Source organism: Coregonus lavaretus (assembly GCF_964263955.1).
Source record: "Coregonus lavaretus genome assembly, chromosome: 4".
NCBI classification, from domain to species: domain Eukaryota; kingdom Metazoa; phylum Chordata; class Actinopteri; order Salmoniformes; family Salmonidae; genus Coregonus; species Coregonus lavaretus.
In genome coordinates, this window is record NC_139991.1 from 68,747,832 (window position 1) to 68,892,010 (window position 144,179).

At 43.2% G+C, this 144,179-nt stretch overlaps 6 protein-coding genes across 9 annotated transcripts; 3 read left to right on the forward strand and 3 right to left on the reverse strand.

The window, feature by feature from the left end:
* Positions 1-38,647: 38,647 nt before the first annotated feature.
* Positions 38,648-46,156, forward strand: pole3 (polymerase (DNA directed), epsilon 3 (p17 subunit)). The gene is made up of 4 exons (XM_084159139.1): positions 38,648-39,131; positions 40,743-40,828; positions 44,187-44,305; positions 44,964-46,156. The coding sequence occupies exons 1-4, from the start codon at positions 39,066-39,068 to the stop codon at positions 45,131-45,133; spliced, it is 441 nt and encodes a 146-aa protein (XP_084015265.1). The 5' UTR covers positions 38,648-39,065; the 3' UTR covers positions 45,134-46,156.
* Positions 46,157-48,209: 2,053 nt separating this feature from the next.
* Positions 48,210-51,249, reverse strand: rpl12 (ribosomal protein L12). The gene is made up of 6 exons (XM_084159412.1): positions 51,096-51,249; positions 49,636-49,709; positions 49,223-49,321; positions 49,034-49,115; positions 48,613-48,699; positions 48,210-48,371 (listed from the first exon to the last, which is right to left on the reverse strand). Exons 1-6 carry the CDS (start codon positions 51,130-51,132, stop codon positions 48,253-48,255), a joined length of 498 nt encoding a protein of 165 aa, XP_084015538.1. The 5' UTR covers positions 51,133-51,249; the 3' UTR covers positions 48,210-48,252.
* Positions 51,250-52,964: 1,715 nt separating this feature from the next.
* On the forward strand, positions 52,965-72,073 carry lrsam1 (leucine rich repeat and sterile alpha motif containing 1). Its single transcript, XM_084160432.1, has 24 exons — positions 52,965-53,127; positions 53,600-53,865; positions 54,594-54,650; positions 55,153-55,197; positions 55,391-55,468; positions 55,975-56,043; positions 58,241-58,325; positions 58,535-58,656; positions 58,763-58,853; positions 59,166-59,275; positions 59,604-59,633; positions 59,776-59,898; positions 64,166-64,305; positions 65,044-65,088; positions 65,714-65,784; positions 65,977-66,076; positions 66,487-66,574; positions 66,937-67,011; positions 67,743-67,823; positions 68,427-68,621; positions 68,945-69,076; positions 69,880-69,955; positions 70,075-70,250; positions 70,327-72,073. Exons 2-24 carry the CDS (start codon positions 53,794-53,796, stop codon positions 70,447-70,449), a joined length of 2,184 nt encoding a protein of 727 aa, XP_084016558.1. The 5' UTR covers positions 52,965-53,127; positions 53,600-53,793; the 3' UTR covers positions 70,450-72,073.
* A 3,017-nt stretch (positions 72,074-75,090) lies between these two features.
* Positions 75,091-97,416, reverse strand: fkbp15a (FKBP prolyl isomerase family member 15a). 3 transcript variants are annotated; one of them, XM_084159115.1, is made up of 26 exons: positions 97,297-97,416; positions 91,380-91,486; positions 91,033-91,102; positions 90,754-90,823; positions 89,943-90,017; positions 89,744-89,842; positions 88,413-88,562; positions 84,688-84,756; positions 84,256-84,399; positions 83,973-84,112; positions 83,818-83,866; positions 83,502-83,618; positions 83,191-83,263; positions 82,970-83,082; positions 82,552-82,624; positions 82,320-82,429; positions 82,042-82,143; positions 81,733-81,827; positions 80,804-80,906; positions 80,489-80,654; positions 80,156-80,292; positions 79,577-79,696; positions 76,722-76,844; positions 76,520-76,633; positions 76,026-76,133; positions 75,091-75,784 (listed from the first exon to the last, which is right to left on the reverse strand). In XM_084159115.1, the coding sequence occupies exons 1-26, from the start codon at positions 97,341-97,343 to the stop codon at positions 75,374-75,376; spliced, it is 2,985 nt and encodes a 994-aa protein (XP_084015241.1). In that variant the 5' UTR covers positions 97,344-97,416; the 3' UTR covers positions 75,091-75,373. The 3 variants fall into 3 exon arrangements, with proteins under 3 accessions (XP_084015241.1, XP_084015242.1, XP_084015240.1); XM_084159116.1 differs by having other exon boundaries at positions 82,970-83,070; positions 83,502-83,621; XM_084159114.1 differs by having other exon boundaries at positions 83,502-83,621.
* Positions 97,417-97,538: 122 nt separating this feature from the next.
* On the forward strand, positions 97,539-109,781 carry ndor1 (NADPH dependent diflavin oxidoreductase 1). 2 transcript variants are annotated; one of them, XM_084160502.1, is made up of 15 exons: positions 97,539-97,678; positions 98,789-98,928; positions 99,925-100,002; positions 100,718-100,815; positions 101,143-101,241; positions 101,441-101,542; positions 101,668-101,871; positions 102,049-102,176; positions 102,329-102,546; positions 102,787-102,894; positions 103,148-103,262; positions 103,482-103,628; positions 108,605-108,723; positions 108,800-108,894; positions 109,094-109,781. In XM_084160502.1, the coding sequence occupies exons 2-15, from the start codon at positions 98,794-98,796 to the stop codon at positions 109,236-109,238; spliced, it is 1,791 nt and encodes a 596-aa protein (XP_084016628.1). In that variant the 5' UTR covers positions 97,539-97,678; positions 98,789-98,793; the 3' UTR covers positions 109,239-109,781. The 2 variants fall into 2 exon arrangements, with proteins under 2 accessions (XP_084016628.1, XP_084016629.1); XM_084160503.1 differs by having other exon boundaries at positions 97,546-97,678; positions 98,789-99,058.
* An 84-nt stretch (positions 109,782-109,865) lies between these two features.
* ntmt1 (N-terminal Xaa-Pro-Lys N-methyltransferase 1) lies at positions 109,866-115,087 on the reverse strand. The gene is made up of 4 exons (XM_084160504.1): positions 114,944-115,087; positions 111,845-112,008; positions 111,339-111,591; positions 109,866-110,941 (listed from the first exon to the last, which is right to left on the reverse strand). The coding sequence occupies exons 2-4, from the start codon at positions 112,001-112,003 to the stop codon at positions 110,685-110,687; spliced, it is 669 nt and encodes a 222-aa protein (XP_084016630.1). The 5' UTR covers positions 112,004-112,008; positions 114,944-115,087; the 3' UTR covers positions 109,866-110,684.
* Positions 115,088-144,179: the final 29,092 nt, after the last annotated feature.

A 144,179-nucleotide genomic window follows, 5' to 3' on the forward strand; every position in this document is an offset into this window, starting at 1 on the left:
GGAGGCGGAGGTGAAATTCTGTGTTTGTGAGTGAGTGTGTGCATGTGTGTGTGTTAGATGTGTGGGTCAGATGCACATGCTGAACATTCCATCACCCATAATCAATCCAAGCAGGAAAAGGGGGTTGCTATAGAAATGCATTTATTAATGTCTACATTCGTTTTTTGACAAGTATATTATATTATAACACCTTAATGCATACTTTAAATTATTTAAACAATTATATATATATAAAAACATATTCTTTAAAGATTTTTTTGGGAGAGTACTAATGTTACTGTCCCCACTACAACAAATAAATACCTAACTGTTGTACTTGAAACATTTAATTGAAATACTGTAGAACTCAGTGGAGGCTGCTGAGGGGAGGACAGCTCATAATAATGACTGGAACGGAGCAAATGGAATGGAAACCATGTGTTTGATACCATTCCACTGATTCCGCTCCAGTCATTACCACAAGCCCGTCCTCCTGTGGTAGAACTCCATTCATTCCTATGGAGGACTGCACCTCCTGGGGAGTGCCAATATGGCCGACTGGTGGCTTCAAAGCCTCTCATTGGATATTACATAGCGTCCGCAATCCAGGGTTTATATACATCATTGGTTTCAACACAATCATACATTGTCAGTCGTCCAGACAGACACATCCAGGGTGACAGTCAGTCCAGGTAAGGAGGGTCGAGTCCATACATCACCAAGAGTTTCACAAGCCTCACAGCTGAGAGATGACCAGGTGGACCCAGGGTTTAGATAGCACACACCTGTGTGTGTGTGTGTGTGTGTATAGACCTCTTTTAGTGCTTGCAAACTGGTGTGTTCACCGGGTGCAGCACACTAAAAATCTACTGACTTTATTTCCTGGGCCACAATTTAACACCCTTGCAACATGGTATCCCAACCACTTGTTTTCTATGTAAATGTTCCACCCCCACAAAAAGCTAATTCCTCCTCCTCTGTTTTACATCACAATACAAGGACAACAACAAAACAGATGGGTGGGAAATTACCACGGAAACCACTGATTGACAAGTCTGGTCGGTGGTGTTACCAGACAGAGGACGTATTTGTGACAGGCACAATAACCCCCCTCCCCAAAAGAAACAAAAAAACGCCCTCAATCAAATTATCACCCCCAGTGATTTCAACATGGTTTGCGAGATGGAGCAAGGACCAACAAACGGACATAGACCAGTTAGGAAACAGGCTGTTATGTTTGGGATGTGGAAAAGAGGGCCTTTCAGTCTCCCTGATGCTGACCTTGGTTTGAGTGGCGCTATTTATGTGTAGATAAGGTACTGGGGCCTGAAAAAGAGCTACGTATTTTGCAAATAGTCTGGGTAGCCATGTTTAGCTGTTCAGGAGTCTTATGGATTGGGGGGTAGAAGCTGTTAAGAAGCCTTTTGGACCTGGACTTGGCACTCCGGTACCGCTTGCCGTGCGGTAGCAGAGAGAACAGTCTATGACTAGGGTGGCTGGAGTCTTTTACAATTTTTAGGGCCTTCCTCTGACACCACCTGGTATAGAGGTCCTGGATGGCAGGAAGCTTGGCCCCAGTGATGTACTGGGCCATACGCACTACCCTCTGTAGTGCCTTGCGGTCGGAGGAGTTAGAGTTATGGTCAGATTTGCCAAATGGAGGGCGAGGGAGAGCTTTGTACACGTCTCTGTGTGTGGAGTAAAGGTGGTCTAGAGTTTAACATGCTGGTAGAAGTTAGGTAGAACGGATTTAAGTTTCCCTGCATTAAAGTCCTCGGCCACTAGGAGCGCTGCCTCTGGATGAGAGTTGTCCTGTTTACTTATGGCCTTATACAGCTCATTGAGTGCAATCTTACTATCAGCATCGGTTTGTGGTGATAAATAGACAGCCACGAAAAATATAGATGAAAACTCTCTTGGTAAATAGTGTGGTCTACAGCTTTCATGAGATACTCTACCTCAGGCAAGCAAAACCTCGAGACTTCCTAAGTATTAGATTTTATGCACCAGCTGCTGTTTACAAATATACACAGACAGCCACCCCTTGTCTTACCAGAGTCAGCCGTTCTATCCTGGCGATGTAGCGTACAGTGAGGGAAAAAGGTATTTGATCCCCTGCTGTTTTTGTACGTTTGCCCACTGACAAATACATGATCAGTCTATAATTTTAATGGTACGTTTATTTGAACAGTGAGAGACAGAATAACAACAACAAAATCCAGAAAAAGGCATGTCAAATATTTTAGAAACTGATTTGCATTTTAATGAGGGAAATAAGTATTTGACCCCTCTGCAAAACATGACTTAGTACTTGGTGGCAAAACCCTTGTTGGCAATCACAGAGGTCAGACGTTTCTTGTAGTTGGCCACCAGGTTTGCACACATCTCAGGAGGGATTTTGTCCCACTCCTCTTTGCAGATCTTCTCCAAGTCATTAAGGTTTCGAGGCTGACATTTGGCAACTCGAATCTTCAGCTCCCTCCACAGATTATCTATGGGGTTAAGGTCTGGAGACTGGCTAGGCCACTCCAGGACCTTAATGTGCTTCTTCTTGAGCCACTCCTTTGTTGCCTTGGCCGTGTGTTTTGTGTCATTGTCATGCTGGAATACCCATCCACGACCCATTTTCAATTCCCTGGCTGAGGGAAGGAGGTTCTCACCCAAGATTTGACGGTACATGGCCCCGTCCATCGTCCCTTTGATGCGGTGAAGTTGTCCTGTCCCCTTAGCAGAAAAACACCCCCAAAGCATAATGTTTCCACCTCCATGTTTGACGGTGGGGATGGTGTTCTTGGGGTCATAGGCAGCATTCCTCCTCCTCCAAACACGGCGAGTTGAGTTGATGCCAAAGAGCTCGATTTTGGTCTCATCTGACCACAACACTTTCACTCAGTTCTCCTCTGAATCATTCAGATGTTCATTGGCAAACTTCAGAAGGGCCTGTATATGTGCTTTCTTGAGCAGGGGGACCTTGCGGGTGCTGCAGGATTTCAGTCCTTCACGGCGTAGTGTGTTACCAATTGTTTTCTTGGTGACTATGGTCCCAGCTACCTTGAGATCATTGACAAGATCCTCCCGTGTAGTTCTGGGCTGATTCCTCACCGTTCTCATAATCATTGCAACTCCACGAGGTGAGATCTTGCATGGAGCCCCAGGCTGAGGGAGATTGACAGTTATTTTGTGTTTCTTCCATTAGCGAACAATCGCACCAACTGTTGTCACCTTCTCACCAAGCTGCTTGGCGATGGTCTTGTAGCCCATTCCAGCCTTGTGTAGGTCTACAATCTTGTCCCTGACATCCTTGGAGAGCTCTTTGGTCTTGGCCATGGTGGAGAGTTTGGAATCTGATTGATTGATTACTTCTGTTGACAGGTGTCTTTTATACAGGTAACAAGCTGAGATTAGGAGCACTCCCTTTAAGAGTGTGCTCCTAATCTCAGCTCGTTACCTGTATAAAAGACACCTGGGAGCCAGAAATCTTTCTGATGGAGAGGGGGTCAAATACTTATTTCCGTCATTAAAATGCAAATCAATTTATAACATTTTTGACATGTGTTTTTTCTGGATTTTTGTTGTTGTTATTCTGTCTCTCACTGTTCAAATAAACCTACCATTAAAATTATAGACTGATCATTTCTTTGTCAGTGGGCAAACGTACAAAATCAGCAGGGGATCAAATACTTTTTTTCCTCACTGTATATCCCGCCAGCTGTATGTTATCCATGTCGTCATTCAGCCACGACTCGGTGAAACATAAGATATTACAGTTTTTAATGTCCTGTTGATAGGGGGACTATATCTAATAACCAGTAGTGCAATAATAACAACAGGACTATATCTAATAACCAGTAGTACAGTAATAACAACAGGACTATATCTAATAACCAGTAGTACAATAATAACAACAGGACTATATCTAATAACCAGTAGTACAGTAATAACAACAGGACTATATCTAATAACCAGTAGTGCAATAATAACAACAGGACTATATCTAATAACCAGTAGTCCAATAATAACAACACGACTATATCTAATAACCAGTAGTAGAATAATAACAGCAGGACTATATCTAATAACCAGTAGTGCAATAATAACAACAGGACTATATCTAATAACCAGTAGTGCAATAATAACAACAGGACTATATCTAATAACCAGTAGTACAGTAATAACAACAGGACTATATCTAATAACCAGTAGTACAATAATAACAACAGGACTATATCTAATAACCAGTAGTGCAATAATAACAACAGGACTATATCTAATAACCAGTAGTACAATAATAACAACAGGACTATATCTAATAACCAGTAGTGCAATAATAACAACAGGACTATATCTAATAACCAGTAGTACAGTAATAACAACAGGACTATATCTAATAACCAGTAGTACAATAATAACAACAGGACTATATCTAATAACCAGTAGTACAGTAATAACAACAGGACTATATCTAATAACCAGTAGTACAATAATAACAACAGGACTATATCTAATAACCAGTAGTGCAATAATAACAACAGGACTATATCTAATAACCAGTAGTGCAATAATAACAACAGGACTATATCTAATAACCAGTAGTGCAATAAAAACAACTATACTGTATCTAATAACCAGTAGTGCAATAATAACAACAGGACTATATCTAATAACCAGTAGTACAGTAATAACAACAGGATTATATCTAATAACCAGTAGTGCAATAATAACAACAGGACTATATATAATAACCAGTAGTACAATAATAACAACAGGACTATATCTAATAACCAGTAGTACAATAATAACAACAGGACTATATCTAATAACCAGTAGTACAATAATAACAGCAGGACTATATCTAATAACCAGTAGTGCAATAATAACAACAGGACTATATCTAATAACCAGTAGTACAATAATAACAACAGGACTATATCTAATAACCAGTAGTACAATAATAACAACAGGACTATATCTAATAACCAGTAGTGCAATAATAACAACAGGACTATATCTAATAACCAGTAGTGCAATAATAACAGCAGGACTATATATAATAACCAGTAGTGCAATAATAACAGCAGGACTATATCTAATAACCAGTAGTGCAATAATAACAACAGGACTATATCTAATAACCAGTAGTGCAATAATAACAACAGGGCTATATCTAATAACCAGTAGTACAATAATAACAACATGACTATATCTAATAACCAGTAGTACAATAATAACAACAATACTGTATCTAATAACCAGTAGTACAATAATAACAACAGGACTATATCTAATAACCAGTAGTGCAATAATAACAACAGGACTATATCTAATAACCAGTAGTACAATAATAACAACAGGACTATATCTAATAACCAGTAGTACAGTAATAACAACAGGACTATATCTAATAACCAGTAGTACAATAATAACAACAGGACTATATCTAATAACCAGTAGTACAGTAATAACAACAGGATTATATCTAATAACCAGTAGTGCAATAATAACAACAGGACTATATCTAATAACCAGTAGTACAGTAATAACAACAGCAGAGTTTGTGTAAACATATTACCTAATACCATACAATGAGGCTATACAAATGGGCAACATAAATAGCAAGTATTACACATAGAAATGACACTAAAGATAATAATAGCCAATACTAATAACAACTTCCGCATATAACATTGTAATAGCTACGTAGTGATATACAAAGCCAAGCTAAACAACAACAACAACAACAACAACAACATACTTTGTGTTCATGCATCCCATGCACATAACTCCACCCACGATAACACATCAAGCTCAGGGGAATATTTTACACTTGAAAGAGCATGCAACGGCCCCGACTGGCCAGTGCTGGGCTAGCTATGAGCATCTGACCAATCACAGTATGAATGATGAAAGCATGGGAAAGGTGTGGGTTGCATGGGGATAGTCTGATTGGCTGAAGCCACGAGTTGGAGGTGATCGATATCGTTCACGTGAGGGGGAGAACTAGACTAGGTGGCGCCAGCCAGACATAAACAACAACACACACGGTGGAAATTAGTACCACAGCGCCCTCGGCAGGGAGATTCTGTAACAGGGCCTCTCTGTGTAGATAAGGTACTGGGGCCTCTCTGTGTAAATAAGGTACTGGGGCCTCTCTGTGTAGAAAAGGTACTGGGGCCTCTCTGTGTAGAAAAGGTACTGGGGCCTCTCTGTGTAGAAAAGGTACTGGGGCCTCTCTGTGTAGATAAGGTACTGTAGCCTCTTTGTGTAGATAAGGTACTGTAGTCTCTCTGTGTAGATAAGGCATTGGGTCCTCTTCATGTGTAGATACGGTACTGGAGTCTCTCTGTGTAGATAAGGTACTGAGAGAGAGAGAGAGAGAGAGAGAGAGAGAGAGAGAGAGAGAGAGAGAGAGAGAGAGAGAGAGAGAGAGAGAGAGAGAGAGAGAGAGAGAGAGAGAGAGAGAGAGAGAGAGAGAGAGAGAGAGAGAGAGAGAGAGAGAGAGAGAGAGAGGCTATTTGTGGCGGGGGAAAGTCAAAGGACAGTCCGGCCTCTGGGAGGTTGGTGTTAAAGCTGTGTTTAGGGAGAGGGACTCTGCGATTGATTGGGATGGAGGGATAGAGATGGAAGGAGGAAGAGAGCAGACGTGTTCCTCCCGTGAAGCTGTTATGCCCGACAGTGAAGGACTGAAGGCCCCAAAATTCCCAACTTTTTTGTGTGTCTTCATGAGTCCCTCATTTAGCCTCACTTCAGGGCAGAAAACATATTCTGTGAGTAGGAAAATCACTGCAAGCTCCAAAATTAACTCCTTAAATATGTATCTTCATTGCATCACCTTCGATTTCTAAACACCGCGACCAATCTTGCATCAGTAACGGTGCTTCTATGATATTGTTCAGAGGCGCACTGATGTGGAAAATATGTGACGCTCCCGCCAAGACTACCGAGCAACTGTTTCTTCACCGGAATTTCAGGGGTCACTTAAAATACCATCGGCAGATACCAGAGATAACTCAGGATTATTAAGAAAGCTCTGACGTACTCTAAGCAACCTTTGCTCCTTCTTAATTTATCTGATGTGCTCCTGACCATAAAAGTATTGTTGTAGAGAAATGAGTGGTCTCTCGAGTGTTGATCCCTTTTTTCCAGTGTTGACGCTGGGATAGGTCTCTGGGCTTATTGAAGATTCAACAGGAACTCAAGTAAACTGTGTGAGTACGTGTATGTATCAGTGGAGGCTGCTGAAGGTAGGACGGCTCATATTAATGGCTGGAACGGCGCAAATGAAATGGCATCAAACACATAGAAACCATGTGTTTGATACCATTCCAGTCATTCCGCTCCAGCCATTACCACGAGCCCGTCCTCCCCAATTAAGGTGCCACCAACCTCCTGTGGTATGTATGTTACACAAACCTGCAAGTGTACATGCATGACCTTCTGTATTCCTATCTGAGTATTATCTGAAAGTAATCATCTTAGAAATAGTTTTCACATATAAACGTTATATGCCTGAACTTCAGAAAAATTATATGGTCAATGTGATATAACATTTATTTAGATTGGCGATTTGAAGTCCCATCTAAAACAGCTGTAGCAGACTCACTCCCTCTCCCACCTCAATTTTAACCACACCCCTTTCAAGTCCCACTTTTGTTGCACAGCGTTACCAGGCTCTTTGCACCAGCAATTCGAGCCTGGGGACGAGGTTAGATCACTCCATAGACGCCATCTTGAGATGCTTCCATTTGGCACCTCAATGCAAAGAGGGAAAATATTGAGTGTGTCACTGACAACTGATATTTAGTTTGGACTATGAAAAGAGTGAGCTATAAGAGGTCAGTAGTGGTAACTGTTTTTACCTCAGGCTTCTTGACTGAGTCCCTACAGTAACAAATGTACAGGTAACTGCCAAAAATAAAGGAAACACTTGAGTAAATGAGGGATACAAATTATAATGAAAGCAGGTGCTTTCACACAGGTGTGGTTCCTGAGTTAATTAAGCAATTAACATTCCATCATGCTTAGGGTCATGCATAGAAATGCCCAGTTGGCCATTATTTTGGCTACAGTGTGTGTGGTTGTCTCAGTCACCAGATCTCAACCCAATTGAACACTTATGAAATTCTGGAGCGGCGCCTGAGACAGAGTTTTCCACCACCATCAACAAAACACCAAATTATGGAATTTCTCGTAGAAGAATGGTATTGCTTCCCTCCAATAGAGTTCCAGACACTTGTAGAATCTATGCCAAGGCACATTGAAGCTGTTCTGGCGGCGTGTGGCAGCCCAATGCCCAATTAAGACACTCTATGTCAGTGTTTCCTTTATTTTGGCAGTAGGTACAGAAGGAGATTTTGCAGGTTTTAACACACACATAAAAATGGGAATTTACTCAAGTTTATATCAGTTGAATTCGAAGCCCAAATTGCTTGCAGCCAATATGCTAGCTGCTGTACCATTTCCCCAGGTTAACAGATGATCCGCAGATGGCAACAATGAGGGCAACAATGTTGAATCCATGCACATCCGTATTTATAGCGAGAGAGCTAAATTCGCATCATGCAGTGACGTCACCTTCCTGAAACCTGAAGTACTGCCATGGTTCTGATGGGCCGCTAGCAGTGAATTATTATTATTCAGTAATGTCCATAGCTTTGTGGAGCTCAATGTGTTTTTTGAGAACTCTGGTTCAAATCTTAGGTTCGCAGTGGGGAATCACGTTCTCCAGCGGATGACACCTGCCTTGTCCAACATTACCTAGAGGTCCTCCTACTCATATCCTCACACAAGGGCTCAGGAGCCTTCCAGGTGGGACTAGGGCACGAGCAGCTGAGGGTACAATGGAAGCCTTCATTTAGCTTCTGTCCTTCAATCCCTTCCCAATGAGAGGGGTTTTTGAAGTGATATGACACTGCATGTTACACTGTGGGCTATACATACCTTCACCCTTCTTAATGTGAGCGATGAAAGCTGAGGGGTGGTGAAAAAGTTTATTTAAGTCCCTAACTTTCCCACCCCCTGCATGGCCATAGACTCCCTATTGTGGGGTGAACGTGCCCAGGTGTGCTCCTGCAGCTGGTTCATTAGTTAAATGGACATTCCATCCAGCGTTTAAGTGCCATGGCACAAGATGAATGGCCACATTGGAAAAAGAATAATGAGTTTGAAGAGCAAGATGGAGGAGGACAGAACAGTGATAAGGTAATAGAAACGATTGTGAAGTGGGCTACCCATGGGCGCCAGTGTCCTGTAAAGGGTTAATTCTGCAATGGTCAAGTTCAAGGACCCAGATGTACAGTGGCAAGAAAAAGTATGTGAACCCTTTGGAATTACCTGAATTTCTGCATAAATTGGTCATAGAATTGTATCTGATCTTCATCTAAGTCACAACAATAGACTAACACTGTCACGATCGATAGACGGAGTAGACCAAGGCGCAGCGTGATGAACGAACATCTTACTTTATTTAATGAAATACACGATAAACAAAACCACAAACGATGACGTGACGTCCTAGGTTAACAACCAACACGGAACAAACCAAACGGAACAAGATCCCACAACTATTGTGGGAAAACAGCCTGTATAAATATGGCTCCCAATCAGAGACAACCAGCAACAGCTGACACTCGTTGCCTCTGATTGGGAACCACTCTGGCCAACACAGAAATACAAAACTAGAATCCCGACATAGAAACACAACACATAGAATATACACACCCTGGCTCAACATATAGAGTCCCAGAGCCAGGGTGTGACAGTACCCCCCCCTAAAGGCGCGGACTGCGACCGCGCCTCAACATAGACCAAACAGGGGAGGGCTGGGTGGGCATTCCTCCTCGGAGGCGGTTCCGGCTCCGGGCTCGCCCACCACCCTCCAATAATCCCCCCCGTAGCGCCCCTGGTCCGGTCTGGCCCCGCTGGCTGGAGCTGGACTGGACATCGTAGGAGCGGATTGCTTAAGCTCCGGTGTGGAGCAGCTGACCGGTACCTGACCAGGCACCGGTGACCCAGGCACGGGTTGTGCCGGACTGACGACGCGCACCCCTGGCTTGGTGCGTGGAGCAGGAACGGGCCGGACCGGGCTGACGATGCGCACCCCTGGCTTGGTGCGTGGAGCAGCAACGGGCCGGACCGGGCTGACGATGCGCACCCCTGGCTTGGTGCGTGGAGCAGGAACGGGCCGGACCGGGCTGACGATGCGCACCCCTGGCTTGGTGCGTGGAGCAGGAACGGGCCGGACCGGGCTGACGATGTGCACCCCTGGCTTGGTGCGTGGAGCAGGAACGGGCCGGACCGGGCTGACGACTCGCACCCCTGGCTTGGTGCGTGGAGCAGGAACGGGCCGGACCGGGCTGGCGACGCACACCGTAGGCTTGGTGCGAGTGGCAGGAACAGGCCGGGCCGGGCTGGCGACGCACACTGTAGGCTTGGTGCGAGTGGCAGGAACAGGCCGGGCCGGGCTGGCGACGCACACCGTAGGCTTGGTGCGAGTGGCAGGAACAGGCCGGGCCGGGCTGGCGACGCACACCGTAGGCTTGGTGCGAAGGGCAGGAACAGGCCGGGCCGGGCTGGCGACGCGCACCGTAGGCTTGGTGCGAGGGGCAGGAACAGGCCGGGCCGGGCTGGCGACGCACACCGTAGGCTTGGTGCGAAGGGCAGGAACAGGCCGGGCCGGGCTGGCGACGCGCACCGTAGGCTTGGTGCGAGGGGCAGGAACAGGCCGGGCCGGGCTGGCGACGCGCACCGTAGGCTTGGTGCGAGTGGCAGGAACGGGCCTTACCGGGCTGACGACTCGCACCGTAGGCTTGGTGCGAGGAGCAGGAACAGGCCGGGCCGGGCTGGCGACGCGCACCGTAGGCTTGGTGCGAGGAGCAGGAACAGGCCGGGCCGGGCTGGCGACCCACACCGTAGGCTTGGTGCGAGTGGCAGGAATAGGCCGGGCCGGGCTGGCGACGCGCACCGTAGGCTTGGTGCGAGGGGCAGGAACAGGCCGGGCCGGGCTGGCGACGCGCACCGTAGGCTTGGTGCGAGTGGCAGGAACGGGCCTTACCGGGCTGACGACTCGCACCGTAGGCTTGGTGCGAGGAGCAGGAACAGGCCGGGCCAGGCTGGCGACGCGCACCGTAGGCTTGGTGCGAGGAGCAGGCACAGGCCGGGCCGGGCTGGCGACGCGAACCGTAGGCTTGGTGCGAGGAACAGGAACAGGCCGGACCGTACTGGGAACACACACCACTGGCCTTAAACGGGGATCAGGAACGGGCCGGACCGGACTGGCAATACACCTCAGTACCTCTCGCCGTGCCTCTACAACTTCCTTCCCTCCTCTCACCAATGGCTCCCGTAACCCGGTGGCCTTCTCTCCTCGTCTCCCATTTCGCCCTGTGGCAGCCTCCTGCTGCCCAGTCGCCCATGCCGTGTGCCCCCCCCTAAAAAATTTCTGGGGTTGCCTCTCGTCCGTCCGACGACGACACTGTTGACGCCGTTGCTCCTCTCTCGCCAGGGCCTTAATCTTAGCCCATGGCCCTTTGCCCCCGAGCATGTCCTCCCAGGACCACGATTTGCCCACCTGGGCCATCGCCAACCTCTCCAGCTCCTTTCCCGGCGCTTCCTCCCATGTCCAGGCCGCCTGCTCCTGGACACGCTGCTTGGTCCTGGTATGGTGGGATCTTCTGTCACGATCGTTAGACGGAGTAGACCAAGGCGCAGCGTGATGAACGAACATCTTACTTTATTTAATGAAATACACGATAAACAAAACCACAAACGATGACGTGACGTCCTAGGTTAACAACCAACACGGAACAAACCAAACGGAACAAGATCCCACAACTATTGTGGGAAAACAGCCTGTATAAATATGGCTCCCAATCAGAGACAACCAGCAACAGCTGACACTCGTTGCCTCTGATTGGGAACCACTCTGGCCAACACAGAAATACAAAACTAGAATCCCGACATAGAAACACAACACATAGAATATACACACCCTGGCTCAACATATAGAGTCCCAGAGCCAGGGTGTGACAAACACAGTCTGCTTAAACTAATAACACACAAACAATTATACGTTTTCATGTCTTTATTGAACACACAGTGTAAACATTCACAGTGCAGGGTGGAAAAAGTATGTGAACCCTTGGATTTAATAACTGTTTGACCCTCCTTTGGCAGCAATAACCTCAACCAAACGTTTTCTGCAGTTGCAGATCAGACCTGCACAACAGTCAGGAGGAATTTTGGACCATTCCTCTTTACAAAACTGTTTCAGTTCAGCAATATTCTTGGGATGTCTGGTGTGAACAACTCTCTTGAGGTCATGCCACAGCATCTCAATCGGGTTGAGGTCAGGACTCTGACTGGGCCACTCCAGAAGGCGTTTTTTCTTCTGTTGTTGTTGATTTACTTCTGTGTTTTGGGTCGTTTGTCAAGGAGTGATGTGTACGCGGCGAGTGAAGTCAAACGCAGGACACAGAGATACTGGCAGACTACTTTACTCAATGTAAAGTACAAAACAAAAACCTCCGCAACTGGAGAGAAAAACACCATATACGTAATATGGAATAATAACAGCAAGGCCGAACATCGACTAGACACAAAACAATAACACACAAATGCCAAACGTGAGACAAGGGAAATTATAGGCTAAACAATCAAACATAATAGACAACAGGTGTAACTACTCAAGACAAAACAAGACAAACACCGAAACATCGATCGGCAGTAGCTAGTACTCCGGGGACGACGAACGCCGAAGCCTGCCCTAGCAAGGAGGAGGAGGAGCCTCGGCAGAATCCGTGACAGCACACCCCCCCACCTTGACGTGCAGCTCCAGCTGTGCGCCGACCCCGGCCTCGGGGAAGGCCAGGAGGACGCGGAGCAGGGCGAGTCGGATGACTCCGGTGGAACTCCGTCAAGAGGGAGGGATCTAAGATGTCCCTCCTAGGCACCCAGCACCGTTCCTCCGGGCCGTACCCCTCCCACTCCACGAGATACTGCAGACCCCCCATCCGACGTCTCGAATCCACGATGGACCGGACTGAGTACGCCGGAGCCCCCTCGATGTCCAGTGGGGGCGGAGGAGCCTCTCGTATCTCATTCTCCTGGAGTGGATCAGCTACCACCGGCCTGAGGAGAGACACATGGAACGAGGGGTTAATGCGGTAATCTATGGGCAGTTGTAACCTGTAACATACCTTGTTCAATCTCCTCAGGACTTTAAATGGCCCCACAAACCGCCGACCCAGCTTCCGGCAGGGCAGGCGAAGGGGCAGGTTTCGAGTCGAGAGCCAGACTCGATCTCCAGGTGCATACACTGGACCCTCACTGCGGTGGCGATCGGCGCTCGCCTTATGCCTACGGATAGCCCGCTGCAGATGGACATGCGCAGCGTTCCATGTCTCCTCCGAGCACCGAAACCATTCATCCACCGCAGGAGCCTCGACCGGCTGATACCCCAACACACACTGAAAAGGAGTAAGATTAGTGGAGGAGTGGCGAAGTGAGTTCTGGGCAATCTCTGCCCAGGGGATATACCCCGACCACTCCTCCTCCCGGTCCTGGCAATAGGACCTCAGAAACCTACCCACATCCTGGTTTACCCTCTCCACCTGCCCATTACTCTCAGGGTGAAAACCCGAGGTAAGGCTAATCGAGACCCCCAAGCGTTCCATAAACGCCCTCCAGACTCTAGAGGTGAACTGGGGACCCCGATCAGACACTATATCGTCAGGCACCCCGTAGTGCCAGAAGACGTGTGTAAACAGGGCCTCAGCAGTTTGTAGGGCAGTAGGGAGACCTGGCATTGGAATGAGACGGCAGGCCTTAGAAAACCGATCCATAACGACCAAAGTCGTGGTATTCCCCTGGGACGGGGGAAGGTCCGTGACAAAGTCCACCGATAGGTGAGACCACGGCCGTTGTGGAACGGGTAGGGGTTGTAACTTCGCCCTGGGCAGGTGTCTAGGTGCCTTACACTGGGCGCACACCGAGCAGGAGGAGACATAAACCCTCACGTCCTTGGTTAAGGTTGGCCACCAGTACTTCTCACTAAGGCAGTGCACTGTCCAGCCAAGACCAGGATGACCAGAGGAGGGTGACGTGTGAGCCCAATAAATCAGTCGATCACGGATCTCGAGCGGCACGTACCTCCGCCCCTCTGGACACTCTGGAGGAGTAGGGTCGGTACGTAACGCCCGCTCGATCTCCGCATCGACCTCCCACACCACCGGTGCCACCAGACAAGACTCCGGAAGTATGGGAGTGGGCTCAACGGACCTCTCCTCTGTGTCATATCGCCGGGACAGGGCGTCTGCCTTAACGTTCTGTGACCCTGGTATATACGTGAGCTTAAAGACAAACCGGGCCAGAAACATGGCCCACCTAGCCTGACGAGGGTTCAGTCTCCTAGCTGCCCGGATGTACTCCAGGTTACGATGGTCAGTCAGAATGAGAAAAGGGTGTTTAGCCCCCTCAAGCCAATGCCTCCACACCTTTAGGGCTTGAACCACCGCTAGCAGCTCCCTGTCCCCCACGTCATAATTACGTTCCGCCGGACTGAGCTTCTTAGAATAAAAGGCACAGGGCCGGAGTTTAGGAGGCGTGCCCGAGCGTTGAGACAGTACAGCACCAATCCCCGCCTCTGACGCGTCCACCTCCACTTGGAATGCCAAAGAGGGGTCCGGATGTGCCAGCACCGGAACCGAGGTGAACAGGTCCTTCAGATGTCTAAACGCCCTGTCCGCCTCAGCCGACCAATGCAAACGCACCGGGCCTCCCTTTAGCAGGGAGGTGATGGGAGCTGCTACCTGTCCAAAACCCCGGATAAACCTCCGGTAGTAATTGGCAAAACCCAAAAACCGCTGCACCTCCTTAACCATGGTAGGAGTCTGCCAATTACGCATGGCTGAAACGCGGTCAATCTCCATCTCCACCCCTGACGCGGATGTCCCAGGAAGGAGCTGGACTCCTGGAAAAACAGGCATTTCTCCGCCTTCACATACAAGTCATGCTCCAACAGCCTACCCAACACCCGACGCACCAGGGCCACATGCTCGGCTCGTGTAGCGGAGTATATTAGAACGTCATCAATATACACCACTACACCCTGTCCATGCAAATCCCGGAAAATCTCGTCCACAAATGATTGGAAGACTGAAGGAGCATTCATTAACCCGTAGGGCATGACAAGATACTCATAGTGACCCGAGGTGGTACTAAATGCTGTTTTCCATTCATCTCCTTCCCTAATGCGCACCAGGTTGTAAGCGCTCCTGAGATCCAATTTTGTGAAGAATCGCGCCCCGTGTAATGACTCCGTCATACTCGCAATCAGAGGGAGAGGATAACTGTATTTAATGGTAATCTGATTGAGACCACGGTAATCAATACACGGGCGCAAACCTCCATCTTTCTTCTTCACAAAAAAGAAACTCGAGGACGCAGGAGAAGTGGAGGGCCGTATGTATCCCTGTCCCAGAGATTCGGCGACGTATGTCTCCATAGCCGCCGTCTCCTCTTGAGACAGAGGATACACATGACTACGCGGAAGTGCAGCGCCTGCCTGGAGGTCTATCGCACAATCCCCCTGTCTATGAGGTGGTAATTGAGTCGCCCTCTTCTTACTGAAGACGAGTGCCAAATCTGTATACTCAGGAGGAATGTGCAGTGCAGGCATTTGGTTCGGACTTTCCACCGTTGTCGCCCCTACGGAAACACCTATACACCGCCCGACACACTGATCAGACCATTCCCTGAGAGCCCTCTGTTGCCACGAAATGTTGGGGTCATGAGATATTAACCAACGAAGCCCCAACACCACGGGAAACGCAGGAGAGTCGATCAAATACAACTGTATAATTTCCTCATGACCCCCCTGCGTCTTCATCTTAAGTGGCGCTGTGACCTCCCTAATCAATCCCGACCCCAAAGGGCGGCTGTCTAGGGCATGGATAGGGAAGGGCACATCAACTGGTATGAGGGGAATCCCTAACTTATAACAGAAACTGCGATCAATAAAATTCCCAGCTGCGCCTGAATCATTCTAGCGCCTTATGCTGGGAGTGAGAAGAAACCTGGGGAAACACAACTTGGATACACAAGTGGACAACAGAGAGCTCTGGGTGAGTTGGGCGCTTACTCACCTGGAATGACTCATCAGTGCGTGACCTGCTGCCTCGATCCCTAGGAGACCCTCCCCAGCACCGAACCGCAGTGTGTCCTCTGCGGTCACAGTTGGTGCAGGGGACGGCCTCTCTCCGGGTCTCTCTCCTCCTCTCTCTAGCACCAGCACCCCCGAGCTCCATAGGGCTCGGCTCGGAGGTGCTTGGGGATGGAATGGACGACCCCAGCTCCGGACGTCCGCGGGTAGCCAACAGGGTATCCAGACGGATCGACATGTCCACCAACTGATCGAAGCTTAGGTTGGTGTCCCTGCAGGCCAACTCTCGGCGAACGTCCTCCCGTAGGCTGCACCTATAGTGGTCGATGAGGGCCCTCTCATTCCATCCCGCATTGGTCGCCAGAGTCCGGAAATCCAGTGCGAATTCCTGCGCGCTCCTCTTCCCCTGTCTGAGGTGGAACAGACGCTCCCCTGCCGCTTTCCCCTCTGGGGTATGATCGAAAACCGCCCTGAAGCGGCGGGAGAACTCCGCATAACTGACGGTGGCGGCGTCTATTCCCCTCCATTCGGCATTGGCCCACTCCAATGCCTTGCCGGACAGACAGGAGATGAGGGCGGAAACGCTCTCGTATCCCGAGGGCGCCGGGTGAATGGTTGCCAGGTAGAGTTCTACTTGGAGCAGGAAACCCTGACACCCGGCCGCGGTGCCATCATAAGCCCTCGGGAGCGAGAGCCGAATCCCACTGGACTCCGGAGATGGAACGATGGGTCTGGCCGATGGTGGTGGTATTGTTGGAGGAGGTGTAGGTAAACCTACTCTCTCCCATCGGCTCAAAGTGTCCATAACATCCTGCATGGCGGTGCCCAGTCTCTGGATCATGGCGTCTTGGCTGCTTACGCCCTCCTCCAATGATCCCGTCGGTACCGCTGATCCTGCTGACTCCATGGTGGGTGTGTTATTCTGTCAAGGAGTGATGTGTACGCGGCGAGTGAAGTCAAACGCAGGACACAGAGATACTGGCAGACTACTTTACTCAATGTAAAGTACAAAACAAAAACCTCCGCAACTGGAGGGAAAAACACCATATACGTAATATGGAATAATAACAGCAAGGCCGAACATCGACTAGACACAAAACAATAACACACAAATGCCAAACGTGAGACAAGGGAAATTATAGGCTAAACAATCAAACATAATAGACAACAGGTGTAACTACTCAAGACAAAACAAGACAAACACCGAAACATCGATCGGCAGTAGCTAGTACTCCGGGGACGACGAACGCCGAAGCCTGCCCGAGCAAGGAGGAGGAGCAGCCTCGGCAGAATCCGTGACATCGTTGTCCTGTTGCATCACCCAACTTCTGTTGAGCTTCAATTGGCGGACAGATAGCCTTACATTCTCCTGCAAAATGTCTTGATAAACTTGGGAATTCCTTTTCCCGTCGATGATAGCAAGCTGTCCAGGCCCTGAGGCAGCAAAGCAGCCCCAAACCATGATGCTCCCTCCACCATACTTTACAGTTGGGAGGTTTTGATGTTGGTGTGCTGTGCCTTTTTTTCTCCACACATAATGTTGTGTGTTCCTTCCAAACAACTCAACTTTAGTTTAATCTGTCCACAGAATATTTTGCCAGTAGCGCTGTGGAACATCCAGGTGCTCTTTTGCGAACTTCAGACATGCAGCAATGTTTTTTTTGGACAGCAGTGGCTTCTTCCGTGGTGTCCTCCCATGAACACCATTCTTGTTTAGTGTTTTACGTATCGTAGACTCGTTAACAGAGAGGTTAGCATGTTCCAGAGATTTCTGTAAGTCTTTAGCTGGCACTCTAGGATTCATCTTAACCTCATTGAGCATTCTGCGCTGTGCTCTTGCAGTCATCTTTGCAGGATGGCCACTCCTAGGGAGAGTAGCAACAGTGCTGAACTTTCTCCATTTATAGACAATTTGTCTTTCCATGGACTGAAGAACATCAAGGCTTTTAGAGATACTTTTGTAACCCTTTCCAGCTTTATGCAAGTCAACAATTCTTAATCTTAGGTCTTCTGAGATCTATTTTGTTCGAGGCATGGTTCACATCAGGCAATGCTTCTTGTGAATAGCAAACTCAAATTTTGTGAGTGTTTTTTATAGGGCAGGGCAGCTCTCCCTCTTCTCTTTATTGATTGGACTCCAGGTTAGCTGACTCCTGAATCTAATTAGCTTTTGGAGAAGTCATTAGCCTAGGGGTTCACATACTTTTTCCAACCTACACTGTGAATGTTTAAATTATGTATTCAATATAGACAATAAAAATACAATAATTTGTGTGTTATTAGTTTAAGCAGACTGTGTGTGTCTATTGTTGTAACAGATGAAGATCAGATCACATTCTATGACCAATTGATGCAGAAATCCAGGTAATTCCAAAGTGTTCACATACTTTTTCTTGCCACTGTATAACCTGCAAAGTGGCCATATTATTTTCTCAGTAAACATGTTAACTTGACTAATGTCTCCCTTGCTCATCTCCCTTGCTCACCTAGTGGCGCAGTGGTCTAAGGCACTGCATCGCAGTGCTAACTGTGCCACTAGAGATCCTGGTTCGAATCCAGGCTCTGTCGCAGCCGGCCGCGACCGGGAGACTCATGGGCGGCGCACAATTGGCCCAGCGTCGTCCAGGGTAGGGGAGGGAATGGCCGGCAGGGATGTAGCTCAGTTGATAGAGCATGGCGTTTGCAACGCCAGGGTTGTGGGTTTGATTCCCATGGGGGGCCAGTATTAAAAAAATATGCATTCACTAACTGTAAGTCGCTCTGGATAAGAGCGTCTGCTAAATGACGTAAATATAGCTTATAAGGTAACATGATGTTAGAAGTGGGATCCGGGCCGGGAGTTGTTTTCGGTTCATGCATTAGCCTTCATTGGCTGTTGCACAAAATGGCTTCCCATTAGACCAGGCTATCTCATTCCAACGCACGCCACATAAACACAAACACATCCTAAGTCCACAAATATGACTTCCCGGCAGGAGCTGCATGACGGCATCTCAGGAAGCTCCTATGAAGATCACCTCATCAAAAGGCGCTCTATAAAGAGAAGAGAGAGAAATGGAGGAAGCCATCAGACACACAGAGGACTGACCCAGAGGACTACACCTTTCCCCCAGATACCAATACTGCTCCCCATTCACTTCTACTGGACTAAATACACACAAAACACAAACAAACACAGACACACAAACACACAGACACACCAAAAAGTTAAAGGAGTTAAAGAGTTGGAGCTGATGGTGAGGTTGGTCAACAGAGGAAGTTCTGTTAGAGGGCGGGAAGAGGGGAGGGAGAGATGAAAGAGGAGTAGCCCCTTACCGGAGTCTGCCTCTGTGGGTTTGGCTGAGAGGGTGACATGGAGCTCTGAATCATCCATTAGCATGAGAGAGAGAGAGAGAGATGGATAGAGTTTGAGAGAGGGATGTAGATAGAGAGAGAAAGCACCTACACAGGAGAACATAGAACTAGCCTCTACTAGTGATCCATGAACATACTAGCACATAACGTAAACCAACTGCATATAATGTAATGTACTTAGTGTGTTCACCTTAAAAATATGTCATGTTTTGGATGGAGTAATTCAAACAATGTCGAGGATGACATGAAAACAGTAAGCATATAAGCTGGTACATTAAACACAGAAACATGTATTTCTGTCCAGCATCTTGTCAGCGTGGCTAGCACAACACCACATTGTGCCAATGGGGTGGCAAAAGCGTCAAATCCTTCACTCCTTCGCATCACAGCTTGGCACCGAGGGAGAGAGCAAACGTGAAGCTGTTGTTCCGCACATCAGCAGGGGCAGCCAGGCATCGGCAGGCATCGTCCTCCCTCCTTCGGTCGGTTGGTTTGTTTGTTTAGTATTTCAGAGAGAGGGCCAGCGCCCCACCTACAGTCCAGTGGGGAACACAGATGTCCTATTCACTCGCCGGGGGGATTAAAAAAAGTGGAGAGTTTGTTAACACCAACACTCGCTTTTCCTTGAGGTCACTGCTGCGCTCAATGTCTCTCTGTTGTATGGCCTTCGGACTCCTCATTAGGGGAGAAAAGCAAAGCATCTTTGACTGGGACTACAGACGACTTCCTTGGATCAAAATATTGGAATGCGTCTCAGAGACACACATACACACACGACCCCCCACTCGTTCCCAGGCTCTGGTGGGGTTTCTAGGTCGGGGGTCCTGAGGTGTGTGTGTGTGTGTGTGTGGTGGGAGGATTGTAAGAGGGAACTGTGCTGATGGCATCACTCCTGCTGTAGTTTAGTTTAGTTTAGTGTATTAATTCGACCATCTTTAAAAACAAGCCCACATAAAACTTGAAAAAGCCACACATGCACCTGAGTAAAATCATTGAGGATAACACGCAATAAAGTCTGGGACTTATTTCCATTGTGGTCCTCTTGAAACAAGATGGCTGGCAAGATCAAACACGGTTGAACACAGTATGACAACGAGATAATAAAACAAAAAACTAAGAAGAAGAACATCTCATCATTGCAGTTACATCATATGGGTAATTAATATGGGCACAGAAGACATCAAACAGTTTTTTATTTTATTTTGAAAGCTGCCCAGAGAGGACGTCGTTTTTATGGGCAGAGGCAACTCATTCCACTCTGAGGCTCCAGTATACAAGAAAGTACCTTTCCCAGCATTACTCCTGAACCTGTATAAGCACACATTAGCAACACCTGATCTGGTGCTGTGATTGTGTGCACCCCTAACACAGGGAAAGTAATCAGTTAGATATCTGGGCGCAGAACCATAAATACTCCTGTAAACCAAACCCAGTCTAATCTGGGACACCCTAGCCTCACACCTCCCAAGCGCCATCAAGGATGCATCCCAGGTAGCTAACAGAGGTTGTAGTAGTCAGCACCTCACCCCCCAACTCCACTCTGATTTCAGAGGACCTACTCAATTTAGGTCTGGATCCAAAAATAATTGCCTCAGTTTTACCTAAGTGCAGAGATAGCTTATTATCTCCAAGCCATTTGCTAATGTTAGTAAGCTCTGTGCTAAGAGACACACATAACTACCTTGGATTTCCCCTGCTAACTGCCTTGGATTTCCCCTGCTAACTGCCTTGGAGTTCCCCTGCTAACTGCCTTGGAGTTCCCCTGCTAACTGCCTTGGAGTTCCCCTGCTAACTGCCTTGGAGTTCCCCTGCTAACTGCCGTGGAGTTCCCCTGCTAACTGCCTTGTAAACGCTGTTGCCTCAGTTCAGTTCAATATGCCACCTAGGGAGGCCTCAGGACGAGCCAGATATGGACTTTGACGTACAGTGGGGAGAACAAGTTTTGATACACTGCCGATTTTGCAGGTTTTCCTACTCACAGTTGAAGTGTACCTATGATAAAAAGTAGGAAAACCTGCAAAATCGGCAGTGTATCAAATACTTGTTCTCCCCACTGTATGTTTCACATGAACTTATTTTCTCAGCCATCACATTAATTACGCCAAAATCAATGGATGGATGGATGGATGGGTGGGTGGATTGATTGACGTCACCGATGTACTCCAACCAACATGCTACCGGCAAGTTTCACATCTTCTACACACGAAAGTCTCACACAAAGGGGCAATGTGGCCCTGGACAAGGACATCTGTATCAGGGGGTAACAGTGTGAGGGGGGCTTACCTACACCAATGCAACTGGACTGGCCAAGTAACCATGTTTACATGGGATATTCATTTCACATTTGCTCTTTAATGCTTGGCTGCCTAAGCCCCTGATGAAGCCTGTTCCTAAATGGACCCGCTCCAATACCATTTGGACTGGGTCCTTGCAGCGCCCAGCTGTGTGGTGCCCTCTCTGTTTGCCCGCTGACACCCACGTCAACCATCCCATCCGGAGGAAAGCGAAATTTTTGTGCGCCGCTGTGATACACGCCAAGACACGGTAAAGGTACAAGGCTAGATTGACCACAGGACGTCCAGAGCGTTCCGCAAGGAAACACGCAGCGAGAGGCCTTTACCTTTCAACAGGAAAAATAACACTCTAATGTAGCTCTGTGTAAAAACATACAGTAAAAAAGAGGGCAACCTTGTTTTTCCTTTAGAAAAGATAGTTGTTTAAATGTAAATGTTTTCTTTATTAGACTGCCAAGCCAGCTTGAATTGCGCTCGGACTTAAACAGATCGAATTTGGCCAGCGTCTTCGCTGTTCACTCAGGTTGGTGAACAACAGCTTACAGTGTAACCTCCTGCTCCACTTTCTCCAGACAGCTGCTGCTATAGGGGAGAATTGATCACTTTTCAAAATGTGGTTATCAAAAGGAAATACTTCTCTTCCATCTTTAGGACAGATGTTTGGCCTAGATCAGCCTAGATCAGCCTTGATGTTTGGCCCAGATCAGCCTTGATGTTTGGCCCAGTTCAGCCTTGATCAGTGTCATACATTATCTACTCTAGTGATGTGCAGTTTCCGCACCAATTTTTTTTAAATCACTTTTTCAGTTCACTTAGAGATTCAAAAAATGCTCCCAACAGACAGCCATTTAAATATGCAAGTCATATGCATCAACAGTACATGTTGTCTTCAGATAGTATTTTCAACCATGACCTGCTGGTCTGAGGTGGCTCGAAAGGTCTCACGGTCACAGACCCTGACTATTTCTCTCATGATCTGTGAAATGTGCTGATGCATAATATTTCTCCCTGACAAACAAAGTATCTTTCGGTGGCCATTTTGTCCTCGTTGTCAGGGTGGGCCTTGAAAATCCTTTATTTGACCCCTCAGGGATTTCCGCAGCAGATATTTTACGCCAGACAAATGTACAGACAGTGACAAGCTTATTTAGAATTTTTGTTCAGTCAGGCGGTGTCCTGAGTATATGTATTGAAGTTGGTTGATGAACAGATCTTCCTGTTTCTATTCAACCTAGTCTCTTGAGAAGGTGGGGGAGGAAGTGATTTCAGACTTCCTTTCTCTTCTGAGGAACGGCTAGACGGGAGAGGAGGTCAAATAAGCAGGCGGGCCAAGTTAAGATACAAGGATGTTATTTCTGGGTTGGGCTTCTCTTTTCGTCCTCAAATCAGCACTTATAGTGAGTAATATCATAGTAATATTAATATGATAATATCATAAAATTCCCTCTCTATGCACGTATTCGATCAAATGTGCTAATACATTTAACTTAGTATACTAGTGTAAGATTATTTCATGAGTTGTTATTTAAAATCAGTTTACCTGTAGGCTATTCTGATCGGACACATGCAGCGCCTACCGGGTAACTCTACTGATGTCATCTACTATAACTCAATTAATTAATGTGGTTCTGATCCAGCCACACTGAATCATTCAGTCAGAATGACACAAACCCCTCCAACTACACTAGCATAAATCATTGGACTTAATGAGAATAACTACAAGGATCGTATAAAGCTTTTTGGTTTTAAAGAGGCAATTCTAAAATCATCAGGCACTTTGGAATGACAATTAAAACACTGGTAGGGCTCTCCCCAATTTTTCCATTATTCCATTTTGAATATAATCATCAAAGGAAGCCTTAAGTGACCAGCATTGGGCTTTTATTGTGGAATCTCGTAACAATTCATGAGGCGTAATTACCATTGTTTTCTAATTATGAAATAAATAAAGGAGGCATGGTGGAGGCATTAAACTGGTGGCAGAGGCTTCATTAAAATGTTCTCCATGTTGTCACTTGCTTGACATACCCCTCCCATACCCCTCCCTTAGTTCAAAGCTCTGGTTCAAAGACTCAACAAAAGCTTAAGGAGCGATCGTTAGTGTGTGTGTGTGTGTGTGTGTGTGTCTGTGTATGAGAGAGAGAAAGAAAGAAAGAAAATGAAGACATACATAGAAGGGTTTGTTTTAAAAGGCCTATCCTCACTCAATGGTGCATTGTGGGTACTGAGGGTGCAGGGCGAAAGGTAGCATTGTGGTGAAAAGGGAGGGAAAAGTTTACTACTTTACTACTACATCCTGCCTGAGACATTACTGCAGTTAGCATGGGTCTGTGTGAGAGAGAGGAAAAACCAGCAGGAGGGAGGACCTCTTGATCCTGTTTGATGGAAAACCTGTTTAGGGCTGTGGTTAACTAAACTGTTTCCAGCAGCATCCAGGGCACAGAAAGCACGTGTAGAGCAAGGCTCTGAGGGCCTCTTTGTCCTGCTGGACAATTCCACAGGGCAAGGCATTGTGAGTGCTCAACTTTTGTTGAACCAGAGGAGGATGGCAACTCCCCCCTCAAACATCTGGTTCCTGCTAGGGTTTCTTCCTTATTTTCCGTAGCAAAGCTACCCTAACAATCTAGGTGTTCATATGCTTATCACTATAGGAGCTGGGTGGAATAAGATACGATCTAAAAAATAAAGGTATGGGAGAAATACAGTGCCACTTGCAACATTTGCAATGTGCAGTACTTATGAATGCTGTTCGCAAAGAGTGCCTGTCGTTGAACCCTGAATAAATTATGTGTAGAAAACCAGCACATCCCTTCAAAACATCTCAGAGTATATGATAAAGTACCATAACATGGCACAACACTCAAAACGTCACCGTGCCCACTTCATCTGTGACATAATAAGGAGTCGACTTGAGTTAGACTAATCACTTAACGAAGATGCAATTTGTGTTGTTGGTTTGTTTACAGACTCCCTCTGCGGTCATTAGGACAGTTGCTATGGTGATGCCACAGTCACTTTGCTTGAATTCCCCAAGAGGAGTAGAGAACATGCTTTTTTCATAAAATGACAGAAGACATTAGCACAGACGTTTCTCCTCAAATGTGTTATGTAAACCAACACAGATCTATGCTTCACGTCATGCACATTTAATTTCCAGTAGGGTGTAACACACACACTACCTACTCATTGCTACTTATTCTTGGGCATTGGTAGATAGTCATCCTTTTACATATATCTTTTGACAAACTGTGGGTAAAATAATAATATTATTCTATATATTTACGAGTTCAACTGTCGTTTATAAATGTAGCTGTTTTCTGCATTTCGCAGCTATAGTTTACAACATTATAGCCTACAGTAGGGTGGATCTGAGATTGGGCATCTGGCAGTTACCATGGTCCCATCATTTTCAGATCCCCTTTGCTCCCACAGTCATTAGTGACACCTGGTGTTGTCATCTGGAATGATGTCACTCAGTAACAAGATGCACCCAAACACTACCACATCTGTGGCAGACATAGGCCTCACTGTATTCAAACATTCACAACTAAATGTATGATCATCCAAAAATCAACAGGTGGAGAGAGAAAAGAGACTTTCTAGAATAATCTGACTGGGCAGAAAATGTGTATATTTGTTTATTCATGCAGCGTTCATCATGTTTTACCCATAACCAATCATCAAAAAGCTAGCATTGTATAGGTAACATACAGTATGCAACATTTGCATTTGTCATATTTGTTGTACAGCAGTCTCCCACCTGTACCATTTACATTTTAGCAGACGCTCTTATCCAGAATGACTTACAGTAGTGAGTGCAAACATTTTCATGCTTTTTTTATTCATACATTTTCTTTCTTCATAATGAACCCCTGTGGGAATCGACCCCACAACCCTGGCATTAAAAGCGCCATGCTCTACCAACTGAGCTACACAGTACCACACAGACAATACTTTAATTATGACTTCTGATATTAATTGTACAGAGTTACTGTATATCCCAACTAGAACAAAAAGTTAAAAAACAAACTTACAAAGAACATCAAGAAAACATTCTGTGGTAACGTTCTGTGAACCAAATTTATTTGGGATGGCGCTTTGCCTCTACCAGCTTTCTCCTCACATGGGGAATAGAAAGAAACCATTGAAGGTGGTCTGTAGGTCATAACCAATGACATGTGTCCTGCTAATTAAGCGAGCATAGATCTGTTCCCCAACCTCAAGCAACACGGTAAATCCGTTGGTCACCCCATCAAATGTATGTAATTCTGTCCTTGAGCTGTTATTGTCTATTAATGTTCTATATTATGTCATGTTTCATGTTTTGTGTGGAGCCCAGGAAGAGTAGCTGCTGCTTTTGCAACAGCTAATGGGGATCTTAACAAAATACCAAATACCAATAAAATCAGCCCCACCAGGAGCACGGTGATCATACACACCAGCAATGGCAACTCCGTCCTTCATCAAGTGCACATTCATTATGTAGTCATTGTGTTTGAAGCGGCTTAAGGTAAAGTAGTAGATTCCTCTCACCTGTGCTCTGAAGTTGCCTATCTCAGGGGGAAGAATTGAGAGATTAGGAATGACATGCATACGTGCACACACACACACTCACAAACGTACACAAACATACAACGATGTTCAACTTGTCCCTGTGTTTGCGTTGTACGCCTTTCCCACATTCAACTGAACCATTTGGAAGGTCAGAGTTATGTCGGTGTTGTAAGGATCTAAATATCCTCCTTGCAGCCCAGCAGAAAAAGCCACCACTGGTTTGTCTGTAAAGTTTGTGAGGAAACACGGAACAAAATCAAGCTGATGCAACGACTCACCTACTACTAGACGTTGGAACTTCATATACAATACCACTGTATTCAGTGGTGTAAAGTACTTAATTAAAAATACTTGAAAGTACTACTTAAGTCGTTTTTTTTTGGTATCTGTACTTTACTATTTAGATTTTGGACTACTTTTACTTCACTACATTCCTAAACAACAGTATGTACTTTTTACCCCATACATTTTCCCTGATACTCAAAAGTACTCGTTACATTTTGAATGGTTAGCAGGACAGAAAATGTGTCTAATTCACACACTTATCAAGAGAACATCCCTGGTCATCCCTACTGCCTCTGATCTGGTGGACTCACTAAACACATACTTTGTTTGTAAATTATGTCTGAGTGTGACCCTGGCTATCGGTACATTTAAAAATCAAAGAAAATGGTGCCGTCTGATTTGCTTAATATAAGGAATTTGAAAATATGTATACTTTTACTTTTGATACTTAAGTACATTTTAGCAATTACATTTACTTTTGATACTTAAGTATATTTAAAACCATATACTTTTAGACTTTTCCTCAAGTAGTATTTTACTGTGTGACTTTCACTTTAACTTGAGTAATTTTATATTAAGGTAACTTTACTTTTATTCAAGTATGACAATTGGGTACTTTTTCCACCACTGACTGTATTGTCTTGTTCTAAACCATTAGCCGCCAGGCTACCTAACGCCCCAAGAGCTCACCCACTGGGCACAGACGTCAATTCAATGTCTATTCCACATTGGTTCAACGTAATTTCATTGAAATGACGTGGAAACAATGTTGATTCAACCAGTGTGTACTCAGTGGGCATGCTCACTTTAGGGCTCTATTCAATTCGTATCACGGAAGTTCAGCGTTACAGCATGACTGAAATTTTAAAGGCAATGTTCCCACGTTAGTGGAGACTGCATTTACGGTAAACGCTGAATATGTCAGCTCAATCGGAAATTACCTTTACATTTCTATTGCGCAATCTAACACTTCAGCGATACAGATTGTGTTACAGGAGGGGGTCGCAGTTCCGGAGCGACCCACTAGGTGTCAGCCTCTGACAACCTTAGGCACCTCACAGTCTGGACTAATCATCATCCTATTGGTGTCACCTGTGTCTATCGGTTCACCTGTGTATTTATGCCCTCACTTCCCTGTCTTCCCTTGCTCAGTTTTCTCTGCTAGTTTCTCTATGTCCAGCAGTACTACTCAGTGTCTGATCGGAGATCTATGTACAGGTACTTGAGAAGTGTTCTCCCTGTTTCGTTATTTGTTTCAGTCTTAGGTAGTATTTTGTATTTTGGCTGTCAGCCGGTTTTTGGAGACTTATTTGCTCCGCCTTTTCTTTTATCGTGATAAGTCAGTTATTTTGTATTTTGCCTTCGGGACCACCAGTGAAGATCCTTGTTTCACCATCTCTGCCTACTGCCTACTGTATATCCTGCACCGCACCTGTGTCACACCTCACCCCAACCCTGACAAGATTGCATTGAGTCCTTATATAAAATGTGAGAGACAATCAATAGGGTTCACATTTGACTCTAAACTGATTTTTGTATGAATTATATAAATACTACTGATGTATTCCTTGTTCCGTTAGTGGTAGTATGCTGTCTTATATGCAGTACATATCTAACTGGGATACATACATACACTCACCTTTATTATTTTTCTTCAGCTGGTCTATCTCATTCACTTGAGCTGTAATGAAATGAACATCAGAAGTTGAGAACTATTCAAACTTATTTTGACTACTTCTCAGCAAACTCAAAATGACTACATTATCCTACCATCAGTCTCTCTCTGCAGGGATACCTCCTTGGAATCCAACGCTTTTAGTTCAATCTGGTTATCCAGGAATTTCAGCTTCAATTTCAGAACTACAAAAATATAAGGTACATCAATCTATTCTGAGACCAATCCCCATTGACCACATTGATAACAACAATTCATCCCTTTGAAGCCATAGCCACATTGATAACTGATATTCAATTTTACATTACCTGCATTGTCCTTCTTTAGAAGTTCTTCATGCTTTGTGCCCTTGGTGGCTTTCAGCCTGGCTTCCATGTCTGCCATCTTAATCTGCATCGTGATGATGTCTTCCAGGGAGATTGTTAATCCTGCTCGGTTCATCAAGGGATCGATCAGGACACCCATGTTGTTCAGGGATTCACTAATGATTTAATTTCCATTGTTGTCCTGTGCCTGCACAATATTGGGCCCAATGACACAGGCAAGAGAGCCCAGCAACACAACCACCAAGAGCAGGTTGACGTTTATTGTCATGAGTCTTGTCCTGGAGGCAGAACTGAGCGATTTTGCCTGAGATAGGTCAGCTGCAAAGTCAAAATTGGCTATATTGTAAAGATTCATGAACACAAACATTTGCTTTTTGTTCTTTAATTTAAGGTTACACTCTTAGGAAAAAGGGTTCTTCGGCTGTCCCATAGGAAAACCCTCTACATTGAACCCAAAAGGGTTCTACCTAGAACCAAAAGGGTTCTACCTGGAACAAAAAAGGCTTCTTCAAATGGTTATCCTATGGGGACAGCCAAATAACCCTTTTAGGTTGTAGATAGCACCTTTTTTTCTAAGAGTGTGGGTTTAAAATCTGATTTTACGACTTTTTAGCCGTGCCAGCTAGTGATCACTCTGCAGAGCTGCCGCCAGAACAAGATTCATAACGGAAAAAATACTAACCTGCCCACCAAGACTGCCCTTCCACTATCTGTGTTTTCTTTGCTGTTGCTGTGCCTCAGCTTTTATAGTCGAGTTCCTGTTTATCATAAATATTTGTCAGAAATGATCTCAGAGGAGTAAGGAAGTATCAGCCCTATTAATCTTTACAGGCAAAATGTCATGTTTTATCAGCTTCATTTGGTTACTGACTAACCATGTTTGAACTGTTGATCCTTTATTGAAGTTATAGTTTGTTTTTCACAGGATTTTTTTTTTGTGGGTAGAATAAAATCATCAACATAAAGAGAACATCACATAAAGGAAAACATACAGAAGAAAACGGAAAACATTTACAGTGGTTTTCAGGGATGTGTGCTTAGTCCCCTGACTGGCCGCCCCCAAGTGGTGAGGGTAGGCAACAACACATCCGCCACGCTGACCCTCAACAAGCTGTCCCCTCCTGTACTCCCTGTTCACCCATGACTGCATGGCCACGCACGACTCCAACAACACCTTCACGGCGGTGGTAGGCCTGATCACTGACAACGATGAGACAGCCTTTAGGGAGTTCAGAGACCTGGTAGTGTGGTGCCAGGTACAACAACCTCTCCCTCAACGTCAGCAAAACAAAGGAGCTGATTGTGGACTACAGGAAACGGAGGGCCGAGCACGCCCCCATTCACATCGATGGGGCTTTAGTGGAGCAGGTCGAGAGCTTCAAGTTCCTCGCATATGAGGAAATCAGTGAATTGAAATAAATAAATTAGGCCCTAATCTATGGATTTCACATGACTGGGAATACAAATATGCTTCTGTTGGTCACAGATACCTTAAAAAAAACATGGACCTCACAAGTGGCCTCAGGATCTCGTCACGGTATTTTTGTGCATTCAAATTCCCATCAATAAAATGCTATTGTGTTCGTTGTCTGTATCTTATGCCTGCCTATACCATAACCCCACCACCACCATTGGGCACTCTGTTCACAACGTTGACATCAGCAACTGCTCGCCCACACAACGCCATACACATGGTCTCCGGTTGTGAGGCCGGTTGAACATACTACAAAATTCTCTAAAACGATGTTGGAGGCGGCTTATGGTAGAGAAATTAACATTACATTCTCTGGCAACAGCTCTGGTAGACATTCCTGCAGTCCACATGCCAATTGCACACTCCCTCAAAACTTGAGACATCTGTGGCATTGTGTTGTGTGACAAAACTGCACATTTTAGAGTGGCCTTTTATTGTCCCCAGCACAAGGTGCACCTGTGTAATGATCATGCTGTTTAATCAGCTTCTTGATATGCCACACCTGTCAGGTGGATGGATTATCTTGGCAAAGAAGAAATGCTCACTAACAGGGATGTAAACAAATTTCTGCACAACATTTGAGAGAAATAAGCTTATGTATGGAACATTTCTGGGATCTTTTATTTCAGCTCATGAAGCATGGGACCGACACTTTACACGTTGCGTTTATATTTTTGTTCAGTGTAGGAAGCCTTATAGAAGCACCTAGGTTTAAGGGATATCCAACACCATAACATTGCCACCTACAACAGATCGCATCAGATGCTAAAATGTTATAATACGTTTTCACAAGCTGAATGGTCATGATGTGCTAAACAATTTTGACAGAAAAGCAGAATTAAAGAGAGATGTGGTTAAGATGCGGTTAACGGTGCGGTCAAAGTGTTCTCAGCATCTCAGCCACACTTACTGTAAAACCAAGAAAGGCTGCTTTGTACATCACCATGACATCACTTTCCTGCCATTGACAGAGTGGAAAAAATTATTAAATAATCTCAATAAAATAACATAGGGTTAAATATGATCATTGCATTCTAAGTAAATCAAATTAACCTCAGGGCTTTTGGATGAAGGGCAACTTTGAAAAACGATTAAAGAGAAAGGTCACGTAAATTCATGCTACTTACCACAAGCAAGTGTTTCAGCGGTAATGTAAATAGTAAAGTGTGTCGCTTGAGCGCAAATGACACAACGGCCCTTTGTTGCCTGTTTCATTGCAATGTGTAGATTAGATTTCTCGTGAAAATTCCACATGCAAATTGTTATGAACTCTTAAACTTGGGGTAAGGCCACACACAACTTGAGATCAGAGTTTGAGGCCTATACCAGCAAATGAGGTAACTCGAGAACCTTATATGGAAGAGTAGTTTGCTTTGGGAGTGGAGGAATCGTTGCCTGTTTGAATCCCAGGGCTTATGACGAAAAATCTGGGAGAGTAAGCTGGCAATTGGAGGGTTGCCGGCATGGAACCTCAGGTGCCACTGACTGCCGTTGTGCCCTTCAGCAAGGCACCTAACCCCAAACCTGCTCCAGGGGTGCTGCTCTGCAGCTGACTCTGTGCTGCTTCCAGCCTTGTGTGTGTGTGTGTGTGTGTGTGTGTGTGTGTGTGTGTGTGTGTGTGTGTGTGTGTGTGTGTGTGTGTGTGTGTGTGTGTGTAGTCCGGGAGTTAGGAATAAAAAAAAACACAGCAAAAGGACAATTTTCTGATAATAAAGCTGTATTCCATCTTTAAATTATCTGACATTTAGGTGTGCATTTGTTAGTAAAGCACTGAGTCTACAATGTAATGATATTGTACCTGAGGATAGCCAACACAGCCCTTTCCCTGTGCTGCTTTCTCACAAAATAATTATAAATTATTGAGTTATTTTCTTTGCCCTTTTCACAAAGTTATTTCAGTACAATGTGTCAGTACAACACAAACAAGAGCTCGATTGAAGATGCAGTGACAACGAGAGAACTGCACTGATTGATTGATTGGTTGATTGATTGGCAGTATGGTATATGTCCGTCTGCTAGAACTGAACCCACACATTGTAATCCGACATAGTACTCATGGGAACGGTGACTAGTCTCTATTCCACCTCTCTCTCTTCTCCCTCTCTCTCTCTCTCTCTCCCTCCCTCCCTCCCTCTCTCTCTCTCGCTCTTTCTCTCCTCTCCCTCCCGCTCTCTCTATCGCTCTTCTCTCTCGCTCTCTTTCTCTCTCTCTCTCCTCTCATTCACCCCTCCACCTCTCTCTCTCCCTCTCCTCCACATCTCACTCACTCACCCCTCCACTTCTCTCTCTAACCAGCACACATACAGTAGGACCAATCATGTCAGCTTTGGCACACAGTTTCCCCTAGCTTACCCTCCCTCTACCCCAACCTCAGTGTTGAGGGGCAACATCCTCAGGCTGATATTGACTGATAGCATGGGATCAGATATTATAAACATTTCCACATTTATCCATATCATCAGTCTGAACGGTTGTGTCCCAAATGGTACCCTATTCCCTATATAGTGCACTTATTATGACCTGGGCACATGGGGCTCTGGCACCCTATTCCCTATATAGTTTCAGTTGACTGAAAAATAAAATTGACTAATTAGTATTATAAGTATTTTTCTAAATATAAGCAGTGGTCAGAAGTAGTGCACTAGATAGGGAATGGGACCAGTGCTTATATTTAGGAAAATACTTATAGTACTAATAGGGCCCCGTGTAGCTCAGTTGGTAGAGCATGGCGCTTGCAACGCCAGGGTTGTGGGTTCGATTCCCACGGGGGGCCAGGGGGGCCAGTATGAAAATGTATGCACTCACATAACTGTAAGTCGCTCTGGATAAGAGCGTCTGCTAAATGACTAAAATGTAAAGTTGTTTGACATTTAACTCCATTCTTGAAATTAATTCCCACGCAGGCAAGCACGGTTCAGACATTTCCCAAGAAGGATCAAAGAAATACCCTCATTGTTGACACTAATGCAGTTGGCAGTATGTCCCACTAAATTAAGATGCCATTGATTGATGCTTATCATTAGACACCGCTGGAGAGAAAAGTGTGTTAAACTAAATGATATTGGCACTTGGACAGTTTGACTCACAGATGATAATCTTGGTAAGTGTGCACACTAACACTGCTGAGGCTTGCCAGTTTGAAAATAAACACCATGGTTGATGGGAATGGTAAGAATTACTGGGGACTCTTCTGTTGCAACTTTCTCCCAGTCTCCTTTTACAACCCCTCTCAAAATTACTTGATTCACACGATCAAACAGCAGCTTGATATATTCTGGTCCACACAGTTAGCAGACCAGTTTTGTTGCAATTAAATGCGAATGGAACACCCATGACTAATTCTTATTGTGGGCCTACACCTCATTTTGTTCCCAAAATAACATTCTGGCTTCCCTGCTGAACCAAAGCTTTACCCCCTCTGTCTGCCACTAGCCCAGGATATACACCATTGGAAATTTGAGACAGAATTTCCACAGGAAAGTATTATTAAACCGACTTTTCAAACCACTGGTACTGATGGTTTTGTCTCCATCATCTGAGGCATGCGATGTAAATACATGCACACGATGTGGTTAACACTAGCAGAGCTTGTGCACGTGTTTACATTGCATGTGCATGCCTCACGTCAGTACCAGCGTTTTCAAAAGTTGGTTTAATAATGTTTTCCTGTGGATATTTTGTCTTACATTTCCGACGGCATAAGGACGAACCATGCAGACAATTGGTAGAGTAAGTTCAAATTGAATTTTATTCAACATTCTGACCTGCAGAGATCCTGAGAGAATGTGTTCCGAAAGGTTTATGGCTTTGTGTCAGACTGAACAGTGACTGCAAATACATACAGTTTCAACATGCTAATGTAGTAGCATGTCAACATTGGTAGGCTGAGGCTCTAATCTCATCCACCAGAAGGCTGTCTTTCTGAGCCGCTCTATTCAATGACCTGTTGTACCTCTCCATTCTGTGGTCCCCATCTTCGTGGGCTTTGTCAGGGAGTTTAGAAGGAACAAAATCCGTGTGCAGGGCATCCTTGGATGGTTTACCTGAAAATAGAGGTTTATGTCTCTCCAATAGACAGGAGCACAGAAGCATTGGATGGCAATTACATTTTATATTTTAGCAGACGCTCTTATCCAGAGCGACTTACAGGAGCAATTAGGGTTAAGTGCCTTGCTCAAGGGCACATCGACAGATTTTTCACCTAGTCGGCTCGGAGATTAGAACCAGCGACCTTTCAGTTACTGGCACAACGCTCTTAACCACTAAACTACCTGCCGCCAACCACTTTTTTAAATTTTTTATGGGGCAATGTAATTAGATCAATGTATGTAATACTAATCTGATAATGAAATGTCAGTTCTTATCTATTTTTGGGGGGGATTTCTTTTCTCAATTTTTTTCATAGACCTAATCATCCCTAGCTTCTAATCCTCTCTCCTCCCCCTGTAACTCTTCACCAGTTTGTTGCTGTAAAAGAGAATGGGTGTGTTCGAGTAAGAAGCCTAACGAAGCCGAATGTAGATGAAAGTTGGTGAGGGAAGTCAGGGGAGGTGCATCTGCGACAGCCGAATGTCGGACAGTAAGGCTCAGATCAACATGGCAGTGTCAACAGTTTTTATTTTTATTTTTAAATAAACGTTTCTATAACCCCATATCACACACTCACAAACTGAAAACATAATGTGTGTACAATTGGTTAGAGAGAGGTCTCAAATATTACCTTCATTTGTAGCTTTAGAATCATGGTAAAGTTGCTTCCTTTTTCAGCCATTTCTATGGTCACATTCACATGGGTCATCTAAAAACATCCTAATAATTGGTTGACAAATAATGCCTCCTACTAGGTAGGCGATGGCTGCATGGTGCAGTTGTTGAGAAGCAACTGCAGCTACTTGAATGCGACTTCATCAAAAATGGCATGACCTTTGATCACATGGATTTGTAAAGTTCATGCAGTAGACAGGTAGGTGCATGTCGGACAATTTTTGTCCCCCATAATGCACATGTCAAACTCATTCCACGGAGGGCCAAGTGTCTGCGGGTTTTCGCTCCACCCTTGTACTTGACTGATGAATTAAGGTCACTAAGGAACTCCTCACCTGGTTGTCTAGGTCTTAATTGAAAGGAAAAACCATAAACCTGCAGACACTCGGCCCTCCGAGGAATAAGTTTGACACCCCTGGCCTAGACAAAATTGATCCGCACTAACGCACCCAAAATGTTCTCAGTCAACTTACCTGATAAGATAGGGTAAATACATAAAGACAGCTTTTGAAAGAATAGATAGCTTTTGTTACAGGCTCTCAAACACTAAGAGGAAAACAGATAGCAGATAATACAAAATAACACATTCACGTTACCTGTAATTATCAAATCTTTGAATTTGCTGTTGGTAGCCAGCCATCTCGCTCTATCCATAGCAGTGGTCCACGCATCCCATTGTCTAGTTTCTTTCGGAAATCTAAAAACCTTAATTGTAGATTTTTTGTTCCAGGTCTAAACGAACATCCGACAACACAGCAACACAACCCTTTCTGAAGACATCATCTTGATATTCGAAGTTGAATTCATTTTACCACAGTAGCTGGTGTTCTCTACAACTGTTTGACTGTGCTCACTACAACCAAAACAAACAAAATATGCCTGGGCTGCAACACAACGGGATGGAAGTGGTCAGGGGCCCAAGATTCAAAGGGTCCACAGCGCATGAGCAGTGACCCCGCAGGTGTGTCACTATTTCTTGGTTTTGACTAGATGGGATAAAGCTTATGTCAAAATTGACCAGAATTGACTTTTCGTAGGAGGTTAGGAGAACTTACGCAGCAGGTTAGGATAATTAATGTAGCAGGTTAGGAACATTTGGTTAAGGTTAGGAAAAGCTTTAAGGTTAGCTCAATATATATATATATATATATATATATATACATATATATATGTGTATATATACAGCACCAGTAAAAAGTTTGGACACACCTACTCATTCCAGGGTTTTCTTTATTTTTACTATCGTAGAATAATAGTGAAGACATCAAAACTATGCAATAACACATAAGGAATCATGTAATAACCAAAAAAGTGTTAAACAAATCAAAATATATAAGTAGCCACCCTTTGCCTTGATGACAGCTTTGCACACTCTTGGCATTATCTCAACCAGCTTCATGAAGCAGTCACCTGGAATGCATTTCAATTAACAGGTGTGCCTTGATAAAAGTTAATTTCTGGAATTTCTTTCCTTCTTAATGCATTTGAGCCAATCAGTTGTGTTGTGACAAGGTAGGTGTGGCATACAGAAGATAGCCCTATTTGGTAAAAGACCAAGTCCATATTATGGCAAGAACAGCTCAAATAAGCAAAGAGAAACAGCAGACCATCATTACTTTAAGACATGAAGGTCAGTCAATCAGGAAAATGTTTGCTAGTTTCTTCAAGTGCAGTCGCAAAAACCATCAAGTGCTATGATGAAACTAGCTCTCACGAGGACCACCACAGGAAAGGAAGACCCAGAGTTACCTCTGCTGCAGAGGATAAGTTCATTAGAGTTACCAGCCTCAGTAATTGCTGCCCAAATAAATGCTTCACAGAGTTCAAGTAACAGACACATCTCAACATCAACTGTTCAGAGGAGACTGCGTGAATCAGGCCTTCATGGTCGAATTGCTGTAAAGAAACCACTACTAAAGGACACCAATAAGAAGAAGAGACTTGCTTGGGCCAAGAAACACGAGCAATGGACAATAGACCGGTGGAAATCTGTAATTTGGTCTGATGAGTCCAAACTGGTGATTTTTGGTTCCAACCACCGTGTCTTTGTGAGATGCAGAGTAGGTGAACGGATGATCTCTGCATGTGTGGTTCCCACCGTAATGCATGGAGGAGGAGGTGTGATGGTGTGGGGGTGCTTTGCGGTTACACTATCAGTGATTTATTTAGAATTCAAGGCACACTTAACCAGCATGGCTACCATAGCATTCTGCAGCGATACGCCATCCCATCTGGTTTGCGCTTAGTGGGACTATCACTTGTTTTTCAACAGGACAATGACCCAACACACCTCCAGGCTGTGTAAGGGCTATTTGACCAAGAAGGAGAGTGATGAAGTGCTGCATCAGATGACCTGGCCTCCACAATCCCCTGACCTCAACCAAATTGAGATGGTTTGGGATGAGTTGGACCGCAGTGTGAAGGAAAAGCAGCCAACAAGTGCTCAGTATATGTGGGAATTCCTTCAAGACTGTTGGAAAAGCTTTCCAGGTGAAACTGGTTGAAAGAATGCCAAGTGTGCAAAGCTGTCATCAAGGCAAAGGGTGGCTACTTTGAAGAATCTCAAATCTCAAATATATTTTGACTCGTTTAACACTTTTTTGGTTACTACATGATTCCATGTGTTATTTCATAGTTTTGATGTCTTCACTATTATTCTACAATGTAGAAAATCGTAAAAATCAAAACCCTTAAATGAGTAGGTGTGTCCAAACTTTTGACTGGGACTGCATATATACTTCAGTGGAGGCTGGTGGGAGGAGCTATTGGAGGACGGGCTCATTGTAATGGCTGGAATGGAATTAAAGGAACGGAGTCAAATGTGGTTTCCATATGTTTGATACCGTTCCTTGATTCCATTCCAGCCATTACAATGAGTCCGTCTTGCTATAGCTCCTCCAGTGGTGTAAAGTACTTAAGTAAAAATACTTTAAAGTACTACTTAAGTAGTTTTTTGGGGTATCTGTACGCTACTGTACTATTTAGATTTTTTACAACTTTTACTTCACTACATCCCTAAAGAAAATAATGTACTTTTTACTCCATACATTTCCCTGACACCCAAAAGTACTCATTACATTTTGAATGCTTAGCAGGACAGAAAATGGTCCAATTCACACACTTATCAAGAGAACTTCCCTGGTCATCCCTACTGCCTCTGATCTGGCGGACTCACTAAACACAAATGCTTAGTTTGTAAATGATGTCTGAGTGTTGGAGTGTGCCCCTGGCTATCTGTAAACAAATATAAAATAATTGTGCCGCCTGGTTTGCTTAATATAAGGAATTTTAAATTATTCTTACTTTTAATTGTACTTTTGATACTTAAGTACATTTTAGCAATTACATTTACTTTAGGTACTTAAGTATATTTCAAACCAAATACTTTTAGACTTTTACTCAAGTAGTATTTTACTGGGTTACTTTCTCTTTTACTTCAGTCATTTTCTATTAAGGTATCTTTACTTTAACTCAAGTATGACAATTGAGTACTTTTTCCGCCACTGAGCTCCTCCCACCATCCTCCACTGATATACTTTAGACGTCAATTTGACATAAACTGTATCCCATCTAGTCATTTCTTCCCAACAGCTAAATACTTACTATATATATATATATATATATATATATATATATATATATATATATATATATATATATATATATATATATATATATTCATTTGCACAAACAAAGTTGCATAGAGGCAGTATGAGCAAAGTAAAAAAAACATTTAAAAAAAAAACAAAAAATGTAAGGTCAAAGTTGAAAGTTAGTAGGAGAACCACATGGTTGGAAGATTCGCGCGAAAGGGTATCTCAAAACAAATGTGTGACAGAGTTCTGAGCTTGCTAGCGAAGAAGGAAAAGTCAATAACATGTTCGCGTGTTATTAAAAAGCTAAAGTAAAGTAGCTAGGCTATTCAATTCTGGACAGAGTGAAGTAGCTCATACTCCACGAAGACCTTATTTGTTGCAGGTGTCTGGCTTTTTTGCGGGATATGATAGCTAGCAGCTAGCTGGCTAGATTATCTTGCTAACGTTAATTCCATTGTAACGCGGTAGCTATTTAACAGTTCGAGACGACTGTTTTATCTAATTTAGGGGAGAAAAGCGCGAAGGTTGCCTCGAAATTGCAACAATTGTATTTAGTTCGTTTGTTAAAATACACTTGTAAGCAAACTAGCTAGCTAACTAGCAAAGGAATGGCAGAAAGACCCGAGGACCTCAATCTACCCAATGCTGTCATCACGCGCATCATCAAGGAGGCGGTGAGTGTGTGCAGACATTTTATACAGATTTTGTTTCAATAGGAGCATACCGGTAAGTCAACAATGGCACAAATGCCTGCCATTCCCATGACCTTTACACATGCTAAATGGCATATACACTCAGTGGTCCGTTTATTAGGTACACCCATCTAGTACCAAGTCGACCTGTATCCATGAAGGGTTGCACCTGGTCAGCAACAATGCTCACATGCACTGTAGTGTTCAACCGTTGCTCAATTGGTATCACAGGACCTAACGTATGCCAGGAAAACATGCCCCACACCATAACACCACCGTCAAAAGCATGTACAGTTGACACCAGGCAGAATGGGGCCATGGACACATGATGCTTATGCCAAATCCTGACTCTGCCATCAGCATGACGCAACAGGAACCGGGATTCATCGGACCAGGCTATATTTTTCCACTCCTCAATTGTCCAGTGTTGGTGATTGTGTGCCCGCTAGAGGCACTTCTTGTTTTTAGCTGATAGGAATGTAACCCAGTGTGGTCATCTGCTGCAATAGCCCATCCGTGACAAGAACCAATGAGTTGTGCAATCCGAGATGCCATTCTGGCCCGCCTGTTAGTGTGCACGATTCTTACCATTCTCCTTCTACCTCTCTCATCAACAAGCTGTTTTCGTCCACAGGACTGCCGCTGACAGGATGTTTTTGTTTGCCGCACGATTCTCGATAAAAGCCCAGGAGGCTGGCCGTTTCTGAGATACTGGAACCAGCGCACCTGGCACCGGTGATCATACCACACTCAAAGTCGCTCAGGTCACTTGTTTTGCCCATTCTAACGTTCAGTCGAACAGTAACTGGATGCCTGTCTGCCTGCTTTATATAGCAAGCCACAGCCACTTAACTCACTGTCTGTAGGAGCGAACCATTTTTGTGAATGGGTGGTGTACCAGATAAACTGGCCTCTGTGTGTGTAATATGTATGTATGTATGTATGCTGTATCATAACATAACCATGGATGGAGTAGCTAGTGTTTTGGTGGGTACCTACAATGTTACTATAGGTTCATTCTGAACCTAGCCTATACCCAAATCCCAAAGTCTCATATGTTTATAGCCCTTGAACTGGACTCAGTTCCACATTACACATAAGGCGTCTTCTGTAATAATAATAATAATAATAATAATAGGTTAAATTGATACACCTTTTTATAGGGTTTGTGTTCCCACACGGTCATATCTACATGTTAGTGTGTGTTTATGGAAAACAGACGGAAGATAGTCGACTACCTGTGTGTAAACGGAAGACTGACACCACAAACGTGTTGGCTGCAACTGTGTTAAAACGGTACACAGAAAGTGTGTATTTGTGAAATGTATTTTGATGTGATATGAAAGTAGAGTGATTTTGTTTCTAGAACCGTACCGGAATTAAATAAATTCACATTTAGATGGAGTATTTGGGTGTTTTTCAGAGCCAATTCAACCCTTTAAACAGAACATGAAAGGTCCTTGGACTATAAGGAGCAACGTAAGGTTCCTTTAGTCCATTTTTGGCTTGTGTGTTTAGTGACAACTCATGCTTGCAAATGACAACACTGCCAGCTAATCTAGTAACACTACCCTCACCACTTCTTGTAAATAGCTACCAGATGGGGTGAACGTGTCAAAAGAAGCCAGGCGAGCCATATCTCAAGCTGCCAGTGTATTCGTCCTCTATGCAACATCTTGGTAAGAGAAACTACACGTGCCCGTGCAACAGGTTTACGCAATAAACACTTATTAATTGGTCATTTATAATACATACAGTTGAAGACGGAAGTTTACATACACCTTAGCCAAATACATTTAAACTCAGTTTTTCACAATTCCTGACATTTAATCCTAGTAAACATTCCCTGTCTTAGGTCAGTTATGATCACCACTTTATTCTAAGAATGTGAAATGTCAGAATAATAGTAGAGTGAATGATTTATTTCAGCTTTTATTTCTTTCATCACATTCCCAGTGGGTCAGAAGTTTACATACACTCAATTAGTATTTGGTAGCATTGCCTTTAAATTGTTTAACTTGGGTCAAACGTTTCGGGTAGCCTTCCACAAGCTTCCCACAATAAGTTGGGTGAATTTTGGCCCATTCCTCCTGACAGAGCTGGTGTAACTGAGTCAGGTTTGTAGGCCTCCTTGCTCGCACACGCTTTTTCAGTTCTGGCCACAAATTTTGTATAGGATTGAGATCAGGGCTTTGTGATGGCCACTCCAATACCTTGACTTTGTTGTCCTTAAGCCATTTTGCCACAACTTTGGAAGTATGCTTGGGGTCATTGTCCATTTGGAAGACCCATTTGCGACCAAGCTTTAACTTCCTGACTGATGTCTTGAGATGTTGCTTCAATATATCCACATAATTTCCCTTCCTCATGATGCCATCTATTTTGTGAAGTGCACCAGTCCCTCCTGCAGCAAGGCACCCCCACAGCATGATGCTGCCACCCCTGTGCTTCACGGTTGAGATGGTGTTCTTCGGCTTGCAATTACCCCCTTTTTCCTCCAAACATAACGATGGTCATTATGGCCAAACAGTTCTATTTTTGTTTCATCAGACCAGAAGACATTTCTCCAAAAAGTATGACCTTTGTCCCCATGTGCAGTTGCAAACCGTAGTCTGGCTTTTTTATGGCGGTTTTGGAGCAGTGGCTTCTTCCTTGCTGAGCGGTCTTTCAGGTTATGTCGATATAGGACTCGTTTTACTGTGGATATAGATACTTTTTTACCTGTTTCCTCCAGCATCTTCACAAGGTCCTTTGCTGTTATTCTGGGATTGATTTGCACTTTTCGCACCAAAGTACGTTCATCTCTAGGAGACAGAACGCATATCCTTCCTGAGTGGTATGACGGCTGCGTGGTCCCATGGTGTTTATACTTGCGTACTAATGTTTGTACAGATGAATGTGGTACCTTCAGGCGTTTGGAAATTACTCCCAAGGATGAACCAGACTTGTGGAGGTCTACAATTTTTTTTCTGAGGTCTTGGCTGATTTATTTTGATTTTTCCATGATGTCAAGCAAAGAGGCACTTAGTTTGAAGGTAGGCCTTGAAATACATCCACAGGTACACCTCCAATTGACTCAAATGATGTCAATTAGCCTATCAGAAGCTTCTAAAGCAATTACATCATTTTCTGGAATTTTCCAAGCTGTTTAAAGGCACAGTCAACTTAGTGTATGTAAACTTCTGACCAACTAGAATTGTGATATTGAATTATAAGTGAAATAATCTGTCTGTAAACAGTTGTTGGAAAGATTACTTGTGTCATGCACAAAGTAGATGTCCTAACCGACTTGCCAAAACTATAGTTTGTTAACAAGAAATGTGTGGAGTGGTTGAGAAACAAGTTTTAATGACTCCAACCTAAGTGTATGTAAACTTCCGACTTCAACTGTACCTCCATACAGTAAAGTGCTTTCAGCGCCTGGAATATATACAGTACCAGTCAAGTTTGGACACCCACTCATTCCAGGGTTTTTCTTTATTTTTACTATTTTCTACACTGTAGAATAATAGTGAAGACTTAAAAACTATGAAATAACACATATGGAATCATGTACTAACCAAAAAAGTGTTAAACAAATCAAAATATGTTATATTTGAGATTCTTCAAATAGCCACCCTTTGCCTTGATGACAGCTTTGCACACTCTTGGCATTCTCTCAACCAGCTTCATGAGGAAGTCACCTGGAATGCGTTTCAATTAACAGGTGTGCTTTGTTAAGTTCATTTGTGGAATTTATTTTATTCTTAATGCGTTTGAGCCAATCCGTTGTGTTGTGACAAGGTAGGGGTGGTATACAGAAGATAGCCCTATTTGGTAAAATACCAAGTCTTATGGCAAGAACAGCTCAAATAAGCAAAGAGAAACAACAGTCCATCATTACTTTAAGACATGAAGGTTGGTCAGTCAATCAGGAACATTTCAAGAACTTTGAAAGTTTCTTCAAGTGCAGTCGCAAAAACCATCAAGGGCTATGATGAAACTGGCTCTCATGAGGACCGCCACAGGAAAGGAAGACCCAGAGTTACCGCTGTTGCAGAGTATAAGTTTATTAGAGTTAACTGCACCTCAGATTGCAGCCCACATAAATGCTTCACAGAGTTCAAGTAACAGACACATCTCAACATCAACTGTTCAGAGGAGACTGCGTGAATCAGGCCTTCATGGTCGAATTGCTGCAAAGTAACCACTACTAAAGGACACCAATAAGAAGAAGAGACTTGCTTAGGTCAAGAAACACGAGCAATGGACATTAGACCGGTGGAAATCTGTCCTTTGGTCTGATGAGTCCAAATTTGTGATTTTTGGTTCCAGAGTAGGTGAACGGATGATCTCCGCATGTGTGGTTCCCACTGTGAATTATGGAGGAGGAGGAGGTGCGCTTTGCTGGTGACACTGTCTGTGATTTATTTAGAATTCAAGGCACACTTAACCAGTATGGCTACCACAGCATTCTGCAGCGATACGCCATCCCATCTGGTTTGCGCTTAGTGGGACAATCATTTGTTTTTCAACAAGACAATGACCCAACACACCTCCAGGCTGTGTAAGGGCTATTTGACCAAGAAGAAGAGTGCTGCATCAGATGACCTGGCCTCCACAATCACCAGACCTCAACCCAATTGAGATGGTTTGTGATGAGTCGGACCGCAGAGTGACGGAAAAGCAGCCAACAAGTGCTCAGCATATGTGGGAACTCCTTCAAGACTGTTGGAAAAGCATTCCTCATGAAGCTGGTTGAGAGAATGTGAAGTGTGCAAAGCTGTCATCAAGGCAAAGGGTGGCTACTCTCAAATATAAAATATGTTTTGATTTGTTTAACACTTTTTTTTGTTGGTTACTGCATGATTCCATATGTGTTGTTTCTTAGTTTTGATGTCTTCACTATTATTCTACAATGTAGAAAATAGTAAAAAAAAATAAAGAAAAACCCTTGAATGTGTAGGTGTCCAAACTTTTGACTGGTACTGTACATGTAAAGGTGTCCTTCTGAGTGCAATAAATAATATTAATTGACCCCCCTGTCTTTGCCAACAGTGCAAACAACTTTGCCATGAAAGCCAAACGGAAAACTCTAAACGCAACAGATGTGATGTCTGCGATGGAGGAGATGGAGTTTGAACGCTTCTTGCAGCCTCTACGTGAATCTTTGGAGGGTAAATGTTCAAATGATCATCACCTATCAACACTGAATTTCTTAACAGCCTGTGGGTTTTGGACAGGGTGTTTTAGCGACATTGGCGGGGTTTAAGAGCATCAATTATAATCAGTCACTGATCAACTGAGCACACTGACAGATTTACACTAAATAACAACTCATTATGATTTGTAAATCAGTCTGTCTGCTTAGCAGCGACTGAGCAGTATTGACACTTTCAAACATGGCCATTGTCTGGCTTGGCCTGAAAACGTCCCAGCAATGCATTGTGGTCAGTTCTTGCAGACTCTGCTTGATGCATTTTATCCCTATTGGAACAATGTTCTGAATTAATGGGGAGATTTCTTGTGTTGCATTACAATCTGTCTTGATTAGAGAACCTGACAAAATGGGAAAATTTAATTGACTGCCACCACAGAGGATAATAAGTAGGAGAGGTTGCTGGGTGTAGGCCTAGTTGTCCCATTTAAACCTAATTTATCTAATTTCCCCTTCATTGGAACAATGCACTTTTTTTTCCTATTATGGGGTGGATATTTATAGCAATCTATAAAGCTATGGAAAATTGTGGCCAGTGTCGACTACAATTGTCCACCTTGCTAACCACTGTGACTTGAGTGAATGCTGTTTTATAACTGAATGTTTTTCCAATACAGCTTACAAGAAGGGCCAGAAGGGGAAGAAAGAGGCATCGGAACAAAAACGCAAAGACGCAAAGGAGAAAAAGAACGACAAGAGCAGGGAGGAGGAAGAGGAGGAGGAAGAGCGCATGGAGGAAGACCAGGAAGCAGAGAATGAGGTTGAAGAGGAAGAAGTTGAGAATTGATAACTGACTTATTTTTCATGTAGTAGAGCACTGATCAGAATACAGATGCGCAGTCTGAGGCTCTGTTTGAGTACTTGGAAAATGCACACTAATCAGTAAACAGAAGTCTCTTAATTTTGACAATTTAAAACACAAACATGTTACACCCGGCAACAGATGCTCTTCTACACAGCTTTCACAGATTCAGTTGTCAGATCAGTGATTATTTAAATGAAGGGTGCTTTTTCAAGGTAAACAAATAGTGCCTTGGTATTGATTAAATAGTTCTATTCTGTTCTCTTCCAGCAACCGGCTCAATGAATATAGGGAGTAGAATTTAGACCAAGAATTTAGACCAATAACCATCTCCATCAGTTATTTGCTGGAACAAAGCACAATGTGAACCTGCTGTACTCTGACCAGAAAGGCCTTATACCACTGTATAATTATTGGTTTTTAAGACCATTATTGATTTGTTGATATACTCATTATCCCACAGTAGATTTGATAGCAATTAAGTTACTCGTGTTTGGTAGACTTGGTGTCGACTGACTCACTCTGTCCTCAATAAACTCTGAAGGATTCAACTTGTAGATTTGTGTACCTGACATCCAAATATTAGTGTTTGGCACAAACGAGATCAGCCATGCTTGACCTTAAAAGAATGATGCAGAGAATGTAAAAAATGTCCATCCTTACAAGTTAGGCTATGTGGTTGTTGGTCATGACTCAAACTCGGGTTTTGAAATTAATGATTTGGTCTGTCTGGAATCTTGGAGATGACAAACTAGGATTAAGGCGTTCAAAATCAGTCATGCAAGTAACTATCATGTCCTTGTCAGGCTACAGATGCTTACCAAAAGTGAGCTGTTATTCATATGTTGTAGGTGAATAACTTTTCTTTTGAACAGAAGGCCTCCAGTGAAGACTCAATGTCTTCAGGGGATTAACTACTTTTTGTAGCATTGGATACATTTTGTTTTTCAATAAAGATTTTTGTATAAAGAACTGATTTGGTTGCTTTTCCATTAAACGCTAAATTACATGTGAAGTTGACTAATTGAAAAAGGCTTCCTGGTGTCCACTACCCTTGCCGAAAAACCCTAGGGCAGGGGTGTCAATTTATTCCATGGAGAGCCTCCGCAGGTTTTTCCTGTGAAGTTGACTCATCGAAAAAGGTTTCCTGGTGTTAGAGCTCTACCATTCAGGGGTATTATTTCCATTGCCTTCTACAGATGCCGACAAGTGTAGTACTCAAATCCAGATTTCTGTGACTCGACCATTGGTGACTCGGACCTGCACTGGATAGGCTATGACAAGCAAAATATTAGCAGCACTGAGATTTGTTTCCTAGCAGTGGGAAAGAGGTGCTGCACACGCAGCCTACATTGGCTGGTGAGCTGCAGGGGAGCAAGTGATTGTGGGCAGGCAGGCAGGCTCCAATCATAGGCTACACATCGCACAAGTGAGTCTTGCTAACCCGTAACCACCAGCCTACTATTTAGCTTTGCCTGGTTAACAAACTGCTTTCCTAAATTGAAAACAATACTAGTATTGAGGTCAATCGTAAAGCAACAGTCTATTTGTCGCTTCCCCAAGTATAGAAAAGTAGGTTGTTTTTTATGTCATCTCGCTCTTCCCTCACTTCCCCCCTGCATTCCATAGCCAAGTCTCCCTTTAGTTCACTCAGCAATAAACTTACACAAATATCAGTAGGAAATTAGAAAAAAGTAGCTGAGAGCCTGACTTACCAGTCATTTATGTAAATAGTGAAACAGGTACAGTAGAACTTGAGGTAGTGAATAGTAAAATACTTTTTTTCAGTGAGTGGCAACTAGAAACAAATGCATAATAATTGTTATACATTGGACTCGAGACTCAATCATTGGTGACAGACTCAGGCTCGTGACTTGATGTTTAGTGACTCAACACTGGATGTGGATACTTGTAGAAATCTGTGACGATTTTCTACACTTTAGCGCACTCCACTTAAATGTCCCACCGTGCCAATCATTGGGGTAAACAGCTGAAATTCTCAAAGGGATAGTTCTCCCAAATTACATTGTTTCCTTAAAGCAGGAAACAATGTAATTTGCTTGACCTAGCATTTATGCTTGACCTGGCGATGTGGTCCAGAGGCTCAGTACGGAGGGTGTGACGCAATTTGGGAGCCTCCGGGGGTCAAATCACCTACTGTACACCGCCCAAATGTTGTAACAAATGCAAAGGGCTCCGGTATATCTCCACATTGACGGTAGGTGGGGCAGTATGTCCTAAAAACAAACTCAACTTCACAACTCTGAAATGAAAGTATGAACGCTCCGACTATCACATTAAATCCTCAAGTATCGAAAATCTGTAGCTCAAGTTACTTTTAGATCTGGACAAGCACCGAAAAAGCTATCATTCATTTTTTTTGGATTTGACCAACACTAGAATTTAAGCATTTGCTATTAGGGTCAGGTTTTTCTTTAAAGAATAGACCGCTTACAGGGTAAGGAAAGTGTTCCCCAATATTAATTTAGCAGTGCTACGTTGCCACAACTGCAAAAAAAAAAAAAAAAAAAAAAAAGGGTTTTAATATCTGTTGAGACAGGCTTTTTAAAGGGATAGTAGTTGTCTCAATGACAAAGTCTATGGGAACAGCTAGCATGCCATTTTGCCACTAGTAGCACTGCATCCCTGCTTCCCTTGCCACCACTGCTGATAAACCCTAGGGAATGATGTAACTTGTTCTATGAGGGCCTAGTGTCTGCAGGTATTTTTTACCTTCCAATTAAGCCCTAGACATCCAGGTGTTGGGATTTCCTTACTAAGTGACCCTAATTCATCAAGTAGGTACAAGGGAGGTGCGAAAACCCACCGACACTTGGCCCACTGTGGAATGTGTTTGACACCTGTGCCCTTGGAAACCAATGTTATTTTGTAATTTGGGTAAACTACCCCATGTATAGTGCAAAACATTGATGGCTGTTAACCAGTGAATAGAAAGACTGCTCAACACTAGAATTTACTGAATACATAAAGGTGTAAATAGTGTCCGCTGATAAAAATGGTAAATAACTGGCAATTGTAAAATGAAAAGACCAAATGAATATTCATGGTTTTTTAATAAACTTTTATTTTCTCCATTTGATGCTTTACTCAGAGGGGCACTCCACCTTGCCGCTGTTGATGTCGTCAATGACATCATGGGGAGGGCGGCCATCGATGGTGCAACCCACAGACTGGGCAGTTCCCAGAATCTCCTTGATGGTTCCTGAGAAAATCAAGGCATTAGGACCAGCAGGGAACCATAGTGTCTACTGTATGGGAAAGGAGCAATTTTGTTCCAGGCCTTTCGGCACAGAGTTGCCCACTGTCTGGGCAGCCCTGTTTCCTAGAGCTGGGTCCATCTTAGCCTCCACTGGACTACACTCAGTCACTCACAGACTGGCAAAGTGGCGGGAGGCAGAGTCATAATAGCAGTTGATGCAACAATGTCGCTCAGGGGATCTTACCAGAGAGCTCCCTGGCAATGGAGCGGGGCCTCATCGTGCGGGCGACTGTCACAATCTCGTCAAAGGTCACGCTGCCGCTGTGCTTGACTGGAAACAAAGATGGAAGGCTTAGAGTACACACAGGATCTATGAATCATTACTAGTAGTAAAACCAGATGGGACAGCTATGTGACTAGATGAATCGTCCTTTCGGCACAGTTGTTCCAGGCCTTTCGGCACAGAGTTGCCCACTGTCTGGGCAGCCCTGTTTCCTAGAGCTGGGTCTATCTTAGCCTCCACTGGACTACACTCAGTCACACAGAAAGACTGGCAAAGTGGCGGGAGGCTGGAATGAGCCCCACTACAGGTTTAACTCAATTAATACAACCACGTGTTTAGAAATGGCATTAAATATCACAGGAAAAAGCTCAGGGAAACTTACTGTTCTTGACCTTCTTCCTGTCACGAGGGGGCTCCTTCAAGGCCTTGATGATCAGTGCTGAAGCAGAGGGCACCACCTCAATCTACAATAGACAGAAAACATGTTAAAACTGGGATGGTTGAAAAAAATAACATTTCAATGGCCAATCCATTTTCAGGGACTCCGTTTGGGAATAGACTTTGTACGTACCGCTGCCTGCCTGTTCACGATGGTCAGCTTGACAGTGATCCTCAGGCCCTTCCAGTCTCCGGTGGCCTTGGCAATATCGTCACCAACTTTCTTGGGAGACTGAACGCAGAAGCAAAGGAATGTACAGATTTAAAATACAGAAAAAGCTTCAAGCATGACGCTTCAAACAGTGATCAATAGTGACAAATTCAGGGGCAACTGACGACAATGTTGGCATTTGTTCCAGGCCTTTCGGCACAGAGTTGCCCACTGTCTGGGCAGCCCTGTTTCCTAGAGCTGGGTCCATCTTAGCCTCCACTGGACTACACTCAGTCACACAGAAAGACTGGCAAAGTGGCAGGAGGCTGATCTGTAGACAATGGGTAATCAAAAACCAAACCAATAATTTTTTATGGGAGGAATGGAACACTTACCAGACCCAGGGGTCCAATCTTTGGGGCCAGAGCTGAGGTGGCGCCAACTTCTCCTCCTGTGCACCTCATGTACACTGCAAAGGATAAACTGGTTATTTATGAGGGGAAGAACAGTCCTTAAAGTATGAGTTATAGCTCCTTGGTGGTTCATGAGTAAATAGCGTGAACGAATTCGCAAACGAGAGAAAATGTTATTCCGTTAGTATGAGGGCACCATTGTTTCAGGCCTTTCGGCACAGAGTTGCCCACTGTCTGGGCAGCCCTGTTTCCTAGAGCTGGGTCTATCTTAGCCTCCACTGGACTACACTCAGTCACACAGAAAGACTGGCAAAGTGGCGGGAGGCTGGAATGAGCCCCACTACAGGTTTAACTCAATTAATACAACCACATGTTCAGACTGGCAAAGTAACAGGAGGCTGACTCCTATAGCAGGCGATTAATTGACTGTCCCAATGCTTATGAAGGTATACTATAGAGTTTGACTCTGGGGTGCAAGTGCACCAAAATCCCCATCACATGTATTCCACTATGGTGAATACTGAATTTCTCGGTGCCTATTTATTGCTGTCTGAGAAGTTGCGAGTTAAATAAATTGTTAACTTTCACTGAACTGAATAGTTAAGTTGAAGTGCCAAATATGACAGATGGGGCAAGAAATGCATTTGTGGACCACAATCGGAATGAGGTCTACGTATTAGAGTACAGTAAACGTTACCTACTGAAATTCTGCTGTCAACGCCAAATGCCCATGACGCGCAAGTACCTTTGTGGGGCAGCGCAAACGTGCGCACTTTCACGTAAAGAGGCGACCAAGGAAAAAATTTACACAAGACTCGAAACCTGCCATAAATATTATCCAGGCACAATGCATCACCTGCTAGGTTACTACTTTTAATGTGCTGAAAAGAAATAACGGTGTAAAACCAGTATGCAATGTCCTTTAAGACCCCATGTAGATCAAACAATTAAATTGTGGCAAAACAGAATATAATTTGCTTTAAAATATGTCTGAGCATTATATGCGAGCATGAATTCTATCCTGCCCATCTTTCAGATTAATGGCAATAAATTGGTTGTATTTGGTATTCAAACTGAAATCGCTACCTAATATTTCTATATCCTACACGTGTCAGCTTGTTACTTGAAACCACGTGGTGGCAGCTGAGCCGCAGATACTTGGCTAAACCAACATTAGCATCATGGAATGAATGGGCTAACGCTACATTACTAGCGGCAGCACCTAAAAATAGTTTCTCAACAGAATCGCATTTCATGCCATGTTCACCATTACGCATTCACAGTTACGTTCAAGAGAAATGAGTTGTTCATCCTAACTAACGTTACCATTTCATCAGCTCATTGCTGAAAGGCCTGCCCCTGCATGGATGCGCCAGACAGAAGTCGACTCCATTTTGGATCTCATCTGAAACAAACAATTTTACAGTAGATGCCACACATACCAACTTTAGTCTCATTGGGGTCGAATTTGGGAGGCATGATGCTGCAGTAGAAGTTGAGCTCAGTTCAGCTTGAGTTGGTGAGGGTGTCGGATGAACCCGGATTCGGGACGACCGATTACTGTTACACCTTCACCGCTAAAGTGATAAAGGAAAGAACGAGAATGGGGTGCGTGACAATTTATAGAGAGAGAATAACGCGAGATTTTGCCGAAATGACGCTCTGTCATGCCTGGACGTCATTCACACAGTGGATGAGCTAGGGCTGGACCAATGGTCAGTACTATCTGGGATCCTTGGGACGTCCCTACCCTAAACCCTAAGCTTCCTCATACCAATACAACAGATCAATGAGACAGATATTTCACCGGGCGTATAAATGTGAAGCATCCGCTTGGCATTTCCACTCACTGCCAAATATGATACTGAGAGGAAGCCCAGTGGCCGGCAGTGGGAGAAGATGGAACAACATGGATATTTTGTATTTTTTTCTCACCTTTATTTAACCAGGTAAGCCAGTTGAGAACAAGTTCTCATTTACAACTGCGACCTGGCCAAGATAAAGCAAAGCAGTGCGATAAAAACAACAACACAGAGTTACATATGGGGTAAACAAAACATAAAGTCAAAAATACAAACAGAAAATATACAGTGTGTGCGAATGTAGTAAGTTATGGAGGTAAGGCAATAAATAGGCCATAGTGCAAAATAGTTACAATTTCGTATTAACACTGGAATGATAGATGTGCAAAAGATGATGTGTAAATAGAGATACTGGGGTGCAAAATAAATAACAATATGGGGATGAGGTAGTTGGGTGGGCTAATTTCAGAATGGCTGTGTACAGGTGCAGTGATCGGTAAGCTGCTCTGACAACTGATGCTTAAATAAGAGTCGATTAGCCGATTTTTGTTAATTTTCTCATCGATGAAACATTTGATCTCAATACAATTTTCTGTTCCCAAAACTCATATGTTACGAATAGAGTGGACTAAATTTTGTATACTTTACCCTTTGCCAAAGTTTTAAAAAATAGCGTGGTTTAGAAGGAGTGCAAAGACAAATTGAGTTATTGCACACGCGCACTTCACAAAGTAGGCGTTCCCTAACGGAAATATGCACGTGTATGCTAGAACGCGCCAATAGGATCTCACTAGCTCGTACTTGGCTCTGCCCACCTCCTTGCTTGTTCTGCCCACTATGACTCATTTGTTCCCATTTGAAACGACGGGCTGTGGTTTATCTTGATTTAGTTATACAAATCTTTGCCCATACCCTTACCCTAACCTAATCCTAACCTTAACCCTTACCATTTAAAATGTCAACTTTAATGGCGTAGGGACGTCCCAAAGATTCCGGATAGCACGGACCCTGGACCAATGATGCATTGGGCTGGAACACAGTCACTGAGGTGGTTCGATTAATCCCGCCCGGGCGCCCGTGTAGGGGTGTTTTGCATCGGCTGAAAGTTGATAACATTCAATTAGGAACAGGGCTGCCGGGCGTGAGCAAGGTGTCCTGTTCAAAGCCCACTGCGAAGTCGGCTCAAAACAAAAATGACGTAATTAAGCACGTGCAGTAATTACTAGGATTCTGTGTTTTCCCATGTAAAAGTGATTTGTTTTTTTATAAAAACGCTTTATATGCCTTCCCAATGAAAACTAGTTAGAAAATTCAAACGTATTTTATGGTAAATAGATGTATGTTTCTGGACGATGCACCATGCTGCCTTGTTAACAAAATGACGGAGCCGCACAAATTACTGTTCGATTTGAGAGGGGCATGCCTCTCTCCCCGTTTTGGCGCGATGACGTGACGGGCCTATGCACCGTGCCCCGCGGCTCAGCATAGTCGAATCCGCCCATTGGGCTGGACTCATTTTGACAACGGCAACACTAAACATAAACAGACTAACAGAAGAACCATCCAATAAAAACAGCAAACTATATTTCTCTATTGGAATATCGACCGTACTCAACGATATATTCAGACTCCGACTCGGATTTATCACAAAACTAGTCGTATCTAATTAAAGGTTTGTCCAAAACGACTAAACCGAAAGCTAACGTTCGCTAGTTAGCAGCTAAATCCTACTTTAGAAAACTGGTAACTCGTTAGCTAGCTAATGTTAGCTTACTTTAGGTAGCTAGCATACATAATTGGAAGAATTTGCTCTGTCAACAGGATTGTTGCTAGCTAAATTAGCTATATTATACTATATAATGGCATTCAGCTGGCTAAACTAGCTAGCAAGCTAGAAGTCCTTCTAACCTTTAGATACGACAACTGTAATGTTTTGTTGCTACAGTAGCGTATTTTGGCAACAGCACATGTGTTGTGATTTTGTTGGTTTCTGTGTCTTTAAGTGGATAGAGAGAGCAGTCTTATGATCTATATTCAATATAGTTCATAGGCCTAACTGTTATGTATTGACATATGACTACTAAACGAGAGTAAGCTGAAAACTGGTTATGTAAACCATAACAATGTATTTTTCTATCCCACAGTATTGGTGAGACTGATATCTCCACACTGGTCATTTCACACCTCAAGCCATCTGCCCTCTGCTCGGAGTTAAATACCCGAGAGGAGGGGGCACAAATTCAGCCTCATACAGACAAAGGGACGGGCAGACATATATATATATATATATATATATATATAGACAGACAGACTGGCAGAAGGACAGACAGGCCTCAGGATGCCTCTGTTCTTCAGAAAGAGGAAGCCCAGTGAGGACTCCAAGAAGCGTCTGGAGTATCAACTGTGCCTGGTAGGAGCTTTATCTCTCTGTGTGTGTATGTGAGTAATTCGGGCCTTGAAGTCAGCAGCACTTTTGGTTTTCATCCTCCCTCTCTTGACAGGGACGGATTCCGACCTGGGAGACCAGGGCCTGTAGTTACAAAGTGCCTCACAGAAAGAGTGCTGATCTAGGATCAGGTCCCCCATGTCTTGTTCATTATGATCTAAAAAGCAAAACTATTTGGTGTTGTTTTATAAAAACTTGAAAGGGGGAGTTGCCTTGCAAGCCTCTCTGGGTTTTCTACCTCTCCTGCACATGCTCTTTTCATTTGCCTTTTAAACTCTCATCATATTGTTTTGTTTTCTCTTGTATGCAAATAAATACAATAATAAAACTGATCCTAGATCAGTACTCATACATTGTGAATACAGGCCCTGGTAAGTGGACTCTAGACAAATAATTAACTAGGCGGGAGAAAATAACTAACAGTACTGCATTCCTTGAGGCCCAGATCCAAATATCACAAAAAGAGGGTTTTGTAAACACATCCAAAATAACAGTAGCTGGACAAAAGGAATGTGTACAAAAAAGGAATGTCCAAATTGCCGATGATTTTTTTCGCCTTAAAACATTTTAAACAATCACCTTTGGGAGCAGCAAAACAGTGAGTGGACATTCCCTCTCTTCTATGTACCAGATCAGAATACCCTCCTTGATCCATACTGACATCTTGCATTGACATCTTCTTTCTTTGTCAGTCTAAAGAGGTAGGGGCTGGTGACATTCTGGACATCTCCGCTTGTGAGCTCACAGAGGTAAGTGTGATGTAGGCCTACAACAGTGCATAGGTGTGTAGTATAGCAGGTATTAATGATCAATTAATGCTCAAGTCATGTTGAAAATGGAGGACAGGAGAATGTAAGACCCTTTTTGTGGGCTATCTTGTAGCCTAGTCAACACTAAAAGTTCCCTGTGTGCCTTGAAGTATACCAAGTTCTTCAAAGTAAAATCTAATCTCTGAAATGACAGCAGTACTATCAGCATCATGTAGCTATTAGATAACATAGATGGTCTTGTTAAACATGAAGAGTAAAACATCTGTCTGGTGGCGGCAGGTAGCTTAGTGGTTAAGAGCGTTGTGCCAGTAACCGAAAGGTCGCTGGTTCTAATCCCTGAGCCGACTAGGTGAAAAATCTGTCGATGTGCCCTTGAGCAAGGCACTTAACCCTAATTGCTCCTGTAAGTCGCTCTGGATAAGAGCGTCTGCTAAATGAATAAAATGTAAAATGTAAATGTAATGGTGTTCCCTCTGCCCAGGTTCCAACCAGTGCGTTCTCCATATGCAAGGTGCTACAGAAGAAGGTATGACTACCAATTATATGTGGAAGTCTGGGTCGATAAAGGAACTTGATGAATTTATTTTAATGTCACTTTCTGAATTTACTGAATGGAATTGACCTAAACTCTGGCTTATAGGTTACAGAGTGCAGAAGTGTTGCTCTTTAGAACACTGGTAAGCCAATCACATCCCTGTGTCTTTCTTTGCTCTACCAAGGTCTTCATTCTCCATGGAAACCAGCTGAAGTCCATGGTGCCCAAAGGCTGTTGCATCAACTTTCTGGTCACACTAAAGGTTTGAAGACAAAACATTGCATTGGACAAAGTAGGCATTACCTACCCTGTATAGGACACAGTAGGCCTAAGCATTGCATAGGACAAAAACATCATAGGACTAAAGAAGCGAGGTATGGACAAAGGGAGCATTACATTAGACACTGGTAGTATTAGAGATGGCAAAATCAGCACAAAGGACAAATCAAACACATGACTCATTACGTTGGAAAAAACAAACATTAGAAATTCCAATCAGTATACTCTCTTTCTCCAAATGAATTCTTGTTATTAGTCGATCGCTATGTTGATTTAGAGATATTACGAGTTGAAGGCACTAGTATTTTTGTTGACTGGATTTGAGACATTTGATGAGTTGTGTTTGACCTAATAAGCATAAGGGGTTAGTTAGTCAATGACTTACCCATAACTACCTGCATGATTCAGCAAACCTTCAATCAGATGACTCCTTCCCAACGAGTTATATCATTTTTCTTTCTTTCCTCTCTCCCGCTCCATTTCTCATAGGTGTTGGATTTGCACGAGAACAAGCTGACCTCCCTCCCTGATGACATAGGGCAACTGGCATCCCTGCAGGTCAGATCATTATACATATAATGGCCTTTAAATCTAGAATCCTTAAATAAAACAATAAGAAATTGTGCTCCCCTCCCGTTTCGCTAAAAAGCTGAGGGATGGCGCTGGAGAAATGTAACCTCTCTCATAGTCATAGACAGAGCTATGGATGCAAGGACTGACCATCCATGATATCAAATGTATAATTTTAACCATACTTTGAGGCTATACAGTGTTTTTTTTACAATTACGTTGCTTACAAACATTGGAGTTAAACAAGCTTAGACAATGCCTTGCAAAAGTATTCATCCCCCTTGTTGTTTTTCCTATTTTGTTGCATTACAACCTGTAATTTAAATGGATTTTTATTTGGATTTCATGTAATGGACATACACAAAATAGTCCAAATTGGTGACGTGAAATGAAAAAATTAACTTGTTTCAAAAAAAAATCTAAAAAACAAATTATGGAAAAGTGGTGCGTGCATATGTATTCACCCCCTTTGCTATGAAGCCCCTAAATAAGATCTGGTGCAACCAATTACCTTCAGAAGTCACATAATTAGTTAAATAAAGTCCACCTGTGTGCAATCTAAGTGTCACATGATCTCAGTAAATATACACGTGTTCTGAAAGGCCCCAGAGTCTGCAACACCACTAAGCAAGGGGCACCACCAAGCAAGTGGCACCATGAAGACCAAGGAGCTTTCCAAACAGGTCAGGGACAAAGTTGTGGAGAAGTACAGATCAGGGTTGGGTTATAAAAAAAATATCAAACTTTGAACGTCCCACAGAGCACCATTAAATCCATTATTAAAAAATGGAAAGAATATGGCACCACAACAAACCTGCCAAGAGAGGGCCGCCCACCAAAACTCACGGACCAGGCAAGGAGGGCATTAATCAGAGAGGCATCAAAGAGACAAAGACAACCCTGAAGGAGCTGCAAAGCTCCACAGCGGAGATTGGAGTATCTGTCCATAGGACCACTTTAAGCCGTACACTCCACAGTGCTGGGTTTTATGGAAGAGTGGCCAGAAAAAAGCCATTGCTTACAGAAAAAAATAAGCAAACACGTTTGGTGTTCGCCAAAAGGCATGAGGGAGACTCCCCAAACATATGGAAGAAGGTACTCTGGTCAGATGAGACTAAAATTGAGCTTTTTAGTCCCCTGTAGCTCAGTTGGTAGAGCAGGCGCTTGCAACGCCAGGGTTGTGGGTTCGTTTCCCACGGGGGGCCAGTATGAAAATGTATGATAAAATGACTAAATCAAGGAAAACGCTATGTCTGGCGCAAACCCAACACCTCTCATCACCCCGAGAACACCATCCCCACAGTGAAGCATGGTGGTGGCAGCATCATGCTGTGGGGATGTTTTTCATCGGCAGGGACTGGGAAACTGGTCAGAATTGAAGGAATGATGGATGGTGCTAAATACAGGGAAATTCTTGAGGGAAACGTGTTTGTCTTCCAGAGATTTGAGACTGGGACGGAGGTTCCCCTTCCAGCAGGGCAATGACCCTAAGCATACTGCTAAAGCAACACTCTAGTGGTTTAAGGGGGGAAACCTTTAAATGTCTTGGAATGGCCTAGTCAAAGCCCAGACCTCAATCCAATTGAGAATCTGTGGTATGACTTAAAGATTGCTGTACACCAGCGGAACCCATCCAACTTGAAGGAGCTGGAGCAGTTTTGCCTTGAAGAATGGGCAAAAATCCCAGTGGCTAGATGTGCCAAGCTTATAGAGACATACCCCAAGAGACTTGCAGCTGTAATTGCTGCAAAAGGTGTCTCTACAAAGTATTGACTTTGGGGGGGTGAATAGTTATGCACGCTCAAGTTTTCTTTTTCTTTGTCTTATTTCTTGTTTTTTTCACAATGAATAATATTTTGCATGTTGTGTAAATCAAATTATAAAACCCCCCCAAAAATCAAATTTAATTCCAGGTTGTAAGGCAACAAAATAGGAAAAATGCCAAGGGGGGTGAATACTTTCGCAAGCCACTGTAGTTTGGGTTCTAATGGGGTACGACAGTTGAACTAAACTAATGAGGCATTTAGAAGTTATATTCTTTAAGAATCAATGGGTATATATCATTAATTTATAAGTCCAAAAATGGATGTAGCAAATAAGGATTCTAGCTTTTAATAACAGAAGGATATCAATGGAATCGTATTGTACCTAAATGGATGCTCACCATTTTGTATCCTCCTCTTAGGTGTTGAATATAGAAAATAACCAGATCAAGACCCTGCCGGACTCCATTGGGGATCTCAGACTTCTGCAGACCCTCAATGTGAAAGGTTTGTTTACCTTTGGTCTGAATGGGGTAGCCGTCCAGGGGTAGCCAACTTAGGAAGTATATTTTATTCAGGAAAAGGATGGATGGATTTTGACTTAGTTTGAATAGGATACGGATGATTGATTTGTAGGCGTATGTGTCTGTCTGTATGGCATTGTGTGTGTGTGTGTGTGTGTGTGTGTGTAAAGTACTTTCTGTCTTCCTTTATAGGTAATTGTCTAAGTCAGCTGCCTTCCTCTGTGGGCCGTATGAGCAGCCTGCGCACACTTGACCTAAGTGAGAACAGTGTGAGGGAGTTACCCCGGGACCTGGCACTGGCACGCACTCTAGAGGTGTGTGTGTGTACTCGTACATTGCCAGAAGTAATGTTGCTTTATTGTAATAACACTCATTTACATTCTGTATGCTGTTAACAACCGGTGTGTGTTCTCACACCAGAGCCTGACCCTGGACGCTGCTCTGATGTCCTACCCCCCTGCCTCGGTGTGTACCACGGGGACTGAGGACATCCAACGCTTCCTCTGCACTGGTGAGTTATAAAAGTACTATTAGTATAGTGTTGCTCAGACAATTTAGGTGGAATTGCAACGTAGACATGTGGTCCCTACTGTACTATAAAACAATCTTATAGTACAATTATTACATAACTACAGTACTACTGATTCAGACCAATAAAAACACCCCAAACAAACTTGGTCTGAAAATGGCAACAGAACATGACTTGATAAGCATAAGGAAGTCCCATGTCAAGCCAGAGGAAATTCAGTCAAAACACTCACTTCTACCCACTTAATTACCCACTTTGTCTCATCTGTCTGTGTGTGTGTGTGTGTGTTGACAGAGCTGGGGGAGGAGTACTGCCCCCCGTCTCAGTTCCTGCTGCCCGTGCTGGAGAGTGACTCAGGGAAGCAGAGCTCGGACAATGTGGACAGCCTGGAGGTGGCCTGGCAGGTGAGTGCTGGCCCGGGGTGTCACCCGGCAGCCATCTTAGTTCTGTGGAGTAGCCATTCTATAGAGGAACATACACAGAGCCTTCCACAGAGCCATGAAGGAGCGCTCTCTCTCTCTTTTACAAACACATGAAAGCACACACACACACACACACCATGACACGGACACACACACATTTCACATTTCACATCTCAATTGAATTGCGGTCAGTTCAGATCAGCTTAGAGTAGCAGGGTAGCAGCAATCTCATTAGTAGTGATTTCTTTCCATTATTGTCATAACTGTCTGACTGATTACATTGCTTGTTTCCCTGTCTCTCCATTTGCAGAGTAAGTTCAATGACTTGGAGAAGAGAAAGGTACTGTAGGAGACTTTCCTTTTAGCACTTTCTATCGTCACGCAATGGTTGATGACTCAAAATTGATGACCCAGTCGCTATCACGTGTCTCCTCTCTCTCTCTCTCTCTCACGTGCACACACACACACACACATACACACAGGAGCAGAAGCACCAGGAGAAACTGGCATTTGAGCGTCAGCTGGAGGAGAAGCAGAAGGAGCACCACCAGCTCCTCCTCATGAACAACTCCCACAAGGAGAACATCCTGCTGTCTGTCAGACAGGTGACTGCTGGGCACGCACAACACACACACACAAGCTCTAATATAGAAACCATCACAGTCATTGTAAAGACCCTTGGACAGTCCATAATAGTCTTTAGCCTTCAGTGGCAGCCTTAATTTGAACTTAATTTAGTATAAGACTACATATGCCTTACTACATATGCCCCCTAATGCTGTCGCCCCAAAATATATACAGTACCAGTCAAAAGTTTAGACACACCTACTCATTCAAGGGTTTTTCTTTATTTTTTACTGTTTTCTACATTGTAGAATAATAGTGAAGACATCAACACTATGAAATAACACATATGGAATAATGTAGAAACCAAAAAACTGTTAAACAAATCAAAATATATTTGAGATTCTTCAAAGTAACCACCCTTTGCCTTGATGACAGCTTTGCACACTCTTGGCATTCTCTCAACCAGCTTCATGAGGTAGTCACCTGGAATGCATTTCAATTAACAGGTGTGACTTCTTAAAAGTTAATTTGTGTAATTTCTTTCCTTAATGCGTTTGAGCCAATCAGTTGTGTTGTGACAAGGTAGGGGGGTATACAGAAGATAGCCCTATTTGGTAAAATACCAAGTCCATATTATGGCAAGAACAGCTCAAATAAGCAAAGCGAAATTGCATTCCATCATTACTTTAAGACATGAAGGTCAGTCAATACGGAACATTTCAAGAACTTTGAAAGTTTCTTCAAGTGCAGTCGCAAAATCCATCAAGCGCTATGATGAAACTGGCTCTCATGAGGACCGCCACAGGAAAGGAAGACCCAGAGTTACCCTGCTGCAGAGGATAAGTTCATTAGAGTTCCCAGCCTCATAAATTGCAGCCCAAATAAATGCTTTAGAGTTCAAGTAACAGTCACATCTCAATGTCAATTGTTCAGAGGGGACTGTGAATCAGGCCTTCATGGTCGAGTTGCTGCAAAGAAAGCACTACTAAAGGACACCAATAATAAGAAGAGACCTGCTTGGGCCAAGAAACATGAGCAATGGACATTAGACTGGTGGAAATGTGTCCTTTGGTCTGGAGTCCAAATGTGAGATTTTTGGTTCAAACCACTGTGTCTTTGTGAGACGCGGTGTGGGTGAACGGATGATCTCCGCATGTGTAGTTCCCACCATGAAGCATAGAGGAGGAGGTGTTATGGTGTGGGGGTGCTTTGCTGGTGACACTGTGGGATTTATTTATAATTCAAGGTACACTTAACCAGCATAGCTACCACAGCATTCTGCAGCGATACGCCATCCCATCTGGTTTGGGTTTAGTGGGACTATCATTTGTTGTTCAACAGGACAGTGACCCAACACACCTCCAGGCTGTGTAAGGGCTATTTGACCAAGAAGGAGAGTGATGGAGTGCTGCATCAGATGACCTGGCCTCCACAATCCCCGACCTCAACCCAATTGGGATGAGTCGGACTGCAGAGTGAAGGAAAAGTAGCCAACAAGTGCTCAGCATATGTGGGAACTCCTTCAAGACTGTTGGAAAAGCATTCCAGGTGAAGCTGGTTAAGAGAATGCCAAGAGTGTGCAAAGCTGTCATCAAGGCAAAGGGTGGCTATTTGAAGAATCTCAAATATAAAATATATTTTGATTTGTTTAACACTTTTTTGGTTACTACATGATTCCATATGTATTACTTCATAGTTTTGATGTCTTCACTATTATTCTATAATGTAGAAAACAGTAAAAATAAAGAACAACCCTTGAATGAGTAGGTGTGTCCAAACTTTTGACTGGTACTGTGTATACAGTGGGGAAAAAAAGTATTTAGTCAGCGACCAATTGTGCAAGTTCTCCCACTTAAAAAGATGAGAGAGGCCTGTAATTTTCATCATAGGTACACGTCAACTATGACAGACAAATTGAGGGAAAAAAATCCAGAAAATCACATTGTAGGATTTTTAATGAATTTATTTGCAAATGATGGTGGAAAATAAGTATTTGGTCACCTACAAACAAGCAAGATTTCTGGCTCTCACAGACCTGTAACTTCTTCTTTAAGAGGCTCCTCTGTCCTCCACTCGTTACCTGTATTAATGGCACCTGTTTGAACTTGTTATCAGTATAAAAGACACCTGTCCACAACCTCAAACAGTCACACTCCAAACTCCACTATGGCCAAGACCAAAGAGCTGTCAAAGGACACCAGAAACAAAATTGTAGACCTGCACCAGGCTGGGAAGACTGAATCTGCAATAGGTAAGCAGCTTGGTTTGAAGAAATCAACTGTGGGAGCAATTATTAGGAAATGAAAGACATACAAGACCACTGATAATCTCCCTCGATCTGGGGCTCCACGCAAGTTCTCACCCCGTGGGGTCAAAATGATCACAAGAATGGTGAGCAAAAATCCCAGAACCACACGGGGGGACCTAGTGAATGACCTGCAGAGAGCTGGGACCAAAGTAACAAAGCCTACCATCAGTAACACACTACGCCGCCAGGGACTCAAATCCTGCAGTGCAAGACGTGTCCCCCTGCTTAAGCCAGTACATGTCCAGGCCCGTCTGAAGTTTGCTAGAGTGCATTTGGATGATCCAGAAGAGGATTGGGAGAATGTCATATGGTCAGATGAAACCAAAATAGAACTTTTAGGTAAAAACTCAACTCGTCGTGTTTGGAGGACAAAGAATGCTGAGTTGCACCATACCTACTGTGAAGCATGGGGGTGGAAACATCATGCTTTGGGGCTGTTTTTCTGCAAAGGGACCAGGACGACTGATCCGTGTAAAGGAAAGAATGAATGGGGCCATGTATCGTGAGATTTGGAGTGAAAACCTCCTTCCATCAGCAAGGGCATTGAAGATGAAACGTGGCTGGGACTTTCAGCATGACAATGATCCCAAACACACCGCCCGGGCAACGAAGGAGTGGCTTCGTAAGAAGCATTTCAAGGTCCTGGAGTGGCCTAGCCAGTCTCCAGATCTCAACCCCATAGAAAATCTTTGGAGGGAGTTGAAAGTCCGTGTTGCCCAGCGACAGCCCCAAAACATCACTGCTCTAGAGGAGATCTGCATGGAGGAATGGGCCAAAATACCAGCAACAATGTGTGAAAACCTTGTGAAGACTTACAGAAAACGTTTGACCTGTGTCATTGCCAACAAAGGGTATATAACAAAGTATTGAGAAACTTTTGTTATTGACCAAATACTTATTTTCCACCATAATTTGCAAATAAATTCATTAAAAATCCTACTATGTGATTTTCTGGAATTTTATTTCTCATTTTGTCTGTCATAGTTGACGTGTACCTATGATGAAAATTACAGGCCTCTCTCATCTTTTTAAGTGGGAGAACTTGCACAATTGGTGGCTGACTAAATACTTTTTTTCCCCACTGTATGTATATGTATATATATATATGTGTGTGTATTTCAAAAATACAATTTTATTGAGTAAATGTTTTTATTGGTTTCTTTTCATTTTGATAAGAGATGTTATTTGTGGATGTAAAAATCGAAATTTACCGATTTTAAGATTGTGCCATTAGATTTGGGGTCGAGTCGCGAGAAATTCTTGGGGGAAAAATTGGGTCCCCAGAAACTCTAGCGGAAGAAACGGGTTCCCCGCTGAAAAAGTTTGAATACCATTTACATTTACATTTTAGTCATTTAGCAGACGCTCTTATCCAGAGCGACTTACAGTTAGTGAGTGCATACATTATTATTTTTTTATTTTTCATACTGGCCCCCCGTGGGAATCGAACCCACAACCCTGGCGTTGCAAACGCCATGCTCTACCAACTGAGCTACATCCCTGCCGGCCATTCTCTCCCCTACCCTGGACGACGCTGGGACAATTGTGCGCCGCCCCATGGGTCTCCCGGTCGCGGCCGGCTACGACTGGATTCGAACCAGGATCTCTAGTGGCACAGCTAGCACTGCGATGCAGTGCCTTAGACCACTGCCGTACTACTGTATGTCAGAGAATGTAGAGTTGAGCAGGCCAATCCTTTACTCCCTGCCTCGGCACTTCTCTTCCCCTCTAGAGGACATACCTTGATGAAGGCATTCGCTGAAACGCGTTGGATTTAACAATGAAATATTTATTTTCAAAGCGAACTTTCATTGTCCTACTAAAAGTTGTAATACAGTACTTGCTTTATTGGTCCATTTGCACAGATCTTATTTATTTGTACTGTCACAGTACACAGCAGCGCCAAGCAGCGCCCCTGGAGCACTTAGGGGTGAAGTGCCTTGCTCAAGGGCACAACGGCGGTAGGTAGTCATGTCTTTTCTTCTCCCCCTCTCCAGGAGCAGGAGCGTCTGGAGCTAGGCGTGTCGGTGCAGCAGAGGTTCCAGGAGGTTGAGAGGCAGAGGATTCTGGGTAAGGTCCGCCAGGCCGAGACGGGCATCGCTAGCCGCATCAGCAACCTGCTACTGGACAGCAAACGGTGAGGAATAGAGAGAGAGAGAGAGAGAGAGAGAGGGAGGGAGGAAGGGAAGGAGAGAGGGGAGGTGAGTGTGTGAGAGAGAAAGAGAGCGTGAGAGTGTGTGTGTGTGCACACGTTTGTGTCCACTTTTATTACGAGTAAACCTGGTAATAAGATGCAGAAAAGAAGGAGACGTATTCAAGATCCTCTACCTAAAAATAATGGATGATGACATTTGTTAAAATGTATCATTAATCTTGATCTTGTGGTCTTGGTCTTGAGACCACGTAAATGCGGTCTGGGTCTTAGTCTCAGCTAATGGTCTCAAACAAGACCATGGTGTTGGTACTAAACTTCATAACATATTTTTGTCAGTGTTCTGTGGCTAAATGGGGGTGACATAGCACACAATTGCCAGGGTAACTTGGTTCACTAATGTGGCAGCTGGGTGGGCATTAAAACAGGTCTATTTGACCTTTTAAGATGCTTGATCCAGGGCTGGGTTTTGTTTTTCCACATTTAAACTGGTCTTGGTATCGTCATGATCTCAATACACTGGGCTCTGCATCCAAATGGCACCCTATTCTCTATGTAGTGCACTACTTTTGACCAGGAGTTGTGGACTATATAGGGAATAGGGTGCCATTTGGGCTGCAATCTGGGTCTTGAGAGGCTGGGCGTGGGTCTCAAGCGCTCTTGTCTTGAGTCCATCTCCGATTGACCCTCTGTGTGTGTCTATGTGTGTGTGTGTCTTTTCAGACAAAGAAAGAGTGCAGAGTTTCTCCAACAGTTGGAGGAGGACCGGTAAGTGGGAGAGAGCCTTTCTTATCGATCCACCCTGACTGGAGCAATCCATCTATGATCCTAGAAGCTAAAAAGATTACAGCTCTTACACTGACTGAGGCACTCAACGATCTGACTCGTATTCCCGAGTGGCACAGTGGTCTAAGGCACTGCATCGCAGTGCTAGCTGTGCCACAAGAGATCCTGGTTCGAATCCAGGCTCTGTCGTAGCCGGCCGCGACCGGGAGACCCATGGGGCGGCGCACAATTGGCCCAGCGTCGTCCAGGGTAGGGGAGGGAATGGCCGGCAGGGATGGTGTGTTGGTCAGTTGGTAGAGCATGGCGTTTGCAACGCCAGGGTTGTGGGTTCGTTTCCCACGGGGGGCCAGTACAAAAAAAAAAAATATGATGTATGCACTCACTAACTGTAAGTCGCTCTGGATAAGAGCGTCTGCTAAATGACTAAAATGTAAATGTATTCCAAATAGACTGACTATTTATGAACAGTGCCAAATGGAAGCTGCAGGGCAGAATTTCCTTCTAGAATACTTACTCAAATAGAAAAATATTTGTGGATTAAAACGGAATACTGCTGAAAAATTATTGTTGCAGTTTGAGATGTCTTTCTTTCCCTTATTCTGTGCAGGATACGGATGGAGCAACTGACGGCCATCACACAAGAAGAGACAAACTCACTCAGGAAGAGAGAAGTAGCAGGTGAGCATGAGAAATGTGGTCTACAAGAAAAAGTCAAGAGCAAGTTTGGAAGGTCAAGAGCAAGTTTGGAAGGAGGGCAATGTGGATTGAAGCAATAACCTCGGAACGGATTACTATTAGCATAAGGAATGGGGTCTCTCAAAAAGTATTATTTATCTTTCTCTCCCCCTCTCCCTCTCCCTCCCTCTCCAGTGGCCATGCAGAAGATGTTGTCAGAGAGCTGCTCCATGCGTCTGATGCAAGAAGCCAGTGACTCACGCAGACAGAGCCTGGTCACTGAGGCCTGCAGGAGGTCAGTACACACAGACACACACACACACACACACACACACATTTGTTTTACTATCCTTGATGGGACCAAACAATTGATTCCCTTTCAAAATGCTATTTTCCTAAACCTGACCCTAATTTTAACCCTAACTCTTAATTCTAATCCTAACCCTAAACCTTACCCCAAAGTCTAAAATAGCCTTTTTCCTTGTGGGGAACGGTGAAATGTCCCCACTTGTCAGAATTGTTCTTGTTTTACTGTCCTTGTGAGGACTTCTGTTCCCCATACGGATAGTAAAACTAAAATAAATACACACACTCTTTATGGATGAGATATTGTTTGGTCTAGTTCTCTGTGAGTACTTTCTGTTTGTAGGAGGTTCCTGTTTAGAAACGCATGTCCAACTTGCTTCCCCTCTCCTCTCGTTGTAGTCTGGAGAGTCAGGACAGGAAGTTCGATCAGGTGCTTTCGCTCCAGCAGCTAGACAAATCCAAAGCCATCGCTTGTATCCTACAGGAGGTAAAATATATTTTTACTGCTATGTGCAACACAAACAGATAGATAGTAAACAAAGATTTACAATATTTTCACAAGCTAATGAGAATGTAAAGTGTTATATGAAACACTTGGTACTGACATTGCAAGGTTGGATCATGCGTTGGAAAGAGCATAGAAACAGGTAGCCGACTAAACTCAACCCCACGATTTATGGTGGAGTTGAGCAGAGACTGGTGGTGGGCAGACTGGACATTTTATGTGACGTTAAAACTCCAGTCTGCCCACATAAGTCACCGCTCAACTCCATCGTAAATCGTGGAAAACAAAGAAACCCAGGCCAGTTGAATGAGCTGACGTTAGTTACTCTCTGTGGCCTGCTACAGGAGGAGATGCAGAAGGCAGCCTTCCAGGCACTGCAGCTGCAGAAGGACAGTGTACATGGCTACATCCAACAACAGGTACCTGTGGTAAAACACACCGTCAACACGCATTCAGTATGAATTCAGTTTCATTTGATTTACACACATTCAGTATGAATTCAGTGTCATTCGTTTTACACACATTCAGTGTCATTCGATATAACATGTTCAGTATAAATTCCGTGGCATTCGATATACACACGTTCAGCATGAATTCCATGTCATTTGATATACATACATTCAGCATGAATTCCATGTCATTCGATATACAGTACACACATTCAATATGAATTCAGTGTCATTCGATATAACACACATTCAATGTTTATTTATATAATTAACAGGGACACTACACAATATTCAACAACTCAGGCAATACTGAGGTGTATTAGTCTTGTGTTAGAGCTATAGACCCTGGAGTACATTATGATTATTTATTTATTGATGTATTTATTTTTATTTTTTGACATCTCAAGTATGACGTCTGTATCATTCAATCACACACATTGAATATCAAGGTTTACACCAACTTTAAGCTGTGGAAACCAACTGGGAGCACAGGCTTTTGTTCCAGCACATCACTATCGAACAGCTGATCCCACACAGCCTTTTACGTTGTTTTTATGTTTGGGGAAGACGGCTTGTCTGAAGGTAGAATCATGCGGTTTCCATTTATCCCAGTGCTTTTTGCATTACATGCCATCATCCCCCTACCGAGTTTGCTGGCGGAGCCTCCAGCTCACCTCCTTGTTATGTTCATATGTTTCTAGATCAGGCTAATAGAAGGAGAGTTAATGCAGCTGACTAAACTGGAGGTTAAGAGACACAATCTGGACGCTGAGAACCTGCAGGTACGTCATAGATATAAGCAAATAGTCTGTGACATCACTGACATGTAGCCTAGCGGTTTAGAGCGTTGGGACCGTAACTGATAAATTGCTGGTTTGAATCCCTGAGCCGATCTAGGTGAAACATCTGTCTGTGCCCTTGAGCAAGGCACTTAATCCTAATTGCTCCTGTAAGTCGCTCTGGATAAAGAGCGTCTGCTAAATGACTAAAATGTGTCATGACTATTTTAAGTACACTACAAAACTTGATCCCCTTTGCTTCTATCCTGTCCCTCCCCTGCTTATTTTCTTGAGTATTCTGCCTTGGTTTAGCCCATCCATATCATTCTGCCATGAGTACATTTCATGCCTCTTATTTAAACAGGACAGGGTGGGGGTATTGAGCATGGAAAGACAGCATTATGCATGATGGTATATGACTAATGATTGGGATTATTACCCAAATATTATCTTATTTTCTCTGGTGAACTCATTTAGGTAGGTTAGCGAGCGTTTGTGCATGAGGAACTGCCTGTGCTCTCCTCTGACTGTGTGTGTGTGTATGGGCCTTCCCTGTGTGTGTGTTCCCCTGTGTGTGCTTACGAGCTTCTTTGTGTGTGTGTGTAGGAGATGCTGTGGGAGCAGCGTTCGGCCCTCAGTGACCTGCTGCAGCAGTTGCTGAAGGAGAAGGACCAGAGAGAGGTTGAGCTGAGACAGGTCCTCCAGGAGATGGAGCTGAAGAGTGACTCCAACCAGCAGAACTACTGGCTGATCCAGTACCAGAGGCTGCTGGACGCTAAGCCTCTGTCGCTACGCATGCAGGTAGCTACACTACCTTATACCACCATATCATTCACCATAATACACCACCTGTGTGGCTCAGTTGGTAGAGCATGGCACTTGCAGCACCAGGATTGTGGGTTCGATTTCCACTGGTGCAGCTCATACAATCAAGTCGCATAGCATCTGCTATATGGCATATGTTATTATTTTTATATTACCAAAAATTATACACAGAATAACTTAAAGCATTAACTATACTAAGAGCTCTTTAATGAAGGATAATGCCACTGGATTCTTTATCGAATTGTGTCCCCTTCCCCAAAGATATTGAATTGACCTAAACTCTTCTCTGTCTCTCTCAGGAGGCTGGTGTGGAGAGTGACCTGGTCAATCTGCTGTGTAAGCTTTCAGCTCAGCACTACCTCCCCATCCTGGCCCACCACAGAGTCACCTCCGAGGCCCTTCGCCACATGACCACCAAAGACCTCTGCAAGGTGTGTGTGCGAATGAAGTTTGTGTCATGGAATCACACAGACATGGCAATTCCATAACATATTTTAAAGTTGCTACACATAGGATTTTTATTTTGTATTTTACATTGTAATTTCAGAACATTTCCATAATATGTGTTTCACAGTATTACTTACCCGCCAGTGTTGTAATTGGCTGTGATATTCGCCTATTGATTTCTCCCGCCTGAGCGTCATCTATTGTCAAACTGGGAAAGATGTTCTGACATTGTGGCTGTGTTATCTAGTGGAAATGGCTCTGTCATTTCCTGGTTGCTAAAATTCTACACTGTTCGTTCAATTTCAGTTTATGTGAGAAAACAATCACTGAATAGTTTAGGGAATCATTGTACTATCTAAATCACTGTGAAATATATATTTTCAATAACAAAAAATATAGTTTTTACAGCTGTTTGAAGCTGGTGGACCAAACCTGCTGTTTTGAAGCTGGTGGACCAAAACCGAAAGCAACTTTCAGTTTTGGTCAGTAACTTTCGGTTTTGGTCCACCAGCTTCAAACAGCTGTAAAAACTATATTTTTTGTTATTGAAAATATATTTCACAGCGATTTAGATCGTACAATGATTCCCTACACTTCAGTGCTTGTTTTCTCACACAAACGGAAATTGTAGATTTTTCAAACACTTTCATTCCACTATTAGCGGCAGATATATTATGGACATTTATATGTGTAGCACCTTAAATGTCAGATGATGGTCTGTGTGTGTGTGTGTGTGTGTGTGTGTGTTCAAATTAATGATTGTCCCCCTCTCCTGCTTTTCCCCCAGCTGGGAATCAATGAGACGGGTATCCAGAAGGCTCTTCTCAACTGGGCCAGGGAGCAGGCCTTCACACCACCTGAAGGTACGTACACACACTGCTTACGGCAAGTCATTTACTGCCCTATGGGGTGATAGAATGTACTACAAATGAATATTTTTATTCATTACTGTGTCACCAAATTCTGTCTCTCTCTCCCCCAGGGGCCTGCAAGGCCGATCCACAGGAAGAGGAAGCTGTCCCGTCACCATCTTCTCCGCCCAGCGCCCCCTTCGAGACACCCACCTCCACCCCTCCGCTGACCCCCGTCAATCCCTCAGCCCCCAGCCCCATAGACAGCCCGGGCAGCTCAGAGTGTGTGGTGTGCATGGAGACAGGGGTAAGCAGGCAGACAGACAGATACTCCAGTTATTTTATTCTGTCTCCCTCTCATTGTGTCTCCTTCTCTCCATCAGTCTCAGGTCATCTTCCTGCCCTGTGGCCACGTGTGCTGTTGCCAGATGTGCAGTGATGCCCTCCAGACCTGCCCCCTGTGTCGCAGCAACATCGCCCAGCACATACGCCTCTACCACGGCTAATGGGACCTTCTTTAAGGGAGGGCCACTAGCACTCTACATGCAGGCTTTTGTTCCAGCCTAGCACTCACTCATTCGATCACTTCATCTTACGCCAGGCAATATCTGCAACTCTTATCATACAAATCTAGGAAATAGATGTTTTCTCAGCTTTAACTATCAGTCAACCAGTTTTTATTGATAAACCAAAATCTAGGGCATAGAAATGGAAAAAAGGAAGGAAGGGTGAGTACCTTCTGTACATTATTTTGGGTGATGTGATTAACAGTTGTAAGTAAAGCCATTTATTATAATTTTAAAATAATCACATTTTGTGACCCAAAAGGGACAAGGTCAATGACTGTTAGGCGTGGTGAGGGAGAAATGTCTTGCCTTAGTGAAATAACTGTTTGAGTGACTGTACCTTTCCTTCCTTCTTTTAGAGACCTCTTTGCTCCCTCCTCTTCTCTTCATGGTTTAAATAGTGATTGGTCACCCTTTAAATGCATCATCACACATCTCTATGCGCAGCCATCAAATGGTAACCAATGACACTTTTCTAATCTCTCTCTTTCTCCATTCAAGTGCTCTTATAGTAATTTGTAACATAGCATGCTTCAGGTTATAGGAGACACTTATATTGTACGGTATGATAACATCAAACAATCTGAGTGTTACAAATATGCTGAATATGAAGACATTTAATGATATTCAATTGAAATTGTAATGTGGTGATGTCAGGTAAATAAGTGTTATAATGTTCGGGAAAAACCGGGCCCTGGTCTGGTTAGGCGTCCACCATAGTTGCTGGAATCGTGCAGGACAGGACCATGTCAAAAGAAAATCTCTGTTTGGTTCGGGTTGGCAAAATAGTGTGAAAAGAGTATCAGTGTCTGTTCATGTACCTATCACTTAAAGCTGCTCTAGAATGTAAATATCTACAGAAAAATATATAGAATATATCCTTTCATTTGTGTGTAAACTGCTTTTATGTGGCAGTGTCAAATAATAGTCACACTGCATACCATAGCATGTTATATACACACGGCTGTTTTAATATATAATTATTGCATAGATTGTTCAATTTCCTTCCAATAGTGTATTTCCTAAAAATACAGTTCGATCAAACGAAATGGGCAGATAAAAGATATGTGTGGATGTCATTTGATGCAGTGGGCATAGCCTGGTACCGTGCCTAGTATCAAGACTCTCTCTCTCTCTCTCTCTCTCTGTGTGTGGAGTGACACATCTTCATTCCAACATAGTATGTTCTCTATCAAACATACTTCTTTCTATGCCTTAAATGCTGAACTTTCTAGAGGTTGAACCACTTCAGTCGATTTCATGTATACTTTGTTCGTTACTTAAATGGAGCACTGTTTTGATTACCAATGTTAAGTATGGGTTGTCATCACTTAGATAACACTCAGTATCCTGCTATAACACTATCATAGGAATTTATGCATTAAAAGAAAGCATGTTCATGTAGCCTTGCTTATTGAATTATTTCATGCTATGCCAAGCATGGTCACTTTTGTGGCAATGTTATGGCAGGATACGTGGAGTAACGGGTTACTGTCACTTCTCTTCGCTAGTACATTAGTTTGATGTAAAAAACCGATGCAAATAAAATCTGCTCTACCCTTTTCTTGGTTTCTGATTTGACAGTTCATCATTTGACTCTTATTGAATTCAATTCATTCATGTAATTTAATGTACAGACATTTATTAAATAACATTTTTTTTAAACTGCATTTTGATTGTACTCTGATCGCAAATCAAACAATGTGAAAGTTAGTTTGACAGTTCAGGAATTCATGTCTGAATTAGAATATCATTTAATGAACCTTTTTTAGAATTACAAAACAAAAAACTAAATGTTTTATGAAGTTGTAGGGACAAGTGTTTTTAAAATATTTTGTAGCTGCCCTGAGCAGAATAATACTGAATGTGTTAAAGTAACTGTCCAGTGAACATCTCACTTTTAAAAGTTAAGAGAATATTAACTCATACCCAAATAATGTTGTTGACTTGTCCTATACTCGTATGTGGGCAAAGCATTAAAAAAACTCAAACTTGTATCAAGCAGACCTTTTCAAAAATGCTTGCTATTTCCTCAGTATGTCATACGCCGGAGGATGATCTGGCCAATCAATGGTCTAGAGGAGGATGATCTGGCCAATCAGTGGCCTACTCACATTAATAATGAGGGGATTCAATTATCTGGCCCGGGTTACCCCAGTGGGAGGGGTTTACACCAGATTGCATTCGTTTTGGAACCAGGCTGCCTCCCCGGGCGTGAGCCAGGTGCCAATTTCAAAGCCCATGGTGAAGTCTGCTCAAAACAAAAGTGACATAGCCTAGGCTAGTTTAAGTACTTGGAGTAATGAGTAGGATTCTGTGTTTTGACATGCAAAAGGGATTGCTTTTGATAAAAATGCATTCTGCCTTCCCAATGAAAACTAGTTTGAAATTCAAACATATTTTATGGAAAAGAGATGGTGTATGTTTCTGGACAATGCACCATGCTGTCTTGTTGCCAAGATGACCGAACAGCGCAGATTACTGTTAGATTTGAGAAGGGCGCTCCTCCCTCACCGCTTTTGCCCGTTCACGTCATGTGCCATAGACCGGTGCACCGCGGCTCAGGCTAATAAAACTCCCACATTTTTTATGACCAGTATATGCCCACGCCATTATGGTTGTTGGGGTACGCCAACACCATTCCAACACAAAAAAGCAGATTTTTAACATGCTTGATTACAATTTTTTGAAGGACGACTATTTCACTCATATTGAAAGTAATTATAGGTCTAATTTCATAGAAATTTGGAAATTCTGGAAAGTTGCTTTAAAAGATAGCATTCCAGAAGAGAGGATAAAACATGTATTATTTAACAATACTATTTTGCTTTGGTTCATTATACAGTAGAAACATTAAAAACTAGTAGGCACTGATTCATTTTCAGACCGTTTTCTTCAATTTGGTGGCTAATAACACAACCCCTGTTCTTTCCAATGATGGATATAAACCCTAGATTGCTAATTTCTATGAGAGTCTTTGGCGCCACCGCTCGGCCATATTGGTAATCCTCAGGAGAAGCAGTCCTCCATAGGGATTAATGGAATTCTACACCTATTGAAGTATATACAGTGGGGGAAAAAAGTATTTAGTCAGCCACCAATTGTGCAAGTTCTCCCACTTAAAAAGATGAGAGAGGCCTGTAATTTTCATCATAGGTACACGTCAACTATGACAGACAAATTGAGAATAAAAGAATCCAGAAAATCACATTGTAGGATTTTTTATGAATTTATTTGCAAATTATGGTGGAAAATAAGTATTTGGTCACCTACAAACAAGCAAGATTTGTCTCTCACAGACCTGTAACTTCTTCTTTAAGAGGCTCCTCTGTCCTCCACTCGTTACCTGTATTAATGGCACCTGTTTGAACTTGTTATCAGTATAAAAGACACCTGTCCACAACCTCAAACAATCACACTCCAAACTCCACTATGGCCAAGACCAAAGAGCTGTCAAAGGACACCAGAAACTAAATTGTAGACTTGCACCATGCTGGGAAGACTGAATCTGCAATAGGTAAGCAGCTTGGTTTGAAGAAATCAACTGTGGGAGCAATTATTAGGAAATGGAAGACATACAAGACCACTGATAATCTCCCTCGATCTGGGGCTCCATGCAAGATCTCACGCCGTGGGGTCAAAATGATCACAAGAACGGTGAGCAAAAATCCCAGAACCACACGGGGGGACCTAGTGAATGACCTGCGGAGAGCTGGGACCAAAGTAACAAAGCCTACCATCAGTAACACACTACGCCGCCAGGGACTCAAATCCTGCAGTGCCAGACGTGTCCCCCTGCTTAAGCCAGTACATGTCCAGGCCCGTCTGAAGTTTGCTAGAGTGCATTTGTGTGATCCAGAAGAGGATTGGGAGAATGTCATATGGTCAGATGAAACCAAAATATAATTTTTTGGTAAAAACTCAACTCGTTGTGTTTGGAGGACAAAGAATGCTGAGTTGCATCCAAAGAACACCATACCTACTGTGAAGCATGGGGGTGGAAACATCATGCTTTGGGGCTGTTTTTCTGCAAAGGGACCAGGACGACTGATCCGTGTAAAGGAAAGAATGAATGGGGCCATGTATCGTGAGATTTTGAGTGAAAACCTCCTTCCATCAGCAAGGGCATTGAAGATGAAACGTGGCTGGGTCTTTCAGCATGACAATGATCCCAAACACACCGCCCGGGCAACGAAGGAGTGGCTTCGTAAGAAGCATTTCAAGGTCCTGGAGTGGCCTAGCCAGTCTCCAGATCTCAACCCCATAGAAAATCTTTGGAGGGAGTTGAAAGTCCGTGTTGCCCAGCGACAGCCCCAAACATCACTGCTCTAGAGGAGATCTGCATGGAGGAATGGTCCAAAATACCAGCAACAGTGTGTGAAAACCTTGTGAAGACTTACAGAAAACGTTTGACCTGTGTCATTGCCAACAAAGGGTATATAACAAAGTATTGAGAAACTTTTGTTATTGACCAAATACTTATTTTCCACCATAATTTGCAAATAAATTCATTAAAAATCCTACAATGTGATTTTCTGGATTTTTTTTCTCATTTTGTCTGTCATAGTTGACGTGTACCTATGATGAAAATTACAGGCCTCTCTCATATTTTTAAGTGGGAGAACTTGCACAATTGGTATATATTTATTTTGTAGTGGGGACAGTGACATTAGTTCTCTATAAAAATTATACTTTAAGGAAAATGTTATGTATTTTTTTTTTGTGTAAGTTTAGCGCACAATGTAATTTGAAAGTATGCATGAAGGTGTTTGTAATAGAATAAACATGGCAAAAAACGAATGTGTACATTAATAAATGCATTTGTATAGCTTCCAAAATCTTTTTTACAATGGTAAGGGGAGTACTAAAATGGAGGTGCAACCTCCATCTGCTTTGATTGGTCAATTTGGACCGTGAGAGGTTGTGCTTGACAAGACATTTCCTCAATAAGAACCATGAGGGATGATGGTGTTAGGCCATTCTCTGAGTCAGTCCATGCCTTAGAAGGCGTTTCTTCTCTGGAGGTGTCTTCAGCTTCGTTTTGTAGGCCTTCTGAATTTATGGACTCTTCCTCCACTTGAGCCTCAGACCACAAGGACCTAACAATAGAGGTCCAGGCTGTCTGAGTAACTCCACTGTCCTCTTTCTCTTGTGTGGATCGACTGGATCGATTGATTTCTTCATCATCATTTACCCTCCTCCCATTTTGCTCCACAGCTTTCTCCTCCTCTTCTTCCTCTCGGTCGTGGGCTGTTAGGAGATCCAGTGTGACACTCTGTAGGATGGGGAGAGTTACCACACTATGTTAACACAACAACATATTTTCCTTGTTTACATTACCAACAACATGCTCAATGTCAAACTCTGGATTCAAATGACTGGTGCAGGACAACTCATGGGTGTTAAAAGTATTAACATGGGTACCCCCCATAAGCGGCGATTATCAACTTTTGGTCCAGCCTTACTATCTGCAGGGCAATGTGAAATGGAAACACCCGGTGTTGGTTGCACCGTACCTTGATTGTGCTTAGCATGACTCCTAGAACATCGCTTCCTTGGTATGACTGGTGCAGGCCGAACTCTCCTCTCAGAGAATGGAACACTCCGTTCATCACTCTCTTCACCTGGAGGGAACACACGTAAACCGTTGAAACGATCAGTGATCAGAGAGAGGTGGGAATGAGAGCAATATAAAAGGTTCTCTTAGTGTTGCTCATTGGAGTAGTTCGGTAGAGCAAAAGTATAATTTTAATATAAATCCCCCCACCACCCAAAGTCTGCTTTCTCTATTCCAGTGTTTCTTCACCCTGGTCCTGGGGACATTTTTGTTTTTGCTCAAGCACTAAACACCTGATTCCACTACTCAAAGGTTTGATGATGAGGTGATTAGTGGAATCAAGTGTATAGTGCTAGTGGAAAAACTAAAATGTGGGTCCCAAGGACCAGAATTAAGAAACACTACTCCAATCACGTACAGATTAGTCTGTGGTGAATATTTGTGACCCCTCACCTGTTCTGCCACTGCATCCTGATTGGGCTGTTGGGCATGCCTCGTCTCCTGCTCAACCAATATAATTTCTAGCTGCTTCCTGGTGGTCTCTGCCCTGCTCTGTGCTGCCATATACTGAGAGAGAGAGCATTGGAATTTAACTATTAGTACCATTTCCATTTCCTAATGTTTAGGGAGTGTGTACACCCAGTATGTCCTTCACCTGCTCCTGTAGCTGTGTCAGTGTCCTGGCCAGAATGTCTCTCTGCTGTGTGATTTCTGCTAGCTCATGGCTATGTTGTTCCTTCTCATACCCACCCTGCTGCCAGTCCACATCAAGCTCCACCTTTAGTTAAAGACACACACACGTATAAAGCCTACAGGTATAATGCTTTATATAAACAGGGTGGTTTGAGCCCTGAATTCTGATTGACTGAAAGCCATGGTATATCAGACCGTATACAACGGGTATGACAAAACATTTAGTTTTACTGCTCTAATTATGTTGGTAACCAGTTTATAATAGCAATAAGGTTCCTCTGGGGTTTGTGATATATGGCCAATATACCATGGCTAAGGGCTGTATCCAGGCACTCTGCATTGCGTTGTGCATAAGAACAGCCCTTAGCCGTGGTATATTGGCCATATCCCACACCTCCTCTGGCCTTCCTGCTTAAATATACACTACCGTTCAAATGTTTGGGGTCACTTAGAAATGTCATTTCTTTCAAAAGAAAAGCAAAATGTTTGTCCATTAAAATAACATCAAATTGATCAGAAATACAGTTTAGACATTGTTAATGTTGTAAATGGCTATTGTAGCTAGAAACGGCTGATTTTTAATGGAGTATCTACATAGGCCCATTATCAGCAACCATCAGTCCATCAGATGCTGACCTTCTACATTTACATTTACATTTTAGTCATTTAGCAGACGCTCTTATCCAGAGCGACTTACAGTTAGTGAGTGCATACATTTTCATACTGTACCCGGAAGTGTCAGAGGAAGGCCCTATAAACTGTCAAAGACTCCAGCCACCCTAGTCATAGACTGTTCTCTCTGCTACTGCACGGCAAGCGGTACCAGAGCACCAAGTCTAGGTCCAAAAGGCTTCTTAACAGCTTCTACCCCCAAGCCATAAGACTCCTGAACAGCTAATCATGGCTACCTGGGCTATTTGCATTGTCCCCCCCCCCCACCCCACCACCTCTTTTACGCTGCTGCTACTCTGTTTATTATCTATGCATAGTCACTTTAACTCTACCCACATGTACATATTACCTCAATTACCTCAACTAACCGGTGCCCCCGCACATTGACTCTATACTGGTACCCCCTGTATATAGCCTCCCTACTGTTATTTTATTTTTTACTTAAAACAGCATTGTTGGATAAGGGCTTGTAAGTAAGTATTTCACTGTAAGGTCTACACCTGTTGTATTCGGCGCATGTGGAAAAACATTTTTGATTTGATTTGATTTGAGTAGGATGAATGGGAAGAGGAAGTGGAGGAGGGGATAGACAAAGAGTGAAAGGAGGACAACTAGGATGAGGGGGAAGGAGAGGAAGAGCAGCCGAGGAGCATGGGGGATGTAGTCAGTCCCCTTGGGAGGTCAGGAGTACCAACTTCCTATGGGCACTCCCACAATGCACCATAATCCATCTCTATAACCATTCTATCCATCTCCATGGAAACGGGAGTGAGGAGGCAGGAGGAGAGGCAGCGAGGGCGAGCAATGGGGAGAGTTCAGTGTCAGTAAGTCTGAACTAGCCTGCCACTTTAGTGCCCAATGTACTGCACTCTCAACCAAACTACGTCACAGTGAGTCCCAAGTTCAAACAGGGTCGGAGCAAACATGGGCTGAAGAGGGTAGCTAAGGGTAACGGGAACAGACCCACACATTCTCACATGCACATAACTCTCTCTCACACACACACACACAAAGATGCACACACACATTCCATCAATACAGAGGGAGCTGTGGGTGTCTGTGGGTTTTTGCCATGGCAACCCAGGTTGTGGGTTGCCCCGTCTCTCTGTCCATCCATCCCTCTCTCCAGTGGCCTGGACTTCTACAGAAGATAAGGCAGAGTTGCAAAGAAAAAGTCATATCTCAGACTGCCCATCTTAATCTTTTATTTTTATTGGCCAGTCTGAGATATGGCTTTTTCTTTGCAACTCTGCCTAGAAGGTCAGCATCCCGGAGTCGCCTCTTCACTGTTGATGAGTGTTTTGCGGGTACTATTTAATGAAGCTGCCAGTTGAGGACCTGTGAGGCGTCTGTTTCTCAAACTAGACACTCTAATGTATTTGTCCTCTTGCTCAGTTGTGCACCGGGGTCTTCCACTCCTCTTTCTATTCTGGTTAGAGCCAGTTTCCGCTGTTCTGTGAAGGGAGTAGTACACAGCGTTGTACGAGATCTTCAGTTTCTTGGCAATTTCTCGCAAGGAATAGCCTTCTTTTCTCAGAACAAGAATAGACTGACGAGTTTCAGAAGAAAGTTATTTGTTTCTGGCCATTTTGATCCTGTAATCGAACCCACAATTGCTGATGCTCCAGATACTCAACTAGTCTCAAGAAGGCCAGTTTTATTGCTTCTTTAAATCAGCACAACAATTTTCAGCTGTGCTAACATATTTGCAAAAGGGTTTTCTAATGATCAATTAGCCTTTTAAAATGATAAACTCGGATTAGCAAACACAACGTGCCATTGGAACACAGGACTGATGGTTGCTGATAATGGGCCTCTGTACGCCTATGTAGATATTCCATAAAAAATCAGCGTTTCCAGCTACAATAGCCATTTACAACATTAACAATGTCTACACTGTATTTCTGATCAATTTGATGTTATTTTAATGGACAAAAAAATTGCTTTTCTTTCGAAAACAAGGACATTTCTAAGTGACCCCAAACTTTTGAACGGTAGTGTATGTTAAGCATTATTATATGTTAATAATAATGAATAATAAATGTTATGTCTATGTTGCAACATTTCAACTGACTCAATATGGCTGGTCTTTAGTCTAGATCATTGTGTGTGTGTGTGTGTGTGTGTGTGAGAGAGTGAGTGTACCTGCTCCCTGGCCCCCTGCTCTACTTCTCCTCTCCTGGTCCTCAGGTGGTCCGTCTCCCTCTGGCTGCTCCTCCTCGCCTCCTCCTCACACTGCCACCTCCGCTTCCTCTCCAACAGCATCTGACAGAGACCGACACAGTGTTACAAGATCAAGACCAAAGTCCAATTCCCATTCTGCCCCCTTCTCTTTTGTGAAGAGGTAGCTTAGTGGTTAAGAGCGTTGTGCCAGTAACCGAAAGGTCGCTGGTTCTAATCCCCGAGCCGACTAGGTGAAAAATCTGTCGATGTGCCCTTGAGCAAGGCACTTAACCCTAATTGCTCCTGTAACTCGCTCTGGATAAGAGCGTCTGCTAAATGACTAAAATGTAAAAAATTTAAATGAATTAAAAGCATTGGATTAGTGCAGATGAGGGGGAGTGAGTGAAAGGGAGCACACTTTGGGAACAAGGGGTATAATCAGAATTGGGTATGTGGACTGTATTCTGTAGAATATTATTTTTATACCAAACAGTTATTAGAAGAATACTGGCACCATGTGGGACACATTGGTCCTGCCTGCTCGTCTCCACAGATACACACCGTGTCCAGGTTTCCTTTCTCAGCCCTCAGGTCCTGTAGCTCCTCCTCTGTGTTGGCGACTCTCAGCTCCATCTCTTTACATTTCTGTTTCTCTGTAAGCCACTGGGCCTGTGCCCTCCCCTCTCCCTTCCTTAGCTCTGTACGAACACACACACACACCTTTAGTTTGCATGGTGTAATGACCCAATAGAACAGTCCCAAAAGTTAAAACCCTGTCCACCCGGTGCGCTGGACACCACTCAAAAAGGAAGCCATTCAAAATTCAGAGACAGTTGTGTAGTCTCTCTAATAAACTGATGCAAGTGCAGTGGTCCTGCCAGTCCTGTACTGTACCTTCTACTAGTCTCTCTAATGAGCTGATCTGAGTACAGTGGCTCTCCCTGTCTTGCAGGGCTTGGCTCAGCTGGGTCTGCAGGTCAGAGACAGAGCGCTGCAGCGAGGAGGACTGAAGCTTGGAGACCAGGGTGGAGGAGGAGGCTAGGTACTCTGTCAGGTGCACCTGAGATAGAGAGAGCAAAAGAGAGAGCGAAAGAGAGAGAAAGGGGAGAGAGAGGTGGAGGAGAGAGAGACTTAAATGTGTGTGTACGTGTGTGTCTATGAGACACTGTGTGTGTGTGTGTGTAGTACGTTTCCTCTGCTCTTTCCTACCTTGTCCTGTTCTGCCTGCAGCAGGCTGGGTTGGTTCTGTTGAGTGTTGCTCTTCAGCGCGTCATTCCTCTGTTCCAACAGTAAACCACTCTGTTCCATACACCTGTCACACACAACATCTTGTTTTTATCTCAACATGTCTACAGATTCACATTCTATCTTCTTCCCGTTTTTTTATTTGCTTGGAAATACTGGAGACCGTTATCAGAAGAAACTGTGTAACATTACCGTAGCATTCATAGCGGCTAAGGAATGCATTGCCATTCATTACATTGACATTTTAGTTATTTAGCAGACGCTCTTATCCAGAGCGACTTACAGTTAGTGAGTGCATACATATATTTGTTTTAAATTGGAAGGCTGGTTATCCTCCCACAATGTCACAAGGGATGGTAGAAATGTCAAGCCATAGATTTGATTTATTACCAGATTAACTTTCATAAGGTCATGTATTGAATACCGTAAGACAAAAGGACTCTGTATTGAAAACATGCCCACGTCAGGGTGGATACCGGTTTAGGCTGCTGGGTGGCTCTGTCCTAGCCCTGGGGGTCTACCGTCCTGTGGACTGTCACTCTGGCCTAGTACACCCAAAGCCAATAATGAATGTTTCACTAAGATCCTGAAATGGGGTGTGTTAGGTTGGAGGTGCTGCAGGGCGGTGGACCCCCTGGGACAGGGCGGGGTGACCAGGTTATATTGTGTTTAAGTAAAGAGAGCTCCACATTATCATCATGAGATGAATCATATGGAGGCTGAGGTGTGGCTGTGTGTACATGTACACTTTATGTGTAGGTGTATGTTGTTTTAAATTAAAATACATTGACTGTGATATGTCTGAATTGTACTATTGTTCCTGTTAAAATAAAATATGTAGATATTTGTATTTATTTACATCTACAGAACCCATTGAACACACACACACACACCTCTGGTTCTGCTCGAGGAGTTCTCCGATCTTCCAGTTCTGCTCCTCCACTCGGGTGCTCTTCTCCAGAACCTCCTTCTTTAGAAACAAGTTCTCCTGTGGAACCCAAACGGAGAACAGTTATGTCGTTCCATGCAATGGTCAATGCCTATCAGGTAACTGCTTTCACCAGTCCTATTTTTCCCCACATCAGTGCAGATGAAGAACGGTAGACGAATAAAAGAATCCTTTTTTCAGACCAGTGCAGAATGAGGGTGAGCAGAAAAGGAGGGGAGGACGCTGTAGACTAGTGGGACAGTTGATGACGGACCTGGGTGATTCTCTGGATGTTGTGCATGATCATGGCTGTTTCCATGGACACAGAGGACAGACCCAGAGAGTTGCCACCACCATGCTTCTGGAGCTCATCCACCTGGTAGAAAATATGATAACATGACTTAAAACTGTTATAATGCTTTATTACTGGTTACGAGCATGTATGAGGCTATGAGGCCTTATAATGTCTCAGTTTGTCAGGATCATTATGAGAAGAAACAATGCAAAACAGGAAAGTGTTACCAGAACTACAAACAAAAGTCCACTGCTGACCTTGGAGACCAGCAGGTTGATTTTATCCGCCACTTTCCCCACAGCCTGTCCGATCTCAGTGTTGTGCTGTCGCGCCTCCGTCATCAAGAAGGAAGTGACATCAATAGGTGCTAGACGGGTCAAATGTTGTCAGATAAAGCAAATGAAACAAATGAAAACACATTACAATACAATATTATGTCTGCCATGCTGCACTTAGACAAGGTGACAGTGAACATTGTATTTTCCTTACCCTGGTATGAAACTGCATGATGAGGGTGGAACTGACCAAGGCAGGATGGACCAAATTCAGACTGAAAGGAGGGCTGTGAATGGAGTCGTACCAAAGTACGTCGTTAAAATAGGGGTGGGAGGGGGGGATAAGCATAGCGGATCGTACCAAAGTACGTCGTTAAATAGGGGTGGGAGGGGGGGATAAGCATAGCGGATCGTACCAAAGTACGTCGTTAAATAGGGGTGGGAGGGGGGGATAAGCATAGCGGATCGTACAAAAGTACGTCGTTAAATAGGGGTGGGAGGGGGGGATAAGCATAGCGGATCGTACCAAAGTACGTCGTTAAATAGGGGTGGGAGGGGTGGATAAGCATAGCGGATCATTTCCAATTTCCCCTTTGGAGATCAATATCGGTTATTTAATTCAAATTCAATACCTGGAAGACATGACTGCTTCCACCACAGTCCACAGCCTGTGGGACCACTGTCTCCATAAACACTGGTTTCTGGCCAGCAGTTGGCGCGGCGACCCCAGGCACTGAAACAGAAACTACAACCCTGAATATAAGCAAATGACTGTAGGATGATCGCTTTAAGCATAGTTAGGTGGACCTACCAAACATATGGGCATAAATGGACACTGAACTAGAGGTCTTACCTGCATGGACAGCTGACATCTGGACTGGCTGGGGGTGCGGACAGTGATGTGAAGGGTGAGATTCACTGGGGTCCTGCAGGGTGACACAAATACAGACGCAGAAGAATATTAACAGGTCAGCGGCACTGTCATTGGTGTGTCAAACATGACAAAGGGTCATAGGTCGTACTCCTTTTGTTTTGACTTTGGAACCGGTTTGCCAGGTATGCTGAAAAGTATTGACTTGGTCAAAAACTGGAATTGTGGGAATGCAAATGTTGAATTTCTATACAGAACAGAAGGTGCACACACACACACACTATGGAGCCCACCTCTGTCTCTGAGAAGCTGTGATCTGGCTGGGCGGGGATGGCTCCTGTTAGGAAGGGCAGCATGGGCTGACCCATCTTGGCCATACGAGAGATCAACTTGGCTTTGGCTGCATCTGGCTGCTGTAGGCAAGACAATACTATTTGAGAGAGATTGTGACTGTTTGATTGTGAGTGAGTGAGTGAGTGAGTGAGTGAGTGAGTGAGTGAGTGAGTGAGTGAGTGAGTGAGTGACTGTGTGTGCGTGCGCACATGTGAGTGAGAATGTGTGCATGTAAGCATGCAAAGAAGTTAAACTAAATGAAAATAACACACTCACCATCAGTTGCTCATTTATTGAATTGGATTTCACATGCAGAGGCTGACCACTGTTGGCAGAAAAGTCAAAGAGTTAACCTGCCATCTGACAATTTGTCCTCCAGGAAAACCCTCCTAACTCCCCCACCGAGCAACAGTGAAGGTAGTGGTACGTACCCGGGCTCTGCTGAGATAGAGGTGGGGGGCTGAGACTGAGGGGACATCACAAAGCCCAGACTGTCCACACTGAGGGAGGGGGAGTTGGTGATTAACCCCCCACTCTGTCGCTCCGACCCACTGTCCTTAGCAAACTTCACCTGAATAAACCCCACAGAGTTAGAACATCTAGAGAGCCATTTTGGCCAATTGCACCCTCTAGCTTTGGCACACAATCAGTTCCACATGGCTACAGTGAGATACTGTTTGACGCTTGAAACTGAATGAAAGAGTGTGCGCCTACCCGGCGGATCTCCACATTGTAGACCAGTGTGCTGGAGGAGGGGACGCGGTTGGGGATGCCCTTTGACCCATATCCTAGGGTGGGGGGCACGATATGGAGGCGACGCCCACTTTTCTGCATCCCTAACATCCCTTCCTCCAAGCCCTAAAGAGATAGGAGAGCGAGAGAGACATCACATTTTTCTATATTTGTTGATTTCTGTAAGCAGGAAGTTGCCTCACTATGTGTGTTGATATCATATTGCTGAGTTGACCTCTACACCAGTGGAGGCTGGTGGAAAGAGCTATAGGAGGATGAGCTCATTGTAATGGCTGGAATGGAATGGAGTGAAACATGTGGTTTCCATAGGTTTGATACCATTCCAATCCAGCCATTACAATGAGCCCATCCTCCTATAGCTCCTTCCACCAGCCTCCACTTCTTTACACTTACCTTAATGGCTTTACCGGTGCCAAGCTTCACTCTCAGCAGCTTGTCTTTGCCCACGTTGCAGTCAAACATCTAACAGACACACAGAAAACAATATACATTCAGTTGAATGGTGATCAAATTGGCATTGACATGCATTGTGAGGAGGATAAGTGAGTGAGTGAGTGAGTGAGTTAGTGAAAGAAGAGGAGAGAGAGAAATTTGACAGTCACACAAACACACTGAAAGAAATTCTCGAATTCTTGATTTAAAATCCATGCCATACATTTGGACTCTCTCCAGACAATAGTAAACAAGGTCAGAGAGCGTTCAGCCATGTAAAGGGTTAACTACTCAAGGAAGAGAAAAGTGGGTGGGACAACAATGTTTTATTTCAGAGCTCGCCAACCCTGTTCCTGGAGAGCTACCATCCTGTAGGTTTTCACTCCAACCCTAATCTAGCACACCTGATTCTAATAATTAGCTGGTTGATAAACTGAATCAACTGGGGTTGGAATGAAAACCTACAGGAGGGTAAGCTCTCCAGGAACAGGGTTGGAGAGCCCTGTTCTATTTAAACATCACTTTGCAGAAGTAAAACTAAAAGGTCTTCTAGCTAGGCCTCGTCTTTTCCTCTCTGATAAAACTAAACTGAGAAGACATTTACTGGTAGCCCAAACTCTAAACCTCTACTACAGCCTTATCTGGGCCTCTTTTGATGCCACAAACAGAAAGCACAGAGACATTCCCAACACAGGTGAGACAGATTTTTCCAAACTCTATTGCTAGCTGCATCTGTTAAAGGAACTGTGATATACACAGCTATTTTATAAAATGTTTTATCATGAATGATAGACAGTATGCCCATTCATTCGTGATAACTCCATCATAACACAAAATATAAGGTTGCTTTACTACATTGTTTGTAAGTAATGTCATAAACATTAATGTACAGCTTTAAATTGTCTAGAAACTATCATGTTGACCTAGTCATTTTTTCCATACAGTAGCTATAATTTGGTCGTTAAATTTCTCCATTATAGCTAACCAAGTAATGGGGCTGGCCATTTTGTGGTTTTGCCAATGAAGGCCCATAATATGAATATCTAAGGATGTGTACAATGTTGCCCTGTAAAGGTAAAACCATGCTTTACAATTGGTTAGGATCAATGTTTTACGATCACATAGGGATCGCAACATCGTACCATGTTGACTCAAACTGAAATGATCTCGAACTGACTGATAATGGTTTCACCTTTGGTCTTGGTTTAGATATGGCCGCCTCCAGCAGTCTCCTGTCTAAAGAGCACTTCCTGTGCTCTATCTGTCTGGATGTGTTCACTGAGCCAGTAGCCATTCCATGTGGACACAACTTCTGCATGGCCTGTATCAAAGAGTACTGGGATACTAGTGACCAGTGCCGGTGTCCCATGTGTATGGATAAATTTGACAGGAAACCTGAGCGTCGCATCAATACTCTCATTTCTGAGATGGCTACTCAGTTCAGGAAGTCAGTTCAAGGGAAATCCACCAACCTAGACCAAGGCCCTCACCCAAGGCCCAGCCCAGACCAAGGCCCTGCTCAACCCCTAGAAGTCTCCTGTGACATCTGTGCTGGGACAACGCTCAAGGCCCTGAAGTCCTGCCTGGTGTGTCTAACCTCTTTCTGTGAGACTCCCATGGAGCCTCAGAGAGTTGCAGCCTTAAAGAGACACAAGCTGATCAACCCTGTGGAGAACCTGGAAGACAGGATGCATCAGAAGCACGAGAGACTCCTGGATCTGTTCTGAAGGAGCGACCAGACATGTCTGTGTGTTTTGCTTGAAAACAGACCACATGACACTGTCATGACACTGTCCCTCTAGAGCAGGGTTTCCTAACATCGGTCCTCGGGACCCCAAGGGGTGCACGTTTTGGTTTTTGCCCTAGCACTACCAGCTGATTCAAATACTCAACTAATCAACAAGCTTTGATCATTTGAATAAGCTGTGTAGTGTTACGGCAAAAACCAAAACGTGCACCCCTTGGGTTCCCGAAGGACAGAGTTTGGGATATGCTGCTCTAGAGGAAGAGTATGGAGAGAAAATGGCTAAACTAGGAAAGGTGATGGCAGAGGTAGACCAGAAGATGCTTCCAAGATATAGTAAGGTTGAGGAGATCAAACACTCAGTAGATCTCAGAGTGTAGGTCTTCACTGCTCTGGTGCGCTCCATTGAGAGAAGCCAGGCTGAGCTCATTGAGGAGAAGCAGAAAGCAGCAGAGTGGCAGCCCTGAAGGCCTCATTAAAGAGCTGGAGCAGGAAATCACTGAGCTACAGAGTAGAAGCACTGAGCTGGAATAGCGCTCACACACTGAGGTCCACCTCCTCCAGAGCTTCCCATGTCTGTGCAGCCCTCCACCCACCAAGGACTGGTCTGAGATCAGTGTTCACAGTGATCTGTGTCTGGGGACTGTGAGGAGAGCCGTGTCTCAGCTGGAGGAGACACTTATGAGTGAAGTGAAGAGGTTGGGTGATGCTGAGCTGGAGAGGATTCAGTAGTAGACAGTGGATGTGACTCTGGACCCTGATACAGCACCTCCTCACCTCATCCTGTCTAGGGCTGGGAAGCAAATGAGAAATGGAGGCAAAGAACAGGATCTCCCAAACTACCTAGGGAGGTTTGATTGTTTTCATTTTAATGTCCTTGGAATTGAGGGCTTCTCTTCAGGGAGATTTTACTATGAGGTTATGGTTACGGGGAATACTGAATGGGATTCAGGAGTAGCCAGTGAGTCTATCAACAGGAAGGGGGATATCACACTAAGGACTCAAACTGGATACTGGACTATGCAGAAGTATGGGTGTGAGTACAAAGCCAGTGACACCTACCCTGTCCCCATCTTTCTGAGAGACACGCCACAGAAGGTGGGGGTGTTTGTGGATTATGAGGGGGGTCAGGTCTCCTTTTATGATGTGCGGGCCAGGTCTCATATCTACTCTGTCACTGGCTGCAACTTCACAGAGATGCTCTTTCCATACCTTGGCCACAAATCCTAATCCTGATGGTGAAATCTTTCCTCTGATCAGCGCTACAGTCAATTTGTACATTGACTGGTGGTTATTATCGTTATTTGTCAGTTTGACATGATGAGTATTGGGCTCTCGAGTGGCGCAGCGGTCTAAGGCACTGCATCTCAGTGCTTGAGGCGTCACTACAGACCACCTGGTTCGATTCCAGGCTGTATCACAACCGGCCGTGATTGGGAGTCCCATAGGGCGGCGCACAATTGGCCCAGCGTTGTCCGGGTTTGGCCGGTGCAGGCCGTCATTGTAAATAAGAATTAGTTCTTAACTGACTTGCCTAGTTAAATAAAGGTTAAATAAATACAAAATAAATTGGACCATACTAGGCTAAGCTACTGGTAAGAAAGTTCTAGTCATAATTTCTGCCAGCACGGTGCTCATTAGGTAAACTAATGAGCACCGTACGAGGAAGGGTGCATGGGGAAAACACAGAAAACATAGGCCCCAGCATCTAGAATGTCAGTATATTGTCAATGTTTGTATATCTTCTGATCTTTACTTTTATAAAGCCACAAATCAAATTGCGCAATGTTTGGAGAATAAAGCTTTTCTGAGCCTTTATTAAGTTTTGTCACAACCAGTTCATTTTCTCAGAACCAGTTCATTTTCTCAGAACCAGTTCATTTTGTCCGAATACAGCACAGTTATTTGGGCTGTATTCTGACAATTCTGAGTTATTTGTCACCTGTCCGATGTTGTGGTTCTGTAGAAGCCAGCCTGTGAAGGCCACCTCTACCATGTCACCATAGTCCACCGCCTGTCCCTCTCCTAACAGCAGGTCCTGGGTCAGTAGTGAATCTACAGCGGCCTCACTGTTCCATCTGGCCACGCACAGCTGGATTGGTGGGTAAAGGTTTAAACATAAAAAAAAAGTGAAGGAATTGTTAATGTGTGCAAATAACTAAAAAAACAGACTATCCATCTGTCTTTCCAGAGCCATATATAGAGATCTCTATATATACACACACTGAGTGTACAAATCATTATGAACACATTATGAATCCAGGTGAAAGCTAAGAACCCTTATTGATGTCACTTGTTAAATCCACTTCAAATCAGTGTTGATGAAGGAGAGGAGACGGGTTAAATAAGGATTTTTAAGCCTTGAGACAAAAGAGTTAAGTGCCTTTGAATGGGGTATGTCAGTAGGTGCCAGGCGCACCGGTTTATCAAGAACTGCAACGCTGCTGGGTTTTTCACGCTCAACAGTTTCCTGTGTGTATCAAGAATGGTCCACCACCCAAAGGACATCCAGCCAACTGTGGGAAGCATTGGAGTCAGCATGGGCCAGTATCCCTGTGGAATGCTTTCGACACCTTGTAGAGTTCATGCCCCGACGAATTGAGGCTGTTCTGAGGGCCAAAGGGGGTGGGGGGTGCAACTCAATGTTAGGAAGGTGTTCTTAATGTTTTGTACACTCCGTGTACACTACCAGTCAAAAGTTTGGACACATCTACTCATTCAAGGGTTTTTCTTTATTTAAATTGTTTTACATTGTAGAATAATAGTGAAGACATCAAACCTATGAAATAACACATGGAATCATGTACTAACCAAAAAAAGTGTTAAACAAATCTAAATATATTTTATATTTGAGATTCTTCAAATAGCCACCCTTTGCCTTGATGACAGCTTTGCACACTTTTGGCATTCTCTCAACCAGCTTCACCTGGTGTTTTCCAACAGTCTTGAAGGAGTTCCCACATATGCTGAGCACTTGTTATTTAACACTTTTGGTTACAAGTGCTCAGCATATGTGGGAACTCCTTCAAGACTGTTGGAAAAGCATTCCAGGTGAAGCTGGTTGAGAGAATGCCAAGAGTGTGCAAAGCTGCCATCAAGGCAAAGGGTGGCTAGTACATGATTCCATGTGTTATTTCATAGTTTTGAAGTCTTCACTGTTATTCTATAAAGTAAAAAATAAAGAAAAACCCTTGAATGAGTAGGTGTCCCCAAACTTTTGATTGGTACTGTATAGCCGTCTAGTATAAGAAAAAAAAAGCATCCTTCGTTCACCTCTTTGCAAAAGTCCACTCCAGCTTTCTCAGAGTCAAACATCAGGGACCAGTTGAGCCTCTGGTCATCGTAGAATGTTCCATAGTTACCTGGCTGAACCTGAGAAGTCAAATCAAATATAGTCTAGTTAAAACACACCCACACCACACAGTTAAAACTGCACAAGCATGTACACATCATGGGAAGATGCACTACTCACTGTGAAGATGAAGCCTAGATGGATCTTGGCAGTTGTGATTGGTTTCTGTTGGCTGCCATAAAGCAGGATCATGTACTGAAGAAAAAAATCAAGACAAGAGGAAGCAGACTGACAGATGATGAATAGGCAAACACAAACTCGATGTGTGAACAGAATAAACTTGGGTCCCACTTTACAATAACACATGTATTTATGTGGTAGTTACAAAGGCAGGTTTACATAGTTGTGTTTTACACATTGACCTTTTTATGCAATAGTTTATCACTTTTCTACCTTTTGGTTATGATCAAGTGTAGCGTAGATGATTTGTAAACAAACTCAATTTAAAATGTGGCTAAAACTTTTGCCCTTGATTTATACCTGTATCAAGACAAATTCAAACAATTTATCATGAGCCTTTTTCACTCTACACAAAAAAAGTCTAGAGTATCTAAAAATCATACAATTAACTGAATCGTCTCAGGGAGAGCATATTTCTTATTAAGTGGTTAGAGCAAAATACATGACCCTGTATTAATTGAGTTGGAAAATCATAGGATTCAATGTAAACAGTGCATGACTTAGGCCGGAGCTCACAAGCACCTCAAAATGTTCTAATGCTTGAGTTGCGGCACCTCTTATAGAATATTCACTTAAAAATATTGCAGAGTTCCAGCACCTAAATAAAAACAGCACTCATAATGAGTACCAGCACCCATTTCAGTCCAAGTCAAGCACTGAATGTAGAGATGGAGACTTCCTCTTCACATCACTTAGAGTGTGTTTATTCTCAATGGAAACTGGTTTTACATATCCTTCACAGCTCAAGTACCTCTCTGGTTGGATGATTTCCCAGGATAGCAGCTCCCACCTTCCCCTGTTTTGTGTACTGGCCATTCACACTGCAAACACAAAACCATGACAACAAGACCAAACAGGTTTAAACTGGACCTGTGAACACAACACAACAAACGCACATTCTCTCACGCACGCACCGCCATAAGCACACTAAAAATGGACATACTCACATACACATTAAACTCTGAGAGACACATATCAACTCCATCTAGTGATATGGATTTCAGGTACTTGTGTTTGTGGACATACTCACAAGCGGAACGCCTGAACAGCAGTAGCCAATAGGACAGAAGGAGGTGGTGCAGGCTTTTGAGGAGATGGGCCTTTGAAAACACGCAGACCATATTCAAACACTTACATAATGTGAACTTTTGCACCAATCCATTCATGGATGTATTGGAAGAATTGCATTAGAGTTTACGCGTGGTCTGAAGTCTTTATACTTTACAAGCCACAATACTGAAGAAATGCATCCTTCCTGCTGTCTAGAGTCATAACTTTCATCTATCCAATCATGTTGGATCAGTGTTCACATGAAGGAAGGAAGGAATTTGACCAGTGTTCAAACAGGGCCTCAGACGGTTGTGTGTTGTGTCTTACTCAGAGTGGTGGTGGTTTTCTTCGGCTGTTTGGGGGATCTGAACTGGAAGGACTCGTTGCCCTGACTGTCAGCCTGATCCAGACCAAAGAGAGAGGCTAGCTTTGCTCTGTCAACACACACACACACACACACACACACACACAACATTATACTGTATATGGGCAATTCCACAATAACAGAATTGCGCTGAGACAGATTCTTCACTTTAAAATGTATGCCAAACAAAAACCATTGATTTAAAAAGTTTAGCAAACCATAGAGCTCAATGCACAAGGACTACTTTTAACAATTTACAAAGAACATTTTACAAAAACACATTTACTGGAAGAACTAGGCAGATGCAAAGTTTGGTAAGTTTTTTTAATGTGTCCACATTTTCCCAAAACTCTGATAAATCCATGTATAGTGCCTTCAGAAAGTATTCACACCCCTTGACTTTTCACACATTTTAGTTGTGTTACAGCCTGAATTTAAAATGATTAAAACTGATTTATTTTTGTCACTGGCCTACACACACACACACACACAATACCCCATAATGGCAAAGTGGAATTATGTTTTTTTTTTCGAAATGTGTACAAATTAATAAAAAATTAAACGTTTCTTGAGTCAAAAATGTATTGAGTCAATAACAATTCAACCCCTTTGTTATGGCAAGCCTAGAGTTCAGGAGTAAAGATTTGCTTAACAAATCATAATGGACTCACTGTGTGCAATAATAGTGTTTGACATGTTTTTTGAATGACTACCTCATCTCTGTACCCTACACATAAAACTATCTGTAAGGTCCCTCAGTCGAGCAGTGAGGTTTCCCAATACCTCGCAAAGGGCACCAATTGGTAATGGCAAAATATCCCTTTGACCATGATGAAGTTATTAATTATACTTTGGGATGGTGTATCAATAACCCCAGTCACTCCAAAAATACAGGCGTCCTTCCTAACTCAGTTGCTGGAGAGGAAGGAAACCGCTCAGGGATTTCACCATGAGGCCAATGGTGACTTTAAAACATTTACAGAGTTTAATGGCTATGATAGGAGAATACTGAGGATGGATCAACCACATTGTAGTTACTCCACAATACTAACCTAATTGACAGAGGAAAAAGATGGAAGTCTGTACAAAATAAAAATATTCCAAAACATGCAGCCTGTTTGCAATAAGGTGCTAAAGTAAAAATGCAAATAATTTGGCAAAGAAATTAACTTTATGTCCTGAATACAAAGCATTATGTTTGGGGCAAATCCAACACAACACGTCACTGAGTACCACTCTTCATATTTTCAAGCATTGTGGTGGCTGCATCATGTTGGGTCATGGATATGCTTGTCATTTTTTAATGATAAAATTAAACAGAATAGAGCTAAGCACGGGAAAATCCTAGAGGAAAACCGTGTTCAGTTTTCTTTCCAACAGACACTGAGAGACAAATTCACCTTTTAGCAGGACAACAACCTCCAATACACTGGAGTTGCTTACCAAGATGACATTGTATATTCCTGAGTGGCCTAGTTACAGTATTGACTTAAATCGTCTTGAAAATCTATGGCAAGACTTGAAAATGGCTGTCTAGCAATGATCAACAAGCAACTTGACAGAGCTTGAAGAATTTAAAAAAGTATAAAATGTGCAATGTTGTACAATTAAGGTGTGCAACGCTCTTAGAGACTTACCCAGAAAGACTCACAGCTGTAATCGCTGCCAAAGGTGATTCTAACATGGTTGAATACTTACAGTATCTAATCAACAAGGTGTTTTATTTTTGAATGATTTTTTACCATTATAGTATTTTGTGTAGATTGGTGACCAAAAAAAAGACTATTAAATCCATTTTAATCCCACTTTGTAACAACAAAATGTGGAAAACGTAAAGGGGTGTGAATACTTTCTGAAGGCACCGTATGTGGGTTTTTAGTAACAGAATTTCAAGGCACAGGGCAATGTTTCTTAAACTTACAGAAGGCAGAATAATTTATCCAAAACTAAATATAAGTGTTGATATTAGTTGGCAGGGGTCTTTACTTCAACATGATTGTGCTTTGATGTATTTCTAATACCTTTTAAGACTTTTTCTGGTAGAGGTTTTCTGAAACCCCTGAGCCTTTGCTTATTCCTTATTTTTGGGATGGAAAATGGTTGAAAAATGTACAGTGAGGGAAAAAAGTATTTGATCCCCTGCTGATTTTGTACGTTTGCCCACTGACAAAGACATGATCAGTCTATAATTTTAATGCCAGGTTTATTTGAACAGTGAGTGACAGAATAACAAAATAATCCCGAAAAAACGCATGTCAAAAATGTTATAAATTGATTTGCATTTTAAATGAGGGAAATAAGTATTTGACCCCTCTGCAAAACAGGACTTAGTACTTGGTGGCAAAACCCTTGTTGGCAATCACAGAGGTCAGATGTTTCTTGTAGTTGGCCACCAGGTTTGCACACATCTCAGGAGGGATTTTGTTCCACTCCTCTTTGAAGATCTTCTCCAAGTCATTAAGGTTTCGAGGCTGATGTTTGGCAACTCGAACCTTCAGCTCCCTCCACAGATTTTCTATGGGATTAAGGTCTGGAGACTGGCTAGGCCACTCCAGGACCTTAATGTCCCTCTTCTTGAGCCACTCCTTTGTTGCCTTGGCCGTGTGTTTTGGGTCATTGTCATGCTGGAATACTCATCCACGACCCATTTTCAATGCCCTGGCTGAGGGAAGGAGGTTCTCACCCAAGATTTGACGGTACATGGCCCCGTCCATCGTCCCTTTGATGCGGTGAAGTTGTCCTGTCCCCCTAGCAGAAAAACACCCCCAAAGCATAATGTTTCCACCTCCATGTTTGACGGTGGGGATGGTGTTCTTGGGGTCATAGGCAGCATTCCTCCTCCTCCAAACACAGTGACTTGAGTTGATGCCAAAGAGCTCGATTTTGGTCTCATCTGACCACAACACTTTCACCCAGTTCTCCTCTGAATCATTCAGATGTTCATTGGCAAACTTCAGACGGGCCTGTATATGTGCTTTCTTGAGCAGGGGGACCTTGTGGGTGCTGCAGGATTTCAGTCCTTCACGGCGTAGTGTGTTACCAATGGTTTTCTTGGTGACTATGGTCCCAGCTGCCTTGAGATCATTGACAAGATCCTCCCGTGTAGTTCTGGGCTGATTCCTCACCGTTTTCATGATCATTGCAACTCCACGAGGTGAGATCTTGCATGGAGCCCCAGGCCGAGGGAGATTGACAGGTCTTTTGTGTTTCTTCCATTTGCGAATAATCGCACCAACTGTTGTCACCTTCTCACCAAGCTGCTTGGCGATGGTCTTGTAGCCCATTCCAGCCTTGTGTAGGTCTACAATCTTGTCCCTGACATCCTTGGAGAGCTCTTTGGTCTTGGCCATGGTGGAGAGTTTGGAATCTGATTGATTGATTGCTTCTGTGGACAGGTGTCTTTTATACAGGTAACAAACTGAGATTAGGAGCACTCCCTTTAAGAATGTGCTCCTAATCTCAGCTCGTTACCTGTATAAAAGACACCTGGGAGCCAGAAATCTTTCTGATTGAGAGGGGGTCAAATACTTATTTCCCTCATTAAAATGCAAATCAATTTATAACATTTTTGACATACGTTTTTCTGGATTTTTCTGTTGTTATTCTGTCTCTCACTGTTCAAATAAACCTACCATTAAAATTATAGACTGATCATTTCTTTGTCAGTGGGCAAACATACAAAATCAGCAGGGGATCAAATACTTTTTTCCCTCACTGTATATATATATATATATATATATATATATGCCTTAATTTCTGAAAACTAGTCTCTTAGCTTTAATTTGACACCCAATTTGACATTCTCCTATAAACTTCACGTTGGTGCTCATTGGTCCATTTACATAGAAATGACCATATGTGTCTGGCAAAAATACACACAAGTTTTAGTGTGCAAATGCACGCACAAACTGTATGTGCATGTATATGTATGAGAATTTACACAAGCATGAGTATGTTTTGATCACTTCATCACAATGCTTAGCTTGGAATGACAATCTAGTGGAAACAATGCAATCCCACTCACTGGCCAATCAAGAGGTAACAGAGACGATGATGGTATCAACACAGGGTTAAATACTTGTATCATGAATTGTATCATCACCATTCAGTCACTGAGTATCTGTTTGGATGTAAACAATTCTATCACAGCTCACCTATCATCCTAACCTTACTTCCTGGGGTAGAGAGAGTAGACGGCGTAGCATTCTAGTTTTTTGATTAAGTGATTGATTCAATTCTCACATTACATTTAGATTAGAAGCCAATCTTATCCATAGCAACATAAAATATCATCATAAACATATCATAAACATTTTCCACATATTCCAAAGATTATAAAAGAGAAAAACACTACTTACATTCTTCAAAATAGAACCTTCCCTCACCCTCTGTGCTAAATTCAGTATAAAGTGCATTACTAGCAGGGAACATTAGACCCACATGACATAAGCATAACATGACACCACCAGGCAAGCCCATCCACTCTATATAGAGATCAGCACTCTCTCACACACCCCATGACATCTATTAAACCCACCCTTGGTGGTCCCTTCCTCAAGAAACCTAAAACATATTTTCAACTACAGCAGCACTCAATGCAGTGTGATCTGAACCGTTGGTTAAATAAACTCAACCGATAGACAAGCAGCCAGTCACCCCACCTTTACTTACCGGATAGGTTCTCTCTAGTCTCACACCAGACCTCTGTGCACAATAGCCTGGGGATGAGGTTCTCTCAAAGAACACATGTACACAGAACATACTGACCCATGGAACTCCCGCCACAGGTAGTCAGTATGTCACACTGCAGACATTGTCACCAGTTTGTAGCTTCTGACAGAGGCCCTGTGCCAGATGAAGAAGACATCGAGGAGGGGAGGGCAGGTAGGAGAGGAGCTGGCTGGCAAACAGATTGTGTGACCTGCCAGTTATGACAAGGGACCATATAGCAGTATGGTCCATGCTGCTATGGCTCCATACCAAAAAAAACATTGTTAGAAAGCATAGGTGGTCTAATTGGTTTATTCCCATTCAGTGTTTTCCCTACCTTTGCATAGGTGGGACAGGCTTCCCAATCTAGCTCTGTCGCATCCCAAGTAAGAGATCATCAACGAGGGGCTATGCGTTCTCTGGAAAATAATGAACAACAACGTTCATTATTTTCCAGAGAACGCATAGTCCCTTGATGATTATCCCTTACATAATCCATTGGTTTAAATTTAATAGTTTTGATTTTAAAGGAGGCCCTAGATGTTGATGTGGGGGCTTTTTTTGCACTCCGCTTGGAAAATATTTGAAGGGAAACACTGTCGCCACTTCTTGGAATAACATGTATAGGCTAGTAGTAACAAACATTTTACGCCACACATTTTAGTGGAGTTTTGTTTAGCCTACCCAAGCGAGGAGGCTCTCACATTCCACCAAATGAGTTTCCCCAAATTCAATAATACCACCTCTGACTGAGTCCAAAGGGCATCACTGTTTCAACAGCCACTTATCTCCAGACTCACAAATTCTAGTTAAGATTTATCCAATGCACGTGGTTAAGGACTGCCAAAAAAAATTTTTTGGGGGAGAAGAGATAAATATCTGAATCAGTATTTAATTATATATTATTTGCAGGCTTGCAGCATTACTTTTCAATTATTGGAATAGTTTTCATGCATCCCTAAATATAGTCTGTAGCCTAATAAATGGTGATACACTTTGTTTCCATAAATATAGTCTGTAGCCTAATAAATGTTGATATACATTGTTTAAAAAACATCACTTTTCCCTCTTCTCAGTGTATGAAGAATGATCCAATCAAAAGACAATGCGCTTTGGCATGCGAATAAAAAAACAACTGCACATGCATTTACTTTTTCTCTGTAAACTCACCCGCCTTTAGGCAACTGAAAATCGCCTTCTTGATACCCACAAAACATGTCTGGAAGTCTGTGTCGTACCCTTTGAATAGAATAATACAGGGCTCTTTTATGTCTAGCGAAACATCACACACAAAACTCACATTGAAGTCATAAACCTCAAACACACCTCCATCCTTCCTCTCTTGTAGAATGGCGTCAGCTGACCAGTCAAATTACTGTCGTAAAACGGCCCAGTAACCAATCCGAACTCACGCTCTGCAGTCGTAAAGCGCAACACAACAACACGCTGGAGGATATGTAGTCCTAGTCGAAGAAAGGAGTTTTTCAGTATTATTAGATTCACTCTCAAGATTGCCAAAGACCACTAGGATAATCTGTTATAGCTACCGTAGGTGAGCATCTTGAACTGAGCAGGGCTGTTATCCGGCTTTTATGGATGTTATGGAAGTATTTCGTGAACGAGGGATCTGTCACGTAGCCACTAACGTTAGTTAGCTAACTAGCCACTGGTACTGCTCGAGAGGCTACCTAGCCCATTCAAATAGACTGTAAGCCACCTTGGGCCCGATTGGGTTCTCGAGTGCTAGAGGTTAGCTAACTAAATGAAACTAACAGTCAAGTGAAATTGGTGTCAGATGTGGGATAATTCTGCTATCTCTTTCAGCCCTTTGTCAGACCTACGCCCCTGTTCGCGTTGGGTTTACAGTAGCAGGTTGGCATTTATTGTCATGAATCTTGACCTGGAGGCAGCTCTGCAGAGTGGTCACTAGCTAGTCATAAAATCTGATTTTAAACATAACCTTAACCACACTGCTAACCCTAACCTTTAAATTAAGCACAAAAAGCTCATTTTTGTTTCCATGAATTCTTATGATATAACCATTTTTGGACTTTGCAGCTGGCCAATCTAGCCGAAATCGCCCAGTTCTGCCTCCAGGGCAAGATTCATGACAATAAACGTCAAACTGCTTTACAGTATCTCAGTCTCGGCCAAGAGGTCTGGACCTTTATGGCACTGGAGGTAGTGTTGTGTACTTCACCTGTAATCACATGGTGGTCCTGATAAACACCAGCTGAGTTTTGTAACAGTAACTAACTCTGCAGATAACCATGCTCCGAGTCTGAATGTAACTAAGGCTGTGTAAACAGATTCCTAGTTATATTCGGAGCTACAGACAGATAACAGTGGGTGCAACTGTCATGCATTTGTCAATAGCTAAGTAAATTGCCAATAGAGTCCAGACAGACTAAAGACAGCTTGCTAACTTGCAAGGATGTCAATATCATATCAAGTGTCCATTGTGTAGGCCATCAATGGGATGACCAGGACATCACAAACAAAAATACATGCTTCTTTAAGTTAGCTATTCTGTGTGTCTTGACATCTAGGAAAATCAGCAGTTCATTGGGCTGCTGTTACAGTATGTCCAACATGTCTGATAAGTGTGTACAGCCTGATATATTGTAAGAATCATAATTTAACTGCCCATCTTCATCCACAGTGAGAATGTCAGCCCCAAAGCTGTTGATTCTATATGGGAGCCAGACGGGCACTGCCCAGGACACGGCTGAGCGGATTGGACGCCAGGCGCAAAGGAGGCGAATGCAAGTCAAAGCGGAGGCTCTTGACAGTTACAATGTGGTCAGTTGACAAGCGCGATAACAGATAGTCACACACAGTGCCTAAATAACTGAATCAAACATACAGCACTACTATTATGAAAAATAAGTATTCTCCATTGAATCCCCTTGCCTTGTCAAAGCTGAATACAGTGAGTATACAAAACATTAAGCTCTTTCGTTGACAGACTGACCAGGTGAAAGCTATGATCCCTTATTGATGTCACTTGTTAAATCCACTTCAATCAGTGTAGATGAAGGGGAGGAGACGGTTTAAAGAAGGATTTTTAAGCCTTGAGACATGGATTGTGTATGTGTGCCATTCAGAGGGTGAATGGGCAAGACACAAGATTTAAGTGCCTTTGAATGGGGTATGGTAGTAGGTGCCAGGCACACCGGTTTGTGTGAAGAACTGCAACTCTGCTGGGTTTTTCACACTCAACGGTTTCCCGTGTATCAAGAATGGTCCACCACCCAAAGAACATCCAGCCAACTTGACACAACAGTGGGAAGCATTGGAGTCAACATGGGCCAGGATCCCTGTTAAACTCAATATTAGGAAGGTGTTCCTAATGTTTGGTATTCTCAGTGTATAGCTATGGTGTTTCTGAGGCTGAGCTATGTGCTTGAAATAGGATTTGTTAAGTTGACAAGGTTAGATCTCAGCTCAATTAAAGAGGGTGTTGCATTTGGCATGCATCTGAGGGTTGTATTTCTTCAACAGGCTAACCTCATCTCTGAGTCCCTGGATGTGTTTCTTCAACAGGCTAACCTCCTCTCTGAGTCCCTGGTTGTGTTTCTTCAACAGGCTAACCTCATCTCTGAGTCCCTGGTTGTGTTTCTTCAACAGGCTAACCTCATCTCTGAGTCCCTGGTTGTGTTTCTTCAACAGGCTAACCTCATCTCTGAGTCCCTGGTTGTGTTTCTTCAACAGGCTAACCTCATCTCTGAGTCCCTGGTTGTGTTTCTTCAACAGGCTAACCTCATCTCTGAGTCCCTGGTTGTGTTTCTTCAACAGGCTAACCTCATCTCTGAGTCCCTGGTTGTATTTGTGTGTTCCACCACTGGCCAAGGAGATCCACCAGACAACATGAAGGTATCAGATAATAGTGCCCAAACTGTGTGTCTGTCTGTGGTAAAAGCTACTTTTGTTTCTCTATGCGTCTCTCCCAATTTGCACTTAATAATATAATATATGGCATTTAGCAGACACTTTTATCCAAAGTGACTTGGACTTAGTAATGCGTGCATACATCTTTAACGTATTAAATTTTTTTAGTAATGCGTGCATACATCTTTAACGTATTACTTTTTTTTAGTAATGCGTGCATACATCTTTAACGTATTACATTTTTTTAGTAATGCGTGCATACATCTTTAACGTATTAAATTTTTTTAGTAATGCGTGCATACATCTTTAACGTATTACATTTTTTTAGTAATGCGTGCATACATCTTTAACGTATTACATTTTTTTTGTAATGCGTGCATACATCTTTAACGTATTACATTTTTGTAGTAATGCGTGCATACATCTTTAACGTATTACATTTTTTTAGTAATTCGTGCATACATCTTTAACGTATTAAATTTTTGTAGTAATGCGTGCATACATCTTTAACGTATTACATTTTTTTAGTAATGCGTGCATACATCTTTAACGTATTACATTTTTTTAGTAATGCGTGCATACATCTTTAACGTATTACATTTTTTTAGTAATGCGTGCATACATCTTTAACGTATTACATTTTTTTAGTAATGCGTGCATACATCTTTAACGTATTACATTTTTTCCACTTCCTTTGCAGAATTTTTGGCGGTTCGTGTTTAGGAAGTCTCTGCCCGCTGGATCTCTGTGTCGCCTAGACTGTGCCGTGCTGGGCTTGGGTGATTCCTCCTATCCCAAGTGAGGGCTTTCATCAAAAACGCAACCACATAAATCATTACAAATCCCTTCGTCTATACATGCACACCATTGAAATCCATTTACGTTGGTAGTGAGTGACCAAACCAAACATGGATCACAACATGTCACGCATGCCAATGACGGGGAGAGAGATTAAGTGAAATTTGATAAATGAATCAAAACTTACCCATTGTTTTCCATGTGGACTTCTATGTGAAGTCACTTCCCACATTGACTAAATTTAAATGGAAACTTCCCTGTATGGTCTACTAGCAGGAACATAACATACCCTAGTTGTGAATAATACAATTACATTTTCACTTGTAGGTTCAACTTTGTGGCGAAGAAGCTTCACAAGCGCCTTATGCAGCTGGGGGCCAGTGTGCTGCTGCCTGTGGGACTGGCAGACGACCAGCACGACCTGGGGTGAGAGACTGTTGCATGGGGTTCCTCAGGGATCTGTCTTTGGCCCGTTAAGTATTTCCTCTATTGGTTTTATACACTCTGTAATCTTCATAATGCCAGATTAGCTCAATATGGTAACCTGTAAAGTCAGTACATTATGTTACTTAATTCTCTTAACTTTTGTTGACTGTTTGGACTATTCAACCTTTGTGTTCAACAGCGCAGATGGGGTGATTGACCCCTGGCTCACGTCATTCTGGGAGAGGGCGCAAGCTCTATATCCAACACCTGCAGGCCAGAGCCTTATCAGGGAGGATGAACCGTAAGCCTCCTTTACTTGACTGTTGACTAATCAATGTGTCTAATGTCTAATATTATATCTGAATATGCATAACTCCCATGATGTACTGTGCTGTAACTGTACCCTTACCGTTGTTCGTTTTACAGACTCCCTCCGAGGTACGTTTTCCAATTTCTGGATGACGTCAGTGAGAATGGGGCGGATAGGCTAAGAGTGCCAGAGCAACCGATCTCGCCCTCTCAGACACACCCCTTTCCAGGGAGGGTGGTATCCAATAAAAGGGTGACACACTCCTCCCACTTTCAGGATGTTCGACACATTGAGTTTGACGTCACAGGCTCAAATATTGAGTGAGTGCTCTAATGTACTGTGCCTTAACAAATTGCTGCCATGTTTATTGTCAGATTTTTTTGAAATGTAACTGTCTAAAATGTACTTTGTGATGGTGAACCATCTTGCTCTGAGGTTAAACTGTGCTTAAAAAGGATTAGACTTTAGATGATAGTGTGTGTTTGTGTCGTTGGCAGATTCACTGCTGGGGACGTGGTGATGATGAGACCTTGTAACACCCCTGAGGACGTGGAGCAGTTCTGTCAGCTCCTGAGACTGGACCCTGATCGCCAGTTCACCCTCAGTCCCACAGACAGCGATACAGGTTAGTGTTTGTCACATTTGACTGCTTGTATCGGTGGGTCCATGCATACGTGAGCTACAATAACATCCATCCTTCTAAGCGCCCACTTCTATGTACCATACACAAACCACATAACCCGTGCCCCTCTTTTACCCCCCTCACCCTCTCCCCAGTTTCCGTCCCAGCCCGCCTGGCCCAGCCTTGCACGGTTCGGCGTCTGGTGGAGAGCTTCCTGGACATAGCGGCCGTGCCTCGTCGCTCCTTCTTCGAGCTCCTCGCCACGTTCGCCACCAATGAGCTGGAGCGGGAGAAGCTGTCTGAGTTTAGCTCTGCCCAGGGCCAGGACGAGCTGCATGCCTACTGCAACAGGCCGCGACGCACCGCCTTGGAGGTGAGAGGGACCTGTAATGATATGATTATGCTACCACCTGGGGGCACAGGATGGAAGTTCAGTTGATCCGACTTCTTACAACAATAATTAATATTATGTTCGATAGATTTGGTGAGCCAGGTCAAAGGTCAATACGACAGGGCTGGGTCTAGATTCCCACTCCCTTCTCACTGAAGTGCTTTTGCTCACTCCCGGTCCTGTGTGTGTGTGTGTGTGGTCCTGTGTGTGTGTGGTCCTCAGGTGTTGACCGACTTCCCCCACACGACAGCAGAGCTGAGTGTAGACTACCTACTGGACCTGTTCCCTGAGATCCAGCCTCGCTCCTTCTCCATTGCCTCCTCCCTGCTGGTGAGGTTACAGCACTGAAAGGCCACATTTCAGGGTTGGGCAATGATGTTCCCCAAGGGCTGCTGTGTGTGCAGGCTTTTACTCCAGCGAAAGCAGTAATGCACCTGATTCAACTAATTGTCTTCAATCAAGACTTTGTTAGTTTAATTTACTGTGTTACTGGTTTGGTTGGAGCAAAAACCTGCACCCACACTGGCCCTTTGACTTTACCAAAATCTTCTCCTGCTTTTTTTCCTGTTTTCTCTCCACACAGGCACATCCCAACAGGATCCAGATACTGCTAGCTGTGGTGCGCTACAAAACCAAGATGCACCTACCACGCAAGGGCCTGTGTTCATCCTGGCTAGCTTCACTGGACCCCACACAAGGTCTGTTAGCACTGTCTACTACATGGTTTTAGTATTAGTGGCACTCTAATGCAGTACGCAGGTAGCTACTGAACGTTCAGTGTTTTGCCAAGCACATTTTGGGTAAATAAAGTCTTATAAATTGAATTTGAATTGATATCGAATTTGATTAGAAGAAATTGTATTAACACTGTAGCTATCAGCTGTCATAGTCATTTTGTTGACTCTTCCACTTTGCAGGGGACATCTATGTGCCTTTGTGGGTAAAGAAAGGGAGTATGAAGTTCCCTAAGGACCCCTACTCCCCTGTGATCATGGTTGGGCCCGGGACGGGAGTGGCTCCTTTCAGGTCTGCTCTGCAGGAAAGGATAGCCCAGGGCAAGAATGGTGAGTTACCCTTGGATTGGTTTTACCCTCCCCTCACCACTCCTCTAAAGTGTTATTTTAGATTTCGTTTTAGTCTTTTGACTAAAATACCTTTTAGTCTTAGTGCCATTTGGCATTTCATCCTTACTTTGAGTTATTATCAGTCGACTAAAACTCTGGACAATTTTAGTCTAGTTTTAGTCAGTCATTTTAATCACATTTTTACTCTGTGCATATAATTTTTTTCGTCCATTAAATAATTAATATTTAGCGCTAACTTCCATGATGTGCACATTAAGATCGCCTTGTCCAACTAGGCCTACTATCCCCTCAAATAGCTGGCACATTGCTATTGTGGCAGATTGTTACTAATGCAAGCCATGATTTACCATAAAGGTTCAACGATTTAGGCCTTCAGCTCTGATTTGCTCCCCATCATAACCTTGTGATGGTAACAGTGACTAAAAAGGGCAGAATATGAGCTTTCTAACAAAGCCACAATTATTACTGTATGCCAAATATTCAGCAAATAGCATGAGAATTTCCAATCGGAGAAAAGCAACTGCACTCGCAGTAGCGGACCGCGAGGAGGGCAACACTGATGAATAACAGTCCACATGGTAATAGAGCAAAAATAGCCTACATGGAAGTAAGAGAGGATTAAAGATTATTGTTTCTAGTTGAGGTTAGTTACAGTGAAGTGTCCTGGCTGCCTGCGCATCAGTTCAAAAGAGAGACGAGTGACTGAAGTGACCGCCTGGGAGCTGTGTGGGAGAGCCGGGCAGATCAGCGCAATCAGCCAATAGCTAGGTTTCCATCCAATTGGCAACATATTTTCATGTGAATATTCTAAAATCTGCATAAAGAAAATATGCGCATTTTCCCACCAGTGGTGTTTCCACCAAACAGACGTAGTGCACACAAAATTTACTTTTTCATGTACCGAATAAAAATCTAAAGTTCAATGTGTTTGCATCGCATTTTCAACTCTACTGATAGTTTTGTCACACAAAAAAACGTACGTTAAATAGCAAATGTGCCTACTCTGGTCTTGGCACGTGCGCTCTAGCCAACAGCTGGCAGATACAGTGCAGGTAGCTGTGCGGGTAGGCTAGTCTACATGAGGAGATTATTATGGATAAGAGCGAGAATATGTTTTTGTCAAATGGCAGTCAAGCATCGATCATCACGTCACCAGAATAAGACCCTCGATATATACAGTGAGGGAAGAAAGTATTTGATCCCCTGCTGATTTTGTACGTTTGCCCACTGACAAAGAAATGATCAGTCTATAATTTTAATGGTAGGTTTATTTGAACAGTGAGAGACAGAATAACAACAAAAAAATCCAGAAAAACGCATGTCAAAAATCTTATAAATTGATTTGCATTTTAATGAGGGAAATAAGTATTTGACCCCTCTGCAAAACATTACTTAGTACTTGGTGGCAAAACCGTTGTTGGCAATCACAGAGGTCAGACGTTTCTTGTAGTTGGCCACCAGGTTTGCACACATCTCAGGAGGGATTTTGTCCCACTCCTCTTTGCAGATCTTCTCCAAGTCATTAAGGTTTCGAGGCTGACGTTTGGCAACTCGAACCTTCATCTCCCTCCACAGATTTTCTATGGGATTAAGGTCTGGAGACTGGCTAGGCCACTCCAGGACCTTAATGTGCTTCTTCTTTAGCCACTCCTTTGTTGCCTTGGCCGTGTGTTTTGGGTCATTGTCATGCTGGAATACCCATCCACGACCCAATTTCAATGCCCTGGCTGAGGGAAGGAGGTTCTCACCCAAGATTTGACGGTACATGGCCCCGTCCATCGTCCCTTTGATGCGGTGAAGTTGTCCTGTCCCCTTAGCAGAAAAACACCCCCAAAGCATAATGTTTCCACCTCCATGTTTGAGGGTGGGGATTTTGTTCTTGGGGTCATAGGCAGCATTCCTCCTCCTCCAAACACGGCGAGTTGAGTTGATGCCAAAGAGCTCCATTTTGGTCTCATCCACAACACTTTCACTGAGTTCCTCTGAATCATTCAGATGTTCATTGACAAACTTCAGACGGGCCTGTATATGTGCTTTCTTGAGCAGGGGGACCTTGCGGGCGCTGCAGGATTTCAGTCCTTCACGGCGTAGTGCGTTACCAATTGTTTTCTTGGTGACTATGGTCCCAGCTGCCTTGAGATCATTGACAAGGTTCTCCCGTGTAGTTTTGGGCTGATTCCTCACCGTTCTCATGATCATTGCAACTCCACGAGGCGAGATCTTGCATGGAGCCCCAGGCCGAGGGAGATTGGCAGTTATTTTGTGTTTCTTCCATTTGCGAATAATCGCAACAACTATTGTCACCTTCTCACCAAGCTGCTTGGCGATGGTCTTGTAGCCCATTCCAGCCTTGTGTAGGTCTACAATCTTGTCCCTGACATCCTTGGAGAGCTCTTTGGTCTTGGCCATGGTGGAGAGTTTGGAATCTGATTGATTGCTTCTGTGGACAGGTGTCTTTTATACAGGTAACAAGCTGAGATTAGGAGCACTCCCTTTAAGAGTGTGCTCCTAATCTCAGCTCGTTACCTGTATAAAAGACACCTGGGAGCCAGAAATCTTTCTGATTGAGAGGGGGTCAAATACTTATTTCCCTCATTAAAATGCAAATCAATTTATAACATTTTTGACATGCGTTTTTCTGGATTTTTTTGTTGTTATTCTGTCTCTCACTGTTCAAATAAACCTACCATTAACATTATAGACTGATCATATCTTTGTCAGTGGGCAAACGTACAAAATCAGCAGGGGATCAAATACTTTTTTCCCTCACTGTAGGGCAGCAGGTAGCCTAGCGGTTAAGAGCGTTGGGCCAGTAACTGAATGGAAACTGGATTGAATCACCGAGCAGACTAGGTGAGGACCACACACCATATCATCACGTGACTTCAAATTTACTTCGATATGATGGTTATTATATCAATATTTTCGCATAAAGGCGTTTCCACCGCCATTTCTCGCATAATTAATTTTACCAACAAAAAAAATCCCACCATGTCGAACGAACCAATTATCTGTCTGCATTTCTAAAATTGTACCGAAACGTCCTGTTTCCGTCACAGCTGTCGTGATTTACTTTTTTTATACGGTAGGATTTTACTCGCATAAAAACTGTGGATGGAAACATGGTTACTGGGAGGATTGCATTATACCGGTATTCTGCAAAGGCTTGCTTATGATTGGACAACATGGATGAAAAGGTTAATGTCAAATTAAATGTCCATTAGTCTCATGTGGAATTCTCATTTCGTTACATTTTCGTCAACTAAAAAGGTCATTTTTAATGGTTGTCGTTAATTTTCAGGTCATCTAGTCTCGTTATGGTCATTAGTTTTCGTCAGGAAAAATAGGTGGTTGGCGAATATTTTTCGTTATTGTTGATGAAATTAACACTACTCCTCCAACACAACACTGTACATGTACTGAATGAAATATGGCCCCGATTCTGAACCAATTATTTATAGGATCCCCCCATTATAGTGAATGGAAAGATTGCAATATTCGTGGTCAATCTTTGTATAGATCAATAAATGTTTCGAAGACAATGATGGTACCAATAATTACTTATAATACACTAGATGTATGTCCTTCAACCGATTTTATTTAAAAATCGCACACAGAAGTTAAGGATAATTGAAAGTGCCTTCAGAAAGTATTCATACCCCTTGACCTATTCCACATTTTGTTGTTATAGCCTGAATTCAAAATGTATTAAATATTTTTTTCTCACCCATCTACACAGAATACACCCCATAATGACAAAGTAAAAATATATTTGGGGGAATTTTTGCAAATGTATTAAATGAAATACTGAAATATCTCATTTACATAAGTATTCACACCAGAATCAATACTTTGTAGAAGCACCTTTGGCAGCGAATACAGCTGTGAGTCTTTCTGGGTAAGTCTCTTAAGAGCTTTCTACACCTGGATTGTGCAACATTTACCCATTATTCTTTTCACATTTCTTCAAGCTCTGTCAAATTGCTTGTTGATAATTGCTAGACAACCATTTTCAGGTCTTGCCATAGATTTTCAAGTAGATAAGTCAAAACTGTAACTCGGCTACTCAGTAACATTCACGGTCTTCTTTGTAAGCAACTCGTGTAGATTTGCCCTTGTGTTTTAGGTTATTGTCCTGCTGAAATGTGGATTAATCTCCCAGTGTCTGGTGGAAAGCAGACTGAACCAGGTTTTCATCTAGGACTTTGCCTGTGCTTAGCTCCATTCAGTTAATTTTTTATCCTGAAAAACTCCCCAGTCCTTAACGATTACAAGCATACCCGTAACATGATGCAGCCACCACTATGCTTGAAAATATGGAGAGTGGTATTCCGTAATGTGTTCTATTGGATTTGCTCCAAACATTACACTTTGTATTTAGGACAAAAAGTGAATTGCTTTGCCAATTTTTTTGCAGTATTACTTTAGTGCTTTGTTGCAAACAGGATGCATGTTTTGGAATATTTGTATTATGTACAGGCTTCTTTCTTTTCACTCAGTCAATTAGGTTAGTATTGGGGAGTAACTACAATGTTGTTGATCCATCCTCAGTTTTATCCTATCACAGCCTTTAAACGACTGATAAAAAATATCAACATTTCATCAATTTTAAATTGAAGCTGTAACACAACAAAATGTGGAAAATGTAACTTCCTGGAGTAGCTCAAACTACGCATGTTGTCTCCATGAGAAGCTGTCTTAGCAAGCTAAAAACCGACTTCCTGGGCTTCAAATGCTGTTGACTCTTCACATAGGAATGAATGGTGTCATGTCATCGATGGCTTTGTCATAGCTTTCTCCCCACTCTCGTCAATAGTTTCCTGTATGAGTTTGTCAATTTGTGTTCTACTCAGTAACAAACACATATAGACATTTGTAAGTTGTTGCTATACTTGTTCCCTTCTGTTTGTATACCGGTTAGCAAATTAAATACTGTTTCTCCTCTTGTATATCAGCCAATGTGCTGTTTTTTGGCTGCCGGTCCCAGTCGAAGGATTTCTACTGCGGCTCCGAATGGGAGGAGATGGGGAAAGCAGGCCAGCTGACACTCTTCACAGCTTTCTCAAGGGATCAGGTAGGTAGACCAAAAGGATCCACACACACACACACTTCACTCTAATGGATGGGGATGTTTTTGTGTGCGTTTGCAGGAAGACAAGATTTATGTGCAACAGCGTGTGCAGGAGCAAGCTAAGCTTCTATGGGACCTGATCGCCAATAAGAACGGCTACTTTTACATCGCAGGGTGGGTATACTTTAACGTGCTGCAATGATAAAATGGTGTTTGGTAAATGTGCGTGCATCTTACCCTAGTCGTGTTCAGTAGACACAAAACGGAATGAAATAGGTAGCAGAATGTCTTCCCAATACAAATGCGCATGGTGTGCCCTAATGCACAACCCCAGATTGGTCATTACTGATGCATATCTGTCATTCGTATCCAGTAACGCCAAACAGATGCCGACGGCAGTGTGCGACGCCCTGAAGGAGGGCTTTCAGAGCCAAGGGGGCGTGTCCTCTTCCGAGGCGGACGAGATGCTGGTCGCCATGGAGAGGGCAGGCCGATTCCAGAGCGAGACCTGGTCCTGATCACATGGCTACAGAGTGGTGCTATTCAAACGCAGCAAGCTTTATCAGTGTGACATGCTGCTCCAAGTACTTGCATTTGACAATCAGTGGTGACTTATTTATGAGTGGATTGACTGCAGAGGAATTCAAACTCAACACCATACCACTTCTGTACCAATATTTTGGTATCAGCTTAGAAAATAGGTGTAAAATATGAATAGATACTGTACTACTACAAGCAGCACTGCATAAAGTGTTAGTCAAATGCACTTTGGAAACATTTAAGTCTGACATTCATTACTTTGACTGCCAAACCCTAAGGGAAAAGAATGTACCATGCACTTAATGAAGAACAATATGATGTGTAGCAGTGTATACACTATCTGTAAGATTGTGGCTGGTAAAAAAATATTAGTTTTGAGTGGTTGGGTTGAGACCAAATTAAGGTCCTAACCTTTGAATTGTCCCAAATATAGGGACCCTTTAGTGGACCAATTGGGATACAATGGTGAGATCAATGTATATATTGCATGCCTTGATGTAAATAAAAAGGTATCAAACGCATCACTTATACCTTTGTTGTTGTAGAAACTACTAGACCAAAGAATCATCACACCCCCACAACCAGTAACCTAGAAAACCACAAAATGAGATTTCCTGAAAAGTTATATTTCATTTGACATTCAAACGCCCATGGAAAATGTATACAGTACTTACATTTCATCAGTATTCACCAATATGTTAGGGCTATGTGACAGAGCGCTTACAAACAGCCCAATCCATGTATTCTTGGTACTGTGAATAAATTACATTAAAAACGGGTATATGGAGGGACGGGCAACTCTGTTCCTGATTTTTGCTCTGTCTTTCAAATCAGTATCTAATTTTGACTTGGGAAACCAGATGTGACCGGATACTCTGAGCATTCAGTGACAAGAATGAATTATGCGTCAGGCAAAAGGGAGAACCTGGGTCATGTCCAATAAGGTACCTGAACTTGTCCAATACGTTTTCCATTGCAAAACGGTGTGCCCTACGGAACATGACCCTGACCAGAATTGCTCATCCCTGACCTTTAGGAATTCAAGTGCTGTAACTCATGTCCTCCACAAGCAATGGTGCTGTACAGTATCACAGCTAAAATAATTTACTCAGCGTGGCATTTGCATTTCTGAGACTTACATGATCCATCCCCATATAATCCATCCATACTTCCTAAGAATTGTCACAATTATCCTTTAGTAAATGATACTGATGATTCATAAAACCTCTACCCGATGTATTCACACAGAGTAGGTCATATATACACCATTAGACAAACATACTTAGACAAACATGCCTACCCACTAAGCTGGACTGTCCGACTTAGACAGTAGGCTAGTCATGAAGGTCCTGTGGCTTGAGCATCGTTTTGTTATTGGCACCCACCCTCCTTTCCCACCTCCCATCTGTCTTCATCCCCTGTCCCTATCTGAGGGCCAGCTGGTGGACCTGGTAGATCTCGTCAGGAAAGTTCATCTGTTGCTCTTCACAGACGATAGTGAGGCCTGCCCGGGCCACCAGGCTCTTCACCAGAGCCAGTTCCCGGCACACGCTGCTGTCGACGTCGTCGGGGATCACGCCCTCGTAGGCCACGTTGTCCTTGATGACAATCAGGCCCTCTGGGCGCAGGCCGCCACGGCAACGGCGCAGGAACTCCACCAGGTGGTCGTCAGTCAGGTGGCCTGAGGTGAGGGAAGGAAGGGTGGCTAGCTATAGCTTAACAGTTTGGTTTTATTGGATAATGTTGTAACAGTTTGGTTTTATTGGATAATGTTGTAACAGTTTGGTTTTATTGGATAATGTTGTAACAGTTTGGTTTTATTGGATAATGTTGTAACAGTTTGGTTTTATTGGATAATGTTGTAACAGTTTGGTTTTATTGGATAATGTTGTACACATTTGCAGCTAAAAGCTGAATTGCAACATGCCTGCGTAAAATAAATACAGAAACTGTTACAAAGCTAATCAAAATAATTAAGTCTCTAGGATTAAGCACTCACAAGTTAGGCATAGAGCTGTCAATGACAGTATGCCAGTTAACTCCGACATTTTTTAGAATTGTGAGTTGAGAGGACTCACCAATGACCCACTGGATCCAGATGACGTCATAGCGTCCGTCCTGCGGGATGAAGTCCTGCAGGCCGAGGCAGAAGTAGTTCTCCACCCGTTTGCTCTCCTCGCCCAGGTAGACCTTAGCCTGGTCCAGGAACTCCTGAGTCACGTCCACCAAGTCCACAGTGTTGAAGAGGGGCAGCAGCAGTCGCTTGGTGATGCGCCCTATTCCGGCACCACAGTCCAGGGCGCAGCCATTACCAGTCTTCCCTTCGCCCTTCTTTTAGTGCCAAGAGGGAGGGGTTAGAGTGGGTAGAGTTTCTTGACATGTAAGCATCAGTTTCAAGGTAACTTGTCTAACAGATAACTGCACAGGGGGTCGGTCCCCCAATGCTCTACACTTAGCCCATAACTATTTTAAAAAACGACAACATTATGCTTCACTAAGTGTGCAAACAAAGTATGCGTGCAAATAAATAGTCTAACGTGCTTTAAGTGTGTTTCTACAGAAAACTTTGGAAAATGTTTCTTACGCCAAGGAATTTCTGCAGGAACTTCTTAGAGCCGTCAATGTCAATGTTGGAGATCTTGCCGTAGCCTCCTAGCATGCCATCCACGGTGGGCGCCACTTCTCTCCAGTAGTTTTCAGCCTTGGAGTAGAAGACTGTCTCATTCTGCACAAAGTCACCCATCCTGTCTGAAGAACCCAAAGGGCTGAGGTAAGTAGGACTTCCCACGTATGCATCATTATAAACTGGGTGGTTCAAGCCCTGAATGCTGATTGGCTGAAAGCCGTGGTATATCAGACCGTATACCACAGGTATGAAAAAACATGTATTTTTACTGCTCTAATTACACTGGTAAGCAGTTTGTAATAGCAATAAGGCACCTCGGGTGTTTGTGGTATATTGCCAATATATCACGGCTAAGGGCTGTATCCAGGCACAAGAACAACCCTTAGACGTGGTACATTGGCCATATACCACAACCACTCAGGCCTTATTGCTTAAATTATAACAATTATTATGACTAAAGCTAAAGTCACACAGAGTGAAAGAATAACAAAGCAACTAGTAGGTCTGACCCATGACTTTCGATAAGGCTATTTAGTTATTTATCCTTATTGCGAGCAATGCAGGGAACATGCCACAGCTAGCTTGACTGCTAGCTAACTTAGTACGTTTCTGGCTACCTGACCCTCAGATGTGTTGCCTTAGTAGGGCCTGCACCTTGTGTTATGTTGGTTGAAGCACTGCCTACTCCCCTCCCGCCAAAGAATCGCCTGCTAGGCTTCTTCACTCCTCTCCGAGACGTTGACTTGATGTTATTCATGATGGTATGATTAGCTGACTTCTTGTCGACTTCTTTCCAGCATGTGTCCCAGGGAAACCCTAGGAGACGTGTTTAACCTTACTCCCAAGTCCTAGCGATGACGTGAGAGCTCTGCATTTATCCTCACCTGTCATAGAGAGGCGCGCGCACACACAGGAAGGCACACACACACTCTGTAGCCAAATGTGGCCCTACTTGGCCCCAGTTCAGCTGTCAGCGCTCATCTTGTGACCAGGGTCAATGTGGGGCATGCCAGTGAATTAACCAAGTACACTACATGGCCAGAAGCTCGTCGAACATTTCTTTCCAAAATCATGGGCATTAATATGGAGTTGGTCCCCCTTTGCTGCTATAACAGCCTCCACTCTTCAGGGAAAGCTTTCCACTAGATGTTGGAACATTGCTTCCATTCAGCCACAACAGCATTAGTGAGGTCGGGCACTGATGTTGGGCGATTAGACCCGCAGTCAGCTTTCCAATTCATCCCAAAGGTGTTTGATGGGGTTGAGGTCAGGGTTCTGTACAGGTCAGTCAAGTTCTTCCACACAAATCTCGACAAACCATTTCTGTATGGACCTCGCTTTGTGCACGGGGGCATTGTCATGCTGAAACAGGAAATAACCTTTCCCAAACTGTTGCCACAAAGTTGGAAGCACAGAATAGTCTACAATGTCATTGTATGCTGTAGCGTTAAGATTTCCCTTCACTGAAACTAAGGGGCCTAGCCCGAACCATGAAAAATAGCCCCAGACCATTATTCCTCCTCCACCAAACTTTACAGTTGGCACCCAGATTCGTCCGTCGAACTGCCAGATGGTGAAGCGGGATTCATCACTCCAGAGAACGCGTTTCCACTGCTCCAGAGTCCAATGGCAGCGAGCTTTACGCCACTCCAGCCGACGACGCTTGGCATTGCACATGGTGATCTTAGGCTTGTGTGAGGCTGCTCGGCCACCAAACCCCATTTCATGACGCTCCTGACGAACAGTTCTTGTTGCTTCCAGAGGCAGTTTGGAACTCGGTAGTGAGTGTTGCAACCGAGGTCAGCACGCAGCGGGCCCATTCTGTGTGGCCTACCACTTCGCGGCTGAGCATTTGTTGCTCCTAGATGTTTCCACTTCACAATAACAGCACTTACAGTTGACCGGAGCAGCTCTAGTAGGGCAGAAATTTGACGAACTTCCTTGTTGGAAAGGTGGCATCCTATGTGGTGCAGTGGTCTAAGGCACTGCATCGCAGTGCTAGCTGTGCCACTAGAGATCCTGGTTCGAATACAGGCTCTGTCGTAGCCGGCCGCGACCGGGAGACCCATGGGGCGGCGCACAATTGGCCCAGCGTCGTCCAGGGGAGGGGAGGGAATGGCCGGCAGGGATGTAGCTCAGTTGGTTGTGGGTTTGATTCCCACGGGGGGCCAGTATGAATTTTTTTTATAATGTATGCACTCACTAACTGTAAGTCGCTCTGGATAAGAGCATCTGCTAAATGACTAAAATGTAAAATGTATGACGGTGCCATGTTGAAAGTCACTGAGAGCTTCAGTAAGGCCATTCTACTGCAAATGTTTGTCTATGTAGATTGCATGGCTGTCTGCTCGATTTTATACAACTGTCAGTAACAGGTGTGGCTGATATATCCGAATGCACTAATTTGAAGGGGTGTCCACATACTTTTGGCCATGTCGTGTAACTAGCTGGGAGGGAGAACCTCCACAGATAAGGCCGGGGTCTATGATCAAGCAAGTCCAACCTTAACTAAATATAGAAGACAGACACGACTAGTGACATGCACCAATATTGAAGAAGAAAACTTACTGGTTTGAAAACAAATCTAACTAGTAAACTAGTAAAGCACGTTGACAATGAACATGGACAAAAATCAGAGGGTCAGGTAGCCAGAAACTTACTAACTAGTTAGCTAGCTAAGTTAGCTAGCAATAAAGCTAGCTGGTAGCTAGCTGCTAACTAGCTTGTTTGTTGAAGTGCAATGCCAATGGTTTTCTTCTAGTTTAGCTATCTTGGAGGTTAAGAAGTAAAGTGGTTATTACAGCAAGGCACTTTACTCCACTGCGATCTATTTTTGGAAGCAGACAGTTGTCGAGGACTGATAACCACTGACTTAGCCATCAATGATGAAAAGTAGCTAGCACGTGCTAGCTAAGTAGCTTTAGCTAGCTACCGGTAGGTAGTAGCATGTTGAATCGGTGTGAGCTGACAGTCGTTGACAAGGTTGTAAAGTTGAATGCAGCCAACATCTGACCCAAATCAAAGCTAATTTTTACAAACTGGGATGTGGCAACTTACCTTAACACGTACGTCTCAGTAGTAAATCACCAAACCCCTCGATCATGTCACAAATCAAGTGTCAATGTGTTTTTTCTGCCTGCCGAAAGCATCCCTGGACACTACACTGCCAAATGCTTTGCGGTCTACGTAATTTCCTTATTTGGCATGCGCATGTGGTATGAGATGGTTAAATGTCTCCACCCAGTGGTTTATCGCGGAATTACAGGTAGGCTATGTGTTGTTAGGCTATGTGTGTGCATCACCAGAGATCATGATTCATGAGAATTGGGTTGTATGGTGTAGATGCTGGGTTTGTCTGGCTTCTCTCGCCTTACCCTTCTCTCCCTAGTCCCTCCATTACCGTATCTTATGTTCATCTTTCCCTCTATCAGTGATTGCCTCCATATCATCCTCACATTTTCTTTCTACTATAACTGTTTACTTATTTTCTGCTTCTATTCCACCTCCCTCTTTCTCTTTCTGTCTCCCTCTATTCTCACCCTTTTCTCCACTCATTCCCTCTGGTCCATTTCTCTGCTGTCTATGCTCTCCACCACCCCTCTCCACTTTATATCAGTCTCTCTCTCTCTCTCTCTCTCTCTCTCTCTCTCTCTCTCTCTCTCTCTCTCTCTCTCTCTCGCTCTCTCTCTACCTTGCTCTCTCTCTCTCTCTTTCTCTCTCGCTCTCTTTATGTTACTCTATCTCTCCCTCTCTTGCAAATTCAAAGGGCTTTATTGGCACAGGAAACATATGTTTACATTGCCAAAGCAAGTGAAATAGATAAACAATAAACAAAAGTGAAATAAACAATCAGAAATTATCTCTTGCTTCTCTCTCTCTCTCTCTCTCTCTCTCTCTCTCTCTCTCTCTCTCTCTTTCGACCTCTGCATTTCCTCTGTCTCTGTCTCTCTCTCTCCCTTTCACCCTGCCTCTCTCAATTGAACTTCAATTCAAAGGGGCTTTATTGGCATTGGGCTCCCGAGTGGCGCAGTGGTCAAAGGCACTGCATCTCAGTGCTTGAGGTGTCACTACAGACCCCTGATTCGAATCCAGTCTGTATCACAACCGGCTGTGATTGGGAGTCCCATAGGGCGGCGCACAATTGGCCCAGCGTTGGCCAGTGTAGGCCGTCATTGTAAATAAGAATTTGTTCTTAACCGACTTGCCTAGTTAAATAAAAAATGGGAAACATATGTTTACATCGCCAACGCAAGTGAAATAAACAAAAGTAAGAAGAAACAAAAAAACGATTTGAAATTAACAGTAACATTGCACTCAAAGGTTTAACAAAGATAGACATTTGAAGTGTTATATTATCAGTTATGTACAGTGTTTTAGCAATGTGCAAATAGTTGTAGTACGAATAGTGGGTGAAGATAAATAAACAGTGAAATATTGTTGGTTTTTACAATGTTGTTTGTGCTGCACTGGTATCCCTTTTCTCATGGCAACGGGCCACATATCTTGCTGCTGTGATTGCACATTGCGCTATTTCGCTAACAGATATTGGAGTTTATCAATGTTTGATTTGTTTTCCAATTCTTCGTGGGTCTGTGTGAACTGTGGGAAATATGTGTCTCTAATGTGGGCATACATTTGGCAGGAGGTTAGGAAGTGCAGCTCAGTTTCCAACTCATTTTGTGGACAGTGGGCGCATGTTTCTGATTGTGAAAAGAGCACCAGAACCAGCTGGCTGAGGGGACTCTTCTCTAGGTTAATCTCTCTGTAGGTGAGGGCTTTGTGGTGGAATGTGTGGGCATCGCATCGCTTCCTTTTAGGTGGTTGTAGAATTTAACAGCTCTTTTCTGGATTTTGATAACTAGCGGCTATAGTCCTAATTCTGCTCTGCATGCATTGTTTAGTGTTTTGCGTTGTACACATAGTATATATTGTTGCAGAATTCTGCATGCAGAGTCTCAATTGGGTGTTTGTCCCATTTTTTGAATTCTTGGTTGGTGAGTGGACCCCAGACCTCACAACCATAGAGGGCAATGGGTTTGAAGGCATAGAAGGCCCTTCTTGCCTTGTCTCTTACAGTTGAAGTTGGAAGTTTACATACACTTAGGTTGGAGTCATTAAAACTCGTTTTTCAACCACTCCACCCATTTCTTGTTAACAAACTATAGTTTTGGCTAGTCGGTTAGGACATCTACTTTGTGCATGACACAAGTCATTTTTCCAACAATTGTTTACAGACAGATTATTTCACTTATAATTCACTGTATCACAATTCCAGTGTGTCAGAAGTTTACATACACTAAGTTGACTGTGCCTTTAAACAGCTTGGAAAATTCCAGAAAATGATGTCATGGCTTTAGAAGCTTCTGATAGGCTAATTGACATCATTTGAGTCAATTGGAGGTGTACCTGTGGATGTATTTCAAGGCCTACCTTCAAACTCAGTGCCTTTTTGCTTGACATCATGGGAAAATCAAAAGAAATCAGCCAAGACCTCCGAAAAAAAATTGTAGACCTCCACAAGTCTGGTTCATCCTCCACGCAGCCGTCATACCGCTCAGGAAGGAGACACATTCTGTCTCCTAGAGATGAACGTATTTTGGTGCGAAAAGTGCAAATCAATCCCAGAACAACAGCAAAGGACCTTGTGAAGATGCTGGAGGAAACGGGTACAAAAGTATCTATATCCACAGTAAAATTAGTCCTATATCGACATAACCTGAAAGGCTGCTCAGCAAGGAAGAAGCCACTGCTCCAAAACCACCATAAAAAAGCCAGACTACGGTTTGCAACTGCACATGGGGACAAAGATCGTACTTTTTGGTGAAATGTCCTCTGGTCTGATGAAACAAAAATAGAACTGTTTGGCCATAATGACCATCGTTATGTTTCGAGGAAAAAAGGGGGTGGCTTGCAAGCCGAAGAACACCATCCCAAACGTGAAGCACAGGGGTGGCAGCATCATGCTGTGGGGGTGCTTTGCTGCAGGAGGGACTGGTGCACTTAGATGGCATCATGAGGAAGGAAAATTATGTGGATATATTGAAGCAACATCTCAAGACATCAGTCAGGAAGTTAAAGCTTGGTCGCAAATGGGTCTTCCAAATGGACAACGACCCCAAGCATACTTCCAAAGTTGTGGCAAAAGGGCTTAAGGACAACAAAGTCAAGGTATTGGAGTGGCCATCACAAAGCCCTGACCTCAATCCTATAGAAAATGTGTGGGCAGAACTGAAAACGCGTGTGCGAGCAAGGAGGCCTACAAACCTGACTCAGTTAAACCAGCTCTGTCAGGAGGAATGAGCCAGAATTCACCCAACTTATTGTGGGAAGCTTGTGGAAGGCTACCCGAAACATTTGACCCAAGTTAAACAATTTAAAGGCAATGCTACCAAATACTAATTGAGTGTATGTAAACTTCTGACCCACTGGGAATGTGATGAAAGAAATAAAAGCTGAAATAAATCATTCTCTCTACTATTATTCTGACATTTCACATTCTTAAAATAAAGTGGTGATCCTAACTGACCTAAGACAGGGAATTCTTACTAGGATTAAATGTCAGGAATTGTGAAAAACTGAGTTTAAATTTATTTGGCTGAGGTGTGTGTAAACTTCCGACTTCAACTGTAGATTGTTCACAGCCTTATGGAAGTTACCTGTGGTCTTGATGTTTAGGCCGAGGTAGGTATAATTATTTGTAGGGCAACAGTGTTTAAATAGAATTTGTATTTGTTGTCCTGGCAACTGGACCTTTTTTGGAACACCATTATTTTTGTCTTACTAAGATTCCCTGTCACGGCACAAGTCTGACAGAATCTGTGCAGAAGATCTAGGTGCTGCTGTAGGCCCTCCTTGGTTGGGGACAGAAGCACCAGATCATCTGCAAACAGTTGACATTTGATTTCCGAGTCCAGTGCTGAAAAATATGGCTAGGTTGTAGATTCGAAGGACCATTAAAATAGGGGAAAACTTAAGTAATGGTATTAGGCCGGTAGTAACCAATACAGAATGTCCGTTCAGAACAATGAGTCAGAATGTTCAGGTAAGGGGGTTTAATTGGCAGGAAGGATCCACACACAGCCGACAACACTCTGACACCAATGAATAACTGTAGATAGTGCTTTTCTTATATGCCCGCACAAATACAGCTAAACATGGTGCAACTTGTAACTTGTCTTCCGAGTAGAATTCACGAACTGTCCACCTGTCTTCACCGCAATTTACTGTCTGGAGGCAGGACTCACAACGAGGAAGCGATAGAGAATGTCTCTGACTGGTTAGAAACTAAAGGGTGATTGACTGAGGGAGGAGCTGTCGGGCATTCTAACTAAAGGGACAAACTAGGGGTACATAGCGACATACCATAACTGACTGCATGGTCGTTTTTACAAGTAGGGTGAGTCCAGGTGCTGCATACTGTTCTAGTGCCCTCGCCAATTTGTTGATATATATACAGTGCATTTGGAAAGTATTCAGCCCCTTCCCCTTTTCCACATTTTGTTATGTTACAGCCTTATTCTAAAATGGAATAAATAAATGTATTTCCTCATCAATCTACACATAATACTCCATAATGACAAATAAAAAACAGGTTTGAAAGATGGAGGTCACTGTGTTCTTGGGGACCTTCAATGCTGCAGACATTTTTTAGTACCCTTCCCCAGATCTGTGCCTCGACACAATCCTGTCTCAGAGCTCTACGGACAATTCCTTCGACCTCATGGCTTGGTTTTTGCTCTGACATACACTGTCAACTGTGGGACCTTATATGGACAGGTGTGTGACTTTCCAAATCATGTCTAATCAATTGAATTTACCACAGGTGGACTCCAATCAAGTTGTAGAAACATCTCAAGGATGATCAATGGAAAAATAATGCACCTGAGCTCAATTTCGAGTCTCATAGCAAAGGGTCTGAATACTTATGTAAATACGTTTTTTTAAAATATATATATTTTAAATACATTTGCAAAAATTTCTAAAAATGTATTTTTGCTTTGTTATTATGGGGTATTGTGTGTAGATTGATAAGGGAACACAATATTTTGATCAATTTTAGAATAAGGCTGTAACGTAACAAAATGTGGAAAAAGTCAAGGGGTCTGAATACTTTCCAAATGCACTGTATGTTGAAGAGGGTGGGGCTCAAGCTGCATCCCTGTCTCACCACACAGCCCTGTGGAAAGAAATCTATGTGTTTATTGCCAGTTTTAACTGCACACTTGTTGTTTGTGAACATTGATTTTATAATGTCGTATGCTTTTCCCCCAACACCGCTTTCTATCAATTTGTATAGCAGACAGTCATGCCAAATTGAGTCAAAAGCTTTTTTGAAATCAACAAAGCATGAGAAGAAGACTTTGCTTTTGTTTTGTTTGTTTGTCAATGGGTGTGCAGGGGTGTGCAGGGTATATACATGGTCTGTCGTACATTTATTCATCTATCCATCTCTCTCTCTTTCTCCTTCTCTCTGTCTCTGCCTCTCTCTCCCTGTCCTCCTCACCAGCTGTTGGCAGTGCTCACTGATGACTCAGTGCAACGCTTGCCTGTCAGGAGGTCGGACAGCCCCAAGTCAGTCGATATCTAATCTGATCTGCTCTCTCTGTCTCTGCCTGACACTCTCCCTGCTCATTAGAATTACAAAGCAGCAGCAGGGAAATGGAGAGGAAATCAACACTTTTATCAGATAGCCCCTTAGTCAGCAATGCCAGCCAGAGAATCCCTTCCCTACCTTCCTCTCTCCACGCTTTTCTCTACCTCCACCATCTCTCCATCTGCTCTCTTGACAGACATCCTCCTCAAATAATTGTCCTTTCTTGTGTCCTTCTGTGTCTCCTGTTGTCACGCGGTGTCTGTCTTCGACTTGATTCTTTACATCTTTCACGTCAGTTTATAGGTGGAGGCTAGTATATTTCTGTACTGTACGTCCTGAATTAAATTGAAATTATGTGACTTATTGAAGGTGTGTGACGAAGATTTAGGTCTGGACAGATCAACCTGCTATCAAATCAATCTCAATGTGTCTTTCCGTGATCCCATCCTGTCCCTGCCTCTTTCTCAACAGTACTGGAAGGTCCAAGGTCCCTCCTCTCTTTCTATGCATTTTGAGGAGGAGGCGAAGAGAGAAGATGCATGGAATCGAGGACAGATTAATTGAGAACGAGTACTTTAACAAGGAACTTCTCCAATGTCACCATCTTTAAAATGCTGGAAGTGGGGTTGGGGGGCAGAGAGAAGGGGGTTGGGTAGAGGGGAGCTGGGGGGTAAGCTGGTGGTCACTAGGGGTTGAGGTCAGTCGGCGACACTCATCATCCTAATCACATCAGGACCTTCGCCTCATCCCCATTTAAGTATTTTGTTTTTTGTTGATAGATAAATCAACAATAATGATATATAAATCATAGTATTTCCGGTTGCACACTCATTTCAAATCCATTCTCTGTCTGTAGTATACTCCATGGTTAGCTGTATTTTGGGCTCAGATTGTATTTAAATATTACAACAGACAAAATAAATTCCAACCCAAGGGTATTACCAATATCACGGAGCCAAATTTACATGAGAAATATACTAGACTCCCATATATTACATGAGAAGTATATCTGAAATTTAAACCAAAGTGCTGCCTTATGGTTTACGTGACTATCAATGCTGTGTGAAATACGTGTGAAGTGCAGAGGCCTCATCAATATAGGTGACACTTATTTGTGTCTCCTCCATATAAAAATCTAATTACATTGAGCTTTGACAGATCTACAGTCTCGTTGCTTGAGATCTGGAAGATGTTCAATTAGAGTGAAGCAGGCAAACTCGGAGCCAATCAAACTTAATGGCAAAGAAGTCTGTCTGCCAATACAGGGGCCTGTTCAGGAGGGTGAAACGTTACAGAACGTTCAGAAAGAAATGCATGTGAACAGATAGGATTGACTGTCATTGTGTCAGATCTATTACAGTGCTATCTGCAACATTCTACACGTTTCACCTCTGAATACAGCCCAGGTTAGCATGGCAACCCAGCAAACAGAATGTTCCTACAATAATGTTCTCTTAATGTTGTAATAAGGCTATGACCTAATATTGAGATATTAATATTTTAGAAATGCTCTGGCAACATTGTGGTTGTAGAACAAAACTGTGGCCTTCCTAGCCATCATATATTGTACAATGTTGTGGGAATGTCATCTAAATGTTCTCTGAGGCCATTTCGGTAACTCCCAAAAAAAAGATCTAAACTGATTAAATCCAAAATCTACAATAATTTCTGCTGTTCAATGGTCATTTCAACTAGTAATATACGCCCATTGATTCTTGAAGAATATAACTTATGAATGCCTTAGAGCTTAGTACGACTGTCTTATCCTATCATAACCCAGTATCTAAGTCTGTTCTAGTCCATTGTTTATATGGTTGTTGTCATCTGCCAACAGGAAATATTGTAGCTGGGCTAAATTCATAGATCTTACTGATGTCAGTCGGTCCAAGTCCAACACCCTAGCTGCTACACTAAGAGGTCTGCATTACCTGGGACCATTTCCATGAAGCGCCTCGGAGTTGGAGTTTCGCATTTTAGATTATAATTAATATGATTATATGGACAGCAGGGACCTGATCCTAGGTCAGCACTCCTATTCTGAGACGCTTTATGAATACAGGCCTATCAGACGAGGATGTCCCAACCACCGACCAGCCCTAAATCTGTTTGGTCCCTCTGAAGGGTTATGCTGTGTTACTGTTACCACAACTGTGGAGGGGACTGGTTCTAGCAACACCTGACACACATGAACTGAGGTGAGCAGCACAGAAATGTCTCTGCACATCTTTGAATTGAGAGCTTGATGTGGAGTATCTTCTCTTTGTTTTGTGGCTACTCTAAGTAATAAAACCAAATGGAATTCCATTCAGTATCAGAATTCTTTGTTCAGTATCACCACACAAGGATACCTGCATGTTCTATGTGAAGAGATAATATGAATTACATTAAATGTATACAAATCTGCGTCAATTCACTAGCTGATGCAGCAGTGAAGACCTCATTCTGATTCTACCATAGCTATTAAAAAAACAAAAACACTGGCCAGTTTGAAAGAGTCTATGTAATTATGACAAATTTGACATTGTGACTAGGAAGAGGGTGAATTGTAAAAAAAAAAAAAAAAAAGAGGGATATGGATGGAACTTTTGACAGAAGAAAATGACAAAGTAGATCAGAGAATACTATAGCAATAACAACCTATCTCCATTCTTCCAGGCTACCGCTAGATGGCAATGTTGTGCTTCATGCAGTTGGTATTCTCGGTCCATGCATCCCTGGTGTCTAGCAGAGCTGAATCTACAGTTAGTGCACTGAATGTTGAATTTGGGACATTTCAAACATTGGAGGCTTGTGGGAGGAGCTATAGGAGGACAGGCTCATTGTACTGGCTGGAATGGAATTAATGGAACTGTATCAAACAAATGGAAACCACATGTTCGACTCCATTCCAGCGATTCCATTCCAGCCATTACGATGAGCCCTTCCTCCTATTGCTCCTCCAACCAGCCTCCACTGATTTCAAACTAGTCAGAACTAGTAAAACTGTCTTCTCCCACTGAAAAATAACTGAACCATTTATTGTGTACATCTAAAAGTTACTTTAGTGTCTGTAGCCTATTGAATATAGACCTATGCTTACTTGTGTCAAATAGGTTTTAAGACTCCAAAACCTATTTCCTAAATGTATCGATTTGCATGCTTTTGGTAGGCTACATTAAACATCCCCCTCTTGTCCCACTGAAGGAAAAAGTCTACGAACACCCAATTAAAAGAAGTTGTGAGGCGATACTATCACTTTCAGTTTTCAACCATTTTTACAAGATTATCAATCCACCCACAATAGCCATCAGAGGGCAAAGGCCAACATCACTAGTAGTTGTCCGTGGTTCATTGAAACTTAGGAGTGAATATTAGTACTATCTCTTATTCTTGGTAATGAAAGTGGATGTGTTCTGCCCCTAGATTGCTGTATGACCATTTTACTGAAAAAGTCACCGGTGGGGGAACAACAAATGCTTATCAAATCAATTTGAGGAGAATTGCACTTTGGCAAATGGGCCAGGTGAGGGCACTGAAACGTAACACTGCTCTCCTAAGTGATTTTTTAACTTTCAGAAGTTTTAGTCATAACCACCATAACTGTGAGATATTGCACATTTTCCATGTTGGCTAGACATGGCTAAATCCCCTTTGGACCAAATTTAATTGCCAATTTAGGCACCACTTTGGATGCACTGTGGACGTTTTTATCTGGAGGACATTGAAAGGACATGGATATTCATTCGGACCACTATAAAATTATTTATCTAAGATGTGTAAGGAGCATACACTAGAAAGGCTAAAAGTCTACCACACAACAGAGGAGGCTCATCCAGGGAGGAAGAGGAGGATGGTCTTCCTCACAAAAAAAGTAAAATGTGTACCTGTCATACAGTGCCTTCAGAAAGTATTCCCACCCCTTGACTTTTTCCACATTTTATTGTGTTACAGCCTGAATTAAAAATTGATTAAATTTAGATTTTGTGTCACTGGTCAACACAATATACCCCATAATGTCAAAGTGGAATTTGTACAAATTAATAAAAAATAAAAAGTTTAAAGGTCTTAAGTATGCAACTGTAACAGTGTGGGGTCAACAGCATCAATGTAACAGTCTTGCTTCCGTCCCTCTCCTCGCCCCTACCTGGGCTTGAACCAGGGTCCCTTTGCACACATCGACAACAGTCACCCTCGAAGCACCGTTACCCGTCGCTCCACAAAAGTCGCGGCCCTTGCAGAGCAAGGGAAACAACTACTTCAAGGTCTCAGAGCGAATGATGTCACCGATTGAAATGCTACTAGCGCGCACCGCTAACTAGCTAGCCATTTAACACCGGTTACACAACTACTTTGTCATGGCAAGCCTAAATAAGTTCAGGACTCAAAATGTGCTTAACAAGTCACATAATAAGTTGCATGGACTCACTCTGTGTGCAACAATAGTGTTTAACATTATTTTTTTATGACTACCTCATCTCTGTACCCCACACACAATTACCTGTAAGGTCTCTCAGTCGAACAGATTCAACCACAAAGACCAGGGAGGTTTTCCAATGCCTCCCAAAGAAGGGCACCTATTGGTAGGTGGGTAAAAAAAAAGCAGACATTGAATATCCCTTTGAGCATGGTGAAGTTATTAATTACACTTTGATACAGGCGTTCTTTCTAACTCAGTGGCCAGAGAGGAAGGATATTGTGATTTTAAAACAGTTACAGAGTTTAATAACAATGATAGGATAAAACTGAGGATGGATCAACAACATTGTAGTTACTCCACAATACTAACCTAAATGACAGAGTGAAAAGAAGGAAGCCTGTACAGAATAAAAAATATTCTAAAACATGCATCCTGTTTGCAACAAGGCACTAAAGTAATACTGCAAAAGATATGGCAAAGAAATTCACTTTATGTCCTGATTTTTTTTAAAAATGTAAATACAAAGCGTTATGTTTGGGGCAAATCCAACACAACACATCACTGAGTACCACTCTTCATATTTTCCAGCATGATGGTAGCTGCATCATGTTACGAGTATGCTTGTCATCGACAAGGAATAGGGAGTTTTTTCAGGATAAAAAGAAACGGAATAGAGCTAAGCACAGGCAAAATCCTAGAAGAAAACCTGGTTCAGTCTGCTTTTCAACAGACACTGGGAGACAAGACAAATTCACCTTTCAGCAGGACAATAACCTAAAACACAAGGCAAAATATACACTGGAGTTGCTTACCAAGACAACATTGAATATTCCTGAGTGGCCTAGTTACAGTTTTGACTTAAATCGGCTTGAAAATCTATGGCAAGACTTGCAAATGGCTGTCTAGCAATGATCAACAACCAACTTTTTTTTTGTTTTGTTTTACCTTTATTTAACCAGGTAGGTCAGTTGAGAACAAGTTCTCATTTACAACTGCGACCTGGCCAAGATAAAGCAAAGCAGTGCGATAAAAACAACAACAACACAGAGTTACATATGGGATAAACAAAAACATACAGTCAATAACACAATAGAAAAATAGAAAATCTACATACAGTGTGTGCAAATGTAGTAAGTTATTGAGGTAAGGCAATAAATAGACCATAGTGAAAAATAATTACTATTTAGTATTAACACTGGAGTGATAGATGTGCAGAAGATGCTCTCCCGAGTGGCGCAGTGGTCTAAGGCACTGCATTGCAGTGCTAGCTGTGCCACTAGAGATCCTGGTTCGAATCCAGGCTCTATCGTAGCCGGCCGCGACCGGGAGACCCATGGGGCGGCGCACAATTGACCCAGCGTCGTCCAGGGTAGGGGAGGGAATGGCCGGCAGGGGATGTAAATCAGTTGGTAGAGCATGGCGTTTGCAACGCCAGGGTTGTGGGTTCGATAAAAATAATGTCTGCGCTAACTGTAAGTCGCTCTGGATAAGAGCGTCTGCTAAATGACTAAAAATGTAAATGTAAGATGATGTGCAAATAGAGATACTGGGGTGCAAATTAGCAAAATAAATTACAATATGGGGATGAGGTAGTTGGGTGGGTGGGCTAATTACAGATGGGCTGTGTAAAGGTGCAGTGACGGTAAGCTGCTCTGACAACTGATGGTTAAACTTGACAGAGATTGATGAATGTTAAGAAGAATAATGTGCTAAGATCTTAGAGATTTACCCAGAAAGACTCACAGCTGTTATCGCTGCCAAAGGTGATTCTAACATGTATTGACTCAGGGGTGTATGTAAATTAGATATTTCTGTATTTAATTTTCAATAAATTTGCAGAAATTTCTAAAAACATATTTTCACTTTGTCATCATGGGGAATTGTGTGTAGATAGTTGAGAAAAAAATCTATCGAATTCAGGCTGTATCACAACAAAATGTGGAATAAGTCAAGCGGTATGAATGCTTTCTGAAGACACTGTATGTCATAGGCTAAATATACATTTGCTGATAATATAGCATATGAATGATAATGAGCAACTGCTGGTGTGTGGATCACATATTTGGATAAAACAAAATAATTACATTGGATGTGAATGGGAGTTGTGCCTGCATTTTTTCTACAGTTGGTCTTTATCATTGATGTACGATGAAAATATCACTCTGTCATAAGCAATTCCATGATTGCTAAATACTTAGTTTTCCTACTTTTGACTAGCTTCACAATGCCATGCTTTACATTGGAAAGGCGTATTAGAATGCTGCCGTGGAACAAGGCCTACCCTCAAGACAGTGTAATATGCAAATTGAGGCCAGTTACCTGCAACATGAAATACTTCTAGTTAAATGGTGGCACTCATGTTCACAATCACCCAACTGTCCCCTTGGTGCGTGTGTGTGTGTGTGCGTGTGCTCCTACGTGCGTGTGTGTGCTCCTACGTGTGTGTGCATGTGTGTGCTCCTTCGTGTGTGCATGTGTGTGTCTTTGTCTGTGCTTCCACATGTGTGTATTCAACCATGCCTGCCTTGGCAGTAGAAATGTGCTGCTGTGTGCGTGTGCTGTACGACAGTAAAAGCATGCGTGTGTAGGGGGAGTGTGTGCGCTCCTCTTAGGACGCGAGAGGGGGAGTGTGTGCGCGCCTCTTATGCCCAGAGAGGAGGAGTGTTGGTTCTCTAGAAGGTGTGTTAATATAATGTATTATATGCCATTTAGCAGGCACTTTAATCCAAAGCGATTTACAGCCATGCGAGCGTACATTTTACGTATGGCTGGTCTCGGGAATCGAACCCACTATCCTGGCGTTGAATGCTCTACCAACTGAGTATATTTATGTGCTTGTCTTTGTGTGTCAAAAGTAGGATGTGTGTGCTCAACCAGCCGCTGGCAAGGGAAGGCAATGGAGAGGGTACGGTGTCTGTGTGTGTGTGTTTGCGTGCATGTGTGTGTTAGTGATGGGCGGGTTGATTTATAACCCGCAGTCCCAACGGTTGTATCTGCGGGCAGAGTAGGGTCATGGAATATTGTGTGGATGAAGGGCGGGTGGGTGGAGGTGGGGTTGATTAAAGAGAAAACAATACATAAAACAAATCCATAAATGTATAATTATTGTGCCATTTATATCTCTATAGGATACATTTAGGTTTTTAGGCTATCTGGCATTAGTGCATAAGCCTAAAGGCCTCCGCATTATTACCAGCCAAAACAGTTCAGTAGAGTTCGTGCATATATTATCACAACATTTTGTGACGTTTTTATTCTTTTTGGACTTCGGTGAGGTTTTCTTTTCGGCTGTTCTGGCACACAATTTTGTTTTCTGGAGGCAAGCCAGGCAAGCCGAAGTTTGGAACCGAAGACTACGGCCTTTTGTCAGTGATTGGTCAACAGTAGGGATTCTTCAATAAAGTCTAAGATGACTCGTGTTCATGCAAATTTTTTCTTTGAAAAATACTGCACCAAACATCTTAGTTAGATGTAAAATTGTGCGACTAAGATCTCTTTGGCAAAAATGTAAAAATGAATGACAGATTTCTTGAGTTATTTTAGATTAATTCTGACTATTTTGGCTACAGTGTCTCAAAATGGACAAACAAACAGTACTATTTCCGCTTTTATGGGAGTATGTGAGCACACTCGTTCGGTTTGGCTAGGCACCAGCCGAACTGAAGCATGCTGACGCTTTTAGTTTTATGCCCCTTACACTGTGACGTATGTCATTAAGCCATACATCATCTTCACGAAGTCTTGCAAAGCTACTGAATGGAGAAGTGTAGTGTTTGTAAGAGTGTTTGGAGGAGAACCTGTCTCATCAGAGATTTGTTTTGAGAGATTTCAAAATATGACTTTTTCATTCAAGACAGGATAAATATATTGTTTCAGGTGATAATAAAACATGTTTTGTTTAATTACTTTTTCCACAACTTGGTTCTCTAACTTTATAGCAAGTCAAGCTAGCTTGCACTGCAGAGCAGCTAGCTAGCTAGCTAAAAGCTAGGCTAGGTTGAAGATACCATTGTAGCTATCAACCTCCACCTAATAATTATAATCAAAAACAAACGTAATTACCATCACAATAAACTTAAACGGGAGGCAACAGTCATATAATATAATTGGCTTAACAGCCAATGTATATTATTTAACATTACTATACAAATAGTACTTACTTATAGGAATAGGTCATTGTTTACAAGTTGCTAGCTATCCCATAAAGCCATCACAGAAAACCACATATTTTCATCTTCTTCTGTGGTTTGACTCTGGCTGGACTGAAGACGACGCAAAGTTAGAAAAATGTCAAAGTATGCTGCGTCCATCTCACAACGGAGCCTTCAACCGCAAGGGGGCGTTGCGTTTCCACTCCGCTTTGGACGTCCCCATTGAAATGCATGACATCCGGCACAACTTAACGGAGTGCTTATGGGTAATGCGAATGAGGCTTTAGGGCCTAACTTTACCCACACCAAATAGTCTACACACCAATCGCCAAATGTTTTAATGAGCGGGCAGAAAATGTTCATGTTGATTCACTGAGGCAAAAAGGACAATGTCTGAGTTTAATTCAATAAGAGAAAAGCTGTGAAATGGAGAGTTGAAAATAAAGAGAAGGGAGGGCCAGAAAAGTAATGTTTGGAAAATATTTGGTGAAGTATTAAAAGAGGATGATAGCAGTGCCTCTGTTATGTGTGATGATTGTCAGGTGCTATACAAATTTGACAGTCACAAGACTGCATCTTCAAATAGGCTTGCATTTTCTCCCTGGTCCCTAAATGTCTTTGCTGCCTGAAGGAAACAGAGATGACAGAGAACTTTACCGATGTCCACTAGATTGAAGCATTCATTCTATAATTTATGACATTATTCTGGTGAGCAAGGGTTTATTTAGTCTTCTAGCGCAACAATGACAGAAGAGAAGCTGCATGTATCTAATTATAGACAAGTTGACTAACAAATATTACCAAAATGTTGGAAACTATAAGCAAAAACATATCTAAATTAGGCAAAAAAAATCCTGCACCCCCTGTCAAAAAACATTTCCGCTGTTTCTGACTGTAACCTACAGGGCATTTTCTATATTTGCGGCTTAGGGTCGGGTGCGGGCCTCAGATTTCCACTTCATCACATAGTTGGGCGGTTGCGGATGGGTTATTAGCAATTGTGGACGGGTGCGGGTGAAGAAACAGCTGACCCTCACACCACTAGTGTGTGTGCGTGCGTGTGTGACAGAGAAAGAGAGAGATATGGGAGAGGACTGAAATAGACATCCTCTCTCTATCTAGTCTGTTTGGATAACAACAACATATTCATTTTGATTGATTGAGTTTATAAGATAATAAAAACTCAACATTATATCGAACTGTTCTCCACGTCAGATAATTTTCTAATCATAACACTTCTAATGACTGTTGATGGCCTATGTTATGTCACTATGACAGGGTTACAGTATGTAGGCCTCATTATGGGGTTTCAAGAAAAAAAATGCTTGAAGACAATTGAAAATGCTTCAAGACTATTCACAAAATGCTTCAAGACAATTGAAAATGCTTCAAGACTATTTAAAATGCTTCAAGACTATTCAAAATGCTTCAAGACAATTGAAAATGCTTTAAGACTATTCAAAATCCTTAAAGACTATTCAAAATGCTTGAAGACAATTCAAAGTGTTTCAAGACCATTCCAAATGCTTGAAGACAATTGAAAATGCTTCAAGTCAATTGTACATGCTTCAAGACAATTGCACATGCTTCAAGACAATTCAAAATTCTCCAAAACCATTAAAAATACAAAACTGGGGGCTATACATGGATATTTTCCAGCATATTTACTTGGCCAGTCTAGTTATTACATGTCTAGACAATACACCCACATACATGAGAGAAGTATGAAAGTATCAAACATGTTAGCGCTGCTCACACACAAGAAAGCTGGCAAATACACTGACACACTGCTAACCTCCCACACAAACAACATAGAATGAACAATGTATCCCACACACACAAACACACACACACACACACACACACACACACACACACACACATTCTATCCTTTTACAGCTGAGCACAAACACATCAAGTCTGCAGCACATAGCATTGTGAGTCTAGAATGTTCCCTCTCCCTTCCCACACAATATAGAGCTGTTCCAGTTTGCCTCTGTAGGCTCTATACAGCTACAAGCTGACATTCTATGGCAGGATTTAAATAGACACCATTGTATCATCCACATAGCATGTTTTATTATCAGTGTAGAAAAAGGGAGTGGGAATAGAATAGCAAAAGATAGTTCAGACAAATTTGTTTTTATATTGTTCAGTAACTGTGACTTTTATTGAGCCCTTGTCATAAATCTGTCTATGCACTGTCATTGCCATGACATAGCATTTCATAAGCAGTCATAACTGATATCAGGCTTTAACAACTGACGGTAACACTTTCCACTTTCAGTGTTGTTCATGATGCATCCATAGCAGTGTCATAAGCACATCATAAGGTGTCATAAAACATGACAAAATGTGACTAAAAATGTTGTAAATTATAATCGCCAACTTAGATTAGACCCACCCATTGTATAATGCATTATTTTTGTATCCCCATTAGTTGCTGCCAAGGCAGCAGCTACTCTTCCTGGGGTCTGGCAAAATTAAGGCAGTTATACCATTTTTTAAACATTACAAAACATTCATTAGAGAATTCACAACACACTAAGTGTGTGCCCTCAGGCCCATACTCCACTACCACATATCTACAACACAAAATCCATGTGTACGTGTGTGTATAGTGCGTATGTTATCATGTGTGTATGCATGTGTCTGTGCCTATGTTTGTGTTGCTTCACAGTCCCCGCTGTTCCATAAGGTATATTTTTATCTGTTTAAAAAAAAACTGTTTGCATCAGTTACCTGATGTGGAATAGAGTTCCATGTAGTCATGGCTCTATGTAGTACTGTGCGCCTCCCATAGTCTGTTCTGGACTTGGGGACTGTGAAGATAATAATAATAAATAATAATATGCCATTTAGCAGACGCTTTTATCCAAAGCGACTTACAGTCATGCGTGCATACATTTTTTTGTGTATGGGTGGTCCCGGGGATCGAACCCACTACCTTGGCGTTACAAGCGCCGTGCTCTACCAGCTGAGCTACAGAGGACCACGTTTATCCCATGTTGAGCCTCACTGTATAAAACCCAGCGCCAAAAGTCATCCAATATCAATATTGCTGATTTCAAATGGGCAGCTTTATCATTGTCAACTTGTCTCAGTTTGGGACGAAAGTAGGCCTACAGATGATAAGCAGGACACCTCTGGTGGCATGTCTTGTGGGGTATGCATTGGTGTCTGAGCTGTGTGCTAGTCGTTTAAACAGATAGCTCGGTGCTTTCAACATGTCAATACGTCTCACAAATACAAGTAGTGATGAAGTCAATCTCTCCTCTACTTTGAGCCAGGAGAGATTGACATACATATTATTAATGTTTGCTGTCTGTGTACATCCAAGGGCCAGCCGTGCTGCCCTGTTCTGAGCCAATTGCAATTTTCCTAAGTCCCTCTTTGTTGCACCTGACCACACGACTGAACAGTAGTCCAGGTGTGACAAAACTAGAGCCTGTAGAACCTGCCTTGTTGATAGTGCTGTTAAGAAGGTAGAGCAGCACTTTGTTATGGACAGACTTATCCCATCTTAGCTACTGTTGTATCAATATAGTTTAGTCACCTCAACTTGCTCAATTTCCACATTATTTATTACAAGATTTAGTTGACGTTTAGGGTTTAGTGAATGATTTGTCCCAAATACAATGATTTTAGTTTTTGAAATATTTAGGACTAACTTATTCCTTGCCACCCATTCTGAAACTAACTGCAGCTCTTTGTTAAGTGTTGCAGTCATTTCAGTTGCTGTAGTAGCTGACGTGTATAGTGTTGAGTCATAAACTCCACTCGCCGTGTTTGGAGGAAGAAGAAGGATGAGTACAACCCCAAGAACACCGTCCCAACCGTGAAGCATGGAGTTGGAAACATCATTCTTTGGGGATGCTTTTCTGCAAAGGGGACAGGATGACTGCACCTGTATTGAGGGGAGGATGGATGGGGCCATGTATCGCGAGATCTTGGCCAACAACCTCCTTCCCTCAGTAAGAGCATTGAAGATGGGTCGTGGCTGGGTCTTCCAGCATGACAACGACCCGAAACACACAGCCAGGGCAACTAAGGAGTGGCTCCGTAAGAAGCATCTCAAGGTCCTGGAGTGGCCTAGCCAGTCTCCAGACCTGAACCCAATAGAAAATCTTTGGAGGGAGCTGAAAGTCCGTATTGCCCAGCGACAGCCCCGAAACCTGAAGGATCTGGAGAAGGTCTGTATGGAGGAGTGGGACAAAATCCCTGCTGCAGTGTGTGCAAACCTGGTCAAGACCTACAGGAAACGTATGATCTCTGTAATTGCAAACAAAGGTTTCTGTACCAAATATTAAGTTCTGCTTTTCTGATGTATCAAATACTTATGTCATGCAATAAAATGCAAATTAATTACTTAAAAACATACAATGTGATTTTCTGGATTTTTGTTTTAAATTCCGTCTCTCACAGTTGAAGTGTACCTATGATAACAATTACAGACCTCTACATGCTTTGTAAGTAGGAAAACCTGCAAAATCGGCAGTGTATCAAATACTTGTTCTCCCCACTGTACGTAACTCCATCTAACCAGTTATCAAAGAATGTTAGCTATAGTGCCTTCAGAAAGTATTCACACAAGTATTCACACACATTCATACTTCAGAAAGTATTCACACTTTCCAAATGTTGCTGTGTTACAGCCTGAATTAAAAATGTCACTGTCCTACACACAATACCATATAATGTCAAAGTGGAATTATGTTTTTGATTTTTTAAAACAAATTAATTACAAATGAAAAGCTGAAATGTCTTGAGTCAATAAGTATTTTGTTCACTAATTTACTCCAAGTAGGGAAAGGATGGTGGGGTTGAAAAGTAATAAAGGGGAATATATATATAAAAAATAAAAAAAACATGGGGGATTGGAAGTGATGCAGACAATTACATTGATAGAAGATACAATCTATCTGCAATATTAAGCTGATCCATCCCCCCCCCAAAAAAAAAAATAATAAAAAAAAAAAAAATAAGTATTCAACCACTTTGTTAAGACTAAATAAGTTCAGGAGTAAAACTGTGATGGGTGATTTGAAGGAGACAGGCGCAGGAGGGTAAATCACAGAATAACAGGATTTATTCCGGAAAACAGAGTTACGCAGTAATGCGTCAAAACAGTCCAGTGCGCAAAACAGGCGCACTGGAACCAACAAGGCACACAGGGAAAATAACCCGGCGATACAAAATACAAGGAGCTCCACCGAGCTTCACTATCCTCACAATAAACAATCACACACAAAGACAAGGGGGCAGAGGGAACACTTATACAGGTACTGATGAGGGGATATGAACCAGGTGTGTGTAATGAACAAGACAAAACCAATGGAATGATGAAATGAGGAGCGGCAGTGGCTAGAAGGCTGGTGACGACGAACGCCGAAGCCTGCCCGAACAAGGAGAGGTGGCAGTTTCGGAGGGAGTCGTGACAAAAACCTTGCTTAACAAGTCACATAAGAAGTTGTATGGACTCTGTGTGCAATAATAGTGTTTAACATGATTTCTTAAAGACTACCTCATCTCTGTACCCCACACATACAATTATCTACAAGTCTCTCAGTCGAGCAGTGAATTTCAAACACAGATTCAACCACAAAGACCAGGGAGGTTTTCCAATGCCTCGCAAATAAGGGCACCTATCGGTAGAAAAAAGCAGACATTGAATATCCCTTTGAGCATGGTGAAGTTATTAATTACATTGTGGATGGTGTATCAATAAACCCAGCCACTACAAAGATACAGGCATCCTTCCTTACTCAGTTGCCAGAGAGGAAGGAAACTGCTCAGGGATTTCACTATGAGGCCAATGGTGACTTTAAAACAGTTACAGAGTTGAATGGCTGTGATAAGAGAAAACTGAGCATGGATCAACAACATTTTAGTTACTCCACAATACTAACCTAACTAATAGAGTGAAAACAAGGAAGCCTGTACAGAATACAAGTATTCCAAAACATGCATCCTGTTTCCAACAAGGCACTAGAGTAGTACTGCAAAAAATGTGGCAAAGCAATTCAATTTTTGTCCTGAATGCATAGTGTTATGTTACAAAGTCCTAGAGGAAAACATGGTTCAGTCTGTTTTCCACCAGACACCAGGAGATTAATTCACCTTTCAACAGGACAATGACCTAAAACACTAGGCCAAATCTACACTGGAGTTGCTTGCCAAGAAGATAATGAATGTTCCTGAGTGTCCGAGTTACAGTTTTGACTTAAAGCTGCTTGAAAATCTATGGCAAGAACTGAAAATGGTTGTTTAGCAATGATCAACAACCAATTTGACACAGCTTGAAGGAATAATGGGTAAATGTTGCACAATCCAGGTGTGGAAAGCGCTTAGAGACTTACCCAGAAAGACTCACAACTGTAATCGCTTCCAAAGGTGCTTCTACAAAGTATTGACTCAGGGGTGTGAATACTTATGTAAATGAGATTTTTCTACATTTCATTTTTCAATAAATTAGCAAAACAATTCTAAAAACATATTTTCACTTTGTCATTATGGGGTATTGTGTGTAGATGGGTGAGAGAAGAAAATCTATCAGGCTGTAACACAACAAAATGTGGAATAAGTCAAGGGGTATGAATATTTTCTGAAGACACTGGAAATGCAGTTATCTTAGCCAGCAAGCTAGCCAGCCAGCTAACGTGAGCTATAGCTTAGAGAGGCGAGCCAGCAATCGGAGGGTTGCCAGTTCGAATCCTGGGTCCGACCGGAACAATCTGGCGGGAAGTGAGCTAGCAACTGGAGGGTTGCTGGTAGCAAATCCTAGATGCCATTGCCTGCTGTTGTGCCCTTGAGAAAAGACACTTAACCCCCCACAACAACAGCTCCCCGGGCGCCCAGTGTGGCAGCCTCCACACCTCTCCAAAACATTCATGTGTGTCTTTTGGAGGGGTTGTGTTACAAGCGGAAGTCAAATTTCACTTGGAACTTGTGTGCAATTGACCAACAAAGTTATCTTAATCTGATTTTTTATCTTAATTACATGCTAGCATGGTTAGTGGCTAGCATACGAACTCGGTAGCACAGAGTAGATCCTCCATATTTTTTATATATTTTTATTTAACCTTTATTTAACTAGGAAAGTCAGTTAAGAACAAATTCTTATTTACAATGACGGCCTACCAAAAGGCAAAAGGCCTCCTGCGGGGACGGGGGCTGGGATATAGGACAAAAAAACACATCACGACAAGAGAGACAACACTACATAAAAAGAGACAGAAGACAACAACACATCATGGCAGCAACACATAACAACACGGTAGCAACACAACATGGCAGCAGCACAACATGGTAGCAGCACAAAACATGGTACAAACATTATTGGGCACAGACAACAGCACAAAGGTAGCGACAACAATACATCACGCGAAGCAGCCTCAAGTGTCAGTAAGAGTGTCTATGATTGAGTCTTTGAATTAAGAGAAAGAGATAAAACTGTCCAGTTTGAGTGTTTTTTTGCAGCTCGTTCCAGTCGCTAGCTGCGGCGAACTGAAAAGAGGAGCGACCCAGGGATGTGTGTGCTTTGGGGACCTTTAACAGAATGTGACTGGCAGAACGGTGTTGTATGTGGAGGATGAGGATTGCAGTAGGTATCTCAGATAGGGTGGAGTGTGCTGATGTTGAGAAATTGTGCATTGTGGGTAGTTTAGACGATATCCGGAAATAAGTTAATACATTTGTAATAGCCCCAAAAACATAACTATGTTTGTACTTATAGCTAACCAGATCGTGACTACAACTAAGTTTACTAAGTCTTTGACCACGCTGTGTTGTTACTTTGGTGTGTAAAAAGTCAATACACCTACCCTTTAATGATCGAAAGTTCAATAGAAGTGTTGCTTTTCTTGTTAATGGCCCAAAAAGCAATGGCTTAAGGCCTATCCACTACTCTAAATCCTTACCTGCTTTAAACCAACATAGTAACCCAACTCCATTCTTCAGAGTAGAGGACTGAGTGTGTGTGCACTTTGCGTGCCTGCCTGTGTGTGTGTGTGTGTGTGTGTGTGTGTGTGTGTGTGTGTGTGTCAGTCTCAGATCCCCACAGTGTCTGGGCAGGTCTGCGGCGCCTTGCGCTCGTTTGATGTGCAGCATTTCCGTGACATTACATCATGGCTGAGTGGAGGGGGCACCTGGCCTTGGTGCTGTGGTATGGGAAGGAATAACAGGGAAGGAATGTGGGACCGGAGAGTGGGAGAGGGGGAGAGGGAATCAGAGGGTGTTCGCTTGGTGGAGGGAAAATATATATGAATGAGTGGGGTTGTGTGTGTGTGTGTGTTTTAAGGCATATGTGTGCTTGTGGCATTGTCTGTGTGTTGGAGTTACGTAAGTGTGCATGTGTGTTTTGGGGATAATTTGGGGGGGGGGGTGGGTGATAAATGTGTTTGTGTAAGGGTGTGTGTCTGTGTCTGTGTATATGTGTGTGTGTAGGGGTGTGTGTATGTGTCAGTGGAGGCTCAGTGAATTTCATAAAAATGAAAATATTGAAACATTTAAAAAGTTCTCATTTTCAGATAAAACTATACTAAATATATTCACGTCACCAAATAATTGATTAAAACACACTGTTTTGCAATAAAGGTCTACAGTAGCCTCAACAGCACTCTGTAAGGTAGCACCATGGTGTAGCCGGAGGACAGGTAGTTTCCGTCCTCCTCTGTGTACATTGACTTCAATACAAAATCTAGGAGGCTCGTGGTTCTCACCCCCTTCCATAGACTTACACAGTAATTATGACAACTTCCGGAGGACGTCCTCCAACCTATCAGAGCTCTTGCAGCCTGAACTGACATTTTATCCACCCAATCAAAGGATTGGGGAATGAATCTAGTACTGAAAGCATAAGCTACAGCTAGCTAGTGTAGCACATGGGGATGTGTGAAACTTACTCCTCAACCTTAAGTGTCCCGCTTGCGTCGCATCATTAGCTAGCTTTTGAGGTGGCGCGATCGTCTAAGACGTTTGAGGAAGGTGGTCACGTGTGTTTGCGAGGCAGAGGTCCCGAGTTCGCGGCAGTTATGGGCCGAATCGTGAGGAAGTGGTACTCGCTAAGCAAGCAACGTGACGTCCTTTACACTAGCACTGCAGTATATAAAATGTGGTGAGTATTTGACTCAAAGAGAGAGAAAGATAATAGTTGAACAGATTTGAACAAATACAAGCAAGAGAGCGAGAGAGTGAGAGAGAGCTAGCTATATTTCATACAGTCTTGCAAAAGTATTCATCCCCCTTGGCGTTTTTCCTATTTTGTTGCATTACAAACTGTAATTTAAAGTGATTTTTATTTTTATTTCATGTAATGGACATACACAAAATAGTCTAAATTGGTGAAGTGAAATGAAAAAAATAACTTGTTTCAAAAAATTCTAAAAGATAAATAACAGAAAAGTGGTGCGTGCATATTTATTCACACCCTTTGCTATGAAGCCCCTAAATAAGATCTGGTGCAACCAATTACCCTCAGAAGTCACATAATTAGTTAAATAAAGTCCACCTGTGTGCAATCTAAGTGTCACATGATCTCAGTATATATACACCTGTTCTGAAAGGCCCCAGAGTCTGCAACACCACTAAGCAAGGGGCACCACCAAGCAAGCGGCACCATGAAGACCAAGGAGCTCTCCAAACAGGTCAGGGACAAAGTTGTGGAGAAGTACAGATCAGGGTTGGGTTATAAAAAAATATCCGAAACTTTGAACATCCCACGGAGCACCATTAAATCCATTATTAAAAAATTGAAAGAATATGGCACCACAACAAACCTGCCAAGAGAGGGCTGCCCACCAAAACTCACGGACCAGGCAAGGAGGGCATTAATCAGAGAGGCAACAAAGAGACCAAAGATAACCCTGAAGGAGCTGCAAAGCTCCACAGCGGAGATTGGAGTATCTGTCCATAGGACCACTTTAAGCCGTACAGACTCCCCAAACATATGGAAGAAGGTACTCTGGTCAGATGAGACTAAAATTGAGCTTTTTGGCCATCAAGGGAAACACTATGTCTGGCGCAAACTCAATACCTCTCATCACCCAGAGAACACCATCCCCACAGTGAAGCATGGCAGTGGCAGCATCATGCTGTGGGGATGTTTTTCATCGGCAGGGACTGGGAAACTGGTCAGAATTGAAGGAATGATGGATGGTGCTAAATACAGGGAAATTCTTGAGGGAAACCTGTTTCAGTCTTCCAGAGATTTGAGACTGGGGCGAAGTTTCACCTTCCAGCAGGATAATGACCCTAAGCATACTGCTAAAGCAACACTCTAGTGGTTTAAGGGGAAACATTTAAATGTCTTGGAATGGCCTAGTCAAAGCCTAGAACTCAATCCAATTGAGAATCTGTGGTATGACTTAAAGATTGCTGTACACCAGTGGAACCCATCCAACTTGAAGGAGCTGGAGCAGTTTTGCCTTGAAGAATGGGCAGAAATCCCAGTGGCTAGATGTGCCAAGCTTATAGAGACATACCCCAAGAGACTTCCAGCTGTAATTACTGCAAAAGGTGGCTCTACAAAGTATTGACTTTGGAGGGGGTGAATAGTTATGCACACTCAAGTTTTCTGTTTCTTTGTCTTATTTCTTGTTTGTTTCACCCCCAAAAATATTTTGCATCTTCAAAGTGGTAGGCATGTTGTGTAAATCAAATGATACAAACCCCCCAAAAAGCCATTTTAATTCCAGGTTGTAAGGCAACAAAATAGGAAAAATGCCAAGGGGGGTGAATACTTTCACAAGCCACTGTATTCTTTTCCCCTTTCACTTTCACTTACTTAGCTAGCGAATGCAGCTAGCTAGTTTAGCTTGCTCAAACACCCGGCTCAAACAGAGAGGGATGCTATGTTACCTAGCTGGCTATGGCTATCCAACACCGGAACTCTTCCAAATCAAGGTAAGCTTTTGGTTTTATTAATTTATTGCCACTTGGGCCCGCCGGTGTAACTGCTAAACTTCTTGCTAACTGCACACTGTACTGCATGATTGTAGCGGGTTTACTAACGCGTTAGTTCTAGTAGCTATGTTGACTTGACGTTAGCTGATATGGTGACAACAATGTAGGCTGTGTGTAGTGGATAGCAGTTATGATATGAAGGTTTGACTTTATTTTTGCCTGGTCACAGACAGCTAATGTGTTGTGCACTAAAGTCCACCAGTGAAGGGAAAAGGTGAGAGGAGGAGAGCGCGTAGATGCGAGAAGGAATTATCCAACGATCAAAGGGATCATGCTGTTTGTATGTGGCTGCTATGAAAGTGAACTGTGTTTGTGTGTGATCACGGGTGTATTCATTCCCCCGATTCTGTTGAAAAATGTTTCCTACGAAAGCAAATGGAACGAAACTGGGATAAACATTCCTGAATTTGTCCAATAGAAACTCTCGTTTGCAACTGTTGGACTAATGATTACACCCTAGATCAGCTAGATGCAGGCAAGATTGTGCAAGGCGGTATTGGATGTGTCAATGTCTGTCACCTTGATTACTCAAATTTCTATCGACCTGTGCACCTAGCGTACGTTGTAAACTTTCATTCATAGACTAGGTTATAGCAACCTCATGATGGGCATAGTGAAAATGTTAGTATCATGTAGTAGCCTAAACCCATCGATGTTACATTGAGCTGGGTGAATGGAATATGAAAGACAGTCATCCGATATGCTGTAATAGAAATAAGGCCATGCTCATTAAAAAAAAAGTGTCCTCCCTCATCTTAAACGGCACCGATCGCCACTGATTTGTGTGTGTAGGGGTGTGTTTGTATTACTATATGCCTGAGTCTGAGCTATAAGTCAGGCTAAAGACCAGGGATGACCTCACAACAGCAGCCAATGCTACCGATGATCAAACACCACTGTGTGTACAGTATGTTTACAAGCTAGCTCTTAAGACTTTTTCAATACAATGAAATTAGTTGCATTTGATATGAGAGTGATTTCCAATAGTTCAGATGTAACGTCTAGAGCAAATGCGTTCTTTCTATGTTTTCTTTGTTTTACCCTGCTGGAACCAGCCCTAGCTGTGTGTGTGTAAGACCGGTGTCTGGTTCATTTTGTGTGTGTCTATGTGAAAGCAATACAGAGATTGGGACGTAGCATGAGTGTGTGTGTGCGTGTACGTGTTTACAGGATTAAATAGGACAGAGTGTTACACAATATTTCAACCCCGCCCTCAACCCAGCGTGCATGTCTAACACATTTCTCTCTCACATACACACTCTCTCTCTCTCTCTCTCTCTCTCTCTCTCTCTCTCTCTCTCTCTCTCTCTGTCTCTCTCTCAGGCTGGAGGCTCATGTTTTCTAGGTCACAGGCAGAGGCGGGCTGAGGACGCGCTCCACTCTCCTGTCTGCTCTAATCTGCCCAGCACACTCTGATTACAGCCCAAACAATTAGAGAGAGAGAGAGAGAGAGAGAGAGAGAGAGAGAGAGAGAGAGAGAGAGAGAGAGAGAGAGAGAGAGAGAGAGAGAGAGAGAGAGAGAGAGAGAGAGAGAGAGAGAGAGAGAGAGGGTGGGGGGGGGGACAGTTAGGGTGAGAATGAGGGACAAGAGGAGGAGACAGAGGAAAATGGAGAGAGAAATGAAGAGAAGGCGAAGACAGAGAGAGTGGGGGAGACCGAAAGAAAAGGAGAGAGAGATGAGAAGGGCGGACAGGGAGTGAGAGAAACAGAGAGACGGGGAGATGAACAGGACAGAAGAGGGGTTGGAAAAGGAAAAGGGAGAGAGAGAAGAGGAGACAGGGAAGGGAGAGAGAGAAGAGGAGACAGGGAAGGGAGAGAGAGAAGAGGAGACAGGGAAGGGGGAGAGAGAAGAGGAGACAGGGAAGGGAGAGAGAGAAGAGGAGACAGGGAAGGGAGAGAGAGAAGAGGAGACAGGGAAGGGAGAGAGAGAAGAGGAGACAGGGAAGGGAGAGAGAGAAGAGGAGACAGGGAAGGGGGAGAGAGAAGAGGAGACAGGGAAGGGAGAGAGAGAAGAGGAGACAGGGAAGGGAGAGAGAGAAGAGGAGACAGGGAAGGGAGAGAGAGAAGAGGAGACAGGGAAGGGAGAGAGAGAGAGAAGAGGAGACAGGGAAGGGAGAGAGAGAAGAGGAGACAGGGAAAGGAGAGAGAGAAGAGGAGACAGGGAAGGGAGAGAGAGAAGAGGAGACAGGGAAAGGAGAGAGAGAAGAGGAGACAGGGAAAGGAGAGAGAGAAGAGGAGACAGGGAAAGGAGAGAGGGGTAGCTACAGAGAGAGTGAAAGAGGGATGGAACAAAAGAGAGAAAGAGAGAAAGTTAGAGGGAGGAGATCGATTGGAAAAATAAATAACGGGGAGAGAGGGAGAGTTGGTGTGATAGAAAAAGGGTTTGGAGATGGCGAGAAAGGCGGGGAAGAGGGGAAATAGGGAGGAGAGGAGAAACCAATGGGAATAAACTACAGGGAAGGAGGAAAGACGGGAGGAGGGGGTTGGTAAATCAAGGGGTGAAGGTAAGGACAGTGTCCGCTTAGTGCTCCTTCTGTGTAAACTCCCACTATGAATACCCCCAAGAGTTAGAGAAGGCTAATTAGTAGTAGCTAACTAAGCAAGGTGGCGTGATGACTCCTCCCCAGCTTTGTCTGTTGCCCTCTGAACCCCAAATGCCTGAGTTTTTGCGCTTCATCATTTATAATGCTTTAACATATATAATAATTTATAATGTGGGTTGGATTCTGAGTGCTGGGTGATGTTGTGCGCATACTATTCAATCCTGATACGGGTTTCCAGTTCTTGGGTGTAGGATTCAACCCTCTGCCTGTGAGCGTTCAACGCATGGACCCTCACTTACAAGTCTCCTGTTTTTTAGTAATGTATTTAAGCAGTAAGGCCAGAGGGTGTGTGGTATATGGCTAATATACCACGGCTAAGGGTTGTTCTTATGCACGACGCAATGCGGAGTGCCTGGATACAGCCCTTAGCCGTGATATATTGGCCATATACCACAAACCCCAGAGGTGCCTTTTTGCTATTATAAACTGGTTACCAATATTATTAAAGCAGTAAAAATACATGTTTTGTCATACCCGTGGTATACGGTCTGATATACAACGGCTGTCAGCCAATCAGCGTTCAGGGCTCTAACCACCCAGTTTATAATTTCTAATCCCGGATGGTGCTGGAGAAGATGGCTGCTGTTTTACAGCCCTCTAACCAATTGTACTATTACGTGTGTTTTTTCGCATTATTTGTAATTTATTCTGTAGATAATGTTTCTGCCACCTTCTCTTATGACCAAAAAGAGCTTCTGGATATCAGGACAGCGATTACTCACCTCGTATTTGACAAATATTTTTTCTTCAACTAGTCGGACGTGAAGGATATGCTACAGACACCCGACAAGGCCCAAATCCTCGTCATTCGCATGAGAAAGAGACAGAGATATCGTGGACGTAGGTCGGGGTGCCTTGTAAGGATCCGACGGCGAGCGAGTAAACTGCCTCTTCCATCAGTCCTATTAGCAAATGTTCAATCATTTGAAAATACATTGGACGACCTAAGATCAAGGTTATCCTACCAACGGGACATAAAAAACTGTAATATCTTATGTTTCACCGAGTCGTGACTGAATGACGACATGGATAACATAGAGCTGGTGGGGTATACGCTACATCGGCAGGATAGAACGGCTGACTCTGGTAAGACAAGGGGTGGCGGTCTGCGTATATTTGTAAACAACAGCTGGTGCATAAAATCTAATACTTAGGAAGTCTCGAGGTTTTGCTCGCCTGAGGTAGAGTATCTCATGATAAGCTTTAGACCACACTATTTACCAAGAGAGTTTTCATCTATATTTTTCGTAGCAGTCTATTTACCACCACAAACTGATGCTGGCACTAAGATTGCACTCAAGGAGCTGTATAAAGCCATAAGTAAACAGGAAAACGCTCATCCAGAGGCAGTGCTCCTAGTTGCCGGGGACTTTCATGCAGGGAAACTTAAATCCGTTCTACCTAACTTCTACCAGCATGTTAAATGTGCAACCAGAGGGGAAAAAAACTCTAGACCACCTTTACTCCACACACAGAGACACGTACAAAGCTCTCCCTCGCCCTCCATTTGGCAAATCTGACCATAACTCTGTCCTCCTGATTCCTGCTTATAAGCAAAAACTAAAGCAGGAAGCACCAGTGACTCGGT

Excerpts from the sequence above, each read along its gene's own strand:
- pole3 (XM_084159139.1), top strand. The coding sequence starts at position 39,066 with ATGGCAGAAAGACCCGAGGACCTCAATCTACCCAATGCTGTCATCACG. Across the intron at positions 40,829-44,186 it reads GTCCTCTATGCAACATCTTG|TGCAAACAACTTTGCCATGA; the intron begins GTAAGAGAAACT and ends CTTTGCCAACAG. Across the intron at positions 44,306-44,963 it reads TCTACGTGAATCTTTGGAGG|CTTACAAGAAGGGCCAGAAG; the intron begins GTAAATGTTCAA and ends TTTCCAATACAG.
- rpl12 (XM_084159412.1), bottom strand. The coding sequence starts at position 51,132 with ATGCCTCCCAAATTCGACCCCAATGAGACTAAAGTTG. Across the intron at positions 49,116-49,222 it reads TCGTGAACAGGCAGGCAGCG|ATTGAGGTGGTGCCCTCTGC; the intron begins GTACGTACAAAG and ends TGTCTATTGTAG. Across the intron at positions 48,700-49,033 it reads CAGGAAGAAGGTCAAGAACA|TCAAGCACAGCGGCAGCGTG; the intron begins GTAAGTTTCCCT and ends CTTTGTTTCCAG.
- lrsam1 (XM_084160432.1), top strand. The coding sequence starts at position 53,794 with ATGCCTCTGTTCTTCAGAAAGAGGAAGCCCAGTGAGGACTCCAAGAAG. Across the intron at positions 58,657-58,762 it reads CACTGGCACGCACTCTAGAG|AGCCTGACCCTGGACGCTGC; the intron begins GTGTGTGTGTGT and ends TTCTCACACCAG. Across the intron at positions 65,785-65,976 it reads CAGGAAGAGAGAAGTAGCAG|TGGCCATGCAGAAGATGTTG; the intron begins GTGAGCATGAGA and ends CTCCCTCTCCAG.
- fkbp15a (XM_084159114.1), bottom strand. The coding sequence starts at position 97,343 with ATGTTTTGTGGGTATCAAGAAGGCGATTTTCAGTTGCCTAAAGGCGG. Across the intron at positions 89,843-89,942 it reads ATCTAGGCTTCATCTTCACA|GTTCAGCCAGGTAACTATGG; the intron begins GTGAGTAGTGCA and ends TTGACTTCTCAG. Across the intron at positions 83,083-83,190 it reads GATGTCAGCTGTCCATGCAG|TTTCTGTTTCAGTGCCTGGG; the intron begins GTAAGACCTCTA and ends TCAGGGTTGTAG.
- ndor1 (XM_084160502.1), top strand. The coding sequence starts at position 98,794 with ATGTCAGCCCCAAAGCTGTTGATTCTATATGGGAGCCAGACGGGCACT. Across the intron at positions 98,929-99,924 it reads CTCTTGACAGTTACAATGTG|GCTAACCTCATCTCTGAGTC; the intron begins GTCAGTTGACAA and ends TTTCTTCAACAG. Across the intron at positions 101,543-101,667 it reads CTTATCAGGGAGGATGAACC|ACTCCCTCCGAGGTACGTTT; the intron begins GTAAGCCTCCTT and ends TTCGTTTTACAG.
- ntmt1 (XM_084160504.1), bottom strand. The coding sequence starts at position 112,003 with ATGGGTGACTTTGTGCAGAATGAGACAGTCTTCTACTCCAAGGCTGAA. Across the intron at positions 111,592-111,844 it reads TCCTGCAGAAATTCCTTGGC|AAGGGCGAAGGGAAGACTGG; the intron begins GTAAGAAACATT and ends TGGCACTAAAAG. Across the intron at positions 110,942-111,338 it reads CTGGATCCAGTGGGTCATTG|GCCACCTGACTGACGACCAC; the intron begins GTGAGTCCTCTC and ends CCCTCACCTCAG.